Genomic DNA, 144,179 nt, shown 5'->3' with positions numbered 1-144,179 from the left:
AATTAAGGTGTGGAGAAGTTAACAGAAATCCCATCTTTAATTCAAACAGCAATTACAGAAACACCTTTTAATTTTATTCTTCTTGGTACCACATAAGTGAAAGAGACATATAATTGAAAGGTCAGGCTTGTTCCCTCAGTAACTACACAGTCTAGTTGGAATAATAATGCTGAAATAGTAATGTTGAAAATATAACACAAAAATATAGAAAGTTAAATATCTGGATTATAAAGGCATACTACAATGTAATGCAACATATGGGATTTGTAGAAATAATTTGTTAAAATATGACTTGTTTTGTAAACCCCTTTGGGGTATCCTTTGGACTATGTTTTCCAGTAATCCCAATCCTGTGAATTATCATCCAGAATTTGCACTGAGTTTGAAATAGAAGAAAAAATTTTATTCTGCACAACATGCATTTATGTCTTATATTTTAAGATAAAATAATTTAACAGAAGACACTGAAGCTTAAAGTAAGAGAAATGTAAAGAGAAATGTGTAAACTGGAACATGGCATAACTGTAGGTGGTGCATTGATAAGCCTTATATTCTACACTGAATAGTGATCAAATACACTAGTTTAGCAGAAAAAAATATTGTGAAGATTTAAGATGTAAAACAGGAAATATTAGCTATACTAAATGGAGCCAGTAAATAACATGGACTCTCTAACCACTCAAAGTTGGATGATAGAAAAAGCAATCAAAAACAAGGATAATCACTGAGATAATAGCAGAATAAAAATTAGAAGGGGCTTAAGTCTTTAAATGTTAAAAACCTTATTGAATAGATTTTTTGAAATGTCATTTGTGATTATCTTTGTACCCATTATTGGATATTAATGGGTAGAATGGCCATGAACTCTGTTTCTATTAACATTGTCCAGAATATTTTGAGTGCTTAATTTTTGAGCTTTAAATATATTCTGGATATTAGGCCTTTGTGTGATATATAGCTGATAAAAATCTAAGTAGCCCCTTGTCCCAGGTTTCTTAGCATATTCAGGATGTTTTACTTATACTATTTTTCCTGAACTGTCTAATAGAAATCAGTGAGATAAACTGCTTTGTTTAAAATCTCAAGGACATAAGCTAACGTATACTATAATGTATACTATACTGCAGTTTCATATAGCTATGTGATTTATTATAGATGGCACCTAACATTCTAGCATCATGGAAAAGCAATACGGTTATGCTTACGTACAAAAGCTTTTAACTCTAACATGAAGCCCAATGGATGAATAGACTGACCTTGCTTATCATAAGGGAGGATGGCAAATATGAAAGATTCACCTGGATTTCCAAGGAGCAAGCATATCTCACAAGAAGACATGGCAAGAGAAAAAAGCAAAATTTTTCATAGGACTGTGAGAAAAGGGCAGGTCAATTGAGGTAAGAGTGATAAGCAAGAAAGGAAGTTCAATGTAGCTCTGATAGATTATTATTATTATTGGAGTGAAAAGAAAAGCCTGTATATCATTGGAAGGGGTTCAAAAATGTCAAGTACAGAAAGAACCAAACAACACAATGACAAAGAGGAGATAGTTGTATCTTTCAAGCAGAGCTTTAGGAAAGTATTTATTTCAAAAACAAATGGAGAGAAGGCCTCTGAAAATGACATCCAGATTTCAGATCCTGGATGTCTAAGAGTATGGAAAGAAAAGAAAAGTGATGATTTTACACACACACACACACACACACACACACACACACACACACACACTGTTTAAAAAGAATTTGGTTTAGATGTTTATTTCAGTTTATTTCAGTTCAATGCATAACACTAAAAATACCACCAATAATAGTAATAGTTATTACCAAGAATTTATTGTCACCCTTGTTTCAGGTATTGTAGTTTGTACTTTCTCTGTGCTATAAAACATTCATTTACAAGTAGATTTTATAGAAGACATTAGTGATACTGAAATTAAACAGCATGTTTAAAATAGCATATTTTTTATTTTTTGTTTTTATTGTAATTAATAGAAAGGTTACATTGTATTTGACAAATAGAAAGTGCATTATTTCACAAACATTGCTTCCCTTTCTCATGTTTTTGTCCCCATTTCCCTCCCCTACTCCCTCCCTTCATCTTGTTTTACCCCCTTCCCTATCTTATTTCAAATAAACATATCTACAATATACCAGATAATAAAGTAAGATACTGTAATAATATGTGCTCCAAACATACTGATACATGGCACTCAAAGCTCATTCTAACCCTAATACCCAGATATTTTTAATTGTCTCTTGTAGGACTCTAATCTTAGTCTTCTTATTACAAATTTTTTTTTACTGTAGTCAAGAATTTTCTCAGATATTGGACAATCACCCTTTGCCAACAGTATAAGGTACAAAGTTTCACATTCTATTGAGAACTAGAATCAGCCTGCAAAAAAAGAAAAATGACAGAGAAACAATGTTCTTTTAGTTTCCTTTCAATTTTAAAATGTGATCATGTCACAACTAAGCATGTTAAGCCAAGCATTCACTGGTAACTCATGCCTATCAGCTTAGCTATTTAGGATGCTGAAATCTGAGGATTATGGTTGGAAGTTACCTCTAGCATGAAAGCTGTGGGAATATTAACTCCATGTAACTACTCAAAAGCCTGAAATAGAGCTGTGGCTTTATTGGTAAAGCTCTAACCTTGGACAAAAAAAAAAAAAAAAAAAAAACTCAGGAACAGCACCCAAGCTCTGAATTCAAGCCTCAGAGCCAACACCAAATAAATAAATAAATAAATACTCATTTTACAGATGAAGTAAAGTTCCATATAGCAAATCTTCAGTCTATTTTGCATTAGCCAATCATATATGCTCAATTAATCTGGTCATAAAATTATATTATAAAAGTGAAATCACATAGACATAATTTTATATAATTTTTATTATAATTAGTAGGAGGGTTATATTATATTCACCAGATAGAAGTAAGATATGAATATTCCTTGCTCCTCCTCAAAATACTCCAAACACTTTGCACTATTCACATTGATATGATATTTCCATTTTTAATAATTTTACTAATCTGAAATTGTTCCCATAGATTACTTCTATAAACCAAATATATGTCACAAGTGTTATTATCCTAATTTTGTCACCCAAAATTTAAGTATGTTCTCAAATTTCTAAAGACTACCTTGTCTTAGTCAACTTAATTATTATATCTGATCCTCAGTTCACCCATTGTCAAAGATGAACCTGATAATATTACACAACTTTCAAAATCATTGTGAAAACTGAATTGATTATCACATGGCAGAATATTAGCATTCAATGTATGCTAAATAAATTCTAATCACTAGGAACCATGGATATAAACTGTCAGGGAGATGTAAAGAAAGATTATCATAACTTTGTAATGCTTAGCAAAGTCTTGTACATATGCCACAGCAACCCAGCTGGTTCAAAATTATTGATCAATTAATCACTTCTGAGCTGCCTTTAAATTTCTCTTTTTTATTAAAGAATTTATTAACATTGATTTTTACATCATATTTCAAATGACATATTTAACAAAACAAGTATTCAAGAAGGGAATCTCTATATGCAATCACTGGCACTTAGATTTTAGAACATAATTAAAATTAGGCTGAGGGTTTGTATTTTTCTTATATATAGGCTAAGCTTGGAATTCCAATTCCAGTGTATTCTCTAGAGCTGATTTTCCAAAATGATGTCAAGTATGACGTTTTCAGAAAGGAAATACCACAACTCTGAAGAATCCATGTTGGACAAGTTCCCTAAAGATTTCTCAAATGGCTCTTGATTCAAATTAGCAGACATATATCTCATCTACTTTTTCAGTATTACAGTAACAAAAACATTTGGTTCAGCAATGGAAAATCTGAAAACCCATTGCCATGAGTCATCTCTGAGAGGAGTGATTGTGAGGTTTTTTTCAGAGATTAGTCTCTACTAAGTTAACCCTCAATATTTAGTTACTCACGTCTCTTTGAGAATAATAAGCAAATCCCAACATGTTTGGAAATCAAAGAGGATTCATGTACAGGTAATGTTTCCATGTGGGGAAAAATGAAAGCTAAGAAAGACTATAGCTGGCCAACCAGAGTTTCATGCCTATAGTCTTAGCTTCTCAGTAATTGGAGATCAAGGGAACTGTCATAATTTGGCACTTATTTTCTTGAATTTGCTATTGGTACTACTTAATAATATATTTAATTTACTAATTTATATTGAGGGTCTCTATCTTTGCAATCATTTCTTATTTAAATGAGACTAATTATTTGAAAAGGGGAGGTATGCTATTCTGGAGAATATTTTTATCTTTGTCCATAAGACACTATCATTGACTTATTCTAGTTAAAATGAGATATGATTGACTTTTTTATTTATCTTTTTCTTTCCCAAAGAATTCTTAAGGAACTCATGGAAGGTAGAAAAGTATCTTTCATTTTAAAGCAGGTCAAGTTCTTCATCACACATAAAAATATATGATTTTGCTGTCTTATTAAGATGGATTTATTCTACTAATATTCTTACTTTATTTTCTTTCAAAAATCTTGACAGGAATTAATCCCTGATGATAGATCTCTAAGATCCAGCTAATGATTTGTAATGGTACATGTTGCTCAGTAGATTTTAAATTGCACAATGCATTTGAGTCTAGGAGGAACTTAGGTCTCAACTGTCTGAATCATAATTCCAGTTATAGACAGTTCATCAAGCTAGTCTACAGACCAAATCCCATTTGCCACTAAATTTGTTACAACAAGTGAACCAAGCTTGTCTTCCATATACTTAAGTGATTTTAAAAAAATTAAAGGGGAATAGTATTCATGATATATAACAGTCATAAGACTCTCAAATTGGTCAGGAGTTTGGCTTAGAGATAGAGTATTTCCCTAGCAAGCACAAAGACTCAGGTTCTATTCCTCGGTATCACATACATAGAAAAAGCTGGAAGTAGTGCTGCAGCTCAAATGGTAAAACTCTTGAGGAAAGCCCAAGGAGAGTGCTCAGGCCCAGAGTTTAAGCCTCAAGACTGGCAAAGAAAAGAAAGACTTTCAAATATCAGTGTTCATAAGTAACCTTTAGGACAATATGGTATGTCATCTATGTCTGTAATATCTGTAGCTATTTTTGTGCACAAGAAGCAGAGAGGAATAATTGTTAAATAGGTCATATGATCACTATGACTAAGATGTTTTCTCCTTGGGACAAAAAAAAGGTTGCAGACATCAATGTAAGCAGCATCAGCTTTGAAGTCAAGAATTTTTGGGTCTATTCCTCTGTCAGTCACTTACTCAACATGCAGCTTCAAGCTAAAATTTTAATCATGGTGAAATTCAGAATTCTCCTTCATTAATCTTAATTGTTGAGGGACCAGCTGTAGCTGTAGCTTGGTAGAAGACAAAACAATGTAAAATTGGAGAAAACATGTTTAATTACATATATAGTTCTATGTGGTCCAGGCAATAATACAATGATATTTTGGTCAAAGTATTCTATAGGATAGATACTTTAATTTTTGGCAAACTATTTGGTTACAAAGAACAGATACAAAAGTGAAGTCTGACAAATTACAAGTTTCAATCTGTATTTTAGGTAGCAAAATGGCTATACTATAGATCTTGGCAATGGAGCAGCAATCAATTTCCGAAATAAAGTGCATGTAAATGTTTGGCTTCACCTTTTCACTTCAGGTATGAAGATAGCTATAAAAATGAGACTATGAAGTAATGTTATATTTGCATCATTTACCATATGCACAGAAATGTATCTAAATGTGTGTGTGTGTGTGTGTGTGTGTGTGTGTATGTGTGTGTGTGTAAAATCAGAGTACCAATGAGACCTACCTATCATTGGAGCCAGTAAAATTTCTCAAACCTACAATGATCTAGTTAAGAATAAATCACAGGAAGATTCGCTTTTCAGCAGAGGGCTAAGGGAAGGTCTGTGTATCTTTTAAGAGTGTATTGAATGCTGGGTGAATACAATTGAAGGAAGCTGGGGAAGCCTGGATACCAGTGCCTGGGGGGCCACTGGCAAGAGGCAGACAGCTGGCCTAAGCATTCCTGCACAATCAGTGCCTTTCCTGTGACATTCCACTTTCTTGAGTGATGACACTTTTGTCAAGAAGCCAAATTCCCAACTCCAGAGCATCAAACTACTGAGAAGAAAACAAAGTACCTGGGACAGGCCTATTTTGATACCTTGGCTGGCTCCTGGCATGGCTTGTGTCCAGAGAGGATGTGAACAGCAATTCCTTTGCCTTGAGCCTGGGAGGATGATAAAGATGGAAAAAGAGAGATAGGAGAAAAACTGTCTGCTGGGTTGACTATAATCTCAAGATAAAACTACAGGGTTAAGGACACATCCATGGGTCAGAAGTGACCCCTAGTGGGGTCTAAAGTTTTCCTCTGTTCAGTTACATAAATTTGTAGAATAGACCCCCTGGTGAAGACAAAAAAGAAATTCCTGGGTGAAGATTTAAAACAAACAAGCAAACAAAAAAAAACAACCTCTATACATCACCCTGACAATAAAAGTAAAATTAAAAATAAAAAGCAATGAATAAAAATATAGACATCACAGTGAGATAATAAATGATAAGTGTTAAAAAATGAAAAAGAAAGGGGCCAGGAGTTTGGCCTAGTGGTTAAAGTGCTTGTCTAGCATGCATGAAGACCCGGGTTCAATTCCTTGATACCACATACATAGAAAAAAGCCGGAAGTGGTGCTGAGGCTCAAGTGGTAGAGCCCTAGCTTTGAGAAAATCCAAGGACAGTGCTCAGGTCCTGAGCTCAAGCCCAGGACTGGCAAAAAAAACAAACAAACAAAAATGAAATAGAAATAAGAGAGAAACAAAGGAAGGAAAACAATTTAAAAGAAAGGATACATGAGTCTACATTGTCTGAGGGACAATACATTTGCCATGGTCATGCTTTTGACACCCAAGAGTATTCCTTGGATTGTATTATAGGATCATTTACTAGTTTCTACTTTCATATCTGTCTGTCTGGGCATGCCCATCTAGTCATATTGCATAGTAATTCCATGTGAGTTCATTTGAACACAGAAATCACTTTAGCACAAAAATGGTGGGACAAAGGGACAACTAATTCAGTGGTGATACTAGACACTATGTTGGAAATGAGCTACACAATTTAGGAGGAGGAATGGGATCATGAGGAAGAAAGTGGGAGAAAATGAGGGAGTGGTTAACAAATTTTAACTAAAATAATCCCATGATGGTGTCTGTGGACATAGATAAGAATACTCTCCAGTAAAGTGCACCTCTCCCTTTTCTAATATTTCATCTGAAAATAGTACAAAGGCAGAAACCCTCAATTATTTACATTAATGAGTTAAGTACAATAAAATTAAGAAGTCATTCAAGAAAACAAATGACAAGTTATATCTGTTATCAACTGCATGGATGATCAGGAATCATACATCTTCCTCCTGGCATATCACTTGGTCTAGAACCATGATTTTATTGATCCCAGCCAATTGTACATGAATGTCTTCATTCCTGCTATTTGTTAAAAAACAAATTTACTCAGTACCTTACTTATATAACAGTTACCCCTCTGTAAATTGCATCCACAGTATTTTTAAATATGCAATAAAAATGAAGCAAGTTACATTTTGTGTAACTGAAAGTTAGGATTTCACCATGTGATTTTTTTTGGGGGGGACGGAAATTCTACTTGTAACATTAAGATTGCTTTCACCTACTTAAAAATGTTCAACATTAAAAACATGAATGATAACTACTTAGCATGTGGATATTTAATGATTAAAGTTCAAAGCCAGCTCAGACTGAAAATTTTGGAAAGTCATATTTCTCCTTAACCAACAAAGTGCCAAAAGTAAAAGTATGCATCAAATTGTAGCACTGGACCTTGAGTTAAAAAGCGAAGGGAGAGTACCCTGGCTCAGAGATAAGCCTCACTACTGACAAAAAAGAAACTCATGAAGTGGAATTTATTGTGGAAGCTTTCTACTATACAAAAGTGTCTTCATATTATGGAAGACAATTCAGCCCTATGACTTATTTGCTCAAGAAAATAAGCAGTATTTTTTTTCCCAGACTGCTTAGGTACTATACTTCAACTAATGAACAAAAATAATTTCTAAGTTAAAAATTATTAACTACTTTAACCAATAATTCCATTTAACCGATATTTCTAGGACTGATAATAAGGCCAAGAATGAGGTTTCAGTGTGAATCTGGGCATTATAAAAGATTCTGAAAATACTTCAAGAAGTAATGTATACTTGAAAATAAAAGGAATAAATAAAATTGCGACATTCCTTTTGATATTGTTTTGACTTGTGAAGAATTACATTCTCACTCTTTTTTCAAAAGTACCCAGGATGAATTTGTGAGTGGTATTTAGTCTTATCTCACGCCATTCACGTTGGGAATGCATTTGTATTTGAACACCATGTATTATTACATTTGTGTAGCTCTCTCCATCTGAATCTCCCACCTCACACCTTACTAAGGCTGCTGCTGGCTGCGCATTGTTATATGACTATTCTTCATCTGCTTGTGTTTGCTAAAAGCTTTTTCAAAACTTAATGTGCATGTATATCTAAAATCACCTCCTATACTCCCGTTGAAGCAGCTCAATGTAATCCTGCAGGGAGGCTGTTTGTGAAAGTTTAACCTGTATCACAAACATGTTTTATCAGGCTTAGTGCACCGTGTAGTACCCAGAAAGCCTCGAGCCATTTGTCTCTGTTGGAATCCTGGGAGATTTGAATAAGCTATCACTGGGTCACCAAACAACAAAGAATACACCTCACAGGGATTTGTAGATGTGTTTCAAAACCTTTAGGGTGCAAATAAATGTGGTCCACTAAGAGGAGATAACCTGGCAAGGCCTATAGAATATTTTTTTTCCATAGAGAGAAGGTCAGGATTGGCTGTGTATGAAAAATTGCTCACCATGAATTCCTTGAGTCCTGGAGAGGTAAATATGTGAATGAAGAGAAGCACTGGCCTCGGAAAGGTAATTCTAGTGTGAGTCTTTTCTAACTCTGGCATGTGAGGCTAGAAATTTCGTAACCCTGAATACTCCAGAACATTGTTCTTCTCATGTGTGTGTGTGTGTGTAATGGAGAGTCTGAAGCTGATGAAGGTTTCTGAGAGTTCCTGCTATTGTCAAACAAATACATTGTTTCCTTGGCTGTCCAAAATGTATCCAAACTGAAAATATGTTTTCTTATTGAGTGAAAAAATGTCATTGATTTATTTATTGAGTAACAAGCCATTATTATCATTATTATTATTGTTGTTATTCAACATTCAGAGCCATATTTTGCATCAATATTGGTAGAGTTTAAAATCCAAGAAGATTCACTGAGAAATGAAATGAAATGTGGAAGATGAAGATTGGAGTTTTGTTTCTTTTGTTTTAGCCAGCCCTGTGATTAAGCTCAGGATCTGAGCACTGTCCTTGAGCTTTCTCAAAGCTGGAACTCTACCATTTGAGCCACAGCACCACTTCCGGATTTTTCTATGTATGTTGTACCAAGGAATCAAACGTGCTTCTTCATGCATGCTATCTACCACTAGGCCAAACTCCCCATCCCCAGGATTGGACTTTCTGATGAGGCATAAGGATGATTAAATCTATGAATGGTCAGAATGTGAAGAGCTGGGGAATATGACATGAATATGGATATAACTCTGCACATGAAGTGACCTGAGGCTAGAAGGATAATTGGGCTGCTTCTGTGGGACTGAAAAACAAAACAAAACACACTTCTGTCTATGCAAAACCAGCCATGATCCCTGTCATTCTACCTTACAGTTGTTCCTCATGGACTAGCTCTTTAACTCCCATGGACACCTGAATCTGCATATGATTTCGGCCTTTATGGAGGAGAGCCTAGTGTTTGCCCACATAGCTCTTCCCATTGTCTGTCACCATCCTCTCTAGATGACTTGGAATGTGTGATAAGACATAACTGCCACATGGCCCATAGTTACACGTATTGAATAAGGACTATAGAGGGGGTAAAGTCTCTGCTCTGGAAAGGTATTCTGTGCTCTAATAATTTTACTCCATGGTGGTCTGAATCCGTGAATGCAGATTCTGCGCATCAAGTGTGTTTCTGGGAGGGTGTCAATATTGTCCTAATCTTCTCTGCTGAGTTGTGACTGGGCCCTTCGAAGCAAAGCCATACAGGCCCCAGGAACCACTGACTGTTTCAAACACACACTGCCAAGAGCATGGTTCAATTAAAGAAATAAATCCAGGTGTTTCATGAAATAAACATTCCTTCCCTGTAATTCATTCTATGCGCATTCATCATGGAGTAATGTCCCCTGGAAGCTTTATCCACCTTACAGATTCCACCACAGCCTCTCAATGTTTATGTTATAAATCTAGTGAAGGCAAGCGACAAATTGCCTCATTTTCTCCTCCACTGGATATATTTGGAATTAACTAAGTCTCCAGAAAATGAAGAGGCAGCCTAGCTTAGTGAGGAGAGAAGAGAGAATGTTTTCTGTTTCCTCTCTGTTAGTAGGTTGTTTCCACAGATAGTTTTTTTTTTTAAAAAAAACTGTAAACTCTTGTTTTTTTAGGGGGGGGGGAAGTTCTGGAGATCAAAGCCAGGATATTGCAGTCACTACTCAAAGGTGTTTTGCCACTGAGCACCACAAGTATTTGTTTGTAAGCAACATCACTTTAACAGTCTTAGTCTTCCTTCTGAAAAAAAAGAATGAAAGGAGTCAGATCTGATTTCTGAGGACACCTCAGATCTATCAATGTGTGACTCTGTTTTTTGAAATATGGAGGCAAATCGAGGAACATCTCTTAAGTTTTTTTTTTTATTAAGAAAATGCCTGCTTTTGAAAGCATGAGAAGAATTATATCAGAACAATTACCTACTTTGAAAAACAAGTCTGATTTGTGTCATTCTGTTTTGTTGTGTGTGTGTGTCACCGCCACTGATGTACCACCAGTTGCTGCAGTTACAGAGAAAGACCACTGATTGATGGCAGCTCCATGTCATTTTGATGCAAGTGATGATCATTCCGAGATGGGTGAGGTAGGAAAGTGAAAATGCACCCTGGCTTGGTGTGTGGAGAAAGGGTGGCAATTGAAGACACCATTCTCTTTTACCTAAGTCTTGACAGACTTGATAACGGAAGATGTATATGTTCAGAAACAGCTCTTAAGAAGGCAGGATCGGTTGGTACTTGGAAGTGAATGTATTGAATACTCAAATAAAATCTGCCCCAATTTGGATGGATAAGCCTAGCACAGAATAACATAAAAGGTGGAGAGTGATACTCATTTTACAGCCTTTGAGGGCTTTCGGACCCGGGAGTGTGAACTAATATATTGTTTTCAGACAACTCCTACATATGTCAATTAGACAAATGTGATTTTCCCATAGATCCATGTAGATATCCAAGTGGAACAGGTTAGCCAGAAAAAAATGAATTCCAGAGTTTTCTTGATTGAAACTAAAATATGAGGAAGAAATCTCTGATGAATTACATGGAAGCTTCAGGGTGAATCTAAGAGTAATATCATATGCCTATCATCTCAACTATTAGACAGTGGTGCTAGAAGAATTACAATTAATTACAATTAAAAGCCAGAAGGCCAAAATCTTATGATTCTACCTGAAAAAAAATGGGCAAAAGCAAATATTGCGTAGGGTGTGGTCCAAGTGGGTGAATGCCTTATAGCAGATTCTATTCTGTAGCCGGCCGATTAAAACAGAACTGTAAGTTAGCTGGCAAATGCTACAGTTGAATTGTTTTGCAGACTTCATGGAGTGAAGATGATGAGTATGTTTATTCCTCAAATATGTATCTCAATTTAAATTTGTGAGTAAATAGACTGACCATATGCATTTTTTTAGTATTTTATTTTATTGTAATGTGTAGAGGGGTTATTACTTCTCACACATTGATACCCCTTCTGATGTTTTATTTTTAAAGAAATCATAATATGTGCTCTTAAATGAAAGGATTATAAATCTCATGCCTGAAGATTGTCATCCCAGTCAGTAAGTGAGATCCACACCGTTTATAGCCTGTATCTTAATAGTTGCATCATTGACCTGTTAGATTAACTTTGCAGACTGTTCTGTGATCCTGCTCAGCTATACGTAGTCAGCTCGATGCTTTTTCCTTCATACCCTAGCGTGTTCATCCACAGGTAGCATGAAAGTCAAAAATCTATTTAGAAGCAAAGGAGGTACTTTCCAGTCACCATCCTCCAGAATACGAAAATTTTTGTCACAAATATCTTTACTCTCAAAATCAATTCTACTTTCCTTTGATGGTTCATTGTTGGAGACCATTGCTTTCAGCCTCCTGAGGAAGTAAGATTATAAGATGGCACCTGGCAGCTCGCCAATGAGTCAGTACTTGGTGACCAGGAAGTTTCTTTGCATTTGTTCATTTGTTTCTTCCGTGCTTGTGGATAGAGTGGATGGCTAGATTTCTTCCAGGTTTGTTTGCTGCTTTGCAGATGACCTTTACTGTGATTGGCTGCTTAAGGATATAAATAGTGTGGGATTTCTGGGGAAGGGGGAAAAGAGAGAAAAGACAGAGAAGGGAGAAGAAAGGAGGAGAAAGGCAGAAAGAGAAGAAAGGAGAGAGAAATAAAAGACCTCTGCTTGCAGTGATTTGAGTCTGTGATCATTCCCAGTCCGCCTCCGAAGTGCCATGTTGTCGCGGCGGGCAGTGACAAGTGGTGGCCCATATAGGGACGTTTTTTTTCGGCAAGGTGGGAAGTACTGAGGAACCTTGTGGAAAGTGAGGCAATAATCATTCCCAGTCCACCTCCAAAGTTCAGGTCACTCCGGCATGGTGGGGAAATTGAGGAACCTTGCGGAAGTCTCTGGCCAGAGCAGAAAGGGTGAGGCAATAAGGGGTTTGGCAAAGAACTGAGATTAATGGGTTCAGAAAGAACCGCGAATAGTGGGTTCAGAAAGAATCGGGAATAGTGGGTTCAGAAAGAGCCGGAAATAGTGGGTTCAGGAGAGTCCAAGAACCAGATGTTGTAGTCAAAGAAAAAGTTTGTACAGTTGTTAAATGTGAATAATGGGTTCAGAAAGAACTGGATGGTTAAAGTAAAAGATTTACTTAAAGCTAACGGTACTGTCGTAAAAGAATCCACGGTTAAGGCTTACGTGGATATGATAGCGAAAGTAAGTCCCTGGGTTTTGAATAAAGGACTTCTTAATGTACCACCGTGGGATTTACATAAGTTAGATTTGGAAAAAGCATTAAGACAGGGAGATCTTCAGCGAGGAACATTTCCTATGTGGCAACTTATACGGGAGTGCTCGCTTTCGTCCAAACAAAGAGGTAAACGACAGGTGGAAAGAAGCGCAGAGACGCTTGGAGAGATATACAAGAGAGTTGAGTAAACAGGAAGAGGAACAATTAAGTGGTAGCGATTTAGAAAGCCTGTGCTCAGTGCAGAATTGCAAGATAGGGAGCCACCGCCCATAGTTCAGCAGTCTGTGCCTCAGTGGGAGGAGCCAACAGCCAGCCTCCTCCGATCTATCCCCAAGTTAGCTAAAAGAATAGAAGTGTTAGAAATGGAGGATGGGTGGGGTTTTCCAGTGTTTGAGGATCAAAATCTGGTGAGATTTGTCAAAGATTTCAATGGAAAGTCCTATCTCAGGGTATGGCTAACAGCCCCACATCTGTCAGGTGTATGTTGATGCAGCCTTAATTAAGCCCCTTAGAGAAAGTTATCCTGACATAACAGTAATACATTATATGGATGAAGTTTAATTAGTATACCCTAATTTAAATTTACTTTTACAACTTTTTGCCTTGATGTTGGATATGTTAAAGAGTCATGGACTTTGTATAGTTGAGGAAAAGGTACAATCAGATTCCTCCATTTTTTATTTGGCATATCAAATTATGTATACATGTATTAAGCCACAAAATTCTAATTACTAAAGATAAATCGATTAGTTTAAATGATTTTCAACATCTCTTAGGGGATATTAATTGACTATGGCCCTCCTTGGGGCTATCTACATGAAAACTTAAACCCTTATTTGAGATATTATGAGGGGATCCTGATCCCTCATCTCCTAGGGAGCTTACTCCGGAAGGAAGAAAAGCCTTGCTTCTTGTAACATTTTAATCCTTATAGTCATAAACCTTTAGTATTTCCAGTTTCTCTGGAAACTGGAAAGGACCAGACCCTGTTCTCATGTGGGGGCAAAGAAGTGTTTGTGTTTTTCCATAGGATGCTGACAGTCCCTTTTGGGTGCCGGAGAGACTCATACATCAGACGGTGGAGGCTCCTCAGAAGCATGTCAGTCAAGATGAAGGCTCTTCTACTTAGCACAAGTACGGTTCCCAGAATGAATCCACACGCCAATGATACATGACCCTATCAACATCACTGAGGACCACGCTGCTGGGAACCTGAACAATCTTGACCACCCTCCTGGACTGGATGTCAAGGATCCTCAAAGCTAATTTTGTGGCTCAATCATCTTTTATCAAAATCCAACTGGGGACTAGAATTGTTATGCTTAGTCAACGAGTTGATTTACCCAAGAGCACCTCTTGGGTAGCTGCCTATTTTGCTATAGGGGGACCCAGCCTCTCCCAAGTTCCATCCATACAGGGAGGAGCCCAAGTCATCCAAGGTACTTGGATTGGTGGAAGACTGACGGTGCCCAGGAACAAGAGCCTGCTCTCCACGACCACCATCTGGACCCTGCCCAAGGTGTGGATAGCTGGGACACTGGGGAGTTGATTGTCTCTCCTTGTCTATTGGAAATCTTTGTTTGAGACTGTTTTGGGATTTGGTCAAAGGTGGGCAGGATTGATTGGCTTGGGTTTGTTTTTTTATGTGTTGTAATATGTCTATACTGCTTGTATAAAATAATGCAAAGTCAACGTAGTCAGCGAATGCTAATACGACAGGCGTTTGCTGCCATGGAAACAGGTACCTCCCTTTAGGTCTGGCTTGCTTAAATGGTAGTCAGAGACGGGTAAGTCCCAGTTGTTAGCCTATCAACCTAAGATAGGAGCCAAGTAAAGAGTAGTTGGTGATCCCATGACGGGTAAGAAGACTAACAAGCTTGGAGACACCTAAGACAGGCACAGTTGATCTGATGTGATGGTAGCCCCACATATCCTAAGACTTCTCCTTTTTCTCTTTCTTTCTTCTTTTCTTTTCTAAAGTAAAAAAGGGTGAGATGTTAGACCATTGCTTTCAGCCTCCTGAGGAAGTAAGATTATAAAATGGCACCTGGCAGCTCGCCAATGAGTCAGTAATTGGTGACCAGGAAGTTTCTTTGCATTTGTTCATTTGTTTCTTCCGTGCTTGTGGATAGAGTAGATTGCTAGATTTCTTCCAGGTTTGTTTGCTGCTTTGCAGATGACCTTTACTGTGATTGGCTGCTTAAGGATATAAATAGTGTGGGGTTTCCGGGGAAGGGGGAAAACAGAGAGAAAAGACGGAGAAGGGAGAAGAAAGGAGGAGAAAGGCAGAGAGAGAAATAAAAGACTGCTTGTAGCGATTTGAGTCTGTGATCATTCCCAGTTAGCCTCCAAAGTGACGTGTCGTTGTGGCGGGCAGTGACAGTTCATTACCTTGATAAATAAGTATATGTGTGTTTTTGGGTTAACTTCAAGGTCAACACTGATCTCACAGAAATGTAATTGGACTTGGGACACTGAAATAAAATCTCTCTTTTTGGCCAAAAAATATTCAAACTTAAAAATATTTACAAGACTTAAAAAGACAATGAACAAAAAGAATATCCTTGTTTTCTTGAATTAAAATATCAAACCTAACCACATAAAAGTATGATGGAGAAGTTAGGATACAGGGGGCATGTCTGATTCCAAGAAAGATGGGAAGTTAAAGTAAATAGTAAGTAAAAATGTAGCACAAAAAAAAGCTTTCTTGTGAAAATGTGGAATCATCTGTATTCTGGCTCACAATACTCACTTCAATGGATCTTTTAATTAATAAGACATGGAAAGTATTGTTACAGGAACATATACCTAGTTACAAAAAAAAACTTGAAAGGAGGAAAATAAATTGCTTTTTATTTGACCTTCAAACAAAAGAATGCTAATGATGGAAAGGTTGTTAAGCTTACAGAGTTGAACAGCAGCACTTTACAAAGTGTAAAAGCAGGTCTCACATAGAACTGACTTATAAGATCATGAAGCTTGGTGGCTCTATTTAACAATATCACCATTCCTTTCAATAGATAGTCTCCTGCTGTGAGCAACACCCTGGCTATGATTTCACAGTATCTCAAGAAAAGATGTGGAAGAATTTGGAGACTTTGAAGTTACATCACTTGATCATCCGTTTCCTGATATTTGCCCAAAGTTCTAGGCAACCATGGATGATGTGAGTATATTATTGTTGATTTACATACAAAAATAATCAAAAGAGAATACAGAGCAAAAGCAATGATTTCAGCAGGACATTCATTGAAAATGAACAATTATGATTATCAAGAATTAATTGGATGTTTTTATTTATTGTCTTCATCATCATTTTTAGCTTCAGTTTTAGAACAATTATCATCCAAAAGCTGTAAATTGTCATTGGAAAGGAGGGAAGGGGCACTCTGTGGCCTATAATCAAGCATAGAAGAAAATGTGAATGGTAACCATTTGCATTTGCTGATGGCCACAACCCAGCACCCAGTGATGGATGTCAAACTTCAATGATGACAGCATCTGCTTAGATTGCCATCCAGACAAAGGATGAATGCACTTGACCCCAGAAATGTATTGCAAAGTCAGACATGACAGTACTCTGCACATATGAACAGAATCCATGCCCTGGGAACCCATAGATTCAAAGTGGGGTGAGAATAATGTACACATAACAGGGGTGTTTTCACCCAGTGGTTCCCAACCCATACAAAAGTTGTTTCTTCCTAGAATAGGCTACTGTAAAAAAAAGACTAAAAACTATCAAATGCTGCTGTGTTTGATTGTAACAAAGGATGCAATTACAGACACATGTTTTTTCAAGATATGAAAGAGATATATGCATAAGTGTTGGTATAAACCTGGAATATTTTATTTCTTCACATGTGTTTTATACTCCTGACTTACTGTGTTTGAATTGCTACAATGATTTGCTGTAGAATGAATGATGCTGACAAGGAAGATATTTTTTTCTCTCATAACAACAAAGACTGGGAGATTGAAACCAACAAGTTGACTAATTCACTTCTTGGTGAAGGCCACCATTCCTGTTTGTGAGAAAGAGGATCACACTGAGGAACAAATATCCATCCCCTAGTTAAATAGGGGAATATTTCAGTTCTAAACTATAGCATATCTTTACCCTATTTTGTTCATATCTCCCTATTCCAACTGTTGTTCATGATGCTGTTTGTAAGAAGAAATACAGCAGAAATGATAAGCAGTATCAATCTACTTCAGTTACTGCTAGAGTCTTATAAAGCATGGGACACACACACATACACTCACACACACAGAGTACTGTGGAATTTTCTTGTGTGTATCATACATTAGATACCTGGGAAGGACAAAGGAAGTAATTAGAGGAAGACTATAGAAATGATCTCAGAAACAAGATCATTATGGGATACCCAAAACAATTAGAACAAATATATATGCCTTTATAAGTTAAAAGCTGTCAGAAACGTGGCTCTGTAGAAACCAAAAATCATTCGACCAGAAAAAGTCACCTTTTAACTTTGGCTAACCCAGAGTTGACAATAATTACAGGTAAATTGATTTCTCTTCAGTAATTTTGCACACTGAGTTACTCATATCATAAAGAGTGGATAGAATTCAACTAAGGATTTGGCATAAGGTGTGTGTGTGTGTGTTTGTGTGTGCGTGCGCACTTGTATCCATGCTTCTATGTGTAATTGGTCACAGAAAAACCTTCAAATATTCATCAGTTCCCATATGAATTTCTGCAAATTCTTGCTATGAGAATTTCAACTTGAGATGTCTGTACAATGCAAGGCTGTAAATATTTTTATCCTAAGTGATATGTAAAGTATCAGAGATGGACACATTTTTATATGATTTAAACAGTCTTAAATTTTATTACATATAACATCTACCCTTTCTATGATATACTTTTGCAGAATTTTGGAGATGATCATATGGACCAATTTTCTCAATTGTTTAGGCCCTCTGAGTGAGGCAATCTTATTTTATTGAAATAATAGATATTCCACAAATACCTATTCTCCATGTAGTGCTGGCTAATTACTCTTGTTTGACAATTTATCATTATTATTTACCTATGCCCCAAGTACTATTAAGGTTTCATATGGGCCTGGCTCTCATATGGTAGATTCAGTTCATGGGAACAGTCAAGAAAAGAAAAAAGTCTTGATTTTGTATTGGGTATGATGTCGTTGTTTATTCTGATGTATGTTGCCATTTTTATGCATTTCATAATTCCACTATACTACCATGACTTTAAGGATCCCATAATTAGCATATGATACTTAGGAGATTATTGACAATTTCAGTTTAGTAAAATTTCCTATGCGAATTATGAAACTATTCTTTTTATTCATTCTTTAATGTTAGAACTTAATAAAAACATTTCATTGATATCTTAGATAACCTTGGATTGAGTCTACTTTCTTTGGAGTATATGTTCTCCTTGGACATTTATTAGAGACCTTAACATTTTATTCTGCTGTAAATTTTAGTTGCCATCCCATTCTTTATGACTAACTTTTCCAAGTTTAATGTTACTTCCTAATTTGACTTTAAATTTGGCTAGTTTTCAAGTATATGTGACATGCTACAAGCATCAGCTTCTCTCATTAATCTCTTCTGCTTTTGTTGAATTCCTTTGGGAAGCAGCAAAGACAATGAAGAGGCCCAAGGACATACATTGTTATTTCTGGGAAGAAACTATGCTCAGAGGCTTTGAGAGTGACTTTCTGTAGAGTCCTTGGGTGAGGAATAGGGTACTATATATATATATATGTATATATATACATATATATATGTTCAGGATGCAAAGGTCTCATATATATATACATATATGTGTGTGTGTGTGTGTGTGTGTGTGTGTGTGCAGAAGGCAATGGTCTCATAAGTAGAATGTTAATATCATTTTTGTGTATGGCTTGAGATCATTTTAATCTGATATTGTCTTATGCATATAATCAAAGAAAAATATGAGATAATTTTATCCAACTTTTTTCAACTTTTATCATGCTTTTCCAAGGTAAATTTAAGACATCTAAAAGAAGGTCAGTTTCTTGACTCCCTGACTCTTTTAATTGTGTTCCACAATCTCACACTAGGCTAAAATGTCTGGGTTTTCCCTAAGAGATAATTTTATGGTTTAACAAAAACTTGGTTGCAGATCTGATATGTTATAGACAACACTATAAATGATATATGTTTTATTTAAAATAAAATAAAAGTTTCAGATCATTCATCATGTTTATCTTTGGATGACTTATCAAACAAGTTTAATAACCAACAACAAATCTCATTCAAACAAGAATTAGAATTATATTTTAATACAGGAAATTTTTATCTTATTTCCTCCTAATGGCAATTTTCCTTTTCTTGAAGTAACAGATTATTTTATTAGGATAAAAAAATCAGAGAGGGCTTCTTCAGAAAATTGGTAAATATCTTGGGTGGGGGACACTTGACTAAACTTAGAATATTTTAAGCATGTGTGAAACAAAGCAATTTTTTAATAAACTATTGTCTCTTTTTCTGGAGGCCTTCAATTTCGCCTCTCAGATTCCCTTCTGCTCTAAACTTTATATCCAACACCTTAATAATATATTATCCCTTTTTATTACTCAGGATGAGAGAATCTAAGTTAAAGGCCAATCAGGGGTAAAAAAGTAAATGAGCCTTGAATTTCTGAATTGAAAGTTCAGTCTAATTATAAGGCACAGTATATGCAAAAAATTTGAGAATTATTCAAACAAGATAGCTTCATGACTTAATGTCCCTTGAATCATGTGTCACATTTTCTAAGTTAATCCAATATTTATTTTTATCCCAGCTATTTAGGACACATAAATAAGAGGATCATAGTTCAGACTGTTCAGTCATAAAACAAAACCCCATGTTTAAAATAGCAAAGAGAAAGGCAGAAGACCTGGTTCATTCAGTAGGAAACACAAAACCCTATTTCATTTATTTGCATCTATCAATTTTTCCTTACACCACTTAGCTCTTCTCAAGTTTCTGCGGTTATGCACAGGAACTTATTTCCTTTTCTTATACTCAAAGTTTGCTTAATAAAAAAAAAATCTGGGTGAAGGCAACTCACTGCCTACCGTGCACTGTGTAGATGTGTTCATACAACAGAAGAAACTTGAGAGGAAAGAGTTTTCACCTGTGATTTATTAACGTATTTGCCTCTTGGTGAGATGGATAATTCACATGCACCTCAGTGGGGACAATTACTTCTGTTTCCAATGTTACATCAGGGAATTAAAGTTGAGATAGATAATGAAGCCTGTGTAAAGTGATACAGGCAGTCCACAGCAAAACTAAGATTCAATAATGGTTGTGTTAGTCAGTGATAACAACCACAATACCCAGCTCATCAAGAGTATAGGTTTATTTTGGCTCACAGTTTTGTCTATGGAAACCAGGAACAATCCAGCCCATTTTTCTAGATTTGGGAGAGTACATCTTAAATTAAACAACAAATTTTAGCTCCTGGCTGGGACATAAAAGAGAAGAAAGTCTAGAGCCTTGCCTCCAAGTGTACGCACGGTGATTTTTTAGTCTACTTAGTCCCACTGTTTAAATTTCCCCTACCTCCCTAGAGAGTCAAAATGGGGACTAGTACTTTATCACATGAACCTTTGGAAGCCATTCTTTTTCTCTATTCCACAATACTAGTTGGTCCTGAATCTCAGTACATTGAAAACTATTCTTTATTTCACATGTGACATGTAAAATTGTCATACATTCAAGAAATGATGGCATAATAGAGAAAATAATTAGATTTGTTCTCCTGATAGAGACCACCAAACCTATGAAAATGGACGATATTTCAGAGGCAATATATCATGTGCTTATAGTTAGCATATACATGAATTGCATATTATTTATTTTTACTTTCATATTGTTACTTGGATGGGTGTGATATGACAGAAAAATGTTAGAGGCTGAAGAGGGTTTAGAGCATAATAAATATACTATTAATTACCTTTCTGAGAAATTTAACAGCAAATGTGATTCTGATTTTATGTCAATACATTTTATACCAACTTCATACCAGTATACAGGAAGTAAAGAAGATTTTCCTTTACACCCTGCAATGAACTCTCCATATATGAATTGGATAGGAGAAAGTGAGATATATTTGGGGTTTTGACTCACCCTAAAGATATGTGAATAAAGAAGAATACTGTTAAGGACAGGTGAATATATTGCTTATGAGAATAAATTATTAATTAAGGATTAAATCATATTAAGTAAGCAGATGCAGAGGAACATAGACTCAATGGTTTTCTTCATTTGTAATAATTAGTACACACCTTGGACTCTCCTAGAAAGGGATTACAATAGAAAAAAACCTGGATATATAAGGCTATATAGGATGACACTAAATGAAAGGACCTCCAGGATATAGAAATAAAAGCCATATAATGAGTGATTGTCCTTAATGTACTGTTATCTCTCATCTCTTTTGCTGTCCCTTGGTTATCTCATATTGTTACAGTATTTTACCTTGTTATTTGATATATTTTTTACATGTTTATTTGGTTATTTGAAATAGGATAGGGATGAGGGGATATCAAGATGAGGGGTGGGGTGGGAGGAGGGAAATGGGGATCAAAACATGAGAAAGGGTATCAATGCACCTTCTATCTGGTGAATATAATGTAATCCTTCTATTAATTACAATAAAAGTACATGAAAAAAAGGATTTAATCAAATGAAGTTAGTGACAATCAATATTTACAGTATCACCAGTTATATTAGTTAAAATATAGAATCAGTAGAGGTACTCAACAACCAATGATAATAAATAAAATATCATACCCATATATAATGAAATATTATCCAGTCATAAAGAGTAGAATTATAGGAAATTATGAAAATATAGATTATTATGTTAATGTGGATATGTCAAGCACAGAAGGATTAAAACAAATAAAAAACCTGTTTTCAATTATTTATGGAACTTAGGCCAAAAATTATAATAATGTACTAAAAGAGGAACTATTTGGGAGATGAAAAAATCACAAGCAGGAGAAAGTATAAACATTATAGATATATATCATATACATTGTGTATTGCTATATGTACATAAACACATAGCATAATAAAAGCCACTTCAAAGTTATAAAAAGAAGGAAGAGGTGAAATAAATGTTAAGAAGTAATGTAAAAAGACAAAATTTCGGACTGGGAGTTTGGCCTAGTGGTAGAGTGCTTGCCTAGCATGCACAAAGACCAGGGTTCAATTCCTCAGTACCACATACATAGAAAAAAGCCACAAGTGGCTCAAGTGGTAGAGCTCTAGCTTGAGAAAGCCCAAGGACAGTGCTCAGGCCCTGAGCTCAATCCCAGGATTGGCAAAAAAAAAAGACAAAATGTCATCACAATATATTATATGATCATATGTGTGAATATAATAACGAAGCTTCTTTGTAGAATTAATTAATGCTAAAATGTGTAAACAAAGATTGTTTTTGGTTTTCATTGTTTTTGATTATTTCTGTTTCTTATTCTTTAGATGAGTTAGCATGTTAGAGAATGGCTGTTTGGTCCCTTGAGTAACAGCAGAGAAACTCCGAGTAAGATTGGCTATCTAGTATATGAAGTTGACAGCCAATTAAATGCATCCTTACCAAGCAGTAAACTACCCTCACTGAGTATGAAGTCAAACTGTTTCTGACATTTCATCATCATTTAGGAAATTCCACTGCACTGCAAACCACTGCAATGACAAAAGCACTGAAATCATGGCTCCTGCTTTTGGGTGATTTGTTCCACTAATGATCACCACAAACAATTTATAGTAGGTTTCAGAGGACTATATCTGGAAAGAAAAGTACTAGTAAACTCTAGATGGGTCTGTGGATCATGAAATGTTTTGATAAATTTTTAAGTCCAGCCTGTAAGCTACTTAAATTTCTTGTCTATTCCTTATTTGAATCTAAGTAAATAAAAAAACACTGTAATCAAGTCTCAAGTGGGGAAAATCACAGTATTGAAGTACTACTCTGTTATCAATTATGCAAATAGAATTCAGATGGATACACCATGTTTCAATAGATGAGGGTAAATTTGAAATGTGTAAATAATTTGTAGATTCATAAATTATTTTAAGGGACTTTGGTAGCTCAGAGGCCTTATAAGAAATATATTGCACCATTAAAAAAAAGCTGGATTATAAATGATTCAGAAATGGAAGACAAGAGAGTGTGACAAAATCTATGAAGATGTACTGACAAACTTCAGTCATTCTCCATGGCTTGCCAGTTTAATCACTGGAAGTTTAGGAAAGAAGCCGCAGGTATTTCCTTCTTTGGTGGTTGTAAATTTCAGATAGATGAGAAGACTTTGCAGAACAATTCTCCATGTGCTTGAGTGAATGAATGGGGAAAAAAAAAATCAAAGTCAGAAGCAGAGATCTGAGCCTTCATTTTAAGGTAGCTTCATTTTTCTTAGAGTAATCTCTCAGCATAACAGAAAAGATAAGTTATTTTGACATAATTCTCTGAGTCCCAGAAATACTACATGACTTTTGAAAAAATGTGGAACCATCTTTCTCAGTTAAAATCCAAGCAACATTTGCCTTTGCATTACATATATGTGTTTCTATTTGTTTATTTATAAACTAGCTATTTATGTGTCTGCAGGTGCTTAATTGGTTGCCCATAAGCAAAACATTACTGCACTGTAACTGTATTATAATAAACAGGGAAAATGCTATAAGTAGAGAATACTTTTAAGTAAAGTCTAACATCCTATTTTGCAATAAATTCCCCTCTACCTCAAGTAAATTTATTTCATCTGATGGTATTTTTCATATTTTCAGTGAGCCAGGATATTGGAAAGTTCTTCTATTGTTGTGTATGATTTTAAATGCTCAGCTTAAGCATTGTGAAGGGTACAGGAACTGGCTCATCCAAAATATAATTCTTTGGCAAATGGATCATTTTTTTGAGATAAAGGCCACTGAATACCACAATGAACAGTTCTAAAATCAGAATACAGATTTTTTTCTCAAAAAGTACATTTCCTTTGTGGAGAACAAAGTTCTAACAGCTCTTATCATTAGCAAAGGCTTGTTCCCTTGCAACACACACACACACACACACACACACACACACACACACACTGATTAATTTGTATTTCTTATTCTCTCATATGTCTTTGGTAAGTATTGTTTACAAGGACCAAGTTGAAGAGCTTAATATAAACACAGAAAATATATAACATAAAATCTACATTTTAGTGCCTGCCTCATGTATAAAGATCAAATGAAATTACCACAAGGAAAAGAGATCAGTTTGCAAATGATTCATCCATATGGTCAATTAACAAACATCTCTGGCTATAAAAGAAATGCAAATCAAAACCACATTGAGATTCCACCTCACCCCAGTGAGAATGGCCATTATCAAGAAAACAAATACCAGTATATGTTGACTGGGATATGGTCAAAAGGGAACACTACTACACTGTTGGTGGGAGTGTAAACTGGCTCAGCACTCTGGAAAACAGTATGGAGGTTCCTCAAAAGACTAAACATAGAATTACCCTAGGATCCATCAGTCCACTCCTGAGCATTTACCTAAACAAACACAAACAAGGCCACACTAAAGCTCCTAGCACAAATATGTTCATCACAGCTTTATTGACCATAGCTAAGATATGGAATCAATCCAGATACTCCTTAGTTAGTAGATGAATGGATCAAGAATATATGGCATATATACATATATACATGACGGAATTCTACACTTCCATACAAAGGATGACATTGCCCCATTCATACGGAAATGGAAAGGCTTGGAAAAATCATACTAATTGAAGTAAGCCAGAAACAAACAAACATAGACTCCATAGTTTCCCTCATTTGTATATGTCTATGATTTTCCTAAATTGCAATAGCTCAATAACTACATATGACCATATAAGATGATGTGACACAATGCGAACTCCAGGATAAGAAACAAGAGGGTTTTCTTTGTGGTTGTTGTTTTTAAGGTACTATGTAAATTTCTTTCTTTTTTGTTTGTTTGTTTGTTTTCCCCATGTTTTATCCCTTGTTGTCACCGTATGTCATCTGGTGTATTGTATATATGTTTATTTAAATTAGGGAAGGAAAGGGGAACAATAAAATGGTAAGACAGCAGAAAAGGGCAAACCAGTTTAATAGAAATACTCACAAAGCAATATGTTGGAAATAAACTTTACAACTTGGTGTGGGGGTGGGGGACGGGGGTGGGAAAATGAGAGACAAACATGGGAATGGTAACAATGTTATAAAAGAATTGTACTCACTGTCTTACCTATGTAACTGTAACCCCACTCTACATCACCCAAACCATAAAATTAAATAAAAAAAAGAAAGAAATACAAACAGGGACAACCTTCACATGAGTTCCATAATGACTCTGCTTCATAATGACTTCCAAGTAATCAAGCTTTTAATGAAAAATTGTGAAAAATATCAAATAACACAATATCGCTTTATAAGCCTGGAACTTAAAAAGAATCATATGTGGAAATATTCAATGGAGAAACCATAAAACAAAAAGTAGAATTACTAGACAAATAAAACTTACCCATTATTTATAATTATAAAGTTGATTGTGCCCATAACTCTAACTCCTATTTAGAACACACATATGGATTTATTCATACACACACACACACCCCATTGGACATATATATATATGTATATATATGTGGTATACCATTGGGTATAACTATAAGTGGAACATCATTTTAATAACTGTTTTAATAAAGAACTGGATTTCATTTATTTCCTGAGCAATGTTCTCACAATACATGATAAAAACTCAAGAAGCTTAGAATGATTTTTAAGTGTTACATTTAATTTCATAATTATTAGTGAGCCTTAAACTAGTTACATACAAAAGATCTCTACTGTCACTATGATTTTCCAAGGATAACAACAGAATGTGGATGTTGAAAGGGTAAATAGTACCTAAATAATCCTGTGATGTGCTGAGGAATAGATGTGCATACTTCTGTCTGCCCTGGAGGAAATATATCTAGCAAAGAAAAGAAAGGAGTATTCCTGAAAGTCACTCTGAATGAGTCATAGATGATAACCATCATTTTGCTTTCTGTCCCTGATGCATTGCTTGTTGTCACAGGTTGGAAAAGATAAAGTCATTTTCATCACAAAGAAAATACCTACATGAACCCTGGCTCCCAACAGTACCACCTGAAACAATAATTCCATCTCTAAGATTTTCTTTTGTTTTTATATCTTCTCTTAGTATCCTGATGTTTACTTATAACATTTACTTATTTATTTTTTTGTTTACATTTGTTCTGATTATGAGATGCCATTCAGTTACAATGAGAATTTCTCTTCATCTTGTATACATCAGGAATTGGTATTTCAATTAGGACTACACAAAGAGAATGAGAAAATATGACTCAGTTTCCCACACACTAATATGCATTTAATTCAGATGCTTTCAAGGTCAGCAAGTATTATGAAAATTCAGGACATTCAGCACATTGTGTAATGTCTGTCTTACAATATGCGTATTTTTGTCTGTTGTGGGCCTTGATCTCCTGGCCTGGGCATTGTCTTGAGCTCTTCAGCTTAAGGTTATCACCCTACCTCTGGGCCTGGGCGTTGTCCCTGAGCTCTTTAGCTCAAGCCTATGGCACTATCCCTGAAGCCACAGCACCACTTCCAATTTTCTACTGGTTAATTGGAGATAGGAGTCTCAAGGTCTTTAGTGCCTAGGCTTGTTTTGAGCTGAGATCCTTTGATTGTAGTTTCTTGCACTAGGATTACAGGTGTGAGCCACCATGCCTGGCCATATTTACATAATCATATCATTACATAATCAAAAAGTAAACTACAGTAATAAAGTGTAACTGAAAAACACTCTAGGGAACCAAAATATTATAAAAGAATAAATATGTAAACAAATATCCATGCTTGTATAAATACACTCTCATCTCTTGTAACAACACTGAACATGGAATAATAAATTATCTGAACCAAGTTTGGAGTAAATACAAGGTCCCAGAATACAAAATATATTGAAATAATTTAAGGGGAATAGGGGACCAGATCTTAATTAAGCAACCTATAACTCAGGGGAATGACATATGTTCCCAAGAGGAGGTTAATTTGCACAAACTGTCTGGAAAGCAGTTGGAGAATACATATGAAGAATCCTAAAGGTGTTGATTTTCTCAGACTCAAAAAATTTCAATTCTTAAGTTCATCCTCAAGTACTATTCATAGATAGAGGAAACAATTTCTATATGAAGATATTCAGTGTGGCATCTCATTAGGAAAAAAAATAACTATTTGTTTACATTGAAGGATATTTTCAATTAGATATGGAATACTTAAGTTACTAAATATTATGCTGACATTTAATATGAGCTTGTCAAATATACAGACATGAGTAAATGTTTATGTGTGCATATTTATATAGAGAGACATGCACACATATATGTGTATATACACATATATACCTTAATTTAATTTAATATGTATTACTAATCAGTATTATTTTGTATGGAAAAATACTACATTTTACTAATTACATATTGCTAAACAATTTTTTGACTGGATATTTTTTTGTCACAAGAGAAAATCAAGTGAGAAATACATTTAAAAACTAATAAAATCATTACAGATGATAAACTTTTGGATACTCAAGAACTTTTATCTCTTTCAACATTTGTAAATTGCTTACAGAGATTCCACAAAGTCAGTAATGCAAATGGAAATTTAAAAAAGTATTCTCAGATAATGGTGACTCACAGATGTAATTTTAGCTACTCAGGGGGCTGAGATCTGATTATTTTAGTTTGAAGCCAACTGAGAAAGCAAAGTCCGTGAGACTCTTATGTCCAATAAACTACCCTCCTCCCCCCCCAAAAAAAATGGAGTTCTCGCTACAGTTGTATAGCATTAGACTTGAGAAGCTCGGGAACCATGCCCAGGCCCTGAGTTCTAGCCCTAGGATCTGCACAAGAAAAATAATTATGTATACAATAACTGTATTTTCTAATCCCATGACTATTTTTACCAGTGAGTTTTGCTTTCCACAGTTAGCAAAAGAATCTAAAACCACTCTGCAATCCTTGGAACTTATTAAGATACACCTTTTACCTTAGCTTAGTGTCTTCAACATGTGCAGTGAGATCAAATCCTCCTATTGCTTTTGCTGTTTGTGGATACAACACAAGGGCTTCCCAGAGAGCTCCTGGGGACACCTGACTGACAGACTGTTCATCCCCATTCTCAGATCTGGTATCTAAGCCAACCCAGGTATATTTGAATTACCTTGGAACTAGGAACATTTGCACCATTCCCATACCCAGCGAGTTGCTGTATATCTTGGCAGCAGCAAGCTTATTTCTAAAGAACGAGAAATGTTTCCATTCTTTAATAAGTCATTCCAAGTTTCCTGTGATGTTATAAATAATCGGGCAAACAGCCGGCTTTATTCTGTTTAATTTGATACGGCAGATTTGAAACGTCGAAAAGTTCACTCTCAACATAAGCCATGCAACTGGAATCAGACCAATGCTCTCATTCGTGATGGGATCAACTTTATCATCAAGCTTACTCCTGGCCTTCCCAGGCGCTGACTGATAAAGAGGTCTGAGCTTGCCATGCATGCTGTAAGCATGAGATCAGCCCTTCCTAGGTTTTCCCTAGGGGCGGGGGACCAGCAAATGACCTGACAAACTTAGCTAATATACCTGCCATTCATGCTGGGGGGACAAGAAGGCTAGAAAAACAAAGTTGAAATTAACATGTGAGCAATTGGAGGAAGAAGCATTACATGTCATTTCAGAGTAAACATTTCCATAAAAAAGAGATATTTTTATCTCCCCATACCACTCTTTGTCAAATGTCCTCTCATGACCAAGTTCAAGGTCTGATTTAGACTTTGTAAGTCAACAGAGAATTGGATTCTGGGCACAAAGATGAAGGCCACCTGACAGTGATGAAAGATAAAAAGTATCATAAATCCAAAGCTTGGCTGGGGCTTCCAAATTTGGTGAAACAGCAAAAAGGGCATTTTGCCAATTAGCCTGATTTTTTTTAATAGGGCATTCTTGTTGGTTTTAAGTCTGTTGCCTTATATTTACAAACCGAACACGTTCAGATAAAACAGCTCAAGTGTGGTTTGCACTGATTCATAAAAGTTATTTTAAAAGGGAGAAAAGAAATAATGGTAGCGCTTGTTTTAATGAGTTTGAATATTTAGCCATTTTCTTTAATAATACATTTGTTTAAACTGTTCATGGCTCATCTGGTCTTATTCTTTTAAATTTGTATTTTATCCAAAGCTGACTTCCCTTTTCTTTGCCATTTATTTTTTATTATTCTTAAGGCTGTTTGTGTTCCAGTTAAGATCATTTGAGAAAATGCATTTTTGGAAACAAATGCGTTGAGCTCATTAGGCATAGCTGAAAATAAATGTAATAAGGAATTCAGACAATGTTTAAATGAGTGGGGTTTCAGAGTTGCTAGTTAATACTGTCCCACTTTAGTTACTCCTCTAGCATTTAGTTACTCCTCTTTTCTTCCGTTGTTTTAGATAAAATCGTCCATGTGTTTGACTAGGACTCTCTGACATTGTATTTCACGCATACACACTTGTCATATATAGCTGGGATTATAGATCTAACACTAGTTCTAGCTTACTACTTGAGAAGTGACCTAGCAATATTTTTCATGGGTTGCCCACAGATCCTGATATATGTTGCTATTGCTAGAATTACAGATGTAGACTACATATGCCAGTCTCTGCATCTTTTATAAATGGTGGACAAAGGAAAGGGGATTGGTAGGGAAAAGGAGAAACAGAAGAAAGGAAGGGAGGGAAAGAAGGAGAAAGCGCAGAAAAGAAGAAGGACAATTCATTGTGGAAATATAAAAGAACATATGTATGGTAGTCCTCACTTGAATATATATATATATATACATATAAATGTATTGACTTTTAATTGCTCCAAGGGATTTTAATTAAACATGTAAGATTATAAGTATAATGCAATGCATTGTAATCAGTGTCCTCCCTGCTACCATTCTGTTCCCCATCTATATCAACACACATATCCCATCGTGTAACCTGGTTTCGTTTTCACATGTGATGCTAGTCTGATTGTATTTTCCCACCTTTTTTTTTGCCATTTGTCTCTGCCCCTCCTCTTGATCTATTGTATGAATTGCTCAATGAGTAACAGACACACAAGGGAAAAAGTACAACAAGATCTTTCACATAGCCATGGACAACCCATAGGTTTAAGGGCTGCCCAACTTTTTGTCCCAGGTTTACTCTTTTCACATACAAGCTGATTCCTACATTTTCTAATATCTCAACCTAGTGGAGACCCACAACTACCATGGCTGTATCTGGAATGGACATTCTTTAAGCAGTTGTTCAATGTCATCCTTTTGGTCTCTCCTTGCCTGTTTAGATCTCAGTCACACCATTGCCCTCTGGCTTCTTCAGCTGGTGAGGTGTGCTTAAGTTTCCAAGGCTAAAATGACAGAGTGCCACGAAGTGGGTGGCTTAAATCAACAGACATTCATTATCTCAAACTACAGTGTTCACAGTGCTCCATCTGAAACCCAAGGGGGACATATTTCTTGCCTTGTTGTAGCTTCAGTTGACTTTCTCGGAGCCTTGGGCCATTTTTGGCTTGTAGGTGCCTAAGTATTGTAACTTATTCTGTCACTGCATGATATTCTCCCTGTAGTTCTGCGTGTTCACATAATGAACTTCTCAAAAGGGTACAAATAAAAAATAAATTAGGGTACCTCCCTTACTCCACTCTGACCTCATCTTAACTAATTCTGTCTGTAAGGATCTCATTTCCAAATAAGGTCATATTCTGAAGTAGAATTCAGACATGAGTGTTTATATTTGAGAAAAGATAAAACTATATCCATAAAAAGTGGTGTATGTTATTTCTCATCTCTTTTTTGTCCCTTGGTTATTCTCATATGGTTACAATATCTTTCCTTGTTGTCTGGTATATTGTATGTATGATTATTTGTTTATTTGAAATGGAAAAAGGAAGGGGGGAAACAAGATGAGGGTAGGGGGTGGGAGAGGGAAATGGGGACAATAACATGAGAAAGGGTATCAATGTGTGTGAAGTAATGCACCTTCTATCTGGTGAATATAACTGTAACTCTTCTATTAATTGCAATAAAAATGCAATTAAAAGGGAAAAAACAAAAGTTGTGAACAGGCAGTATTACCATTCTATTTATAAGGTTCCTTTACAAAGAAAGGGTCAATAGCTATGCAACGACTTCATTTAAGAGAAATATGATTGGTCACAGCTTCAAAAGAAAGGAAAACTGATCACAACATAAAAATTGAAGCTTGAAATTTATTTCCCTTCATGAAATCTCTAAAATTTTCTCAAATCATAGAGACAGAAATAAATATCACCTCAGAAGTGCTTTCAAACTGGGGATCATTTGAGATGCACTTGTTAATTGAACATATTTAACAAAACTATTAAACAGAGACATTATTGGCCTGAAGAGATCCCATGCAGGACAAAGGTACATGTAATAAAGATGTCAGAAGCATCTCTGGAAACATGAGCTCACTAGACAATTATGTTACTTAGGAAGAAAAAGGTCAGAGTGTATTTTGTACTATTAAATTTTCACTTTTGAGTTATCTGAACTCAGTTTTTCTTTATTCTCATTTATATATTATGGTGTGACATAGTATGAGGGTAAATTGCACTAAAATGTCATATTTTCTTTTCAGTACAATCATTGGATAATTTACTGAAAATGTTCAAGTCCTCAGACTATTCTATGGTACTTTAAGCATATTTTAAGGGTGAAAAGTAGGAATGATATATTTGTTTATAACGCTTAGAGACAGTGACATACTTATGAATCCTAACAATTCAAAACACTGAAATCTGAAGGTTTCAGTTTTAAGATAGGGAAGAAATGTTTGTTAGATTCCATCTCTACAATAATTAGCAGAAAGCAGGACCAGTGGTATGACTCAAATGGTAGAGCACTATGCTAGCAAGCACACTTGTGCTTGTTATTTATGTATGCATACACAATATATCCATGTATGCGTGCATGCATATGTATGTTATACATGTGCATAAACACATAGCACATGCACCATATACATATATGTATATATGTATATATATGTGCACACATATATACACATATATGTTGATAGATAGATAGAGAGATAGATAGATAGATAGACAGACAGACAGACAGACAGACAGATAGATAGATAGATGGAAAAATCCAAAAATGGTCCAACAGAATTTAAGCCAACCAGTTCACTAAATTTAATCATATTACTTTTTATTTTAAGACATTGTACAATGCTGCAGTAGTAAAGAGGAATAAATGAAACTTCCTTAATATCTATAAACTAGAGTGCCACAAAAGACTATTGGATCAGCTTTTCAAAAAACTCCTGTAATAATTATTGTGTGCAAAATACAAATGCAGGACAATGACTTCTGATATACTAGATGGAGAGAGAACTAGAATGTATCCTGATCAGATTGGTTAAATTAGGCCACTAAGACATATCGAATAATCTCAGCAACAATGCTATCTCCCTCCCTCCCTGTATGTATGTACGTATGTATGTATGTATGTATGTATGTATGTATGTATGCCTATCTATCTATCTATCTATCTATCTATCTATCTATCTATCTACCTATCTATCTATCTATCATCTCAGACACATACACAGACATTTATTCCCTGTTGTCAACTTAGTTTAAAGATGAGACTTGGTCCAATGCTACCATTTTATTGGTTTGTTTGTTTTTTCGTTTTGGTGTGTGTGTGTGTGTGTGTGTGTGTGTGTGTGTGTGTGTGTGTGTGTGTGTTTCCATGGATGCTGTTTTGGGGAGGAAGGTCTTGTATTTGTGAAACCTTACATTCCACTGCTTCTAGGATTGACTAATTCTCTTGGGTCAGCCTCACTCACATGTCACAGGTGCCCAAGTCAGTTTGACATTAATAAGCACTTACTTACAAATGGTGAAAGGGAGGGAGGGATCAGAGTGTCATAGTTTCTCTGTGTACAGATGTGTGACATTCCTGTCCAAGACCCAGGCCTCCTCCTGCTACATTGAAGTGTATGCTTAGTACCCAGTTCCGTGAAAAATTAAGAAAATTTCATTTCTCTGTTGTAGAGGATCTAAGTATTGCCAGCAAGTATAATTGACTGAAACATGGGATTTTCCCCAGGCGTACTGTGAGAAAAAGGCATCAGTTTCTCACTTGTTTTTCCTGAATATTGCTGAAATATTTCACACTCACCCTTCCTCAATTTCTTCTCTTATTTTATTTTTGCCATTTTTAAGCTTTGAGTCACCTGTAAAACGCATTTTCATAAAATCCAGAGAAAGAAGAGTGGTCCTATAACCCACATAGCTCAGCAGGGTCCCTATTATTAGAAATCTAGAAAAGTGTTATAAGCAGTCATCATTTGGCATCTCCTGTCTCTATTGTATATTTAACTATTTCTTTTTTTCTATATAAGCACTCTCATAATATTTATAAGTTTAACAGGGTCAAAGCAGAAAAATGAAATATTTCATAAACACTTGACAGTTTTCTTTACATTTCTGAAATCTTAAAACATGGAATGGCCACAAGAGATTCACCCTGGTAATTCAGTGTATATTGTGTCTAAAATGGTTGCAGAAAATATAAACAATAGACAATATCAGATAAAAGTGCACATGTTCACAGGAATTTGTGTCTCTTATAACTGCATAGGCCACATTGATTGTCTGTCTTACGTTTTTCTTGACAATTCATACAAAAGGAGATACCCAGAGAATGACTCGGTGAAAAAACAGACAACCAGCATGAAATCTTTTCCTAATTTTATTGGAAATATCTTAATGTCATGTGACCTTGCCATCAATCTCTACAGGTAAAAATGACAACCTGAGGTTTTATAAAACTTAACAGATGAAGAGACAAAGGACAAAGGAGGAACCAGTATAACTGCAACAATATGTTGAAAACAAACTTTATAATTTGGGAGGGGTAAGAGGAAGTAAAGTGAGAGAAAAACATGGGAAAGGGTAACAATGTTCAAGAAGTAATGCACTCACTACTTTATGAATGTAACTGTAACCCCTCTATAATCACCTTGATAATATTTTTTTAAAGAATGAGATTGTATCAAATATATTTACAAAATGAAAGTAACCAAAGTTTAGCATGATTTCATGTTTTAATTGTAAAATGTGTGGTGGATTATTCATGAGTTTATTACAAAAATCCCAGGAAAGTTCTGAGAGTCAAGATCATGATTATTTTTTTCCTGGAAAGTCAATTTTTCAAGATATTTTCAGCTCTTTGAAAAATGGAATTCACAGTAAACCATTATAGTTTGCATTTTATTTCATGTTTATTTGCCTCACTTAGCCATTTATAGATGCTTCATTTCACACATTCATTCATGAATACAGTGCCTTTTGATTATTGCCAAGATGCACTCTTTGATTCATCCTGCTCTTCCCTCATGTCCATTCCCATCATTTTATTTATTCAGTTTACACACATTTTCATATATCATTATGACCAAAATTGCCATTTTGTCCCATCTCCTTTGTTCTACTCTTCCACTAGGGCCAAATTTATAGTCCAGACATGTTTCAATGTCCTAATTTTCTTTTTGATAAATGTTCTGGTAATTGTTTCAAAGGGATTTAACCAGAGAATTTCTGTTTGTAGGTAGTAGTTTGTTGAAGACTAGCAACTTTGCGTCAGGTTGATGTCTTTGAATTCTGCCATCAGAAGGAAACAGTAGTATTTATTCACCAGAAATAACCTGCCTACCTATAGAGATGCCAGTATCTCACTCTCCAACTACTAAATTGAAATAATAGGATTCTGTGAATCATTTTCTCAATTTCCATGACCCTTTTACAGTAAAATAGCCATGGAAGCATGTAGTTTATCATTGCAGCTCTGCACCTTATCATAGAATCCATTGACAGTTCACCTACTAGAGTTACATAGAGCTGGCAGAAGGACAGAATATAGTGAGTCATTCCTAGCTCCAAGAAGAGTCATTCCTAGCTCCAAGAATGTACCCTGATTATTGGATGTTTTGTCCTCAAAAAGTCTGCTTTTGCTCCCTTGACAGAGGAGAAATACATTTTGGATTCCTAGTTCCTTTTGAGAAAATAGTTCTAAAGGGGTAGCTCTCAAGAGTTCCACTGAAACTGGGGAAATCACAACATGGCCATTTTGAGAACAATTTGTTTTTTAATCATAGGGTCCTACAGTAGCCACTATACATATTTGGCTGCAAAGAGTACTCTGGAATTCATATGGTCTATGTTTATATCAATGAATATCTAAAGATACTCTATCACTTGAGTCAAGCCTTTACTTCTGGCTTTTTGCTAGTCTCTGCAGTTAAGAGTCTTGAATTTATCTGCCTAAGCTGGCTCTGAACTATTCTCAGATTTCAGCTTTCCAACTAACTAGGATTATAGGTTGAAGCCACTATTCTGTGCTTCTTAAATTATTATAATATTTTTGATGGCCTACCAGGGTGGCTCATGTATGCAATCCTAACTACTCAGGAGGCCGAGATCTGAGGATCATGGTTCAAGGCCAGCCCAGACACTAAAGCCTGTGAAACTCAAATTGTCAATAAAAATGGAAAGTGGGGCAGTGGCTCAAGGAGTAGGGCAGTAGACCAGCTGAAGAGCTCAGAGACAGCACCCAGGTCCAGAGTTCAAGCCCCATGATCCCCCCCAAAAAGTTTAATAACTATAGTCAGTCATCAGTCAACTCAGGGGTCTATGACAGGCTGGAATTAATGTTGCACATAAATAAATTTATGAGATGCAAGGCTGGACACTGCCCTGTGCATATGACTTTAGAATACTATTTACCTACACAAGTACTGTTAAAACAATCAGTGAAGACTGAGTTATTCTTACATTGTAATTTTCCTACTTGTAGCAATTTTATTTACTATCTATAATATTTACTTTTTATTAGATAAAATAATATAATTAACTGAGAAATGGCATAAAATAGAATAAAACTATCTACCATTCTTTACTAATAAGCTCGGACTATCTTCTGCTAATTCTGTTTGTACAAATGAATGGTCTTTTAATGAGAAGGTATTAAAATAAAATTTATGCATCAGATTGAATTTGAAAAGCCATTTCTAGTTTTTGTTGTTACCAGTTGCCTTATGATAAAAGCTGCATTTCACGTCACATGTTACACCCTCCTCCTCCTCCTCCTCCTCATCATCATCATCATTATCATTATCATCATCAACAACAACAGCAAGAAACATCCTGTCAGTTCTTATGTATCCTGTTTCTTAAGTTCCCATATGTAAACTGACTTGTTCTATGTACCTTAGGAACTTGTAATATGCTAGTCACACCTTCAAAACTTTTTATAATTTATTTGGAGAAAGAAGCTGAATTGGTACAACAAAAACAAATCTTGTGACTAGTGAATTATAACCTTCTGGATGATAACTATATGCCAGAAAACTAAAATGGTAAAACTGACTAGATATATTGAATCAGATTACTAGCAATAGAAAACAATATAGTCTGCACAGGAGATAGATGGAATCTATCGAAGGTGAAATGAGAGGGAAAAAAAGATTACAGAAACAGAAAATTAGAATGATCAGCAAAGTTTATATACGGAAAATTCATTTGTTGACCTGTTGCTATGTTCTAAATTCTTGTGTCTGCCATCCTATCTCAATGATCGAACTGAAATCCCCAATGTTACCGTATTTAAACAATGGGCTTTAAGGTAAGTGTGAAAGACAAGAAGATGGAGCCCTCATCGAGGTCAGTGGAAGCTGGTTGGTCTCCTTCTGACATAGGAAGAGGCATCAAGGAGACACTATCAAAGAGCAAAAGAATGAGCCTTTGCCACACCATGAATCTCCTAAGGACTTCTCAGACTTTGAGCATCTCAGCATTCAGAACAGAGACGTAAGTTTCTATTGTGTAAAATCCATTTTAAAAATCTTAAATGGCTGGGTAGGGGGTGTGGCCTCGTGGAACAGTGCTTACCAAGCATGCACGAAACACTGCGTTCGATTCCTTGGTACCAAATATACAGAAAAAGTCAAAATGTGGTGTTGTGGTAGAGTTCTAGAATTGCCAAAACTCAGTGACAGTGCCTAGACCCTGAATTCAGGCCCCAGAACTGGCAACAAAAAGAAAGAAAGAAAGAAAGAAAGAAAAATGGTTCAATCACTGGTAGTTCATGCCTATCATCTTAACTACCCAGGAGTCTGAGAGGGTCATAGTTCAAAGAGAGCCTGAACAGAAAAATCCCTAAGACTGTTACCTCCAATTAACCACCAGAAAAGAGGAACTGGTGCTGTAGATTAAGTGTCTGAGCCTTAAGCACAAAAACTCAGGGCAGCACCCTAGCCGCAAGGTAAAGACCCATAACTGAGAAAGGAGGGAAGGAAGGAAGGAAGGAAGGAAGGAAGGAAGGAAGGAAGGAAGGAAGGAAGGAAGAAAGAAAGAAAGAAAGAAAGAAAGAAAGAAAGAAAGAAAGAAAGAAAGAAAGAAAGAAAAAGAAAGAAGGAAGGAAGGAAGGAAGGAAGGAAGGAAGGAAGGAAGGAAGGAAGGAAGGAAGGGAGGGAGGAAGGAAGAGAGGGAGAGGAAGGACGGGGAAGGAAGAAGAAAAATCCCAAATGGTTATCTGTGATAGCACATGATGAACTGACTGTAGGAAATAATATGTCTGGGTAAAGAGTATGGTGAATTGTTGGAAAATCATAGACCTAAACATGGAAAATGGTGTCTGAAACATTTTGAGCACTGCAATTTTATGAGAAAAAAATTCAGTGTTTGTAAAAATAATCTGATAAATTAAAAGAGAATAAAACACATTTAAGTCATGCAGTCTACAAAAAGTTCATAGAGTTAAGCCACCTCTCAACTCCAGTTTGCATAAATGAAACAATATAAATTGGAAATACTTTTTTCACATCATAAAACTTGAGACACTTGAGAAACAGCTAATAATCTCTTATTGACATTTTGCTGATTCTCTGGTTAACATGTGTATACCTGATACTTTGCTATATTATTTTGCTATTTTCATTCCTTTCCTTTTTTCCCAGAAATATGCATTTGTTATGGGAATGTTATTTACATGCCTCTACAAAGTTTTCAGATCTTTTGTAGTATATTTTGCCCTCTACAGTTTAGAAATGTAAGATAAAACACGTTTATTCATTTTTCCCTTCATAGAACAAAAGGGGCTATGCAAGAGTAAAAGATTCCCTTTCCCTCCAGCCACAAGTTCAAAACTTGTTGAAGCAATGGTAGTTAATAATGCAGAAGATTTCTGGGGCAATCTTGACAACATTGTGCATTGCAAACAAGTTTTCTTTTTTTAATTCTGCAAAGCATTTATCTTCACATGAATGCTGTTCCTTTAAGACCAGTTCTGGGCCCTGTGAGCTATTTATAATGAGGGCCAATTGCAAATTGACACATAGAATCAAAAGGAGGCTACCTTCTTCTTGTTTCTTTGGACTTTTAAGAACAAGCATTCAGTCACAAAGGCTTCTCTCAATTTCCTTTTTTATTTTGACTTTAGTGTTTCATAGTAGGGACTCAGTAGAAGATGTTGAGAGGATTAAATAAATTGGTCTATTCCTTTCAACAACAAACTCAGCAATAAGCAGATGATTGTGGGGTTTTGCTCATGCTCTATAGTGAGTCTCAAGGAATGCAGCCAGTGTCAGTTTCTCTCAAGGACACTTTGATGTCTGGGTAGTGGAATAGTATCAAATTGCAAGAACTATACAGCCATAAAAGCCTGCAGTCAGCTGTTGAAGACTTTGTACATTCATTAAAATGCAAAGAATACATTCTTATTTTCCATACCATTAAATAGCACATAAAATGCTCCAGGCAAAACAAGCAACAATTCAAATAAACCTAGGCAAAGAATAAACTAAAACTAAAATATTTTACCTTCTGGCTTTAAAGTTGATATAAACACTCAACCTGAAGTTCTCGGAAAGGAGAGAACTTGTCTACTATTATTAATGATAGTGAATTTAGTTTATTAAGAGAGACATAGTCAAAAAATATATATGCATATATAAACAGAATCATACATTACAAAGTTATGCTGCCATAATTAAACACAATACAGGTAACTATTTTATTATATAGGTAAGTGTTCAATACCAAATGAGTCAAAAGATACCTCAATAGTATGTAAGTGCTTTGATACTTTTTGTGTTTAGATATTGCTTGCTAAGGAATATATAGACATTTCCCAATCCCTGATTATGTTGGCTATTATTGGGTGCTCAAACCTCATTTTTAGCTTTAATACTTTTTTGGAATTTAAAAATGTTTTACTGTGAAGAAGTATTACCATACTGAAATACTTTACAGGAATAGCTAAACTAAAATGATTATTCTATCTACTTGCTAACATACTATTATCTGTTTTGCTTCATGCCCAATCAGTCTCCTTTCCATGACATTCCAGCATCTCCACAGTATGCAGAACACAATACAAACTAAAAAAAAACAACTTATTTTTTAAAGTTATTTTCAAATTATATTGAAAAATTTGATTGGTGACTTTAAGAATCATCAATGTCTTAATAAATAAATGATTTTAGTAAGATATTGATTATGAAACAAGCAAAGAATTATTTACATGAAATAATCACAGAAGATAAGAAAGTAGAATAAATAGGATATTCAAAAGCTTTTCTGAGGAAAAGGCATTACCTTTGTAAAGGTTTGTGATGATAGATGTTCAGATGATGACACATGACAAATCATCTACCCATCATGAAACAGTAAGATGACATTCACCAGTAAGTCTTCCAAGATTATGTCTGAAAAGTCTGATGTCAGAACCATAACTATTTTGGTGTTAGTTGACAGAAAGACCTAAGTTACATCCAATGAGACAATCTATAAGTCAATAAAGATGCTAAAAGCAGAACAGAATAATAGCTTGATATGGTAATAGGGCAGTCTGATATTAACTTGCTGTGGTGACTAAGAGCTTGTGTTTTCTATTTTTTAAAGGAGTAACTTTTTTTTACCAGTTTATTACTCTGCTAATAAAAAATGACAGGGACACCATAAATATCCTTTGTGATTGGTATTTTCTAACAGTGTCTGAATCTCATTGCCTAGAAGTGGGAACCAGATGGTGGCGGCATAATTTTTGCTACTTCTGGAACTCCTCTGTTTGACCCAGTTAAAGTTCTAATGAAAGATAATGCTTATAATATGTACCTTCTGCAAATTATAGAGATTGTAAGTCAATCATTTGATTGTAATATCCTTACAACAATAAAGATCAAATACAAAAAAAAAGTTCTAAAACCTTACACTATCAAAAATAGTGTTGAATAAAGAAGCACTGTAAAATGTTGCTTTTTTTTTTTAAGGAGGTGGTCATGATTGATACAGTCTATGTTGCTGCCAACACTTCAAATGAAATTAGCACAGACAGGTTTTGCTCATGACTGGCACCAAATCTAATCTTTAACTGTGTTAGAGATGATGTTGAGCAGGTGTTTATTTTGAAAGATTCTGTATATCCAAGAGGGAGAGAAAAGAGGTTTCTTCTTATAATATGTTATATGTATATAAATACATATATCTATATATGTATTGATCTGTGTGTGTGTGTGTGTGTGTGTAGAGAGAGAGACAGAGAGAAATAGAGTTACCGTCTCTCTTTCTATTTACTACTAAAATCTTACTCAAAGAGACTTAATGCCTTTGGCTACTGCCAAAATAATACAAACAAAATAGAAATAAGTTTTCTTTTTCCTGAATGCATTTATAAAACATGGTAGAACCACTCTTTATAATCCAAGTTGTTGTTTTAAATTAAGGGCAAAGATGAGCATCATTTCTCTTGTTTTACACATTATTCTCATGGAGCATGGATGAAATCTAAGATTAATTATCCTGGTTACTATATTCCACTGTGGCTTCCCATTGATTTCATTATTGGATAGAGGCCTTAGGTCTGATACTCAATGGCTTTAAATAAATAATATCTTTTTTTATCCCATATCCATGAAGGTTTTTTTAAAATAACCTTCAGCATTATGTATTTATCACTATTAACCTTCACTCTCTTAGATATTAATCAATATATAGTACATTGGCATTGGCTAAGTTAATAAATTGGTGATAAAATGTTTCATCAGAGCCTTTTTAAATGTATAACCATTTATTCATGAAGGCATCTAGCTAGAAACTATTTCAGTCAAAGGGTCTGCTATGTAATTCTGAATGAGTTAAAAAGATGAACTTTCTCTTTCTGTATCTTACAATGCATTTAATTTTCTCTCCCACTTTCTCCCACCTCCTTAATTTTTATCTCTTCTTTTTTTTTCTTTCCCTGTCCTTCTTTGCTCTCCTTCCCCCTTCCTTCTTCCCTTCCTCAACCCTTTTTGGTGAAATTACTTCAAAAATCATAATTTTTCTCATTATAATGACAGCAGTAAAATATTTCATGGTGATGAGGGTAAAGTAGGTTCAGACCATAGTATCTGAAAGATTTTAGAGTAAACCAGAGGAAAGGTGTTTTAAACTCCATTCCAAAAAGCCAAGAAAAGTCAATGGAGGGTAGACCTAGAAATTGCAGTGAAAAGTTAAGTGACCTAGCAAGTGAAAATAAAAAAGAAAAATCCCTTTAGCAATACTAAGGTCTTCTGTAGGAAAAAGCTATTGTAAAAAAAGATTATTTATAAATCCTACATAACATCACCTACAGAAGATGAATGAATGATAAAATATCATTTATTATACTGCCAATCATGTATTAGGGAGTCAATAATTATGCATTTCCTTGGATAAGAAAGAGTGATCAAATTAAGTATAGATAAAAGACTTTAACCACTATTTTCTCAAATATTCCTTGAGTCTATTGAATGTTAGTGGTTAAATTTATTTATAAATTTTGTTACTATAAGATAACTTTGAGGATCACTAACTGATGCTTTACAATTTTGTTTTCCCAAATGTATATCTAGTTGAGATTTTATAAGGTTATCCATTTTTATTCTATTTTTTGTGTGGCACTCTGTGATTTCACAAATTACTCCATTGTTCAAAATGACAATTTATAGATTGTATAATGTACATTTGTACCTTAGGGCATTTTAGAGAAACAAAAAAATACAAAATTATTTACTTAAAATGCAACTTCCAATAGAGTTTTGCTTTTTTAATTGAAATAACCTGAGGGTTTTAACCTGAACATTTAGTCTTCCTATGAATCATAACCAATACATCAGCTCAACTTTTTAATTCCTTTTACATCTATCTGAAAACATATCCAGACCGGCAAAGATAAAATTAAAGTCAGTTAGATAAATATTGCATTTTAAACAATGTTTAAAATATATGTAAAACTACAGTGCTTCGAAACAACAAACTGAATTTTTAAAAGTATTTTTATGAACTGATAAGATTTTTCCTATATAGTAATCATTAAAATCCAATATTATTATATAATAAGTAACTATAGTTTACTTGGACCATAATTATTATTTGTCCATGCTTTATACATTTTTAGAAGGTTAGAAGGAATGTATTCTCTGATAGAAAAGGCAGGAACTCAATTAAGAGAATTAATTTAGTTTGAATTTAGATCAATGAATACAGATATCTCATCTTTTAAGAAACAGATCTTGAGCTCATAAGTTACTTCAATTGTCTTAGCCTTGAAGCAGAATGGTGTTCAAAAGAAAGATTAATAGAATAGAATAATAATTCTTTGAAAGCAGGGTTATAATCTAATGGTTAGATAATAGAAATATATATTCATCATGTCTCTGGGATACTAATATTATTATGACTACATTAGGGCATGTCAGATTAGATTCCAAGAAGTATTTTTATTGGTATGCCCAAGACATTAGAAATATTCCATTGAAAACCTGAGAAAGAACAAAGACTTTAACTCCAGACTGCCAAGCATAAAATAAATATTTTATCCAATGATGGTAGAGTAGAACTGTTGGCTCTTAAAATATTCCAATTATCCTGGACTCTTATCTGTGGCTTTATTTCCAAGCAGCAGCTCACACAAATGCTATTCTGTGGTTTACTTAAAGAGTAATACTAGAGGTAGTGTTAATGTCTAATGCCTGATGAGTTCATAGAAAGGGGAAATTACTATTATTACACCAAAGTACAAATATACTTATTTTTGTTTGTTTTTAATTTTCTGTTGCTCTTATAAAAGGTGATGCCTAGAAGGGTTGCAGTTACATAAGTCAGGTGATAAGTACATTTCTTTTTGGACAGTATCTTGGAAAAAGGGAAATCTACCTTTCTTATATTAAAGAATTTATTAAAAGTGATTTTTACATCATATTTCAACTCTTTATTTTATTTATTTATTTAGTTAGTTAGTTTTTGCCAGTCCTGGGCTTGAGCTCAGGGCCTGAACACTGTCCTTGGACTTTCTCAAGGCTAGAGCTCTACCACTTGAGCCTCAGCACCACTTCCGGCTTTTTTTTTTATGTATGTGGTACCGAGGAATCGAACCTGGGTCTTCATGCATGCTAGGCAAACACTTTAACCACTAGGCCAAACTCCTGGCCCTACATCATATTTCAAATGACGTGTTTAACAAACAAGTATTCAAAAAGGGAATTTCTACATATAATCACTGGCACTTAGATTTTAAAACATAATTAAAATTAGACTGAGGGTTTGTATGTCATAGATACATATTAATCTATGTAATAAAACATGTCTATAGAGTTATACACAAATATTAAGTCTTCGCTCTTGTACTGTTTGGATCTAATAGCTACATATTAAGGTTACCATGCACTTGCACCTTTTGTTCCTTTGTTCTTGACTTGTCTCACTCAACATGATTCGCTCTAGATTTATCCACTTCCCTGTGAATGCCATTATTTTATCTTGTCTGTTGGCTATGTATAATTCCATTGTGCATATACATATATATATATATATGCCCCATTTTGTGTATTAATTCATCTGCAGTAGGGTATCTGGATTGTTTCCATCACTTGGGTATTGTGACTAGTGCAGAGATGAACATAGCTGAGCAGGTGTCCTTATCATATCCTGAGTTATGATTCTCAGGATAGATGCCCAGGAGTGGTATGGCGGATCATAGGAAGTTCAGTTTTCAGTTCTTTAAGAAACCTCCGCACTGCTGAACTTGCTTGCAATTCCACCAGCAGTGTCTGAGTTCAAAATCTCGGCCATTCTAATTGGGGCAAGGTGGTATCCTAGGGTTGTTTTTATTTGCATTTCTGCTAAAGTAGAAAGACAGCCAACCAACTGGGAAAATTTATTTACCAATAATATATCAGAAAAATGCTTGATATCAGTATCTATAGGGAACTCAAGAAACTAATCCCTGGACCGGGAGTTTGGCCTAGTGGTTAAAGTGCTTGCCTAGCATGCACGGAGACCCGGGTTCGATTCCTTGGTACCACATATGTATAAAAAAAAAATGCTGGAAGTGGTGCTGAGGCTCAAGTGGTAGAGTTCTAGCCTTGAGAAAGTCCAAGGACAGTGCTCAGGCCCTGAGCTCAAGCCCAGGACTGGCAAAAAAAAATAAGTAAATAAATAAAATAAAGTTAAAAAAAACTGAAAAAAAAGAAACCAATCCCCTGCCCAAAAAACAAATCACTAAATGGGCAAGGGAACTAAAGGGAGACTAAAGAAGGGATTAAAATGGCAGAAAAGCATATGAGAAAATGCTCATTATCCTTTTTCCCCCCAAATTCTCTTTAGTTTCTACACATTCGATTTCTTTGCATGTATTATGTAGACTATACATTGCATCTAAACTATATGAAAAATAAGCTGAAAACATGAATCTAATCTCTGTTGTTCTGAGTTGATAGATTTGAAACTCCAAACCCTCTAACTAGAGCTATTTTGCAGTCTTTTTTCACTTTAATTATTTTTCAGATAGAATCTCATTTTTGCCTGGTACTGGCCTGGTACTATGATCTATACATGTGGCTAGATCACTACCCACTACTTTCAGCTAGTTGGTGGAGGTGGGATCTGAATAACTTTTATTCCTGGTTTGATTTCAAATTTTGAACCTCTGATTTCAACCTACAGAGTAGTCTAGACTAAAAACATGAGCCTCCTTGCCTGCCCAGAAATTGGCCCACTTGAAAAGAAGCTGATCAAGAATTTGTGTTTATGACACAAATATACTGTCCATTCCATATGCTCATTTATGTTGATTCTAGTCAATCAGGGCACATGGATGCTACCCACAGACTAATTATGTGGCACAGTCCATAAATGATAAATAAATCCATGAATCAAATTCTAAATGAATAACAAATTTGTTCTAAGCCTTTTATTTTTTCTATTGTTCCTTACATGGGTCTCTGTGCCATACTGCAGTTTTCATGACTGTAACTTTGTAATATATTTTGATATCAGGTGGTATGATACCTCTACCTTTCTTCCTGGTGAAGACTTCTTTTGCATTTAAGGTATGGTTTAGTTTATAATCATTTAGGATTGTATGTGTTAATTTGAATTTCACTGAGTCTGTACTTTCTACTATAGATATTCTAAAGAATTCAAATCATGCAAACAAAATTGCTTTCCATTTATATGAGTCTTTATTCTTTTAAATCAATATTTCATAGTTACCATTATACAGAGTTTACTTGCTTGGCTAAGTGTGCTACTAAATACTTATTATCTATGACAGTATTTAATATATTTAAAGTCTACACTTTAATGAATGTAATTTCTTAATTTTCTTTTGAATATTTGCTCTTACTGTGTAGAAGGTTTTGTGTATGTGTATTTGTGTGTGCTCTTGTGTAATTGAATGTTTTCTGCATCTAAGTAAGGGCTTTGCTAATTAACATTCCAGACCTTGGTGTTTTGAGCCAAAATTGAACTGGCTGTATATTAAAAATCAGCCTTCAAATTTAAGTCCACCTGCTTATGTTTCTTGAGTACTGTGAATACAGGTATACTGATACCTTAGACCACTATTGATTTTTATGTTGCTTTTTATCACAGACCTTTACTGAGTTGGCATATTTTTATCATATTTTGTTTAAAAAATTCAGAAAATTTGTACATAAAAATGTGATTTCTTTCTTCTCTGTTTTGAACACCTCTAGCTGTTTTATTTTTTTTCTTCCCTAATCTCCTTGGTGAGAGCTCCTAGTATTATGAAGAACACAAGTTATAAGAGTATATATTACTAATTTTAGAGGAAAAGTATATTTTCTACAAGAATTGTAAGCTTTCGTTCCTCAGGAATATTTTTGTCAGTACTCGATTTTCATCAGGCTAATTTCTTTCTCTTGATACTAGGCATAAACTTGATAATCATCTCAGCTTTATGTTCCAGGGATGGTCTTTCTCAATGAGCAGAAAGCCTTTCAGCATTAAAGGAGATGCATTCCTATAACCCAATCTAACCCTTCTCATGAAGAAAGTCAAAAGCTTACTTTCCTATGGGGACAGCCACTTCTCAAATGCAGGTAACCACCAGTATTCCCTGCAATGTATTCCTCTGTTTTGTGTTTGGAATGTTGTATTACAAAGATGATGTACAAGGGGTTTATGGTTACAAATGTCGGGTAGAGTAGATTTCTTTACGAACAATGTCACCCCTCAAATCATACTCAATTTCTCCCTCCAAACCCCACCTGCAAGTTGTAAAGTTTATTTTCAACATAATGTCCAGAGAGTGAATGCATTCTATAAAACTCATGTGATCTCTGTTTGAGCAGAGATTAGTACATTTTGGTTTACCTTTTGAGTAACTTTTATGACCGAATATGTTTGCTGATATAATTCTGGTTTGAACAAATTCAAATTTGTCAAATTTGACCAAATTTGATAGCGGGTTTGATTTCATTGGAGAAAAGTGCATGTGAGTGACAAAACAGAGTAATGGCAGTCACAAGTGGGTTAAAACAATCTGTAGATATGAGAAGAGAAATTGAAAAGGATAAGCGGTGCAGATCTTGTAAACAGATATTCCTAAGGATCCAAAAATCTGAGACAGGTGCCTATGTTGCCCTCATGAATCTAGTAGAAAAATGACAGGACAGGATACAAAGGGAAGATATTCTTTCCAGACTCAAAATCACTTCATTTTGGAGTAGATAAATTACAGGAAGTAATCAGTGTTCAAATATCAAAAAAATATTGAGCCAAATTAATTCCTAGGAATTATGAGCTTTTTCAATGGAAGAGTAGAAAATTAATTATCTACATTGATGTGTCAGATATCAGTTATATTTATTCTATGAGGAGAAAAACTGTAGTAATGTTAAAATACCTACAGGATAGCTATAGCCGAAAGACATTCTGTTAAGATTTATCTGAGTGTTTCTGCATTGCGCAGTAAATATACAGTACACTTAAATATATATTATGTTTAAAATAGACAAGGCATATGATATATAAGAATTTTAAAATGTTCAATAGAAAATATTCATGGGGAGCTAGAATTGGTTCAAACCCAAAGATAGAGCAATGACATTGAAAAAACTTGTAGAACAAATAGACTTGTATTCTTTCCAATCCAAAATTAGTGAGCTATAAATGGCCATGTTAACAAAACACACAGCTTAGTCATCATTGCGATTGCAAAAGGCATATTTATCAAGTGCTATTAATTTACATGATTAAGTGTCAAGTGGGTGATTCATAAACTTAGCCTCATTAAAAAAGCAGACACATCTCCCAGTAGGGGTCAAGGAACTAAGTAGAAAAGACTGAATTAAATTGCATCTAATCTTTCTAAGAAATTTTAGGTTGATGTCAACAATTTAGTCCATAATTATGTTCAATGCCATACGGACCTTGCAGCTATCTCCTGAAATTCAAACAAAATACAAAAATGAACTCTATTCTTAGAGAAATGAGGCATCTTTAGGCATTTCATTGGCAGGCCATTTTTAAAATCATCACATCATTGAAATAAAGTTAATTTTCCTTGAAGATGGAATTAGGATATGTGAATGACTGAAAGGGGAAAGGAGACAAGTTGAGGGATGGAAACAATAAGAAGCACTTTCTGAATATAATGGAAGTTATTTTTTTAAATCTCATTACACTTTATGTTCTTGCATAGGGCACATGTTCTTACTCTTCTGTAACATAATAGACACTCATTTAATGATGCTAACGATGCATTTTATCACATTCTTCTTTTGAATGACAGACAAGTTTGATTATTTATTGCACATTTCTCAAAGGCATTCTCAAGATTTTGGTTGGTGGAATGCAGTGCATCTGAGATAAGCAGCTCACACTCATCAGGGGAGAGAAATAAAGGACACTGCAGAGCATTTTGTCATCCAATGAAAGAATTCAGGGTTATGATATGCTAGTCAAACTGTTAGGGCAAACCTTGAAACATTCTTGAATTAAAAATATTTCACATTTTATTTTTATTTTTATTATGCAATGCTTTTTAAGATGAGCTATGGTACTTTAGAAATTAAAACATTTCTTTTTTCCATATATTTTTATTGTAATTAATAGAGGGGTTACATTATATTTACCAGATAGAAGGTGCATTACTTCACATTGGTACCCTTTTTCATGTCATGGTCCCCATTTCCCTCCCCCCTCCCACGCTCAACTTGATTTCCCCCCTTCCCTATCCAATTTCAAATATCCAATTAAGTATATATAAAATATATCAGATAACAAGGTGAAATATTATAATAACATGAGATAACCCTTCTTTTTTTAAGTGAACATTTAAATATAGATTGTAGATGCCTGTGTATCCCATTGAATTCTTCATCATCATTTGGTTTCATTCACAGCTATTTGTTAATTTTTAAAGGAATTCCATTATTTTATTGTTTTCTATCCTTTTCCTTCTTACTCCTATCCAATTATTTTCTTTTTCTTTTTTCTTTTTTGGTCATGGGACTTGAACTGAGGGCCTGTGGGTTGTCCCTGATCTCTTCAGCTCAAGACTTCTTCCTTACCCTTGAGCCACAGTGAAACTTCCCATTTTCTGGTGGTTAATTGGAGATAAGAGTCTCATGGACTTTGGACTTAGTGCCTGGACTGACTTTGAACCTTGATCTTCAGATTTCAGCCTCCTGAGTAGCTAGAATTACAGGCATGAGCAGATAAGTGAAAAGTTGGAAAAAATATAAAAGACTATGAAGTTTATTATTTAAGTTCTATAGATTGGATAAAAAAAGTCCAAGAAATTCAACTCATCTTTGTGAAAGCCATCTCAAGTATACACATACACATTTCTTACTCTATCAAAATTATTCGTGTGCAGGCCAAATGCAGACATGTTCTGTTTATAAAATTTGGAGATAAATCATTTTTAAAGAAAAAAGGAATGGAGATGTTTCTGATGATGCAAACCATCAAAGTAAAATAAAAGCAGTTTGATTCCAAAGGCAAGGTCGTCTGGTTGAACAAATAAACTTCTTGGAAGAGAATTCTTTCTGTCATTGTTAGGCTGTATGCGGTAATAAATGAATGGTTCGTGTGGTATGCTAGATTCCTGGGGCTTTCTTGATTGATTGGCTATAAACAAGAGACATTTATTCCCAATCCAAAGGTGTGAAAACCAGAATCTCTGAAACACATAATAGAATATTTTCCTCAACTCCTCATAATTTCTTTTTTTTTTAATTTTTTTATTGTAATTAGTAAAAGGGTTACATGATATTTGCCAGATAGAAGGTGCATTAATTCACATACATTGATACCCTTTCACATGTCTTGGTACCCATTTCCCTCCTCCCCCACACTCCCCACCCGTCTTGGTTTTCCCCCCTTCCCTATCAAATTTCAAATATCCAAATACAAATAAATTCAATATATCAGATAACAAAGTGAGATACTATACCAATATGAGATAACCAAGGGACAGTAAAGGAGATGAGAGACAACATAGTACATTAAGGACAACAATCATTCATTATATGGCTTTTATTTCAATATCCTGGAGGTCCTTTCAATTAGCTTCACATTATATGTCCTTATGTATCAAGATTTTGCTCTATTGCAAATCTCTGCTAGTAGAGCCCAAGGTTTCTACTGATTATGACGAATGAGGGAAACCATTGAGCCTATGTTCCTTTGAGTCCGGCTTACTTCACTTAATATGAGCTTTTCTAAGTCTTTCCATTTCCTAACAAATGGGGCGATGTCATTCTTTCTGACAGCAGCATAGAATTCCATTGTGTACAAATACCACAACTTGTTGATCCACTCCTCAACTGAGGGACATCTAGGTTGGTTCCATATCTTTGCTATGGTGAATAGTGCTGCAATGAACATTGTTGTGCTAGTGGGTTTAGTATGTCCTTGTTTCTGGGTGGTTGGGTAAATGCCAAGTAGTGGAATTGCTGGGTCATAGGGGAGTTCTATGTTTAGCCTTTTGAGGCACTGCCACACTGCTTTCCATAGTGGTTGAACGAGTTTGCACTCCCACCAACAGTGTAGTAGTGATCCCTCCTGGCCACATCCCCTCCAGCATCTGTTGTCATTCGTTTTCCTGATCCTGCCCATTCTAGCTGGAGTGAGGTGGAATCTTAGAGTTGTTTTGATTTGCATTTCTTTTATGACCAGAGATGTTGAGCATTTCTTCATGTGTCTATAGGCCATTTTTGTTTCTTCTTCAGAGAAGACTCTCTTTAAGTCTTTGGCCCATTTTTTAATGGGATGGTGTTACTTTGGAGGTTAGTTTTGGAGTGATTCAATTTTTTGAGTTGTTGATATATTTTAGATATGAGGCCTTTGTCCGTTGTTTGGTTGGTGAAGATCTTCTCCTACTCTGTAGGCTTCCTGATTAGTTTACTAGCTATGTCCTTTGCCATACAAAAGCTGTGCAGTTTAATGCAGTCCCACTTATCCAGCCTTTCTCTGATTTGTTGTGATTCTTGGTCCTTATTAAGAAAGTTTCGACCTGTGCCAAGGAGGCCTAGTGTATCTCCTATTCCTTCCTGTAGAGTTTTCAGTGTGTCAGCTTTTACCTCCAGGTCTTTGATCCATTTGCAGTTAATTCTAGTGCAAGGTGACAAAGAAGGATCCAGCTTTAGTTTTCTGCAGGTGCTTAACCAGTTCTGCCAGCACAACTTGTTGAAGAGGCTGTCTTTCTTCCATTCTATTTTTTTGGCTCCCTTGTCAAAGATTAGGTGGCCATAGGTCTGTGGTTTAATATCTGGGTCCTCAGTTCTATTCCATTGGTCTTCAGGCCTGTTCCTGTGCCAGTACCAAGCTGTTTTGAGAATTATAGCTCTGTAATAGAGTCTAAAGTTTAGAATTGAAATTCCTCCAGCGCTGTTCTTTCTGCTAAGAAGTGTTTTTGCTATACGGGGTCTTTTATTATTCCATATGAAATTTTGGATTGCCTCTTCTATTTCTTTAAAGAATGACATTGGTATGTTGATGGGTATTGCATTGAATTTGTAGATAGCTCTTGGCAAGATTGTCATTTTCACAATGTTGATTCTTCCAATCCAGGAGCATGGCAGGTTTTTCCATTTCCTTAGTTCTGCTTTAATTTCCTTTTTTAGGGTTTTAAAGTTTTCGTCAAAAAGGTCCTTTACATTCTTAGTTAAGCTAATTCCTAGGTACTTTATTTTCTTTGAGGCTATTGTGAAAGGAGTTTCTTTCCTGATCATTGCCTCGTTCCTCTCACTGTTGGCATAAAGGAAGGCAGTTGATTTTTGAGGGTTGATTTTATAGCCTGCTACTCTTCCAAAGCTTTGAATCAGCTCAAGGAGCTTGGGAGTAGAGTCTATAGGATTCTTTAAATACAGAATCATGTCATCTTTCCCTACTTGGATCCCCTTTATGCTTGCTTCTTGCCTTATTGCACTGGCTAGGAATTCTAGTACTATGTTAAAGAGGAGTGGAGAGAGTGGGCATCCTTGTCTCGTTCCTGATTTTAGAGGGAATGGCTTTAGCTTTTCTCCATTAAGTATAATACTAGCAGTGGGTTTCTCATACAGAGCCTTTATTACATTGAGGAATGTTCCATGGATTCCTAGTTTCTCCAGAGCTTTTAACATAAAGGGGTTTTGGATCTTGTCAAATGCCTTTTCCGCGTCTATTGAGACAATCATGTGATTTTTGTCCTTGCTCCTGTTGATGTGTTGAATTATATTAATTGATTTGCGTATGTTGAACCAGCTTTGCCTCCCTGTGATGAATCCAGTTTGATCATAGTGTATAATTTTTTTGATGAGTTGTTGTGGACGGTTAGCCAGTATTTTGTTGAGAAGTTTTGCATCGGTGTTCATCAAAGATGTAGGTCTATAGTTCTCTTTCTTTGATGAATCTCTGTCTGGTTTGGGGATGAGGGTTATACTGGCTTCATAGAATGAGTTTGGTAAGGAACCTTCATTTTCAATTTCGTTGAAGAGCTTGAGGATCAACTCCTCATAATTTCTAATCTTTCTGCCAATCTTTTGCCATCCCCACCTGCCTAGTGTTCTTCCTCTGTCTTTTCTACCTCTACATATCCTTCCTTTTACATAGACAGCCATGACTTATCCTAAACCAGTATCATGTCCTCTTAACTGATCATACATGCAAACCTTTTACTTTCAGATAAAGAGACAATCATGTTTTTACCAGATTCTAGAACTTCTATACTTTTTTTGAATGGGTTAACAATATTTAGAAATAAGCATCTAACAAGTACCTCTCAGAATTGTATAAACTCAATTTCATTGTTGTCCTTATTGATGTTTTTCTTAGATTCTTTAAACTTTCATTTTATCTTTTATTTGCATTTAAATTAGAAGCAGCTCCCTAGTCCTTCAATGAGTCACCTTGCTTTAAAGTACACTTAATATTACTTATTGGGAATCATACCATTTTTCTAGTGTTTCCTTAATGAAAGTTCTCACATTTTAATAAAGCATGTATTTCTCTTTTTTCCTTAGTCTTCCCTTATTAGTGAATTCCTACCTTCTAGCCATTTTCCAAGAGTTTGTTTTTTATAGGATTTCAGGTTAATATTTCTGCCAACCATTTAAATTGAGAACCTTCTGCAAATTAACCAATAAACTACTAGGCATCAGTAAAATATAAACATGTATATAAAGATACATATGTTTCATACTACATAATTCCAAAATCTTTGGTCTGAGTAATTTGAATCAACTGTTTTAGTATCCTGATACTTTATCCTAAAAATATTCTGAATCTCAGATTGTGTCTTTGTACACAAAAGGAGTAATTAATTCAAATTACAAGTCAAATGGAAACTTAGATTTTTTGGCAGTGGCAACTCAGAATTTCACATTCTGAGTTGTATACTTTTATATTTCACCATAGCAATTTGTATTTTCTTCCAACTTGCTCTCTACTTGGCAAATACTCTGACTTAGCACATTCTCCATTATTCTCAGTGTCTTCAGTGTTACCTCAAGCACAAACTTGAAATTATGAGGCAGAACATCATTTCCTGCTAAGAGCCTGATGTTTTTTTTGTTTGTTTTTGTTTTTGTTTTTGTTTTTTTTACTGAATCTACACCTTGCCATCTCATCTCTTCTCATATCATATCCAGAGCACAGATTGAATCCCCAGGCTTATTTTTACTTCCATATAGAAAAAAAAATCAATTAACTTGTAAAATAGTCACTGGTAGCTTACCCCAATAATTCTCATTACGCAGGAAGCTGAGATCTGGAGATCAAAGTTTGAAGTCAGCCCAGACAGAACAATCTGAGAGACTCTTATTTCCATTTAAATATCAAATAGACAGAAATGGATTTTTTTATCAGAGTGGTAGAGTATTATCCCTGAGCACAAAAGCTCATAGTCACTGCATAGCCCCGAGTCCATGAATTGGTACCTGTCAATTATCCTGAGTTTGATTGTAAAGACCCTTGTATTTATGAATTATCCTTTCTAACCTATCATCTAATACATAGTCTGACACCTTTTATTTCCTTATCTTAGTTCCCACAGTAGATTCTTAGGTGTCATAAGGTGTATTTTGTGCAATATTACACTAAATGGATGGCAGAGTACTATCTCAGTAAACAGATATTAAATATAGAACACTGATCTGGGAATATATCTATCTTAGCATAGATAAACTTATGATTGAAATAACTAAAATCCCAATGTTGAAGATACTCCTACTTCCTTATTAGTATTTTTCTCACTTAGCTCTTGTCATCTTGCATCTTACCTAGCTGTTGAATATTCTGTACAGACACTATCTGGCACCCTAAGTGATGCATGGGTTTTCCCAGGGTCCTGAGAAGCACTTTGATCTTTTGGACACAACATTAATTCCTGCTATTGGTCTGAGAACCCAGTAGAGCAAGGTGATTTATTTCTGCTTTCTTCTCTCTGGCAGGCCAGGGCAGCACCTGGAAGTTATGGCTGCTGCAGCAGCAAACCAAATGGGAAGCAAATGACTTGAGTACTGTCGTCCCCAAAGAGAAACCCGTTACCACTACAGCTAAGCCTGACAGTTTAGTAGTCCCATTTGACTCCAAAGAACATGAAATGTTCTGCTACCTTTTGAAATCATTTGCTTATATGTGGCTGCAGCTCAACACATCCCAGTGTGTCCTTTTTCTTCATACCCCAAAGGGAAGAGAAATATGAACCTGTTCCATTCAGAGATCACAGAATGATGCTTGCTGCTATCAGATTTCATTGGCTTCAACACTGTCATTTGTCGAAAAATATGTGGTTGAAATCTCAAAGCCAACAACATTCCCCTAGGGCACCCATTAGGTAGAAAGGGAACACAGTTGCAAACAATCTGTATTGTAAAACAGAAGTCTCTAGGAGGAGAGATATCAGCATTGTGCTTCTTGAATATTTCATGGTTTAGAATTCACAATTTATAGACAAACAGGGAATGGTAGAGGATAGTGGCTCAGAAACACAATTGCCAGTCTCCATTCAGTGGTTTTGTAAAGGAGGCAGGAAACAGAGAGGAAGGTTAATGATGTGAATGAAAAGTGGGGGAAGGGTGCTCCACATTCCTTGGAATGATGCTAATTTTCACTGATTATGGACAAGGGTTTCATTTGAGGCATAATGTTTTAGCCATAGAGGATCAAGCGTAAAGATGAATATGTATGATATGTCAGTGATATCACGGGTTATCCAATGTTGAGACCATACACAATAATACATTTGTGGTGATGCTTTATGTATAAACAAACCACTGTTCAGGAAGTCATGTAAATGTATAGAATATGCAAATGCATCACACTATGCACAGTATTTAGTGATTGATAAAGTGAATTAACTGTTTCTGATATACATATCTGCTGTACTGGACTTTTTCTTTTTTTCTTTCTTTTTTTTTTTTTTTGGTGGTCATGGCCTGGGCACTGTCCCTAAGCTCTTCAGATCAAGGCTACCACCCTACCCTTGAGCCAAGCCCCACTTCCTGTTTTCTAGAAGTTAATTGGAGATAAGAGTCTCAGGTTCTTTTGTGCCTGGGCTGACTTTGAAACTTGATCCTAATATCTCAGCCTCCTGAGTAGCTAGGATTACAGGCTTGAGCCACCACGCCCAGCTCTGGACTTTTTCTAACAATATTTCTATACTTATTTTACTAGAAAGTTTATTGCAAAATCAGATCCCAGTGTTCTATCAGCATCTGTCTCTGTGCTGAACCAGCATTTTCTCCTGTCGCTGATTCAATTTTTTCCTTTGTTTAGGAGGGATAGACTGTCTTATTTACAAAGCATGTCAACAGGGTGTATAGTGTCCTATATTATATAACGGGTAATTATACTGTATGATACTCAACACTGACAAAACTGACCAAAGATGAGTTTCTTAGAAAGTGTTTATAACAACAACAGGGCACTGTGGCTCCCACCTGTAATCCTAGCCAATTAGGAGGCTGAGATCTGAGGATAAAGGTTCCAAGCCAGCCTGGGAAACAAAAAGCCAGAGACCCTTATCTCCAACTAATTACTAGAAAGTAGGGAGTGTGGCTGAGGCACAAGGGGTAGGGAGGTAGCCTTGAGCTGAAAAGCTCAAGGATAACACCAAGGCCCAGAGTTCAAGATCCATGATCCAGAAAAAAAGAAAAGAAAAAAAGTATCCATAACATTGCTAATATATGCTTTGTTATAGGTGTCAGATAAGAACAATAACACAGGTAGATAAACATTACAAAAATACATTTTCTTTTTCCCCAGTTGTGGGACTTGAAGTCATGTCGTGGGCTCTATCCCTGAGCTCTTTTGGTCAAGGCTATTCTGGTATTTAACTGGAGATGAGTTTTGTAGATTTTCCTGACTGCTGATTTTTTTACTGGGATCCTCAGATCTCAGTTTCCTGAGTAGTTAGGCATACAGGCATGAGCCATGAGCACCAAGTTTGTTACATTTCTTGTCAAGGTTGTATTAAGTCCTGGACTTGAACAAATTAAAAATGCACTCTTTTGTCCATGACTCCTCCATGTTTCAGAAAATTGGAAAAAATATCTTAAAAATTAAGCAGTCATTCACATTTACATGAATATATTTTATACAACAAAATGTGCATATTTTATCATCTTTAATTGAACAACAGCATATTTGCACATATATTAATTTATATAGAAGAAATATAGCATTTTATGATAGTCTCAAACTCTTTATTGCTATCTTTCCCAGATTTGTAAACAATTATGTGAAAAAAGTGAAGGTACAGAAAGACAGAAACAGAGAGAGAAAGGAAACCTACCTCTAATCTGTGTCAAAGAAACTCATAATTATGGTTGCTTTTGCCACTTTTTGAGTCAAGTTATTCTTTTTCATGTTTTAAAATATATCAATTTTTAGTAGCATTACATTTTTCTCTTGATGATTGACTTGTTTCTACTGAAAATGACATTTTAAATCCAGTACAATCCAACAATGAAGTTCATATATACACTCCTAAGGGAAATTGCATAATTTCTATTCATACTGGAGAATGAAATGTATTATTTTGTTTGAGGAATATACAAATTAATTTACTTGATGCTCAAGTTCTATGACATTTTCACAATGTTGTCTTCGGGTAACATTAAGTTTCTGAGCTTTATACATTTGACACAAAGAGATGAAGTTACATGAGTCTTTTCGTTTGGAAGCATTGAAAACCATGTCTTTTTGAATATATGATATGTTTGTTTTCCAATGTCGAAGTCATGTACCTCTGGGGATTCAGAAGAATATTTTTCTTTTAAATGGGTTATGTATATATTTTTTAAACAAGTGTTCATAGTTAAATTAAACTATAGACTAAATTTCTTTGTTAACTTCTCTCAGTTATCTTGGCACCCTGAAGCTTTAACACAAGGCTTATTTCCTGATTACAGTTTACACTGAGATTTTCAGAGAGATCTTAATGAATGCTTAGATAAACAAATACTCTATGTGCTTTTATCAATCATATCTTTTGATCCTAATTTATTAATAGTCATTTGTTTACATTGCATAAATCTGACAGTTTCCAACAAATTTTAAAAGACATAAATATAACTAGTCAGCATCTATAAAACTCAGTAGGAAAATATTAAGAGAGAATCTTAGACATAAAACCTATTATATTCATGTAAGTGCTATATTCAAAGTGTTCAAAAATGACAGAATTTTTTATTTATGGAACCAAATATTCTGAAGTTGTATTAACCATAGAGTAATTGGTTTTGATATATCTGGACATTTATAACATATACTCCTGTGCCCATTCTAAAGGCTACACTATTAACAGATTAATGTAGTCTCATAGATGGTTGTTTTCAAATCTGTAGCAATTAAAGTTGATTGTCATATCTTTAAATTAATTAAGTTCCATAATGTAAATGGAATTAATTTTTTGTGTGTGGGTCATGGAGCTTGGCCTTGGAGTTGTCCCTGAACTCTTCACCTCAAAGTTACCACCCTATCCCTTGAGCCACAGCCTCACTTCCTGTTTTCTAGTGATTAATTGAAGATAATAGTCTCATTGTCTTTAGTGCCCAGGATGGCTTTGAACCTTGATCCTCAGATCTCAGTTTCCTGAATATCTAGAATTACAGGAGTGAGCCACCGCACTTGGCTTGAAATATGCTATCTAAATGTACCTGATTCACATTCAAATACACCAGACACTAACCCAATTGAATTGTTTGTAATTTCAGCACATAGTCTCTCCCCTTCTGTGAGCATTAGACTCTTGATTTTTCTATCTGCCTGGAATTTCCTTGTCTGAACCATATTCTCTGGTCTACTCTCTCCTTTGATGCAAGGTTTTTCAAGAATACCAAGTCCTCCATGATTATTTATATCCTTCTTCCCTTTTCTTGTTCAGGATAATCAATATACTCTTTTATTCATGTGGCACCTCATCCTTATTAACCCCTGTGCTAGATTTATGCATATAGAAGAAATTTTGTTTTTTATAAGATTTTACATATTGAAAAATGCTGCTTTTTATGAATAAATAATAATGCAGGTTGATTAAAACCAGTATCTCAGATCAGCACAACTTGAAAGAAAATAGAAACCGGTGGGACTAACTCCATATGGATGTACCTTAGGAGTGTTTTCAATAAGTCAGCATCATAGTAGCTGTTAATCAGGAGAAGTACACTAGTCAAGAGGAAAGTAATGATCATATCCACATGCTTTGCTGCTTTTGTGCTCAAGGCCTAAATGAGTGAGCTTTGAATAAAACCTGATCCACATGCAGCTGAAATAAAGGTGAGGTGCAGGCATGTATACTCTCAAAAAAATTGACTCATGAAGTATGGAAGACTGATGGCATATCTGGGGATCCTCAGTAGAAATGAGGGAAGTTAAAGGTAAGCAAAGACGATAGGGAAAAGTGTAATGGGAATATGGGGTTTGTTTTTCCCTGCCTGTGCTCCTGGGGTAGTCATTGCAATTCTGTATGAGCAGTTTGTCCACACTCTATTTGCTAGGACTCCAATCAGTTCTAGACGGATAACTGATGCATCTTCTAGTCTTTTGGAATGTGTGTCTTTTGGCATGGGGTGTATATGTTATCCCTAAGGCTTGAATTCAGGGCCTGAGCACCGTTGCTGAGCTTCTTTTGGCCAAGATTAGTATTCTACCTCTCGAGCCACTTGCAGCCTTTTCTGTTTATGTGGTTCAGAGGAATCAAACCTGGAAATGCATGCATCTTAGAAAAGAACTCTGCCAGTAGGCCACATTTCCAGCCTCCATTTATGAAGTTTTGAGTGCAGTTATGGTGGAAAATATTGATAAGAATTTCCCCATCTGCTGTGACATATAGTATCAATTCCCAAACCTTGACTTTCATCAGGTAACTACTTACACATTCTTTCCCTGACCACAGAAAGATTATTTTGGCAGACTGTCATCTTTATGGCCTCCAAAGTCAGTATGGACAGGACTTTGCATATTTCATGTATTTTAATACTCATAACTGACCTTGTGAGTTAAGAGTCATTGAGGAGGCTAGTTTACATATGATGAAAATGTAGCACAAAGAAAAGTGTGCAAAATGTCCATTATTGCCAAGCCAGAGGCCAGGTATGTTGGATAGTCCTAACATATGGATATTATAACTATGATGTATTATATTCCTTGAATGATAGAATTCTTAATGAGGATATCACTTATAAGCTTTTTGATGAAAACATACTACTTAGCAGTAAATATTTATGTTTTGTTTTGTTTAGTTTTAAGTCTGCCAAGAGAAACACAGAAACTTACACCATCCAGTGTATTTTCTCACAGGGGAAAGGAAAGCCAGTCATCAATATTTCATCAGGATTGGCTCCTCTGATAGCAGAGAAAGCAAGGTCTGCCCAGTTACCTCCTTGACTCTTGAATAGATGTGTTATTTCAATGTTTCAGTGCCACTTCATAACATCTTTAGTGATATGTGTGTGTGTGCGTGTGTGTGTGTGCGCACGTGCGCGTTCACACATGTGTATTTAGATGTGTGTGCGAACATGTGTGGGAATGTCTGTCTAATTTATCATTTTGATATCAAATTACTCTGATAACCTCACTTTAACTTCTTATGTCTACATGAGTCTTGCTTCTAAACATAGTCACATTATGAGAAACTCTGGATTAGTATTTCAATATATGAACTTTGGGAGACTTAACATGAATAAAAATAAACCACAAAGTAATGAACTTAATTTAAAATCTAAGTTTCCCTCCCCAAGGGAATGTTTGTTTTATATAATAGAAACAGTGAACTGTTCATTGCAAGTTTCAGGTGAATTATGAATAAAACTACTAGATTTTAAGGTAATTTGAAAATTTAATAGGCCCTCAAAAATAATATTTCTTTTATAAAATCTATGAGAATTGGTTTCAGATGAAGAAATCTAATACACTGATGTGGGAATGTAAATTTGTTCAACTACTCTGGAAAGCACTATTGAGGTTCTTCCAAATATTAAGTATAGAACTACTACTCTGTGATTCAGTCATCTATCCCAAAGATTAAACATCAGGATATAGTAAAGCCACCAACACAACTGTGTATATTGCAGTACTATTCACCATAGCTCAAGTAAAGAATCCAGTTGCCACTCAATGGATGAATGAATCAAGAAAATGAAGCAATACAAAATTAAATTTTATTCATGCATTAGAAAGAATAATATTTTACCATTTGCAAAGAAATGGGAAGAGCTGAAAGAATTATACTAAGTGAAGTATGTCAGGCCCAGCAAAACATGATTCATGTTTTCTCACAAATGTGAAAGAAGGATTAAGCTTATAAATTTGTAAGTAAATATGTTGGGTTATATGCAAGGGTACACAATGTTATAACTGAAGTACAGTAGATTCAAGGAAGAATTCAAAAGCTGCAATGCCCTAAAAAGGCTAAGTCAAAGTTCAATGAAATAAAACCTGAAGATGGAGTAATAAAAAACCAGTGGTTAAGGCACAATGCAGAAAGAGTGGAGAAATGAAGAGGAGAAGAGGAAGAAATACAGTCAATAATTCAATGTACTGTAAAATTAAGAAAAGTGGTGGGAGGGGTGGATGGGGAAGGGATAGGTGAGAATTTTTAAAGGGGTGACACAGATCAAGGTGGTATTGTATTCATAAAGCAGTTTGTTAAATGAAAACTCCTTTGTACAGTGACTTAAAAGTAATAAAAAATTTAAAAAGATTCATTGAACTCAAGTTGAAAAGAAAAAAGGATGTGGACTGTTTGTATGTTAATATTATATAACCTCTGCATAGATTCACAAATTGAACTCAATTTGACTTTTATTCAAAGAGTGCTTTCTGGTTAATTTCAGACAAAAAACTAATGTAATACTAATTTCTTTTGAACATATTTTTAGCCTGTTTGGGGGGTATGAAAAAATAGCACTGTTGTTCTCTTCTTGAAAGTCACTTATCATTAAAATAATACAAATAATCAGTATACAGAAAAAGAAAATGAGAGAAAAACAATCAACAGAGCAAAATAATATTCCACTTATGCAAATCACTCATTTCTATTTCTATGCCAAAAATCACGAAAGACTGTTCCATAAACAATAGAGAATGCAGCTGTTCTTGAGGAAGCCATTGTAAGATTCACTTTTTATTAATCGCAAAACTAATTCCAGTAAAAAAAAATAAAAACAAAGCTCTCGTCTCTTTTGCTGTCCCTTGGTTGTCTCATATTGTTACAGTATTTCACCTTGTTATCTGATATATTGTATATATGTGCTTTTGGTTATTGAAATTGGATAGGGAAGCGGGGGAAAACAAGATGAGGGGTAGGGGTGGGGGGAGGGAAATGGGGATCAAGACATGAGAAAGGGTATCAATGTTTGTGAAGTAATGCATTTTCTATCTGGTGAATGTAATGCAACCCTTCTATCAATTACAATTACAATAAAAATATGGAAAAAATCTCCCCTGATTACCTGTGAATATACTCCTGCATTGTCAATGAACCACCTTAATCATAGTATAATCATGGATTTTATCCATAATTGTCCAGAACCTTAAAGATCCTTTGTCATTTCTGTCTGTTGCATTCATGAGTGTGTTTCTTTTGAGTTTTGCTTTGTTTGAAAAGTATTTTACTGCTTAAAGCCACTGGTACGATTTCTCAAGTGCACAAAATTGAGGGCAAAAAAAAAAAGGCTATGTGCTTGGCTAACTTTGCATTCAGTATTCTGGAAGCTATTACTGTTCATGGGAACAGCTGCATTTTCCTTGAACAAATGAAACTACCATTATACCTCAAAATAATTAATACAACATTTAGCAGTCATATCTCACTCTGAAACTAGAATTGCGGTAAATTCAGAAGCTGTCATCTGTTTTACCAACACACAATATTTAATACTGTGAAATGATTTGGGCTGGGACAGACAAGAGATTACACAGTATTATGAAACTCAACGATATATTTCATACTTTGAACATGTGGGTATCCACCAAGTGGGGACTGAAATGAAAAAAAAAAAACAATTTGCACTGATTTGAATCAAGAACATCATCACTATGTGTGTTCATGAGGAGAGGTACTTTTAATAGAGAGTCCTGTTAGTTGATTTCTAATCTTTTACACATTCAAGGGCAATTCTATAATTAAATCATAAGCATACGTAAATGCATAATGTCACTTCTAAAGTGACATTACTGGATTAGTAGGTAGATATTTTTTAACGTGTATATTATTTTCAGGTAGTTTAAATAGCTTATTTATCCTCACATATTAGTGCTAAAGCTCTAGTTAACATTTGGAAGAAAACAGGTGATTTAAGATACAGGATATCTTGCCATAATTTAAATTTTCATGCTAAATATTGTGTCCCAGAAGAAAATCAACTACAAATAAAATTTAAAACCTTCAGAAAGCAGATTTCTGACTCATTAAATGATGAAATGTCAATTCAATATTAGAATTTTTTCATCTCCTCTTAAACTATCTCTCTCTCTCTTTCTCTCTATCTATATATCTATACATATATATATATATATATACATATACTATATAGATGTTTCTTGAATACACCAAACAGCATACTAGAATTTATAAAGCAGTCCACCAATGATGCCAGGTAAACTTTTTATATTCCATCAGTGTTGTGACTCCCTCTGGGTAGGGACTTTTTTGAGGAATTACTGATTTGGGGTCAACTGCTGATCAGATTTTGTCCTTACACTTTGACCATCTTTCCCCTCCACTGGTTTTAGGTTCTGCCCATTTGAGTCTATCATTCTTTAGACTTGAACATCTGGTTTGGGAACCTGTCAAAAGGATAAAAACTCTTTCTGGAGGAATGAGGTTAATTAAAAATGCATTTTCCATTTACTGAAAAGTATTGCAATATAGTATAATCTTGTGTGATTTTTAAAGAAATAGAAGTCAAACTTAACATTACCTGTTCAACATATAGCAATTCTTAAAACTGAAAAGCATATGTATGAGACTTTTTGATAGACTCTACTTTCTCTTCAATAGTTGACATGCCACAATGAAAACTAAACATAGCTTATCTCCAACGCATTTGTGACCTTCTTGTGCAGTGACTGTGAAAGGTTTTGGTTTTGTTTTGTTTTCAATAATTCATGCTTCTCAAATTATTTCTAACATATTTTAGAATAAATTATTTTTGATATATAGTTCTGTATAAAGCAGTGACTAATTCAGAAAGAGCATCACTTTATGAGACTTGCTACATAGACAAAATGTTGTATCTGAAATAAGGTATGACTAATGGAATTGATATAATGGAAGATGAGAAGAGTATGAACTGTAAATGATGTTAACAGGATATCTAACGTATAAGCCAGTGAGAAACCTGAAACCATTTATTCTGAAATGGCAGTGAAAAGTACCATCTGGCTAAAGAAAAAAATAATCTGACAAAGAGAACTAGAAAAGTGTTTCTTGGTAAGAAGATTGTTGAGATCTAATGGAAGAACAAAAAGCCTGCAGCTTCTGAAAGTTCACCATAATACAAGAAATGTAAGGTTGTTCTGTAATTTGACATTCTGGAGAGACACTGGTGTATGGTAGGTACATCAATAAATTGAATATTGCTTATAGTAATAAAATTTAACAGTTCATTATCTGAATAGTAATGGTGTGAATAACCCAAAAATATGGATAAGTTCAAGGAAATAGTGTCATTTCATTATGTAATTTTAACTCCTAAGGGTCTCAAAGTATTATTCAATATCTTATGCTCAGCAGATGAATCACAGCCTAAAATTTTCCAATTTGTTAATGCTGTTAATCTCTTCAAGATGTTTAATTGATGGAATTATTGCATACACAGTGTGTGTGTGTGTGTGTGTGTGTGTGTGTGTGTGTGTAACTGGATGGTTATCATAATCCAACTTAACACTATTTGGAGACTGAGTGTTGAAGCCAACCATAGCAGCAAAGTCTATGAGACTATCCCTATTTTTTAACCCTCAAAATATTCAACTGGAGCATGGATCAATGGGAAAATCACTAACTGTGGCCAAGAAAGCTGATAGAGCAAATGAGGTACTGTGTTCAAGAAAATGTTTTCATCTAATCTTGGTGACGAGATAAAGCACATATAATTAGAATGATCTTAGAAGTGAAATAATGAAAGGGATTATCATATTATTGCTTTCCAACATGTAAACAAAATAATTTTACATCACATAGCCATTTTTAGCATGAAAAGTGTCCTTTACTAGGCAACCTTTCATTGTTATGTATTAGTTATTGAACTTCAACTATGTACCACTATGTAAATCATTATCTTCATAGTTGCTAACATAATAGCATATTCCAAGTCAAAAAGAAAATAAGTAAAATATGCCAAATATGTTGTTTAAATTCATAAGACCAAGAGCTTTTTAATTTAAAATATGTCTTTCCAGCTAGGAATTTAACATCATGAACGCCATAAAAGTCAAAATAAAATGGAAATAACCTTCTAGAAGCATCCTTAAATGTAGATTGCTATTATCTGAGAATTAAATGTACATTTAGATCACCATATGAACATACTGGAAGAATAAGAGACAAGAAAATGTTAAGATGAATGAAGGTGAAACCAGGATTACTTTTCATTATCTATTAACTTTTTATGCGAACATTCTCTACTCCTCAGAAAGTTAAAATCGTGACTCTCAATACGTGTCTATCTTTAACATCAGTCTTTCTTTTTGCTAATCTGTATAGTTCTTAAGAGGAAAGTGATTAAAGGCAAAAACATTCTGTGTTTTCAATGAAATGTCACTTTGCTTTCAGCTTGCTCAGTTTTTAATGTTTCCATGTTACAGTTCACAATCATGAGATCATATGAAAATTTCCATTCATATTACTGTTATTAATGATGTTACATCATCAAACTTTCAAATGTGCAATGATACATACATAGATACAGCTAGATGGACAGGTAAATAATTGATGATCTACACATATTAACATTTACATATAATTACTTTTTATAATGCTATTGATTTCTTCAATATCTAGTTTTATTTGATGCTATCATATTATCTTTTAATTTGTGTTCTGCTTAAATTGTTCGCTCTGTTGATTAGCAAACCCTGTGTAAAATTACTTAAAGAAAATAAATTCACCATAAAGAGAAAATACAAATTCAAACATATACAATCATAAAAACTAAATTAGCTGTATTACTCAAAAAGCATTTAAGATTCAGAATTAGTAAATTCTGCTGGAAATTATAAAAATTAAATTTCAAAACCAACTTACAAACAATTCCTTTGGAATGAATTGAACACATTTAAAAACTTGTAAACAGCCTAATGCCATTTTGAGTTTCACGTTCTTAAGCAAACAATACCAAGAACTAAGTAAATGAATTTATGTTTTTATGCTCTTCCCCTTCTTGTTACAAAAGCTGTCTTTCCATTTCTTAATGAGTCTTATATTGCCTTTCAAATACAAGAAATAAAACCATCTGGTTAACTTGTGGTTTTACAATCCTATGGACACCTGACTTAAGACATTTTAGTTAAGTAAATCTAAACAGTAAATTATATCATATCGAGACCCCAAAACATCTCAGTAGTTCACTGACCTTTATCCAATTTCGTCTCTACCTGAACATAAGATAGGATTCATCATTAAATGTAGAGACTAGGTTCAGCTCACCTGGACTCAATTTATATTGCAATTATTTTCTTTTTAGGAGTTGGCACCCTTTCCGTACGTTTTAGTGGATACTCCAGAGAGTTGCTTTAAATACCAGATATGGTAGAGTACCTAACCCAGTTAGAGCAGAACTTGGAAGAACTATGTTTTAAAGGATCCCACAACTGAGCTTTCCTACATTTAATCTGAACTAGTGTTAATCTGTAATAATTGACTATGAGTAAAATGTCCTCATCATCAAAACAACCAGAAAGGAGCTCCTGATGAAAACAAAAAGTCATGAGGGGCCAGGAGTTTAACCTAGTGGTAGAGTGCTTGCCTGGCATGCACAAAGTCCTGGGTTTGATTCCTTGATACCACATATGTAGAAAAAAAGCTGGAAGTGTCGATGTGGCTCAAATGGTAGAGTGCTAGCCTTGAGAAAGTCCAAGGACAGTGTTATGTTCATGCTCTGAGTTCAAGCTCCAGGAACGACAAAAAAAAAACAAACAATAAAAACCGGACAAAGGAGTGCCGTGAGTGATGAAATTGAACTGCTCGTTGTAGCAGGGACTTTGACTGCATACGTATCATAAAAAGTCAAGAATGCTTCATTTTGTTCCTACACATTATTCCCTGGGCTATGCATCTAGATAGATCCATGAGAATAGATTATAAAGATGAAAACATAGTGTCCAGCTGACTAATGATGCAATGAGGGGAATGATGCAAAATTTAACTTATTACCTGAGTCATACATAAACTATGAATCATTGCCTCTTTGGCAAGATCATTCCCAAATTCCCAATACTGGTGAATGTGTGCCTCCGTATTTTACTAACTAGCTATTTGCTATTTTCTAGGACTTTAAATATTTATAGGCAGAATCTATGTATTACTAACCTGGACATGAAATAAACTTAATTTCTTCAGTGAATTTTTAAAATAAATACAGATACATCATTGCAAAAGAGCTAAGCATTTTGCATATTAGATACAACTATCTCCACTTCATTTATAGAAGAGAAAATGTAGGCTTCAGAGATAGGAAGTACCAACATCAGGATGTAAACTTCAGTGGTATATCTCCAGAACCATCAATTATAAAACAAATATTTATAGCTATTTCCTATAGCTGGCCATGTAAAACTTTGCTTATGAAGCACCTACTCTGTAAGAATTAAAGTGTGAAATTTCCCAGGACATACCAACTCATGTAGTATAACCACAAGTCATATGTGTACCAGTTAACTACCACTTAGAAGTAGAAAAAAATTCTAGATTATACCTCAATATTAAACTTAAATTAGATTGTCAATGAAGGAAAGAATTTTATTATGAAGGTAACCTTGTCAAGTTTTCCTTGCTTAGGTAGTCCTGCCATGATACTTTTCTGTAATATTAATCAACATTAAAGAGTAACCACAACTTTATAGACTGTCTTCCTCGTCTGTACAAGCTGTAGTCCTCGAGTGGCCTATACTGCAGAACATTTCTAGTCAGATAGTCAATATTGCATTTACAAGAATAAATTTAGAATTTAATTCCCTATATTAGTTCATCCTATAAGTGGGATTCAGAAGAGATCCACATAGTAATTCATTCAAGAATAATTTAAATGATGTCTGTCTGATGTCTCAGAATTAATGATTCTCTTACTCTAACAATCTAAAAACATAAAACAAAAATAATCAAAGAAAAGAAGTTGATCAGTTTTCTTGGTCATTTCAGGGAGAGAGAATTCTCTTCATCAAGCCTCAGCAACTATTGGTAAATTAAACTACATGATACACAGGGGAACAATGTAGAATCTCCTTTAATACAATGAAGCTCTTTATCTACCCAATCCATCCAATCATTGTATTTGAAATATATGTTCTGCTCACAATAGGCTCAGGAACAACCTTTTTGTGGATTTCTATTTATTTTAAGAGTTCTCAGCTTCATTCTGATTTTAGAGTGTACTTTGAATCTATGGTTAAATGAAGTGAGATTTTATTAGGCTAATTCAATACATAGAATAAAGCATATATAAATTATCTTGTTATCTCCTCAAATTGTATGGAAGTAACTATTAATATCTTAGAATAGAATAGTCACTCCATTATTATCTTGCACACTACATTGGGAATTAGTTGTCTCCTAATTTTCTAGGTTTCATATTCTCATGAAATTTACTAAGCACATCTGCTTAGTAAGAATCTATACTTTGATTTTTTTCATTCTAACTCGAAATATGTCCATTCTAGATTACATAACATCTTTCCCTGTTCAAAGTTTATTGCTGGAGAATTGATGGATGGAATAGACTGGCAAGCTTACCCTAAAATATATTCTGTGTTATGGAAATTTTTAGATAGAGTTGGTAACTAAAATAAATAAATACGAGTGAGGATTGTTTACATTAACTGCTTTTTCCTGTAGACATCCAAAGCTGGGAGCACAATGCACAATCTCTGATGTACTTCTGGGTACATTTTATTTTAAGTTACCTTTTTTTAATTGGGACTGACTAGTTACACAAGACTATTGATTTTGATGGATCCATAAATACATAGAACACAGAATAGGCCAGATTCATCCCTCAGTCCTTCTCCCTTTTTCTGCTTCCCCAACCAGCCTCAACACACTTCTTTGTTCCCTTTCACACATGTACAGATTCACTCATTCTCCCCATTACTTCTGTTCTTCCTCTCCTCTCCCTTCAGTACCCATATCTCAGATAGGATCTGTCTTCCACCCCTGCCAATAATTAGTAGGATCATCATGTAAAGCAGAGTAAGCTAAGTTCATTGAGACAAAGGTCATGATTTGGCCCATATGTAGATGCTAGGCCTAAAAGATAATCATATATCTAAACATGCATATATACATGTATGTACATTTCTTATATACACATATAGGTCTAGAATATGAATTGTGGAAGTTACGGGAATTGGGGACTGAGGTAGAGAATGTTTGAGGATGAACAATTGTGGAGTAGATTACATGTGTAAATGAAGATAGCAAAATAAAGCTCACTGTATAGTTTTAGGTGATAGAACTTAGTGTGCATGGGCAATGTGAGAGAAGACAGGGATCAATCTGAGCACAATTCTAGAACATTGTTCATGTCATGCTCATGGCTGACATGTGAGTATACCATAAAACCCATTTTCTTTAGAAGCAAAATCTGTGTAGTGGCACTCTGTATGACATTCAGGGATAGAGTCTCAGTGACTCTGGCACACTGTAGTTTGAGCTGCATGATTAAGCCAGGGGCCCAGAACACTAATGCCTCTTTGCCAATGAGTAGTATTTCCCAGATCACGTTTTCTGCTCAATTTTCCTGTAAATGTAAATCTGAATTAGGCAGGAGGGATAAGATAATTTTCAAAGTTTACACTAATTTGTAGTACAAGATGCATTTTTAAAGAGAGAAGGGCCAACCTCAAATGATCTGAGGTTTACATTACTGGGCCAAGCAGCACTATTAATTGACAACTTCTGCCAAGTCAGAATCTTTCAGAGGCAAAGCCACTCTGGAAATCTCAAGAGCACAGACTTCCCTGCCTCCTGTTTAGGGGTTTCTATTTCAGATGATGTCTGGAAATGGCTCAGAAACAGATTGTGGTAACTGCTTCTATGCATCTATTTCTCTCTTTCCTATCTGTAAACCATGATCCATGGAAACAAATTAATAAAGGAAACCCAACCTTATAACATTATTCAATGTAAAGAAAAATCTGTCATGTGATATTATTTCCACTGTTTTATCTTTTGAAGAGTTTATACTTGAGGTCTGTGGTAGAGTTCTGTGTATGTGTAATCTCAGCTGAGATGGTTTACTTCTTCAGTCATTTTGTTACACAAGAAATTTATAAGTAAACACATTGGGTGGTATGCAAGTGTTTGCAAATGTATTAACTGAAATATGGTAGATGCAAGGGAGAAATCAAATAGTGTAATTTCTTAGAAAGGCAAAGTCAGCTATCAGCAAAATGAAAATTTATGAAGTAGGTACTTGAAAGAGATAGGGGGTAGGACCAAGGGAAATGGGTGGACAAATGAAGAGAAAGGAAGAAAATGCAGTTAAGATTCCAATGTATATCCTAGAAAATGAAGAAGAGTGTGGACACAGATGGGTCCAGGAGGGATGGGTAAGAATTCTGAAAGGAGTATGATTCATTGTATTCATATACTCCTTTTTTAAAAAATGATAACTTTGTAAAACTACGTAAAGTATTTTTTTCAAATTTCTATCTTCCATAATCAAAATTATGGTACTATATAATAGACCTCTCTCCAGCCTTCCTACAGTGAGCCACCATTACCTTTAAACCTGCCTAACACAGACTTAAAAAGCCCAGATAATCACTTACTGCTTGGGGTTTTCCTAGACCAGGATACAAAAGGAAGGGATTAGAATTCTTTCCAACACCTGTTTGCCTATGGCTTTGCTGTGGAAATTAAATTAGGAGTTTATTCTATAAGACTGGAGACTAAAGTTTAAATTTACTCTATTTTCAAAATGTTCAGAGACTATAAAGTGTTTTTACCTCCCAATTTCCCTTTCACTTAAAGATTTTATTACTTTTGATGAATGATTGGGGTTCCCTCAGGAAAAATATTACTATAAACATCTTTGAGAAGTCTGTCAGGCACAACACTGGAAAAAGTACTGAGAGATTTCCCAACATGCAGTAAGGTATGTCCATTGCTATTAAAAGAATGAAAGGAGCAGGGGGATGAGCCTGAGTAGCAGGTAGGGATAGAAACATGTGACAAAAGATCTAGACTCTTTGCTGGTCTAAATTGTAATTTCATGGCAGTTCTCTGCAATAAATATTTTTTAAATTAAATGAGAATTTGTTCTGTGCAGATGCAAGTATGTGTGTGTGCTATGTGCACGCACATGTGTGCAAACAAATCTGAGACAGGTGTTCACAAGATGAAGTTTACTTGTGATATACTAAAGGGATGTAGCCTTGGGACATAAAACAGTAAGACCAGGATGGAAACCAGTTCAATTGAACTATTCCAATGCCAGTGGAAATTAGTATTTTTACCCCGCTAAGACATTGCATGATCTAAGTAAAATATATGCCTCAGATTTAGTGTGAAAGAGAAAAGAATGGAATACTAATTCTGCAGTTCTATTTTGGTCTGAAATCTCTTCATGGTCATAAAACTTTTATTTCTATGTTTGCTTAGGCATTTGAATAGTTGGATGAATTCCCTGAAGGCATTTTATGCAAGAAAATCAGAACCTAGAGCCTGAAAGAGAGAAACAACTTGGTATGGGCCACGTTGAGTGAAAATGAGGACTTACCAGCATTTGCTATTGCTCAAGTAAGGCCTGAAGGAAAGGGCAATTGAAAGATGGAGAATGAGCACTAGAGCATATTCAGAGGCTTCTTAATTAACAGATGGTCACATGGGATACATGCTTTGAAGGTCTTCCATTCACACATAGTCAGTGTTGAAGTACAGAAACAATAAAGAGAACATGAAATCACAGGGAATCCTCTAAAACCAAACCAGTAAAACTGAAGAACAGTGAAAACAGACTCTAATATTTGGACTCAGATGAGATATGATTTGTCAAGATTACTGCGAGAGGCTGGTACCACTGACTTCATATTCAGAGTGACTTCAATGCATTCTGCTGTTTACTCAATATGGACATATGTTACTCAAATTTGCAGTTTCAGTTCCTCCTCTGTTGCATGGAAAAAATTGCAACCACCTCACAGCATCTCATGGAAATTTTAATTAACTTGTAATGTATGTAAAATATCTACTATTGCTGAAAGATGGTTAATATTGCTTTACTTTATCTCTTGGCAGTTATTACCATCATCACTATCACTTAGTATTTAAATATTGTTTTCCTATCTGATACACAAATACAAAGACTGAATGCGATGATTTCTTTGAGAGTATTTATAAAGTTTTCAGCACCATAAAAAAATAAAGAGAAAAAAATATATAAAAAGTACTTTTAGGAGAAAAATTAAAGAGAACTTAGATAAACAGAATAGATATAAAAGTGTACTCATTACCTTTGTTATGCAATTATAACCCCTCAATACATCAGCTTTACAATAAAATTAAAAAAAATCTTTTTAAAAGAATATGTTGTGCCTTGGTTGTCTCATACTGTTACAGTATTTTACCTTGTTATCTGATATAGTGTATATATGTTTATTTAGTTATTTCAAATAGGATAGGGAAGGGGGGAAAATAAGATGAGGGTGGGGATGAGGGGAGGGAAATGGGGATCAAGCCATGAGAAAGGGTATCAATGTTTATGAAATAATGCACCTTCTGTCTGGTGAATATAACGTAACCCTTCTAATAATTACAATAAAAAATATATGGAAAAAAAGAATAGGTTCCGGTTGCTCCGAAGAATACTGGCCTTCTCACAATAGTCATACAAAAGCAGACAGAATCTACAGAAAAGTCCTGGGCAAAAGTAAGTCTCCTGTGCTCTTCAGTGTCTTCTAAGAGTCTAATTTAATGTGAACCAAAATTTCAGGAAGAATAATTGAAACGTTACCCCATTTAAGTGGCCAAAAGATAGAAGTAAACCAAAGCCAGCTTTCACAATTATTCAATGAAAATGTTTAACTATTAAGTATCATTCATGAGTAATCCTGATCATTGGAACTAAGCTTTGTTTAGGCCTTTGTCTGAGATGAATATTTTTTAAATCAAATTTATACTACTACAAGAAAAAAAGCACAAAAATTGACTTCATAAACATTTCTCATTATACACAATATTTCATACATAGTTTTGTAATCTATGTGCCAAATAGAAGTAGCTTTTCCTTTTTCTTTTTTAATTGTATTTTATTGTCAGTATAATATATAGAGGAGTTACAGTTACATTCTTCATATAGTAGGTACATTACTTCTTGAACATTGATACCCTTTCTTATTCTTTCCCAGTTACCCTGCACCCACCACCTGTGAATCATATTGATTTTTCTGTTCCCTTCCCTATTGTAAATAAACAAATAAACATTATATAATATACCAGGTACAGAAATCAGATATAGTAACAACATGATATAAACCATAAAGAGAGAAAAATAAAGACAGATAAGAAAAAAGAAAAGAAATCACACAGGTTAAAAACAACAAATACAAAGATAAAACACTTGTTTCTGTATTCTGTCATTTATTTCACTTATCCTCAATCAGAAGAATGAGTGGGAGATCATCTCTAGCCATACAATAGACAAGGTTCTCATATCTAAAATATATCTACAGCTTACAGCTCCAAAAATTGAACCGCTCAAAAAAACAAAAACGCTCAAAGAAACAGCCATCCCATTAAAAGGTGGGATAAAGACTTAGAGACTTCTCTGAAAAGAGAATAAGGATGTTCAACAGAAACATGAAGAACTGCTCAATATCTTTGATCATAAAAGAAATTCAAATTAAAACTATTTTTTATTATAGAAGGAACTAAAAAATCTTATCAGATACAGTTTCTACATTGTACATCTCAGGTAAAGAAAAATGAATGTAATTTAAAGTTATAACTTTTGATCTATGTATATTTTGCAAACTTACCATTCACTATAGAAAGACAACATGATGATTTAAACTATAATAATAATCACTTAGTCTGGCAAAAATATCTAAAATATACTTTTAGTATATCATTTTACAAATTTTGATGGTTGCTCATTTAGTTTATAATATTTGCCTATTAATCAATTATGTTAGGATATAATGAGGATATGGAAAAGGAGAGAAAATTACTTTCCCTCAATGATTTTAATTTTTTTTAAAAAAGATATAGTGAATGAGGAAATAAACTTGAAATATAGTAGGTAGCTATGCCTATCTGAGGAATAAAATTTTTGCATAATGCAGGAATGCACTTAGACATATGTGTCTGTGAGTTCCTCAACTAACTAAATAACAATAACAAAACAATCTTAAAAGCAATTATAGTCCAGTATAGAACAGAATATCCCTTCAGGGTAGAATCCAATGTTAATTGTATTTGTTTAATACAATCTCCTTTTTATTCACAACATTTTCTTAAATTCCAGATAGTACAATTGGTACTCCATTACATATTTTAGGCCTGTAAAAGATAAGGTCTTACACCCTGCGTGTATCATTTTTTAATGTAACATGTACAGAACAAGCATGTGTGTGTGTGTGTGTATGTGTGTGCGCACACACGTGTGCATGTGTGTGTGTGTGTGAGTTTGTGTGTAGCTGTGTGTTGTATGTGTGACATAATTCGACATTAAAATTGACCATGTAAGTACCGGAGTGTTCACTGATTTTGACAGCAACTGCACACAAAAAAGGCACAAATAAAACATAAAAAAAAATCAACTTAATGGAATCCAAATAGCACTTAAATTTGTGAAATACAACCTAAATTATATATAACATATGTCCATATGTATGCTTATATGTATATACATACACACATGTGAAAATACAAAAGCAAACAGCCACCTCAAAACTGTGACAGCTGTATCTCAATTTTTGAACCAAGAGGAATAAAGCTGTACTTTATGTTTCCTTTTATTTCTGTCCCAGTCTGATCCTTCTAGAAGCCATTTCCACAGCTTGAAAGGAATCATTTACCCTGTTTTCTAAGAAATCATTTAAAACAGTTCCTGGAATAGTGAGGCAGATAGTATTCCAAAGATGGTAACTATCTAACCAAAACAAGAACATTTCTGTTTTTGTAATCCAAATCTAACACTTATCATTCAAGAAAGAACTGTAACTGAATATTTCAGAGCCTATAAACAGCATTCTTGATTTATAGAATGCAGGGTGTATCTGTTTCAACTGTTTGGAATACTGAAGTGTTTTATTGTATTCTCTTACAAAACAAAAATGCACTGTGTTTAAAATATGAACACTTCAGTGAGGTTAAAATATTTCTTGTTTCTCTGCTCAATTATCAATCACCTCTGGCCAAGAACACTAGTTTTTTCATCATGCGTTTTTTCCATACTTGAATGTAATGCTTTCAGACTTCACACACTAAAAATATTATTTGTTCATACCAACTACATAGATTACTTATATTGTTGCTGCAAAGAAGACTGCTAAAAATGAGTGTTTTATTGCTGAGTGCATAGCCCACTAACAGAGAGCTTGACTGGCCTGCATGATTTTCTGCTTTCATTTGCAAGTAACATGAAAAACAAAAATATTTCAACATATGTAAAAGTAAAATAATTGTTCTTGCATTCTCGTAGTCATTATTTAGCTAAAAGACTTCACCTGACATTGAGTTTATTTTACATTTTGGGAATCATATTCCAGATTACACAGATAGAGAATATTTAATCCCAAATTTCTGAAAACACTCAGGTTTCCCTCTAAGATACTCATATCATAAGCCTCCAAAAATAATGAAAGTAATGAGGCAACATTCACAGTGGATGAACAAAGCAACTACTAAATAAAATTCAATTTGCTTACAAACAGACAGCATATCATAGTTTTAGATGTTTGAAAGACCACATGACTGGCTGGGCAATGTGACTCACACCTGTAATCCTAACAACTCAGGAGGCTGAGATTTGAGGATCAAGGTTCAAAGCCAGCCCAGGCAACAAAAGAACCTGAGACTCATCCCCAATTAACCTCACGTGTTTAAAATATCCTCCCCACACAATAAAAAAATATTTAAAAAACCCACGGGAAAATGTCTTGTTGAAGTTCAATACCCAAACATTTGGAAAGATCTTCTTACTTCTCTAATACTTTGGCACCTACTTACAACCTCAATAGCAATGCAAACCCAGCAGCTGCTAAGTGTGGAATTGGCAGACAGCTGTTGAGGATAGATTTCCACCACAAAGAAGTGGAAGTTGAAAAGTTCACCAAGTAAGTTTTCCCCATTCCTAAAATGGAGACTGTTATCCTTAAAGAGAGAAACAAAAAGGCCTTTAAGACTTTTTGGTGTTAGATTATGTTGTTCTATTGTAACCTCTTTGAATTCTTACATGGAATGGAAATGAATCCTTGTTGATAAAAGGATCTGCATTCGTTTTGTTACCTTGTGAATGTTGTTTCTTAACTTGGTGTATTGTTTCTCTTATTGGTTAGAGCCTCCTGAGTAGCTAGGATTACAGACAAGAACCACCATGCTTGGTGGTTAGAAACATTTTTTAAATACAGTTTCTTTTGTAAATCTTTTACGTTGTGTATGTGTACTTCTGAGATGATCTCCAAAATATTTTGGCTATGCTCTACGTTTTGAAAATTTCCTCTATTTTTTTGAGAGATAATTTCACAGTTTCAGACCTTACTCTTAGATCTTTGAGCTATTTTAATTTTTCAATCTTATTGTCATCAGATAAAATTTTGCTGTTGACATCCCTTTGTTGATGTAACACAGTTTTTCTTGGCTTACTCAGTTCTATGAGGGAAAAAAGTCATATGTAAGGCCATGTGATTTCTAAAAGGGTGGATTAAAGAGCTTTTGAAATCAAGAGAAATTAATAAAAAGACAAGAATAGAGGCACACACATTTAGCACCAGTTAAATGTGAGTTTGAAGTCAGTTTTGACTATATACTGAGACAAGTTCTCACTTTTAAAAAAAAGTGAAAAAACACCTCTCAGAAAGCAAATTATATGAACAAAGACTTCAAAATAATGAAAACTATTCTTTGCAATAGGAAAAAAAATCTTTGTCAAAAAGAAAAGTTACCTGTTTTAAGAATTAGTTGGTGAATTGTAAAGAAGCTACTGGGACTTTCATTTATGGTTACTAAGAATAGAAACAAGTGGATTTCTTAAGTCTAAAAATTGTTATGCAGGAAAAATGGAAAACAATTTCATACTTTTTAACAATCTTATGTATAGATCTGGTTAAATTCCTTGTAGCTATAAATATACTGTTACAAAATTATGATTAAAGAACTTAAACAATATTCTTAATATATTAAGATGATGAAGTTATAAAATAGTATTCAAAATTATTTTTGGCACACACATACATATATATATATCTATATCTATATATACATGTTTGTATCTAAGTACATGTCTGGGAGTGTGCATATGTATGTAATTTTTTTCCACCAGGGTGTAAATCATAGAAATTTCATTTTGGGAAAACTTAAGAATACTAGTTTTCTTTTTACTTGCTTAGGATTTCCTTAAAATTTCCTCTAAATACCTTAAAAAGACAATACCTGTACATATTGCAAATACAGGGCACAAACTGATGTGAGATAGAAGGATACTTTAATGTAGGGAATGCTACTTTGGGCAAACAAGTCTAATGGAATTCAGACCCTCTAAAAACCTGTAGGTACCTTGGTAGATTGTGTCTTTGAGTGGGGAGGATGCTGCTTTACCTACCTGGCAATGTACATCTCTCTTTGGTTCAGATTCTCTTACATTGCTAACTTATACTTCCAAGTCTTTTTGACACAGAATATTCACAGGTAACAGGCAGGGAAAATGCATGGAATACTAACGGAATTCTCTGCATGACATGGCAGAATGCCTGAATGTATAAGTAAATTTGCTATTAGCAGGGAATGCTTATTCCTGCATCAGACAACAGGTGGGAGGATCAGAAGTGGAATTTGGACTTCAGTTCTTCATCTACTAATTCCATGGCTTTCACAGTAACTCATTATCATTGGCTCTTTATTGAAATACCAAAGTGGCGCTAATATCTTACTCTAAGCTGACCCCGAAAGCAATCACACTTTGGGAAGATGAAAGCAAATATACTTTATGCATTCGGTTCATTGCATCAATCAAGACTGAAAAACATAGGCTCCCGCTTCAGAGTAGATCTGAGGGTTAGAGGCAGGCATGAAGCATCAGAACACCTGTTTAGAAAGCACAAAGTATGAAGTATAAACGCTTGTACTGCACCCCACAAAATATTAAATATGAAACATCTATGAAACTGAATCAGGTTTAATAGAATATCATACAGCTTCTTAGAACTCATTAATTTTATGTTCTCTGAAAATCAAAAGGAGATTTATTACTTCAGACTCCAAACATTCATCTTAGCAGAATCCCCAAACTAAAGACTTCTAGACTTATGTGAGGCAAATAATAAAATTATGAATGAAATCCCATTGCTATATTGTTTTTGGTGACCCTAGCTGAATCCATTTCATGAATGTGATTTATGTAATCCTAGTATATCTTCTCAGTAGAAGTATTTATGATTTCCCAGTAAGGAACTGGTGGCTCATGTCTAATAACAAATATTATGTCGGGCGGCTGAGATCTGAGAATCGTAGTTGGAGGCCAGTCAGTGTAGAAAAGTCAATGAAACTCTTCTCTCCAATTAACCAACCCAAATAAAGGAAACAAGTGTGGCTCCCATCTTTGTGTTCCACATGGGGAGAATGTGAATCTTCATTCCAGCTCTTGTCCCTCCAAGATGCTGCGAATTGGTAACTTTTCCTCCTGCACCCATAAGCTCCTCTTTTGCAAGTGCAGCTACACTCACTGCAGTGTTTCACAGCTTCATCATTGAGGGATGGCTGGCTGCATGCCAATGCTTCTTTAAACTGTGGAAACTCTGAGAAGTGCTTGGTAGGTTTTTATTTAGCTCGGTTTGATAGCAATCACTCTTGAGTGTGGATGTCAAGGCAACAAACCTGCAGCTTACAAAGAAAGAAAAAAATCACAATAAAACAACCCCCCTAAGATTAGCAGTGAATAATCTGTGAATGGGTCAGAAGGACATTCCTAGAGGATCTTGTTAATTAAAGTTCAGGACCAAGATGTGAATCTGTCATCAAGTCACCATTGTTCCTGCTTAACAAATTCCACACATAAACCGTCCCTGCATCTCTTCCTCTCTCACATCCTTCCTACAGAAACTTTAAAGTCATGCACTGTTATATTCTCCTGCCATTCTATACTGGAAGAGGGAAGTTTAGCTTTAATTGTAATTTCAAAGATTTATGGAAGCAAGAATCAGGCAAGGCATATGGGAATGGGCACTGTGAACATGTTTGGAAATTAATTGCTTTGAACTGGGATTAAAGAAGTAGAGAGATACCTAAGTTTCTTGATTGGGAGGGGTGGAGGAGGGAAACAGAGAAAAACATGAGAAGGGGTATCAATGTGTAAGATGTAATATACCCACTACCTGACGATAATAACTGTAACCCCTCTATACATTATACCGACAATAAAAGAAAATAAAAATAAAAACAAGACAACAAAAAAGTAGGAATTGTGACAACCATGTTCAGATTTATGGAATAAATAGAAATCAATCCTATTAGGTGCATTTCTTTCTCTAAAAGATGAAAAGACAGGGCAAAACTCAGAATTGGGTCACTTCTCCTCTAAAAATCTCTAAAATAGGCTTAGTATTGAGTTGGTGTACATTTTCTCTCCCTCAACTGAAACAAAAGAAGAGCATAGATGAGCTTTAAATAAATGGAGCTCTGCCTGAGAATTCAGTAGAGTCATTTGTCTTTGGTACTTAACCAGAGAAAAGAAAGAAGTTCTTGGAGTCAAGTTTACATGCTGCAGAACAATGTCAATTCAAAATAATTGGGATTTATTACCATATACTAAATAGAGTAGGCAAGTGCTTTCTTACCCCCTGCTGAACTTTACTTTAGTGTTAGCTAATCCTATCAAAATATACCAGGAAATCTATGGGTTGTTCAATTGATAAGCATGTTGGGATAATTTTGAAAACTACATTTCAGGATATTTTATTTTAAAATAAAAAAATAACCTCTCATGATGAGTATTCACTTAAGCATCATTTTCACATAAAAAAAGTATCTTCCTTATCCCTATCCACAGCTCATAATCCGTCTCCTTGTTTCTCTGGCATCATAGCAGGGCAGTGAAAGCACTAGGCATTCAGTCAATTGAAGGCAGGGTTTTCTGATGTGATGGTTGTTTTGTTTCCCTTTTCCCAGAATCTAACTCTTTCCATGACCTTCTGTTTTACTTCATAATGTCTCTTATTTGAAAAGGGCCTATTTGCAGAAGTAATCAAATTAAAGTCGTTATAGTGAGTCATAATCCAATTTGACTGGAAACTTCACAAATGTGGCCATATGGACATAGGCATGCATACATATAGAAGAGCTCTAAAACAGAAAGACTGAGATACAGAATACCATGACAGTCTAGAGCAATCTCTGCCCTAATTGTCCTTGAAGGGACAATCCTAACACATTTGCTGTAGACACAGGTCCTCCCAGATCCAGGAGCAATGAGTTGATGTATTCTAAGCTATCTAGTTTATGGTCTTTATAAATAGCAGCTATGGGAAATGAATGCACATAATTATTTATTTTGCACTTAAGCCTGAAGTATGCCTTTTTTATTTTACCTGTAGAATTTTGCTTAGTTAAATATAATGCAGCAATTATTATGCCAGCCTCAACTACTTTAAAGACAGAAACTCAGGGAAGACTGTGGTCTATAAAAACAGGTATAGTTTGTTGTATTGTATATACTATTTAGGCCAGTGACAGAACTAGATGTTAGGGTAGTTGGGTAATGTACTACCAAAGTATCTGGGATTTCTAGTTATTTAATTTTGTGGTCTAGAGACCTCATTAAACTACAAATAATTTTCAGAATGGCACTAGCACTTGTAAATATGCTGGAGGCATGGTCCAGGATGGTAGAACAGGAACTGCACAGAATAACAGATTAGGATATTTCAGAACAGTACTGGGGGAAAATTAACCTCTAAAGGACAGAAGAAAGCTAATTATCATGAATTGAACAGCCTTATGTTTGTTTTAAGAGCCAAGATTGTTCATTCTAATCTGTGCCTGAATCAGATTCACATATATTTGCATGCAGATTCCAAAGTCCTATATTGCAAGTACAAAATTAATCATGGAAATTATTCTGTTTACTTTATATTCACTGAAATGTACAATGACATTTTCAAGTTCCAAGAGTGAGACGAAGTTTGTATACCCAGGCAGCAGAGGTTTCAGGGTGGGGAGAGGAGGGGAAGAGGAGCATAGAAAGAGAAAGGAAAGGAAAAGGAAGTAAAAATTACTTCTAGGTAATCTGAAAATGTTCTTGCCAGGCTGTTTCAAAAGAAGGGATGTTAGATTCTTTCTTATGCTATAAACACTGTTTTGTCTTCCCAAAAATCAGTCATGGAGTTTTCTCAAGAAAAAGGTTAACCAGAATATATTCAGGATATTCTTAGCAGAGGATCACATAGGTCAACAGCTATGTGCATATGAGCATATAAAATGATGATTATCAAAATGAATTCCAAATGGAAACAAGAGGCATTTCTTTTAGTTCGTTGTTTTCAGTTATTTCCTTTTCTTTTTTTTTCTCTCCTCCAGTTTTTTCCTTGTTACCACTGTTTTTTTTATTTCTGTAATCTCTGTCTAGTACATAGGTTTATCTGATTTGTGGAAAGGAAAGGGAATCACAGAAAAAGTAAGACAAAGGATGAATCAATGCAAGAGTAATATTTACAAGAGGAGACACTATGTAGGAAATGGACTTTACAGTCTGATGGGGAGGGGAGTAGGTGGGGTGGGGTGAAACAGTGGGAGAAAATGAGAGAGTGAGTAACACTGTTTACAGATAAATGTGCTCACTGCCTTACACTGCCTTAGTTATGTAACTAAACCCTCTGTACATAACCTTTACAATATATATATATGTATATATATATATTAAGTATTGAGAGTTGGAAACATGGCTCAGGTGGCTGAATATCAACCAATAAGTGAAAGCATCAGATATTAAGTTCAAGTCAAGATTTCAAACAAAACAAAGCAATGAAACAAACAAAGAGGAATTTTTCAAAGACCCAAACTAACATTCCCTAAAATTCTGGGTCACATGTATGTCTCTAATGTTTGATGCACTGTATATTTTTTCAAAACAAAATTCTATTTTGTTGCTTTAAAAGTTTTTTTCATATATTTTTATTGTAATTAATAGAAGGGTTACATGATATTTGCCAGATAGAAGGTATATTAATTCACATACATTGATACCCTTTCACATGTCTTGGTCCCCATTTCCCTCCCCCCATACAAAGACATCAATATCGTATTTACAAGAATGTTTTTATGAATTAATGCACAAACTATTGGAATTACATGGACTTTGAGCAACACAGTTGTTTTACAGATCAGGGGAGAATTGTAAGGCAAGTTCTGTTTGTATCATATTCTTGGGGAAACAGCAAGCTGATTTTATTACCAACCCTGGAGGGCAGACTACATTGCTGGAGGGTACCTGTAGAGCAGAGGATGTCAGGAAAGGAAGCAGCACTGAGGGGAAGCTAAACAAATTTATGAAAGTGACCCCAACAGTTTCCTCTGAAACTGGTGAAGGTAGGATCAGAGATGAGGAAATTGCTATAGAGGAGGATATTTCTGTGCAATAGGTGGACTCATAACTGATTTAATCCATTGTCTACACTGATAAATGCTGACTTTGGTTCACAACCCACTTGCCAAACTGCAACAGCTTGGACACTCTCAACTGTCATGTTAAGTCAGCCAATCTGTCATTTACAGAAACCTTTGCAAATTCACTTTGCATTGAGCTGCTACCATCTGACTAATTTCTACTAATACCACAGAGCAGCTATAACCACTTTTGCAGAGCACATTAGCCTTGTTTAACTGGCATCATAAATAATAAATTCAAACTGCTGGGAATTGGCTTATATTCCATATTGCTTTTGGACATGTTTTGGGGAAAGGTACATTATTTCGTATCAGTTATTTTACTAAACCCAGAGGTTGTTGTACTGTTTTTCTTATACCTCTGTCAAATACTTTTAAAAATCTATGTCTCAGATGCTCTTTTCTCATATTTGTATTCTTCTAATCTTATCTGCAGAAAATAAAAATGTGGGATTAGTCAACTGTTCTTTGATAGGTCATGTGAATTTAGGTGCAGGCTGATTTGTCAAATCTTCTTCAATTCATCCCTGCCTGGTCTCTGTACTCTTCCTCACCTAGTATGGAAGGGTTAACATCTAGGTCCAGGGAATTCTCAAGTTTTTTTTCAAAGACAAAGGATAAAAGCAACACTTAAGAGAGACCAGAGAGATAAATCATCTCTAAGAGTTTGAAAGTAATCTCTGAGTGTATCTGCTTGCTAAAACTTGGAGGGAGTGCTTTCTGATTTTTTTAAAAATTATTTTGCTTATAATGGTGGTGATCTGGGAATAAAGTTGCACAGATGCTGTTAGAAGGATGTGAAAGAAATAAAGGAATGCCTTTGGAAAAGCATACATCCTAAGAAAACGTAATTAATGTTGTACCGTGGGCTATACTCATATGAAGAAATAAAATATCAGCATTATACAGGCATTAAATGACAGAGAATGGATGTATACCCTAATAAAAATAAAAACAAATTATCATGCTTGCGGTGGTTAATAGGAAGTAGGACTTTTTCATTAATTTATAGTGTGTACCAATTTTCCCTAAAGTATGACTGCAAAAAAAGGGCTGACATTTTTTTTTTTACTTTCTTCACCTGATGTTTTGACAGATAGGACATGCTGATTCAGGAGAAATTGCTTCCTCCAGTATCTCCAGATTCCTAGAGATAAAAAATAACTTCCTTTGATATGCAAAACAAGCAAACTTCAGACAACATTCTGTCAGGCATCTACCTGATCTATCTGTATTGCTTTTCACTTGAGACTCTAACTCCTGCTTCTAAAAGCCTGAGAGCCAGCTATCAAACAACTAGGCATCACTCTTATGTGTGGAGCCCTATTACAATAAATAGACTTGCTCATCAATGCCTGATCGCTCTCTTCTCGTGCCTCATTCGTTCCTTCACTGAGAAAGTCCATGATGTCTTTATCATTTTCTCACATGCTTTCTCTGGTAAGACCAGCTATGGTCATCTTTTCTGGGGCCCTATCTTGTGTGTTTTGTTTAAAACCTATCAGCAATAAAGTATCTATATTTTTGCCAGTCCTGGGCCTTGAACTCAGGACCTGAGCACTGTCCTTGGGCTTTCTCAAGACCAGAGCTCTACCACTTGAGACACAGCACCATTTCTGGCTTTTCTATCCATGTGGTACTGAGGAATTGAACCAGAGTCTTCCAGAATGCTAGGCAAGCACTCTACCACTCGGTCAAACTCCCAGCCCCAAAGGAATTTTTTTTAATAGCCATCTGTTCTGCATCTGTTGATATCACCATACATGATTTAAATCAAAATGCCAAGTGCACTTAAAATCAGTAACTAATTTGATGTTTAATCGCATTAGAATATTAGTTACTAGGTTAGTGCAAACTCATTCAACCACTATGGAAAGCAGTATGCCTGTTCCTCAAAAGACTAAACATAGAGCTCCCCTATGACCCAGCAATTCCACTACTTGGCATTTACCCAATGATCCAGAAACAAGGACATACTAAATCCACTAGCACAACAATGTTCATTGCAGCACTATTTACCATAGCAAAGTTATGGAACCAACCTAGATGTCCCTCAATTGATGAATGGATCAACAAAATGTGGTATTTGTATACAATGGAATTCTATGCTGCTCTCAGAAAGAATGGCATTGCCCCATTTGTAAACAAATGGAAAGACTTAGAAAAAATCATATTAAGTGAAGTAAGCCAGACTCAAAGGAACTTAGGCTCAATGGTTTCCCTCATTTGTCATAATCAGTAGAAACCTTGGGCTCTACTAGCAGAGATTTGCAATAGAGCAAAACCTTGATACATAAGGATATATAGTATGATGCTAAATGAAAGGACCTCTAGGATATAGAAACAAAAGCCATATAATGAATGATTGTTGTCCTTAATGTACTATGTTATCTCTCATCTCTTTTGCTGTCCCTTGGTTATCTCATATTGTTACAGTATCCCACTTTGTTACCTGATATATCGGATATATTTGTATTTGGATATTTGAAATTTGATAGGGAAGGGGGAAAAACAAGATGAGGGGTGGGGATGAGGGGGAGGGAAATAGAGATCAAGACATGTGAAAGGGTATCGATGTATGTGAATTAATGCACCTCCTATCTGGCAAATATCATGTAACCCTTCTATTAATTACAATAAAAATATATGAAAAAAAGAAATTAGAAGCATTAAAAAGAAAAAAAATCATTGTTAAATAAAAAGGACAAAAGGGAAGGTAAGAATAGTATTCATCTCTCACAGCAAACAATGTGATCCCTCATTCTCCAGGATCAAAGGAGATAAGAAAGAAATTGCTTTCTGAATCTGGATTTCACAGTCTGCATTTGTTAGCTTGGTTACCTTGCATCTTTGTCTTTGTTGTTTGGATTTGTCCCACAAGAGGGAGCTCTAGGGGCTGAACTTCTCACAGAGCTTCAAGTCAGCACCACCTTTTGTTCATAGATGGACCAGCTTTTCTGAAGGATCCCTTTTTTCCTATTCTTAGCACTTGATCTTTAGACAAGATCTCTAATATTCTTAAGTCAGTCACAAAATAATGATGAGTGACTCTAGACACATAACTGTACTTGAGAAGAATTGATTTAGCAATATCAATAAAAATAGCTTGTGCATTTTAAAAATTAATTTCATATCAGAATTATTAAATCTAGAATTTATTGCATAGGAAAGTTTTGGAATGATTATGTTTACGTCTACTACTATTTATTCTTCATATCTCACTTCAGCCATGAAATCAGACTTTGGAACTTTATTTGAGATATTTAGCAATCAATCAGTGTACAACATTTCTACTTAAGACCTTCAGGTTCATGCCTGCCTTCCCACTGCTTTTAACTCCTGATTAGCTCTTTACTAAAACAAGAAGACAGTCAAAGGCAGAAGCAAAATGCAAGATTTTGATGCATAAGGATGATAGGGAGAATGGAAAATATAACATTATGATGAAACTAAAAATCCTTGCTATTTTAACCCAAATAAAATACTCCTTTATAATTATTTCCATTCTAGACAAAAATTATTTACTTTAATTTTACCAAAATAATAAGATAATAATTGTATATCAATGTAAATATGGTTCAACATATAACTAAATAACAAGCAAGTAAAATTTATCACTGATAATATTAATATCATAAAGAAAATTTTCTCTCTGTTCATAACCCTGATGAGGACATTGACATTGAATAATTTGTCAGGTTCATCACATTTCCCCGCCTTTTTTTATTAAGAAGTAACATTTCAGATTGTATTTATCTTTAATGTATCTTGTGCACATGGAGTACCTTGCCAGATATCTATCCACTGCCTTCTTTAATATTATTGCGTTTGTACACATTAAGATAAGTATCCTTTGAAGTTTTCTCAGTTTTATTCACAATAAAGCCTTTTGGAATCAGCCAAACCTACATGTCTTCCTTAGATCTTTTGCATATTTCAGGAATTTCTCTGTAGTATATGGGCCCATATATGTAGATATCTACTCCAATATTCATACATTTAAACCTGAGACTAAATGTCACAGTAATAGAAAGTGATGCCGTTGAGAGGACCTCATGTTATGAGAAGCAGAATTTTCACAAATAGGATTAATGTCATTCTACCAATCACTGCAAAGGGCTACCCAATCCTTTCACCTTTCAATCTCTTCTGGACTCAGGAGGACATCCCTGAGGCAGAGCTTCAGCTTCTGTTTCAAATTAACTATGAGTCACAATTTACCTCTATTTCCAAAACATCCCACTCTGAGCGATCCTTATCTTTAATAGCAAGACATGTGTCTGAGTATCTATGACACGTGCATCTCACTTGTACTGAGTCCACAATAATACCTAGATATGAAAGCCGCAGATCACAGCCTAGCCACTGAATCAGAGCTCAAGAAATATGACTTTGGATGAGGTCCCACTTTCTTTGTACGTACTATGACGATTCTGTAGAGCGTTGTTCTTGGAATCATAATTGTGACAATTACCCTAACTTTTTTAGTGATAATGTGATTAAAGAGATAAAACAATCCCCTTGTTTTAGTGCACTCTGAAAAATAGACAAATCTGAGTCTTAAAATGGAGGACATATTTAAAAGAGAAGCTGGATCAATAGGAAAAGAAGTCAAAAGGAGGAGGAGAGATTTTTCTTTGTAGCTAAGGAAGGTGTGTGGACTGAGAAAAATATTAAGAATATATACTGTAATCTTTTCTCCTCCCTAACATGAAAGCTTTGTTCAGAGAATTTAAGTTATGTGATCTCCTGAAGGGTGCATATTACAACACAAACTTCAGTCAGCTCCAATGATAAGATTGACTCCGTTCCTTACATTAATTTCCTGAGAAGAGTCTAGCCACCTGCACACATGGTTCTATGGATTCTATGGACCTCAACCTCTCCCCCTACAAGATATCTAGATTAAATCCTCTAGTGTACTGAATATGCACAAGAGATAGAGAAAGTTGGATCAAGCCAAAGAAAACTTCCTTCTATAACACACACACACACACACACACACACACACACACACACACACGCATGCACGCACACGCACACATGCACACACACCCCATGAACAAATGGATCACCACTCTACCCCCAAACATTTATGTTCAAGATTCTCCACGAGATGAGAAGGGTCACTTAGAAACAGACTGCCTCTTCACTCAGGCTAGATCACAATAGTAGAAGAAAGTGTTGTTTATTAGGTTTGACATTACTGATAAGAATATCAGCCTAAATCAAAAGGAACTGGAAGAACGTAAAAGTTTTTGACTCGGGGAAGTGCAATGACTCAAAAGCTAATGAAGGATCAGGATATTGAAGACACCTCCAATTGTGGACTAAAGCATATGTATCCGAACTGCTGTAGATGGTAAAAGAAAGACAACTTAATGGTAAAGTAACCCAACTGCAAAATGCATGATTCTAAAAGATCAAAGTGAGGGAATGCCGATGTCTGATTTACAATCTATATGTTGTCTACATGGAATGTGCTTTATCTATAAAACTGCATCTATGATAAAATAAAAGGATGAGAATGAATATTCCTTACATTCTTACATTGGCATTATATTAATATCAGAAACAGAGACAGAGATTGCAGAACCAAGGGAGAGGATGTAAGGAAAATGAAGTCAATTTTCCCAGAACATGTAACCAATCTAAATATAAATGCACCTCAAATTAAAGCCTTAAATCACAAAAAATACAGTAACTGTTAGAATGAAAAGCAAAAGACAGGCAAATTTCCAGTTACAATCGGAGAGTATAACAATTTTTTTCTGAGTAATTGATGAAAAAAGCCAGGCAGAAACATTGGTAAATTAAAACTAAGACAAAACTCTTTCAAAAAATTTGAGCTTGTTGACTTACCCTAAAAAAAACACACACATTCAAAATAAATCAAGCATATTTGAAACAGCTATCAGAAATGCACTGTGAAAGAAAAATCCACACATTGAGTAGAATTGAAATGATGTATTTTTTCTTCCTATAAACACATTAAACTAAAAAAAATAGTTTAAGAAGAAACTGGAGGAAAAACCTGGAGAATTTCCCAATGTGTATTAAATATAATAGGAAAATAAAGTGAGTCACAAGCTAAACTAGTAAATATTTTGAGTTGAATAAAAATGAAATCATAACTCATGAAGCACAGACAATCATAATGCCTAAGGGAAAATGTACCCCATTAGAAATGTCTGTGAGAAGGAAAGAAATAGATTGCACATCATGACCTAACTTTTCATCAGAAGGAATTAAGAAAGAAAGAGTAATTAAGTGATTCAAGCAATCAGACAAGGAAAGGAAATAAGCATAATGGCAGAATAAATCAAAAAAGGTGAAAAAGGAAAAAAAAGTAGACAACAAATGATTTCTGATCTTTCTCTTATTACAGCTTTTCAAGAAGCCAACTGATGCATTAAAATACAAACGTTGAAGGAAGACCATGCTGAAGTGTGGAGAGGAAAGGGCAAGAAGCAAAGATGCAATGTCAGATAAAACTCCAAAATCATCATGACTTGGGGGTAAGATACAATCAAGTATGCACAGTCTACAGGCAAGTAAGGAATAGATTTCTCAAGACTTGCTAAGTGAGCAAGATAACGTAATGAGGGGAAAACCAATGGAATGACTCAAAAGAGCCAAGGATAGTGTCTGCTACATGTAGTATGTTATCCTACTTTTCTCAAGATGAAAAAAAAATTGATATTTAAGGTGGCGGTTTCAAGACACTGGTGAACATACATTTTTTATTTTATTTTATTTTTATTTTTTTTACCACTCCTGGAGCATGAACTTGGGGCCTGGGCACTTTCCCTGGGCTTCTGCTAAAGGCTAGCACTCTAGCCACTTGATTTGCAGTGCTACTTCTTGATTTTTCTGTTTATGTGTTACTGAGGAATAGAATCCAGGGGCTTCACGTGTGCTAGGCAAGCACTCTATCATGAAACCACATTTCTTAGCCCCCAGACATATATTTTATTGTTCCTTATTTCAAACAAAACTACAGATTTTAGAGTTGGTTTATCATTTACTCTTTTATCATTTGCTTTCTTTCTTCTGCATGGATATTATATTCTTTGTGATTCCTTGAATGTGCCATACCTCCTAGTTAAGACAACAATATTCTGTCCGTGTCTGAAATGAATGGCGTATTCCCAGGAGTGGCCTGAGTTTCCGTAGTAGTGTATGCTTTCTTCATTCCTTTTCCTTCACATCCAATGGAATACTACACCTCTAGAGCTAACTTGTTTTATTTAATATTTTATTTAACACTCTACCACTTGAAATTATCTTCCAACCCTATACACACACATACACACACACACACTTTTATGATAATGAAAATGACCTATACTCTGTACTCTAATATGGTTGTGGCTATTGAGTTTATGTGCCTTATTACCATTTAAAATGCGTTGCTCAGGGTTTATTAATTTAATTAGTAATTGTACTTGATTTTGCTAATTAAATCAAATATTTAAAAATCAGTATGTACTCATAACCACTACTGAAAAGATAAAACGCTAGAGTTTAGCTTGAAGATAATAGTGAATGGTAATATGCATTATTTCTTGCCTCTCTTGAGTTTTTATAGCAAATGTAATTCCTTACAACAGGAAGACAAAATTAGTCCTCATCCTGAGATCTTGGCTGGAATTATAATTAATCGTAACATCCTGTGGATTACAATTTACAAGTGTTTTCATCATGTCATTAAAATCAGGTCTCACAATCCTTTGAAGAACTCAAATATCTTTTCCCCGTATTGTACTAACTAGACCACATGACTTTTCCACATTTGGAGCTCATATGTGACAGAGTCTGAAAGAGAATAATATCCTGGGATTTGGAACCTATCTATGTCTCCATGTGATTCACTTTCTTGATAGATGAGACTATCTATATTGGTAATTTTTCTTTCATAAAATTATCTCCACTACAATCTTGTGTAATAGATGGTTGGTCATAGTAAGCTCCCATAGCTCTATTTTGATGTTTTACTAGCCTATTCTCATTTATATGTTCATCTGACATTTTTCTTACTTATGATATCTACATATTACCTTCAACTGAATATGCAAAATTTAAAAAAAACTCAGAAATCAGATTTGTAAATTTCTGAGATATACATCTTAGCTAGGATAGAAATTTTAATAAGAGAACAGCAAAAATCCTGGGTCAAATTTTGTTTATAATTATAATTTCAAATATTATTTATTATTTGAAAAACAATCGTGGATTTTAATAGAAACATTTTTTGCATTAATTATAATCATGAAAACACGTAAACAAGAAATGTTCAGAAAAATAATTTAATGTGTCAGCATCAAGGAAATATGGGACTCTTCAGACAGCAGTTCCAACTACTTTGTTATCTCCTAAGAGATGTGCTTTGAATTGTAAGCAAGAAGTTATTGGGATGAGGTTACAAATCCTAAATATCAGAAAACTTTACAGAAAAATAGAGATTGAGTTGTTAGGATATAAGCACAGAACCAGTCTATAACAGTTTCATTTCAAATTTTTAGCATCTTTTTATTTTGAGGCAGGATATTCTTTTTTCATTTATTTTTATTGTAATTAATAGAAGGGTTACATTATATTCATCAGAAGGTGCATTACTTCACAAACCTTGATACCCTTTTTCATGTTTTGTTCCCCATTTCCCTCGCCCCATACCCACCCCTCATCTCAGGATATTCTTTTATACCTGTAAACAGTTACCAGACCTTAAAATATTAATGAAATTGAACCATTATTGGACTCTAATCCAATCTCAAATTATTTTTCTTTTAATAAAAAAGTATTTTCTTCTGAAACATCACAATTTTCTTTATCTTCTGCTTATTATAGGTTACAACCGACATACTTATTATGTAAAACTATGCTAGTATTGAGATTTAGAATGGTGTCTTAAAACACATTTTCATACACCCATTCTCTTTATGCATTTTAAAGTCAGGTAAATCATCATCTAATAAGGTGACTTAACTTTTCGTCATTTGTTAACTTGTATAATTGACATATACTATTTCTTTCCTTCTTATTAATTGGTTGTAAAAAGAGGTTACAATCACATATATCAGGTTATGAGTTCATTGCTTCTTGGGTAATGTCAGCCTTTCATCATTCTTCCACATTCTCTCTCCTATCCTACCCAATTTCTTACATAAATACATTGTTTTCAACACTAGAGTGACTGGAAATGTGGTCCATTAGATTTCTGTCATGACCTAGCACCAGTATCATCCACACCATATAAAAAGTATCATTTAGAATGAATGAATTATCATAAATAGATTAATTTTGATGCTAATATTACTAACAATGAATGACATATGAGGAATTGACAAATATTACTCATGGTCAGAATGATACATTATTTGGTGCGCTGTAATTACAAAGATTATCTAAACACTTTGGGGGCTGGGAGTTTGGCCTAGTGGTAGAGTGCCTGCCTAGCATGCACGAAGACCCGGGTTCGATTCCTCGGTACCACATACATAGAAAAAAGCCAGAAGTGGTGCTGAGGCTCAAGTGGTAGAGCTCTAGCCTTGAGGAAAGCCCAAGGACAGTGCTCAGGCCCTGAGCTCAAGCCCAGGACTGGCAAAAAAAAAAAAAAAAAGAATAGGAGACTCTCATCTTCAGTTAATCACTAGAAATTGGGAAGTGGTGCATGGCTCAAAAGGCAGGCCAATAGCCTTGAGCTGAAGATCTCAGGGACAGTGCCCACGCCCAGATTTCCAATCCCACAACCAACACACACACACACACACACACACACACACACAAGAAAAGAAAAGAAAAGAAAGATAAATGAGAGGAGAATACTGTCCTCTTTTTTCCTTGTGTTTGAATTTTGTTTTTTCTGGAATTCAAGACATTGAAATCTTGCTTTAGAAATTCTCCATCAGTTTTATTTTACTTTCTTAAGCACTGAATGCATCAAAACAGGCTTTCGTACTGTGTCATAGAATTTGTAATGGCTTGTTTTGCGTTAAGTCATGGTAAATCCTTTCTCTGAAGCGAAGACATGAGACTCTGCTAATAGTCCATAGAGCACAGTTAAATGTCTCAGTGTGCAAAAGGTTTCCAGTGAAAAACCCTTCCTTCCCTCTTTCACCCAATGTGATCTGACATGTTTCTTGTCATGAAAGCCAGACTTCTGCTCTCCTCCAGGTGTCTAGGATTCAGAAAGCAGCATGTAGGTGTTTTTAATTGAGTGGATGGAAAGGGTGGACCCAGTAACGGTGGTAATTGTTCAGCATTTCCCACAGAAAAGAATTTGCTCAATAAATAGTGGGCTTTGTTTCCTTTCGGATTTAATGGGCACCCATAACGTATACACAGAAAGTCATGTACCAACTGACACTGGGCATAAAATAAGGCATTTTGAGACTTTTGTGTCAATGAATGTTCATCAGCTGACATCTGTGAAAGCTAACTCCTGGGATGGTGTAGAGAGAGTTCTCATTTACCAGCAACAAACATTTCAGTGAGTTTCATTTTCTAATGATGGTCTGCCTTGCAATATAAACTTTTCAAATCTTCCCTTTTTCCAACAACCCCCCTCCCCAATCTCCGAAGTACAACTTTTGCCTCACGAATCCTGGTTACAGCTAAAGGAACAAACTTTTCTGCTATGGATAGCGATTCTGTAGAGGAGCAAAGAGGCATTTGGAGACTTGTATGATACACTCTGCTTTAGTAATGTGGACTCTGAAGGCTTCAAAGCCTAAAGAACATGATTTCCATCACACACATAAGCTCACAGGGGATCCTAGCTGCTTGCCCTTCACCAGAGCAACTTGTGTGTTTACACTTCTGTCGGCTGGGCCGATTTTCATTTCCATTTCTGTAAGTATTAATATATGGAAAATTAACCTCCTTTTTTAACTGCATTATATATATATACATGTATATATATATATATGTATATCGAATTCACATTTTAGAATAGCCAGAAGAAAGGAATTCTGGTAAGCTTCATTTAGATTTTACAATATGGTTGCTCCTAACGCGAGACAAATGAAACATCCATTTCATGGGTCACTGATGGTAACTCTCAATGTCCAGTAAAACAGAAGGGTCTACCTCTCTTTCCTTCTCCCCAGTCCAACATTATTTTCTAACTTCCAGCCATGTAATTAGAGGTAAGTGATGGGTCACAGCAATGCCCATTTCAAGTCCATAATGTTTCAGTATTGACAGTGCTTTTTAACTTTATATTTCAAAAGATGAATACATCTCATCGCTTCATTTAAAAAAACTAGTTTTGATTTACGACTAGGCAAAAGTGTTATTTTAGAATTCCTGTTTTAATTCCTCAAATTACTGCATTTTCTGTAACCATGCAATTTTAGATTTGACAAGGATTATCCTATCCAATCTCTTCATTTTTTATGGAGCAATGAAGGCCTGTGTGGTTCAGTGACTGTCTCAGTCAAGGTAATGCATTGGAACATACATAGTTACTCAATATTTTATTGAGAACTAGAGTGCTAGTCTAGTGAGATGCCAGTGTCATTATTAATGGTGAGAATCAGATGTTAAGGATCAAACACAATACTTTTATATTTCTCCATGCTTTGCCATATTGTAGTATAAATTCAGCTTCAGTAAGTTCAGAATAATACAATACTCTGTCATGCACTACTTTTTCAAAATACCTGGCTTTTCTGCTTTTTGATTATTGACAAGTTTTCTTTTTCAGTAAAAGTCGTCTATGAGAAGGATTGTTTAGCATTTAAATAATAATATTCTTTTGGTTTCCCTTGAGATTCTGTTTATTGAAAACCATGAAATTTTGAAGCCAATAGTCATCATTTGTTTAGAATTTCCCTTTTCCAAATGTTATGTTAGAGCTTTTGCACACATTAAGCAATTATTAAAAAGCTTCTTTTTTGTGTTAAATATAGATGCAAGATATCCTCACACTACAAATAGATGAAATGTGAAAAGCCATTTAGGAGTGACTGCATACTTTCCTTAAGTCCTAGAGTCTCTCTCTCTCTCTCTCTCTCTCTCTCTCTCTCTCTCTCTCTCTCTCTCTCTCTCTCTCTCTCTCTCTCCCTCTCTCTTTCTCTCTCTTTCTCTCTCTCTCTCACACACATAGAATGAGAGAAAGAGAAGAAGCAAATATTAAAAGGCAAGGTTATTACACAGTATGAATTGTGTACTATGAAACATGAGCCTCAAATAAGAAAAGCATTAGTTAATTTAGAAATATAATGAATGTAATAAACTACCCAACAGAAATAACATTCATTGGGTCATTGACTTTGCCATGATTAATACCTGATTGAGGAAACTAAAATCTAACACACAAAACAAGTGTGAGAAACACAACTCTGGCCTTTCAAGGAGTATTCCATTTGCAGTATGCCAGGAATCATCCATATAACCTACTTTCAGTTCCCTTACTTTGCACTGAAATTTGATATGAAAATTGCTATACATCTGATTTAATAAGAGATAAAAGAACAGATTGTAGCCAGGAAGTATGGAAGAGAACTAGTAACAAGAGGTACTCTTTCAGACCTGCAGTAAATGAAGTAAACTTGACAAAACAAGTCAAAACTGTAAAGCAGGATGGGCAGAGAGGCTTGTGGTTTTAATTGTAGCTACTCAACTGTCAGAAGGATTGCAGTTCATGCCTAAGCGAGATATAAATTTTGTTAGCTTTCCTTCAATGACCAATATTTGACACCTCGGTTTTACAATTGCAAATGGATGCATCATTATCTAGGCCTGCCATAACAAATGTGCAACGTTTTATGTTAAAAATAGCTAAAGCAAAACTACATGGGCCATGACTCAACTTGAAGAGTGCCTACTTGAGTTTCAAATGCCATTACTGCCAAAGGGAAAAAAATAGTAAAAAAGAAATAAATAAAAAAATATATTTGATTAAGCTTAACTTCACCGATGCATCAAAATCACAAGATGTGATTACAACTGTCAAGAGCTAATGATCAGGCACTTTAATATGTATTATGTCATTCATTTCCAAGCCCACAACCCCTTCTGCTTCTATGATAGGACTTATTATACAAATAGAAGTCAGATGTTAAATGGGCCTCTCATAAACCTAATTCAGAAACCACTAATCGCATGTCTTGCATAAGAGCAAGGTCTCTCTTCAAAATTACAAAAAGTTCCAATAATGTACTCTCCTAGGCTAGTATATGAATCAAGAATATGTAGAGTTCAATAGCTATGACTTTCACCTTTTGACTGTATATCTAGTTTAGGTTTTCCCAGAAGTAGAAACTCAGATAGGAATTTACATGCCAGTGATTCATGTGGGGGTTAATCTAGAAGAACACTGGTTAGATGAGTGAAAAATGAGTCAAGGAACGAAAAAGCCAATAGACACTTGCTATCCTGCCTGGTATTACCATGGACCACTGGAATTCAATTCTACTGCAGGGACCCAAGAATCCATTGCTCAAAGTCATTATGCCAGCCAAATGGCACAGAGGCTGAGAGTTATTCAAGACCCTGAGTTACTTTCAGATGTTAACTATCTTGTACTTCCAGTCTGAAACTCATTCTACTTACCACTATCCCGGAAGTGGTTTTTCACACCTAGGGCAGAAGTAAAAGGTTGTTGTACTTTGTACTTTTGACATCATTGATCTTCTCTTAGTTTTTATTTTTCTTTCTAATAATTTGCTTTTTCCATTCTTCAAGAAATAAATTTCTCTTGCTTATTCTCTCACACACACTTAGGGTTTTGTTATTATTGTTGTTTATGGCAGTCATAGGTTTGAACTCAGGAAATGGGCCCTGTACCTGAGCTTCTTTTACTCAAGGCTTGCACTTTACCACTTTAAGCCACAGTTCCACTTCTGGTGGTCTTCTGACGATTAATTGTAGATAAGATGTCTCACAGATTTTCATGTCTAGGTTAGATTTAAACCACAATCCTCATATCTTGCCCTCCTAAACAGCTGGGATTATTGGCATGAGCCACTGGAAAAACTAACCAGTACCAGAAATTGGGAACGTTGTTCTTTCCATTTGCTTTCACTTCTTTTCTCGGCCACAGCCACGCTCATGATTGCCATGGTTCAGAGAGTAAAATTGACTATATCTGAAACGTTGCATAGAAACAATGGTTAGGAGTGGTGCTATGGCTCAAGTGGTAAGAGTGTTAGCCTTTAGCTGAAGAGCTCAGGGACAGTGCCCAAGCCCAGACTTCACTCCCTCTGACTGACAAAAAGAAAAGAACAAAAAGATAAAAGAACCAATGCTTAGGGAGTCTCATATTTAAGAACTTCTCAAGAATAAAGTGCATTTTATTCAGTTTAAATGTCTGAAGATGTTGGGGCCAGGAGTTTGGCATAGAAGTAGTAGAAGGCTTGCCTAGCAAGCACAATGTCCCGGGTTTGATTCCTCCATACCATATAGCATAAAAAAAAATGCCAGGAGTGGCGCTCTGGCTCAAGTGGTATAGCTTTAGCCTTAAGAAAGCCCAAGAACAGTGCTCAGGCCCAGAGCTCAAGCCCCGGATTGGCAATTAATTAATTAAATAATTAATTTAAAAAGTCTGAAGATCTAGATTATATAAATTAGGTCAATGAAGAAGTCCAGCTTTCGATTCCTGACGTAGAAAGGTGAATACTTACTAAAGTTTATGATAACACCATTACTGAATCTGAACTAAAGACTGAGATGGTTAGACTCAAAATACCTTTTGACTTTAAGATGCTTGTGTCAGAAAAGTAGGAACTAATCTCACTTCAATAGTTTGTGAAATAGTAGGGCATATTTGTGAATACTGAAGCATCTGTTGTTTCAAGTGAATGATACTGAATTGTGGAAAAAATAACACTACATTTTCAAATTATTCTGATAAGCTATTTGCTGACTTACAGAAATAGTTCCTATAAAGGACACATGGGTATTAAATAGTTTGGTACTAAAAATAAGTGAATTATTAAGCATTGAGTCAAAGCATATGGAAGGTCAATATTTCTTCAGGAAGGCATGTTATGAGTTCCTGAAATATTCTGGGATTTTTTTTTAGAAATTCCCTCCAACGTATGAAAGGTGTAATTATTGGAATATCTGTCATCATTTCTGATCTCTGTCCTTTAAAGTAAAATTTCTTTTTCTCCTACCAATAGGCTTTATAGGTATTTGGAGCGTCTAGCATAGGTCAGCAACTTGCTGCAAGCTATCGATGGGAAAATATCCACTTCTATTAACTGAACTAATCATAAAGATCATTGTTTTTGATCCTACCTTTTTAGGAAGGATGACTGTAGAGTTGTGATATACGAGGGTAATATCCCCTTCATGGATGGGTCATTTGACCCAAACCTTCCAATAAATGGTGTGACAGACTTCACAGCTTCCCTGTATGTGATTTGCATCTGACAATCGAATTTAGGAAGTGGTCAAAAAAGTCATTTTAGGTAATAAATAATGTAAAATAAGGTGAGAAATGTGTTTACAAAATATTAATCAACATATAAGAAAGATTTAGGCAAAATGTACCAAGATTAATAACTGTTTTTTGAGTAAATTAAGTCAACTGAAGTGTTCAATGTGGAATTTTAATATAGCTTAAAAACATATATATTTTACATTAGCAAATAATTTCTGTAAACCATTCTTACAGGGAAGTACTTGTAATGAATATATTCTAGAAGAGTAAAAATTTTAAAATTGATTAAAGCAATAACTTCTTAAATGAGGGAGATGTAATCATTAGTGACTTTTATTATTCTGTTGCCACACTTTCTTAATTCTTTAAGTAAGTCATGGGCATAATGATTAGACAATGAGGTTTGGAAAAGGGAAGTGGCTTGGAAGATTCAAATGAATGACAGTCCTTTTCTATATTAAAGAAAGACCTACAATATAACAGATCTTGATTTTTTTCAATTTCCAGTAAAGCATTAAGATAATTTCTGCATGTACCCTCACCTATGTTCTAATAATTCACTCTTGTAAACTTCTTTGTGCATAACTATTTCTTGAGAAGCCACATGATTCACCTTCTCATTTGTTATCTGCATGCTTTTGTCAATCTTCCCCATTATTTTTAAATAAGACACCTGCTATGTGTCAAAAATTAGGGCATATTTCTTTAATATACACATGTCTTTTATCTTAGAGAGGAGTTTCCCTTCAGAGGTAATTCCAAGAATAATGTGAAATGCTTTGAAGGCTGAAGTGGGGGGGGCAAGAAACATCCAAATCATGTCACCCTCCTTCCAGTTTCACATTGTCATCTATTTTTTTTTGACAGAAACAGTCTGATTCCCAGATGACATATTCAGTGGTCTCCCTGTCCAGACTCATTTACAGTGACTCCATTTAAGTCACACTTTTAAAATTTCTCCCAAGAGTCCTGGCTCAAATAGAGCGGAGCTGTTTGTATTATCCACCACACACAGCCAGGCAGAGTGACAGGCATGCTTAATCTGCTCATTCTGGTTGCTTTGTCCCTTAATGATGCCACTGCCTATAAAAAAAAATCAAGTCAGTACCTCCTTAGAATAGCTCCATCCGTGGGGGGGGGGTCAACATTTAAGGCAAGATAAAAAGCACCATAGGATGGCGCCCAGTAGTAAAATCACCTGATGTGGAAGATAATCATTTTGTCTGAGGTGATGGCCCCAAACCTGGAATTTAAATGCATGGAAATATGTTAAAATTTATGCTGTGCTGCTTCCAACAATAACTCTCCCATCTGTGCGAATTTCTCCTTATTCCTTCCTCTTCTATACCCTTTTCTTATTCCATCTTTGTTCTTCATTTTATTATTATCAAGGTAATGTATAGAGGGTTACAGTTACATTCACCAGATAGTAGGTGCATTACTTCTCACACATTGATATTCCTTCTCATGTTTTTGCCCCCATTTCCCTCCCCCACCTTCTCACCATCATCTTGTTCCCCCTTCCCTTCCCTATTTCAAATGAACATATAAACATATACAATATGCCAAGTAAAAAAGTCAGATACAGTAACGATATGAGATTAACCAAAGGGCAACAAAGGAGAAGAGAAAGAGTATGTTACATTAAGAACAACAATTACGCAAGATAAAGCTTTTGTTTCCATATCCTAGAGATCCTTTCTTTTGGTCTCATCCTATATGACCTTGTGTATCTAGGTTTTGAGCTATGATAATCCTCAGCTAGGAGAGTCTCTCATTTGTAATAATTATTGCCGCCTTTTTTTTTTTTTTACAGTTTTTCTTTCCTAACTCCAGCTGCACTTCATGCTGTTATGGCCTATCTTCCTCTAGTGAGTGCAAGTTTTGTTAGATAACCCCTGTGGGTGTTTATAACGTGATGATGTCATAGTCATCCTTGGTTTTCTTTCCTGCTGTCAACACCGGCCAAAACAAGATATTAAGCTGATAGTGATAATAGCGACCAAATAGAAAGCTTATAAATTGACACTATCACCTCAGTTGTTTCTCCATAGCTCCAGGGACTTTTACATTTTTGTGTATTAAGTTCTGTAAGTCTCTCTTGTATTGAAAGGACATTTTTTTTTCATACACGTGGTAGATCCTCACAATAAAACTAAATTTCCTTAAAGATCAGAAAATACACCATCTGGTTTTCACATCCTATATGATTCTTAATATTCATGGAAATGGGGTAAAGTTTAGCATAGATTCATGAAATATTTATTTACTTTGTCTCCAAATATACCTTTATATCTGTATCTCATGCCACCTGAGCATATACACAGACTCAGACTTATGAGTATATTTTAACTGAAAATAAAAAACAAACATGATAAAACTAGGAAACAGCATCAATATCTTGATATATTTTATGTATTTGTTTAGAATATTTTCTATCAGTAGGATTTGTGTCCAATGGGAAATACATGTACATATTAAAATCTACTCTCAAATTCAAATAATCTGTCAGTAGTGGTTATGAGAGTAACATGGACAAAAGGTTCTTAGATGTGTACTCTGGTACTCAATAATTTCTCTAGGAGAAAGAACAGAGTGACTATAAACTATGTACCAGTGCTTATGTCTACAAATGTGACTGAGGCTAAATCACAAGAAAAAAATCAGAAAGCAATAGTAGTAAATCTCTTTATAGAAATCACAGGATCTGTGTGCCAGAGGTTAATGCTTGTGATGGAAGTGGCTCAGGAGGTTGAGATATGAGCACTTTCAAGCCAGCCACAGCCAAAGAGCCCATGGGATTCTTATAACCAATTAGCTATAAAAAAAAGCCAGAAGTGGAGCTGAGGCTCAAAGGGTAGAACACTGGCCTAGAGGAAAACAATTCTCAAGAACAGTGCCAGTCCCCGAATTTGGCACAAAAAAAGCAGAAAAGCACATTTCCATACTTTGAAAATCATCTCATTTGTTTTCCTACTAAGAATAAGTAAAAAAAAGCTCAAAAGATTGGGAAACCCCTGACTGGTGTCAGAGAATAAAGAAATAGGAAATAAGTATGACTGAGGCCAAGATGGCAAATGTGTTACCCAGGACGTTATAGGGGGGAAAAAAGCAACTAGCAAATAGGCAGTCATCAAAATGTTTTTATTTTTTTTCTTTTCTGAAAAACCCTAACACATTTTGGCTTCACATCATCAAATATCTTGTAGGGGAGTACTCCAAGACCAGGCACACATTTTATCCTTATGTCATGTTTCCAAATGTTTTCATTATGTGACCAAATGATTCTATGGTTTGGGTGTGGGCAAGATTTGAAATTACTTAAACCAATCTACTGGGTTCCCCTACATTTCAAAGGTCTTGCTCTGTTTGTTTCTCCTTCACAGGTCTTGTTGTTTCTGTGATGTAATGTGTCAGCACCTCTGTGCAAAAGTCCTTGTGGTTACAATGAATACAGGAAACCAAAAATGGGTCTTCTGAAGAGTAGATGCTCATGCTGACGATGGTGATGATGGTGATGATGATGATGATACTGATGATGATGATGACAATGATGAGTGTAGTAAACACAATAACTAAAACCCTATAATCTGCTTTATGTGGATTTGGCCAATATTTATGTAAACAATATGCTAAGCATAGCAAATATATTTCAGGAGGTTTTCATTGTCATTTCCATAATAAGCTTGTGAAATAGATGTAATCCTATGAACTGACAATGCAGACAGTATTGGTCAGGTTGAGCCTTTGTCCAAGGTCACTAGCATATTTGAGGTTCTGTGAGCTATGCTATCAAATATTATCCTTACATTCATACTTTTGTATTTGTTTGCTAATCAAAGTAAGAATCTGACATTAAATTGTTGTCATATCACTTCATGCAAATGCAATGTGATGCTTACTCCATATTATTCTTCCATGTTCTATAATATTTAGTATTTTTAAAACTAGAAACCAGATGAGAAGGTAATGGATTAGAACATCTTCCTCTGAGTTTCTGGGTTCGCCTAAGGATATACTTTATTAGTAGTATGCCTGAAAATATTTTCCCGTAGTTTCATATTTTTGTTTTGCTTGATGGAAGAGGCAATGACTTTAAGTCAACCCAGAGTTTTGAATGTCAAAACAAAGATAGTAACTATAAAGTTGGTTGTAATTGAGAATATTTCTCTCCAAACCACTTTCTCTGTTTTCTATATACCATGGAAGTGAGAAACACAAGGGAAGGACTTGGTCATAGGTGGGTAAAGATGTTGAAGTTTAAGTGATGACATAGATCAAGATGCACCGTATACATACAGTACTTATGAAATGACTAAAAAATCTGTACTCGACCTAAAATTTAGATATGTGAGGGAATGGGTTGGTTGGGTGGATAAGAATGTTGAGAACAGTGACATTTATCAAAATGCCCTGTATTCTTAAACTGTTATAGTGAATAGCAGCTCCTTTGCACAACTACTCAGAGATAATAAAAATACTTCAAAATATTTAAAGCAGAATGTAATCAAAGCAGAATTGTACATAGCGAAGTAAAACGTATCATTTCCATTATTTTGCTTAATACCCTAAGAAATATGAGTTCCAAAACTATTATAATGTTGGGTCCCTTTAAAGCAATCAGTTAGACATGCCCATTTAAACATAAATCGTATTCCTCCCTTAATATTTATTTGCACCCATATACGTGTACATTGATTCTTGCCAGAGACTCCAAACAGTATTTATAAATTGGACCATAAGGAAAGTCTCGAGCATATGTCAGAATTGTTAAAGTGAATAGTGTATTCTATTTTCTGGAATTTTGAAATTTGGAAAACTCGGACTGATTTCTGTCAGGGCATTTTAGTAAAAGGTTGCAATGCTTGGCAAACAGAAAATATAAATATTTTCAATTAAACAACTGTGCTCGCTAGCACAGACAAATTCCAAGCTAAACCACTAAGATTAAGGCCTCCACTAAATTCTTCAGATGCAATCTTGATATACACATGACCTCAATGCAACATACTTTGCATATGGTATCTAAGGAACAGAAGTTTATTCTAGTCTAATATTGTTAAAGAGCATATTTGAATCCAAGTTCTTTTTCTCTTCTGTAATTCAGTTACAATGTCTTTGTTAGGTATTGCTATCAGAGCTATACTAAGGAAAAAGTTAAAATGTGTTTTCTGTTTCTTAAGATAAAATTTTATATACGCTTTAAATGTTTTGTGAAATTCACAAGCAAAAAATGCTAGATCTAAAAATATTTTGCAACAAAGTTACTGATTAGAATGTATCTATATACATATATATGAGTGTACATATAGCATTAGGGGCTGTTCTAATTATTTAATTTAGGTTGAATTCGTTTTGTTAATGGATAGTCCATTAAGTAAATGTACATTTCATCAAGATTGTCAGAATAAATTGTAATACAATTACTCAAATTTTTAATTCTATGTAGATATTATACTGTCCCTGATATTAGTAGTATATTCTTCCCTTCCTTTTCTTTCTCCTTCCCAAATACTCTCCCCCTTCTTCCTTCTTTCCCTTCTCTTCCCTCCCCTTCCCTTCCCTCCCCTCCCCTCCCCTGCCTTCCCCTCTCCTCCCATTCCCTCCCCCCCTTCCCCTGCCCTTCCCTCCCCTGCCCTCCCCTCCCCTCCCCTCCCTTCCCTTCATCTTTCTTTACACATTCTGATGTTTTATTTTTTCAGCTGGTTACATTTTATATAACCTTTCTGAAAAAGTAAACTAGGGATATGAGATTCTCGTTTATCATAATTTTATAGAATTCTGCTTTTATGTGATGATTTATTTCTATACATTTGACTTTCTTTGTTTTAATCAGCTTTTACTTTGTAAGGCAAAAGTTTAAATAGCTGCATTATTAAATGCATTATCATACCTTTCTAATACATGCATTTTAAAATTACATGTGTCCACCAGGCACTGTTTTACTACTATTCATCTTTCTGTTCAACATTTCCTTAGTGATGTCTTTGACTCATCAGTTAGTTTGCAGTGTGCAAAATATTTATGTTTCTTATGAATATCGTGTAATTATTGCTATCAAAATTTCCTGAGCCATATTGTATGATCCATCATACAATGATGGGATCATGGAATGATCTACCTGCTTCTGGAAACATTTCATATTCTTCTCCTATTTGATATCCTTAAATGATAGATAGAATAAGATTATTGAGATTTCTACATGCATCTTGCATTCATTTATTTGTCCATGTGTTGTACTTGGTTTATAAATCACTGAGAAAATCCACCAAGATGAGTGTCAGGAGTTCATGCTTGTATCCCTTCATATTCAGTTAGCCAAGTCACAGAGAGTTGTAGTTTGGGGTCAATGGCATGAGTGAAGTACTTGAGACTACATCTCCACCTACACAAAAACAACCAGGATTGGAAATGTGGCTCAGCTAATTAAAAATTCTAATTCAGTGAAACCAATTAGATACTATGTTGGGAATGAACTATACAACTTGAGGAGGAGTAAAATTGGGAGGGGAAAAACAGAGAGAAAATGAGGGAGAGGGTGACAGTGTGTTCATTACTTGACTTACATAATTGTAACCCCTCTGTACATCACTTTTACACCAAAATTTTTAAAAAATGACTTAATAAATGGCAGCTATACAAAAGAATAGACAGAGGCTTAGACAATTGTAAAGGGATTTCTATAGGAAGAAATTTCTGGAAAGGTACTTGTAACAAATTCTGCCTTCTGGGCTTCTTCTTGGCATTTCTTCGTCATTATTTTCAAATGTGTTAAGTTTCATTTCTAATAAAGTGATAATATCACATACAATAAAAAAGAGTTCCAGTTGAATAAGAAAACAAATGAATGAGGCACTGAGTTTAAACCCTTGTATTGGCAAACTAATTAAATAAAAATCTTCAGTGCATTTGAGGTTTGTCTTTTAGTTAGACAATGTTTTGAATGTAAATCACAGAAGACAGGAACATATGTTTCACATATGAACTTTAAAACAGTTGGTACATACTTCATTATTTTTAACACTATTAATTCATACATAAATTCTTCCAAAAGTCATTTTACATGGCAAATATGTGCAAGGAAATCTGAAAACGCAAATTCTATCTAAAATAAAGTATCTGTAACCTACATTTATGCTTTAGCTATTTTAATTATCAGGGAAGGTTACATTGATTATTGTTATATTGATTATTGTTACACTTCACTATACTAGTGAAATAAAGGAACACATTTGCTCCTATAAGGTGCAATATACATAATATGAATAATAATAAATTATAAAGCAATACTGAATCAGTAAAATGGACTTTCTATCCTCTTTGAGTAGATGGCTAAAAAATTCCTTTTTCTTTTACTTTTAGATTTCAGGAAGTGCAGAGAATCTTCTGAGAAAATAAGAGAAAATGGTTTATGAGCTCTTTCTGCATTAGTATCTATTATTTCCATGATTCACTCAAATGTTTCAAAAAAACCCATTAGTCAAAGTGAACACTCAGGTGTAAATCAAAATCATCTCCTTTAGGCTATCTAATATCCAATTGCAATACTAATGTGGTTCATAAAAACATTTTATACTGCAAATGAATGAATACTTTTGGAAATGTTATATGCACAGAGTTGTTTTTCCTTCTTTGCCAGTCATCCAGTCTTATAAAAATCAGAGTCCTTGTGTGACATATTTGAATAACTACATAGCTTTAAGGAGTTTTATTTTCATATATTTCCAGAAACTTTCTCGACTCCCTATAGATTATATAAACCACTGACTATTTATAATGGGGAGTTAAGAAGTGTGTAATTGAAATCTGTAGACAATGAAAAAAAATATTAGAAGAAAAATTCATTACTTCTAATTTTGTCTCTGCCCATTTTTCACTGATAGCTAAGGATTGACAGCAAGAAAATGGTATCCTATCTGAAAAAAAAAACAAAAAACAGAAAGTGTGGGGGCGGGGGGGGGGAGGAAAGAAATAAGAATTGAAGAATTGAATCACTAGTTGTTAAACAAATTATTGCTTTCGCCATATTAGAAATTATTGCTTTCGCCATATTAGAATGGCACTTCATATTCTCCATATTTGTGTATTAAGAATAGCCATTTAACTAATTAGTCTTCAAAATAGTAGTACTTGGGCTGGGAATTTGGCCTAGTGGTAGAATGCTTGCCTAGCATGTATGAAGACCCAGGTTTGATTCCTCAGTACCACATACATAGAAAAAAGCTGGAAGTGGTGCTGTGGCTCAAGTGGTAGAGTGCTAGCTTTAAGGAAAAAGGGTAAGGACAGAGCTCCGGACCTGAGTTCAAGGCCTAGTACTGGCAAAATAAAAATAAAAAGTAGTGCTTCACAGCAACATATCTTTCCGTCAACCTTTGATGTTATTGCCTGAATGCTTGAGTGTCTATGAAGTTCCCATGTTGTAATCCTAATCCTCAACATAAAGGTGGGACCAGTAGGAAGGGATAGGGTCCCCAGTGTTCCGCACAGGAAAAAATGTAATGAACGGCCTTATTAAAAGAGAATCCAGCGGGGCACCAGTGTCTCACACCTGGTATCCTAGCTACTTAGGAAGTCGAGATCTAAGGATCTTGGTTCTGAAGCCTGTGTAGGAAGAAAAGTCCCTTTCAGTCAATTTTCCTCCATTAACCACTCAAAACTCCAGAATAGATCTGTGGTTCAAAATGAAAAATGGTAGAGTGCTAGCTTTGGGCAAAACAGCTCAAGGACTATACTTGATCTTAGCCAAAAGGCGAGATAAGCGGGAGGGGGGCGGAGGGTGGGAGGGAAATGGGGACCATGTCATGAGAAAGAGTATCAGTATTTGTGAAGTTATGCACCTTCTATCTGGTGAATATAATGTAACCCTTCTATTAATCACAAAAATTATTTAAAAATAAAAAGAGCTCAAGGACAGCACCCTGGCCCTGAGCTCAAGTCCCATAACCTGGTGGGTTCTGTTTGGTTCACTTTGTGGGAACACAGGAAAAACAGGGACAAGTAAGAATGAGAAATTTTATCATCGCCAGTGATACTTTCTACCCTCCATCTTGGCCTTCCCAGCCTTGAGAAACATTAAAAAAATTAAAAAACAAAAAATATTTTTTATATGTGCTAATGGAAGAAAACTTCCTAACAGAGTTCGTAAGTAAAGACATCATACCAATTAATTTAGAGCCACGAACTTCCTGTAAGAGATCATATATATATATATATATATATTTATATATACACATATATATATGAAAAACAAGCCTAAAACTTATCTCCTTATACCACATCAATAATGAATTGTAAGACGTAATAAGAGGTTCAAAGACCTTTAATTAAAGCTTTGGCAAAGAAGGGATATGTTACAATACTAACATAGCTTTGGGAACTTTGTTCGGTCTTTAACATTTGACACTGAACTTTATTATTCAAAGTTACTGTGGTATAATATAGTCAAGAAGAAAGGCCAAGTAGAGTCCACTCAATAGACTTCATATGTGCATCCGGTAATTTATTTGATCAATATTCCAAAACCCAGGATTATTATGGATGATAAAAAAGAGACATCTAAAACTCGAAGAATTTTTATATTAACCAAGATAAATACAAAAGAGGTGAGCAGTGAACAATTTCATTTCCTCCCCATTTTTACTTTTTGAGATTTTTCTCTTAGTAATTGACACTTGTCCTAATTCTGGATAAAAAATTTTAGGCGCTCATATTCTATTTATTCTTCACTACCCTTAAGTAAGCATTAAGTTGTAACAAACTTAACAAAACGGCTTAGTGCCTGACCATTAGGTCAGCCCAATTCAATCAAATACTTATACCCATGCAATAATGTCTTAAGAGTTAAATGACATTTTTCTTCAAATTCATGTTGAAAGTTTACTTCAAGATTGCTAATTTGTTCAACTTCCCTTCTTTTTGAAAGGAGCCACACAAAATGGTTTTCGTTAAAGAATTACTGTTCACATTATTTTTTTTTCTATTTTCAAGGTTGTTTATGAGTGTATGCTGCAGTTGAGAACCATTAACCAATTTGGGATCATTTTGTATTATTTGCTTAGCATATTTGCATTTTAACATATTTTTATATAAGCACACATCTATTGCATACTAAAATCTCAATCAACTCTAAAATCTCATCAGTCAATCCCTAATACAGATTATGTGAAATTAAGAAATTATCATCAAAGTAGGGGATTTCTGGGAAATGAGTATTAGAAATAAAATAGAAAACATTCTAGAACTTAGAAAAAATAGAGGTGTGCTAATGGCTCACAGAGTAACTAATTATTATTCTCCAGAAGAAAGAACTCTGAGAATCTGAGATGGATTTCAGATGGAGATCAATTCTCATTACAAAGCCAGCAGATGCTACAAGTAGTCCTACATATGTGAGGCACATGGAAAAACACATTAAACATTGCATGTCACAGCGAACATCAGAGTCTCTATGTAGGCAGAGTTCCATGGAAATAAGGAATGTGGGAAGTTCTTCACTAAGAACTTATGTCTTGCAACATCAGAGAATTTGAATTGGAGATGAATGCATGGGACAAATAGTAAGCACTTCATCAGAAAATCAGCTGTTCTGAAATGATAACCTATTTTTTTTTCTGAGAGACAAACCTCACAAATGCAACAGCTCAACAGATGGAAAAAAAGTATTTACTGTTAACTTTTTCTTTCACATTAAGTATCCAAGGGTCCACCTAAGATTATTTTTGTTTTCAAAGCATTAGTTGAACTTCTTGAAAACATTACACTAGTACATTTTTACTATGAATGTTAAGATCATGAGGATTAATATTTTTTTTGCCAGTCTTGGGCTTGGGCTCAGGCCTGAGCACTGTCCTTGGACTCTCTCAAGGCTAGAGCTCTACCACTTGAGCCTCAGCACCACTTCTGGCTTTTTTTTTTTCTATGTATGTGGTACCGAGGAATTGAACCTGGATCTTCATGCATGGTAGGCCAGCACTCTACCACTAGGCCAAACTCCCAGCCCCATGATTAATGATTTTTTAAGACATTTCTAGAATGAAACCGCATTTTGTAAAAATATTTCAAAGGATGTGTGAAAATATATCCTAACTTTAGTGGCACTAATGTTAATATGAAAAATCATATTTAATGTCATGAACTTTAACCTTGCAGTCAAAACTATACCAGACATGTATGAATAAGCAAGTTTTTGCCGTTGCATTTTAAAGCCATTAAATAAATCTAGTCAATATAGTAGTTTTGGTCCTTTTACTAACAGAGATCTCAAATCATTTTTAATTATGTGAATTGGTTGTCCAACTGAGTTCAGTGAATCAGCTTAAAGGTAGAAACAAAAATAGATAACATTCTAAGTTCCAATAATGGATTTAGAAAATGAAAATCTCTGGGATTATACTTCAGACATCTGCTTTCTACTAAGCAATCTTTGTAAGAGATGTCGAAGTGGTTGAAGAACCTCCTAGAGGTTTTCGTGATGTAATTTGAATTTCCGTAAACTGATTTAGGATATTGGTGGTAGTGGGATCTCCGGGAAACTACTGAAGACCTCTATGGAATATTGCATGTGTAACTTGTAGTTTTCTAAAGAGGACAGACTGATTAGGAAAGAGCAAAAGGTGTTTTATCAATAAGGTAAAAAAGGAGGTGAAAAATTATCACATGAGCTCTGGACTTTTCAATTCAGAACTCTAGAGTTAACCTACAAGCTTTTCATTGTATTTTATGTCTTAGACGACTTTTAAAATTACATCATAATATAATATTTCTAAGAATAAACGCTATGGATGCTGCTACTTATATTTATGTTCGAAAATGACATTATACACGACTTCGTCAATATCCAGCCATAGAATACAGAACGTACCATCTTCTAGCTTGATTCTTAATTTCAGTCTTCTTTGAGCTACTTAGGTGTAAGATTTAGTCTTCTCTCCCTGCCTTTGTGTATAAAGCCTTTCTTTGTCTAAATCCTAGCATCTTCATAATCAAGCCGTCAAGAAGATTTAGTTCTCACCTTTGAACAGTGGGGGCCAATTTTTCTCATTCTTCTTCATTTTATGCTATATGACTCATGCAGAATTTTTTTCTTTTTTTAACAATGATTTTAGTTTCTGTAGCACTGAATGAAATCTATCTTCAGACAGGTTTCTTCCCCCCCCCCAGTTTTCTCATACTTCTAGTACTCTTAATGCATCAGTTTAATCAAATCAAGTAACTATTTCTGTTTTTACATGCATTCATAAGTTCACTTTCCCTGACACTGTAATACTGGACCTTGTTTCAGCTCCTGAATCAAAAAAAGTAAGAATATATTAAAAATATTCCATTAATTAACTTAAACATGAATAATGTTAAATAAGCAACCAACCTGCTTCAATACAGCAGGTACTCAATCTCAGGAAATCAAGATGCAAAAGATTATCAGTAGTCTTTGACAATATATATGATTACTTTACTTTCGTATCCACAGATTTAAAAAAGGAAGGTTCACTCTTGCAAGTCAAGCATAAGTCAGGCTCAGAAAAAAAAAATTTCTTATTAGGTTTCAAATTAGTTACTGGTATTATTTCTAATCTAGTTAGAGGTTCTTTTGAGATATTTAGAAAATGCAGTCATTCAGGTTTGATTTGATGTGTTATTTAACAGCAGAATTGATCTATTGATACAGACGGGAATGTTCAGGTTGATGAACAGCAAACAACTGTATATTGGCTTTAGAAGTTCTTAATATTTATTTTATCTACTCTATAAACAAGCTCTTGTTTATCCTCCTCTGGTAGTAATTATGGAGAATCAGATGTTTATGCACTGACTTTATTTCAAAGCCACATATCAAAGTCCCAGGAAGGTGAAGCCCTAGAAACATAATTTCCTTCTTACAAAATGAAGGAAAGGAATGGAACAGCATCTGATAGAAGACATGCACGTCTTGCTTACCAAGAAATCAAAAATCTGTTTGTACAGACCTAGCACTTAAGATCTCACCCAAAGATTGGAGTCTCTAATCAAAGGAAACAAGAGAGCTCCAGTGATGGTTTCCTGAAATGCAATACAAATAATTTGTCCCAGTGGGCAGACATCGAAACAGGACTCTGAGACAAGGCAGTGCCACTGAAGTTAACCATAGAGGAAATTCAATAAAAATGCATTCTGACAAGAAATTACTTTTTTATGGTATTTAAGTTAGGAATAACACTGGAAGGAATGCAGAACTAATTAAATATCACATTTTGGATTCCTCACCCCCACCAGAGTAGGAGAAGTATATCTGAATGGTAAGATTAAATAAGTAGAGAAAGTGTTTAGAAGTAGTGCAGGAGAAAAGCCCTTAAAATAACTTCTGAAATAAAAAAGGAGACAGTGGAATTTAAACCCCTTACAAGAAGAGGAAGAAGAAGAAGAAGAAGAAGAAGAAGAAGAAGAAGAAGAAGGAGGAGGAGGAGGAGGAGGAGGAGGAGGAGGAGGAGGAGGAGGAGGGGGAGGAGGGGGAGGGGGAGGGGGAGGGGGAGGGGGAGGAAGAAGAGGAGGAGGGGGAGGAAGAGGAGGAGGAGGGGGAGGAAGAGGAGGAGGAGGGAGGGAGGAGAAAGAAAGAGAAAGATGACAATTGAATGCAGAATTGGAAACTAATAGTATAACTATGCTTTCTATAAACTGGAAAATCAGGTGGCATGCTGGAATGCATGCAATAATTCAATTTGACAATCTCTAAGATGGTCAGCCCATGAAGACAGCTGGACTTCCAAACTGACAGCTCCCTATTAATCCTTACTCTATCTCTGGCACATAACAAATAACTGAGCTAAGGCTAAGTCAAACTGGTTCCCCCTTCCCCTTATGCAACCATGATTAAAAATCCTCTAAATATATTGTTAGCTCTTATTTTAAGGCTGAGGAAGGATGATACAGTTTGGCGATAAGTCAAGTAGTCGTGGAATCTTTTAAATGTTAAGTGATAAATCAACTTAATAGGAGCCTACTATTTGGCAAATCTAAATCTCTCATTAAGCTTTGTAAATATCATCTTTGATCAGCCAATAATTTATAAATCTGGGTTTTAATTAAAAGAAATAAAATAAAGTCCTTGAATGCAGTTTAGACATGGCATTTAAAACAGCTGTGGACTTGGAGACATAAAATCAAATGATCCATCCAAGAACGGGGACTACTTTAATGAAGATAAAGACAAGATTTCTAGAACTTCTTTTTTAATTTAAGAACAAAGACAAAACCCAAAACAACTGAGTTTCAGGATTCTTGAACATTTTCTTTATTCTATGTACTTGCCCAGTGCTGCAAAATGAAGGCTGATTGCAAATCTTCAACTCTAGTTCTGAATGTGAGGGTGCACAGATCCCTCAGGGAGGTTGCCACAGAGAGAGCAAGGCCATAATAAATGGAGTGAACTTGAAATGAGCTCTCAAGTTCAGAGGATCTCGCTATCATTACCTGACCTTCACACTGAGGGAGCCTGTTAAACTCTGACAAACAAAATGGGTTACAGAGACCCAACAATTGAGGTCTAAGAAATACCATTTCTGAATCTTGAAACACTTGCAAAATATGGGAAAGGAACCCCTGTGGTGCCAGTTAGAGAGGCAGATTTTTCTCAGGGAATGGCGAGTCAATCTCCCTTTCTTCTTTGACAGCCTTTCTGTTAGGATGATATTCAGGCTTGACCATAGCTAGACTCTGTGATGCTATGCATTGCTGAACATCTAAAGATGTCTTCCTTCTTTTATTAGAAAGTATCTCTTAAGAATTCTTAGCAATGGAGTAATCCCCTGTACCTCATCTGGAGTCATTCAGCCTACCTGTGTTTGACACCCTCCACATAAAGGCTGAATTGATGGAAGTTTTGAGAAGTTTGATTTGTCAGAGAATTTTACTGCCATGCCAATTACACCCCAAATCTACAGTATGAACCTCAGTTGTTTTGTTTGTTTGTTAAGAGAGAGTCAGACAATGAGGAAACACATCACATTTCCAACATACATTGAAGAATATCTCTCAGAAAGGCTAAAGAACAGGCAATGATCAACGGAGTCATTAAATGTAGAATATTGGTAGGGTCATAGGGCAATATCTTCCATTACACTCTGAGGATAGTCATTTGAAAAAATCTAAAGAACATTTAGCTAGTAATGCCCAGGAGGTGATAGACACAGCTGCCGTTCTTAAAAAATCCACAAGAACAAAAATAGACTCAGATGTTTAGGCATTACTGGTATTTCCAAGGAATAATTACAAGAAGGCATGATGGGTATAAACAAAAGGAAACCAAAAAATGTACATGTGCATCAGATTTTTTAATGAATAAATAAAGTCACAATCGTTGAGGGCACAGAATTCAAGTTAAAAAATAAAGATCAATGTATTTGGTAATCAGACATCCTGTTTCTTAAAGAGCTGTTAATAAAATGGAAAGGCTAGACTCTGGAGATTTGGGGATGAAATGAGAGTACATTTTTAAACAGCCTAGGAATGTGAGCATTAAACTATGTGATAAATTAATGACTGATACAAAAAAAAAAAACAGGGAAGTTTGAAGTTTTTTTCTCCAGGAAGTTAAAATCCAGATGAAGGCACAGAGTCTTGATAACTAGAAATGAATTAAGGTTTTTCTAATTTTTAAGGGTAGAAAGTCCATTTTTCCTTTATAGTCCCCTAGAGGGAAGACTTAAAGAGCCTTTAGAGTTACTAAACAAAAACATAGTTCATTGTCATGTGCTTTTATTTAGGAAAAAATGCAGTAGACAATAAACAAAGGGGACAGGTACAGATACTTTAATCAGGTGCTTTAGTTTTAGTGTATTCAAGTTTATAGTTAGAGCATAAATCCTTCTCATCATCTCAGTATTCCTTCAACTAGATTCTGCTTTGTATTACCACACAGACCTTTTATGCCCAACGAATTTACATGTTACAGATGTTTGAATTTATGGAAGCTTTTTCTTTTGGCAGGTCACTATAAGATGTGATATATCGGCTATTGATTTTATACGAACATATGTTTATCTGCTTAATTTTCTCTAAAAGATAGTGCATATTCACAGCAGGAGGTCAAGGTCACCAAAGTGTTCAGCATCTTTGAAGATCAAGTCATTTGTATTGATATTTAAAAAAGGATAGAAGGCAGTCAAAATTGATATTTCCATGAAGAGTCATGATGGAGCTCCCATGTCTGTAAAACATACAAGAACTCAACTTGGAGAAGAGAAAAATCAGAACCCAATTTGCAAGACAGAACTAAGTCTAGTAGCTCTCATGAACTTACTCTTTGAGTTCCAAGCTGTAGTATTGATGTAATTGAATAGTAACTTCACATGCAGCATGCCAACAACATGCACTTTTCAGGCATAAAGTATGATTTTTCCTATCTGCAGAGCCAGTGAACAAAAATGCTGACTCTGGACCCATAAGGAATGTTTTAGATCACATTTTGCTTCCACTTTTCACCCATTATTTATAGGAAAATATTTAATGTATAGGAAATACTTGATGGTGATTTGAAAAATTATATGAGATAACAGAACATACTAGCTTTTAGAGGCTATGCAATAACTTTACTTTTATTGGACATCTCAGATAAATACTTAAGTAAGAGAATGGAGCATTCCTTAAAAATCACACGATAACTGAACAATGTAGTCGACTACACACAGAAAATGAAACCTCTTTCTTCTAAAAATGGAAGATTATGATCCATGAGAATGACAGATGTAACATACATGGTCACGTATTACTGTTTCAATAGGGCAAATTTAGATATGTGGAGATGGTTGGTGACAGCCATGCTGTTTCATCATGGGATGTTTAAAGGAGATGAGAAAATGATTGCTAGTGACCTGGGAATGAAATTCCTAGAGTGGTGAAGTGTAGGTGAGTATTAGAGAGGGCAACTCAGACTCAAAACCAAACAAAAAAGTTTTTACAAGAGATTATGAATCATGAACTGTCATAATTAGCTTCAATGTGTAATCCACAAGCTTAGATATGGACAGATAACCAGGAACTGTGCTTTCCACACTAAGGAGTGTGGACTTTGGTGAGCACTCAGGAGCTGTTGTGGCACTTAAACAGCTAGAGAAGCTAGAGAAACAGAGCAAATGAAGCATATGAGGCAGGGAAAGACTGATTCTATGAAAGTCTGTTCTGGAAGCTCTGTTTCTGCCATATAAGCTAGATTTTAGGAAGTAGAACTGGCAACAAGTCCATTTGGGTTGCTATAGTAGGACAGGTTGTTAAGAGTGCTTTATAAGTAGCAGGAATTTACTGTACATGCTCCTAGAAGGTAGAAGGTCAAGGTCTATTTGTCTGTATCCTCAATGACTGCCATTTCTTGGCTCATGATGGCAAGAGGACAAGACTCATTCTAGGATGTCTTTTATAAGGACATCAAACATATTTATGATCTCTCTGCTCCTATATATATATATAATTGTATATATGTATACATTTAATTTGGCAGATGAACAATAAATTCTGAGGGTAAAAAGAAATAGAATGCACAGAAGAGACCTTCTTATTTTTCAGAATGTTGAACCCAGTATTCTGCCAATCTGAACAGAGGCTGTACCAGGCAATATTTAGTAGAATTGCCACCATGATAATTATAGTTATCATTTATTCATCAATTCACTGTGAGTTCATATAGCTGCACAACAGAGTAATATCATGGGTAAAAAGAAATTGTTCATGCAAATAAGTTCTTTGAAATTACAATAGATAAACATGCATTTTACCACCAAATTACTTTCTCAGTTTAGTTGGAATGCTCAGGGCTACAGTGCTAATTAACTGCAGGGTTTCCTTGGTGTGCAAGCAGCTTAGTTTAATCAAATAAGTAGTGCTGTATATTAATTATGGTACTGGCTTAAATCATTTAGGGTGAAGTTTCCTTTATTTTATCGGAGCCTTATTTATTTATTTCTTGACCGAAGGTGACAAGATTATTTTGTTACAAATGTAAGAAATGTTAGTAATCTTTCTCTCCTCCTTTCCTTCCTGCTTATACTTAACAGGTTGTGTGGTTGTTAGAGCTGAGGAACCTAGTTTAGCAACAAGACTGGATTTAGTTTCATTATAGAGAAATGCCCAACCGAAGAACAAACACATGCTTTTGCTAAAATTAGTTCTCCTTTTGGATTTATAGATATATTGGGGTTTGAGATTTACTTATTATTTTTTTTTTAGACTAAGTAGCTGAGGTTAATCTTGAACTCAGGATCCTCCTGTTTTAGCTGGGCATAGTGGCTCAGCCTGTAATCCCAGCTACTCAGGAGGCTGAGATCTGAGGATTGCAGGTCAAAGCCAACCAGGGCACTACAAAGACCTTGAGGCACTTATCTCCAATTAATCACCAGAAAATGGGAAGTGGCGCTTTGGCTCTAGGAGTAGGATGGTAGCCTTGAGCTGAAGAGCTCAGGGATAGTGCACAGGCCCAGAGTTCATGTCCTACAACTGACAAAATTTAAAAATCTTGTTTTGACTAAAGTTGGATCCTTCTTTGTCACCCTGCACTAGAATTAACTGCAAATGGATCAAAGACCTTGAAGTAAAAGCTGACATACTGAAAACTTTACAAGAAGGAATAGGAGACACACTAGGCCTCCTTGGCACAGGTCGAAACTTTCTTAATAAGGACCAAGAATCACAACAAATCAGAGAAAGGCTGGATAAGTGGGACTGCATTAAACTGCACAGCTTTTGTATGGCAAAGGGCATAGCTAGTAAATTAATTAGGAAGCTTACAAAATGGGAGAAGATCTTCACCAACCATACAACGGACAAAAGTCTCATATCTAAAATATATCAACAACTCAAAAAATTGAATCACTCCAAAACTAATCTCCAAAGTAACAACAATCCCATTAAAAGATGGGTCAAAGACTTAAAGAGAGTCTTCTCTGAAGAAGAAACAAAAATGGCCTATAGACACATGAAGAAATGCTCAAAATCTCTGGTCATAAATGCAAATCAAAACAACTCTAAGATTCCACCTCAATCCAGTTAGAATGGCCAGGATCAAGAAAACTAATAACAACAAATGCTGGAGGGGATGTGGCCAGGAGGGATCACTACTACACTGTTGATGGGAGTGCAAACTCATTCAACCACTATGGAAAGCAGTATGGCAGTTCCTCAAAAGACTAAACATAGAGTTCCCTTATGACCCAGAAATTCCACTACTAGACATTTACCCAATTGTCCAGAAACAAGGACATACTAAATCCACTAGCACAATAATTTTCGTTGCAGCACTATTTAATATAGCAAAGATATGGAACCAACCTAGATGTCCCTCAGTTGATGAGTGGATCAACAAGATGTGGTATTTGTACACAATGGAATTCTTTGCTGATGTCAAAAAGAATGACATCGCCCATTTGTTAGGAAAGGGAAAGACTTACAAAAAAACATATTAAATGAAGTAAGCCAGACTCAAAGGAATGTAGGCTCAATGGTTTCCCTCATTTGTCATAATCAGTAGAAACCTTGGGCTCTCATAGCAGAGATTTGCAATATAGCAAAACCTTGATACATAAGGCCATATAGTATGATGCTAAATGAAAGGACCTCTAGGATATAGAAACAAAAGCCATATAATGAGTGATTGTTATCCTTAATGTACTATGTTATCTCTCATCTCTTTTGCTATCCCTTGGTTATCTCATATTGTAACAGTATCTCACTTTGTTATCTGATATATTGGATATATTTGTATTTGTTTATTTGAAATTGGATAGGGAAGGGGGGAAAACAAGATGAGGGGTGGGCGTGGGGGGGAGGGAAATGGGGACCAAGACATGAGAAAGGGTATCAATATATGTGAATTAATGCACCTTCTGTCTGGCAAATATAATGTAACCCTTCTATTAATTACAATAAAATATATATGAAAAAAAATCTTGTTTTGACATCTCTCTTTAAAACTCGGTCTGGCAAATACATTGTCTATATTTGTTTAATATTTAGGTTATCCATTATTACTGTTTGTGATAAGACTTTGCATATAAATACAGTGAATAACCTGTGAACAACTGATAAAGGATAGATTTGACAGAACTGGACAAGCATGGCTACTAATTTCTGTGCAATATTACCTGAACGCGGTCTAACTTGGGATTTACTTTTTCCAAAATTGAGAACAAATCTGAGCTTTTATCAGTCTGAATTTTACAAATGCATTTGGCTCTGGTGATGTTGCATATTGTATTTCTCCATACTCACCACAACTCATGTGTTTTAGATAATGTACTGGGAGTGTTTGCATTACCTACGATGGGCTTTGGATCACTGGGTGTTCAAAGGCATAAATGTTGTTTTCAGAAATCCCGACATCTCTTTTGATAGTAATTCCAAAATAGTCACTCCCTTTCACGTTGCCTCCAATATGGAACACATTTTACTTTCTCTAGCAGACTTGCCATTGCCCATTTTTGCTGTACCTTTTACTGTCAGCTGGCAAAACTGTGAGCTAAATAACTTCTTTAGTCTGTGTGGTTTTCCAGTACAAGGTAGTTTGTTGTAGAAAGGAAAATTTGACTGACACAAGCTCCATTTGTAATAACGGTAGTGGACTTTCTCTAGTATTCATCTGAAATTAGTTTGCCCATCTGGTCAGAAAGTGGTTACCACATAAAATGTGAAACCAACCAGGATTATCAGAAAGTTGAAGATCAAGCAATCCACAGCTAAGATTTAAACTGAAGAGTCTGTCATTTTCACAGAAACTCATTCTAACACAATCCACATTCACTCTGCCTTAAAATGAATAAATGGTAGTAGTATCTTTCAAAGGAAGGAGAAGACATCTGGTATAGAATTCTTCCTCAGGCTCTCTAATCCAGTAAATTGTTGGCTATCAATTAAATACATACTGAACTGTAAACTCTGATAAGTGCAAAGATATTTCAAATCATTAGTTGTCTCAATGGTAAAAAAGTCAGATATAATTTTTAAAATATCTGTAAGGAAACAAAAGTTGATGAAAATACTAGAGTAATTCAAATTAAGAGGGATATACTTGTCCTATCTAACATGGATAATGTAGTGGGAAACTTTCTGACACTGTCTCATAAAGATTTGGGGGGTGCTTATGACCTTAATAACCATTATTGGGATAATGAGTTAACCTTGGGATAGGTAATATTGGACTGATTAGTTAAGGTGTGGCAAGAAATTTCAAACGGCCTTCAAATGGAAGTAAACTATTCATGGGATATTTTTCTGTAAATTAACTGAGTACATTGTACTCTCAAATGTACTATTTTCAAATGAGTACATTAGGATATTTGGGTAGTGATTGAGTTTTTTAAATTCAGTTCTCTCAAAGCCATAACGAGCACACTATAAAAAGGGGGTGGTGAGAAGTGATTTTGGTATGGGCAGGTCTCTGGATAGAATCCGTAATTCAATGGACAGTTTTTTTTAATATTTTTTATTGCATTTAATAAAAGGGTTACATGATATTTGCCAGATAGAAGGTGCATTAATTCACATACATTGATACCCTTCCACATGTCTTGGTCCCCACCCCCCCCTCTTGGTTTTGCCCCCTTCACATACATTTGTATTTGGTTACTTGAAATTGGACATGGACAATTTTTTTTATTACCATTCTACTTAATTAGCACTGTTCCTCAAAGTGGGAGAGGGATGTTTTGATATTTATTCTTTGTCTTCTTTTTCAATCAAATCTTGCTGGATGGCTGCTGTACTATCACCTTCTAATAATAGAACTGAATATCAGGCATCATAATATAGGAAGTATGTTTCCTATATTATTTCAAATGAAGTGTATTCTTTTTTGGAGCATCCGAGGCTGTAGTTGCCTTTCTTGCGGATCATTAATTCAGCAAATAAATAGGGAGGCTTTACCAACAGACCATCCTGTTTATAACACTGCCTGTAATTGCTCAGCAGATAGAAGGTAGTTCTTTTCTATACATTTTCAAACCACAATAGTATAAAAAGAGAGCATTATAATAATACCCCACATAATAGTTACCTTAAGACAGATACTGACATTTAAAAATATTTAGTAACTGCATTATGATTATGTTAGCATGCTAAGGCATTATATTGCTAGAAGCAATTACAGCTTGCAATACATATCCATGGAGACTTCAAATGAACAGCAGAACTGTATGACTCTCTGTGTCAATGTGAGGAGGAGATACTTTGTTTGCTTGTATAGGGAGAGGGAAAAGAGTTTAAAATAATATATTAAAGAAAGGTGACATCTTTCTGGGAGTAGCACTTTGATTTTTAACAATGAAAAATCATTCTAAAAAAGTAGTTTTCAGGGATTGCAAAATGAATTTCTTTTAGAAAAACTTTTCTGTGTTTTTAGTATAATGTTTGATGTAGGGATATCAAATATAGAGTTCTCACAAAACTGAGGCAGGATACTTTACCTTGCAATAAGAGAGATTAGAGTTTGAAGTAGGGATTTCTATCAATACTTTATCCTTATAGGCTGGAAAATGAAATCAAGCAGAAATTGAGAATAGCATCAGTGCAAGAACTCGTCTTTTTATTAAAAAAAATAACTGACATCCTAATACATGAAGACAATTTGCTAGGGAAGCTAGCTAGCAAATCAAAATACATTGAAAGTGCATGGAAATGTTTAAATAGTGTCATTGTTTCATTTACTCGTAAAGACCAACTATAACGAATCCTTGTAGAATTTATTTGGTTCACTATGCAGTCTGCCCAGGCTGAGTTTTCAGCCAATCACTACCCATGTGAGTCTGCTTAGAATGTAATGAGTTCAGCCTTTGCAAATTCTGAGCCATTCCCTGTTGGGTCCGATTTATGCCCAATGTAGTCAATCGCCCTGTTTTGCAAATAACTACATTATGAGAAAATTGCACTTGGTTGTACAAAGAAGATTCAAGTTTGTAGATATTTTAAACTCAAACTTAAACAGATATAAATTATCTGCAAAAAATTGCAGGCAGAATAAAATGAACTAAAATGAGGGAAAAATGACTTTTATAAAGCTGAGCATATCAGGCAGAGTTGCATTGCCTTAAACTTTTAGAAAGGGTGAAGTACTGGAGAAATTGTTAATACCAAAAATTCTACAGTATTTAGAGCCAAAATATAAATTGTCTTGAGGTCCATACAAATACTTCATACCATCATATTAAACTGCCCCTGAACATTATATGTACTTTAATGTCTTCACATTTCTGCACATTTGTATTTGCTATAATTTTTATGTTTTCTTGTTATTATCATAGGAGAAACATTTATTAAATGATTTTTTTCTTTCCCCCAAACACTCTAGAAGAATGATATATAATAATATATATAGCATTTCATGTACTAGTGTATGTATAGAATATATAAGGATATATGTATATAGCATATAAATTAGTAAAGACATATAGAGTTTCAGTTCAAATTTAGATTATTTTATGAAGTAGTGCAAGAGCCTGTACCCATATGAATTAAATTCTTGGCATTTTTATAGTGACTGTCAAATAATCTAAAGTAACAGAAACTTTTGAGTTTTAGGACTACAACCTGGAAGTGAATTCATACAGTAGTGACCTGGATTGATGTAACCTAACACTTACAAAAATCCTTATGCATATAACATAAAACATATAGTTCATTGAGACAGATATTCTAATGCATGCTATGCAATTTAAACATATGTATATATAGTTATCAGTCTTGGCTCTTGATTAAATTAGGAGTAGAGTAGTTTATTGTAAGGTTTCAGGAGGTAGTCTCTAAAACCTTGAGCTTCTTGCTCAGATAATAGAAATGAATATGTTGCTATGGAAAACTTAAAAGTAAACAAACAAATGAAATCAAAGGATTTCCCATAACAGAAGTGTATTTCAAAAATATTTTGTTTCCTGTCAGGATCTCAACAGGTATATATACATTATGCTTAAATAAACCACCTAAAATGATCATTGAAAATGTTAACTTCCTTGGAACTTCAGTGGTCTAGATGGTTACAGGAAAGGATAAAAAATTAGCTGTAAAGGAAATCTTTAAAAATATTATATATTTTAAATATATATGGAGAGTTTGAAAATAGATTGAATGATTGATACTTATTCATCCTTCATTCTTTTTTTTTCTTTCTTTCTTTTTCTTTTTTTCTCAATCCCACTTTTCGTAAAGTAAAATAACTTTTACATTCTGCAGAGGGACATAGGGACATGCCATATAAGCTAAAGAATTTCTGTCCAGAGGCAAATGAAGTAGACAGACACAACTCACTTCAAGCTCGTGATTTCAGAAATGGAGAAGTTAAAAGGCATGGTGGTTTGACTCCCAGGAATGTTTGAATTCACTTAAAGTTCAGGTCAAAAGGTACTCATGTCGGATGTCTGTATAATCCCTAAGTACCAGGATTAGGAAAGAACAGACAAGGCATTCATAACGACCAGTGCTTGAAGAAAAGTAAATAAACCCAATCAATAGTCATATAAGGAGCAAACTAACACTGATGTAATTACCCTGAAAGTGAAAGAGCTTGTGGTTATGACTAAATTGTACAAATGGGTAGTAAGCTAAGAAAAATATCCGAAGCACCATTTTCTATTAAAACACCCAATTAGTATAACAGAATTTTAAAAGTATGGTTTAATGTTTTAGTGTTTCGACATTTTAGCTTGAAGGAACAGAACATATATTCTTGTTAGAAAGGCACAGGAAAGGAATTTTTTTCTTCACTTTCATTCACAATGACTATACTATGAATTTCTTGTGCTGTTTTTCACAGGCATTTCAATAACTAGATCAAGAGATGTTATTGTTTTTTCTCTCATACTGTCTATATTATATCAGAATATACTGTCAGAAAACTGGAAACCATAAGGTTTCAGAATGTCTTCTCACTACTGAAGCAGTGCTTTTGACACTGTTTGGCACCTTTTTTAAGCTTGATTTTCAGTGACCGATGTTAAAACATTTTGGTAACATATAGTGTGTGGATGATGTCCCCCCCCAAAATACATGCACATTTTCAAAACCATTCTTTCTTAATGTTTTAAATAACTCATTTCAAAAGTTGAAATACTGGTGCTTAGTAATGGGAAAATAATCATTTCTTATTAGCAGAAATATAGACACTTAACATTGTTATTCATTTAAAACTAATAAGATGATGTGGGGGAGGGAAGGGAAATAAAATCATGAAAATGGTATCAAGGTTTGAGAAGTAATATACCCATTACCTGATGAATGTAACTGTAAAACCTCTATGTATTATCCTAACAATAAAATACAATAGAAAGTAGATTATATACATACAAATATTCTGTCCCATGCATTGTGTCAAATGGATTTTATTTCATTTTTTGTTTATACAATATTTTGAAATAGGTCTTTTCTTCCTGCTTCTAAAACTTAAAGTTTAAGTAATATGCCCTCAATGTTCGATATGCATTGCTTGGGTCTGGTTGATTTCAGAGCCATGCTTTTTGAGTAGCATGTTGTAGTATCCTTGTTTTGTGGGATAACAATCATAAGGCCCAGTATTCCATATACACTATTTCTCTTTTTTATATTGCTCTGCTCATGGAAGCAGAAGCCAAACTCCAGCAAGTATAAAAATTACATACAAGACTGTATCAAAATAGTGGATGGTTGGACCTTGGATTGATATTTATTTGAAAAATAACAAAGAGGAACTTACCAAAATAGTCACAGTCTCAATGATGTTGTGTCCTAAAAGTGACAATAATGAACCTAAAAGTTAAACATGTGATACAATAATGAAGGGCCCTCATTTCTGGCTCATGGAGAGTGCATCAGAACAGCAGAGGTTTAAAAATATTCTAGATCCTGTGGATGTGAAGACTTTGATGTACCAAATGAAGAAACCAAGCCCTGGTATAGAAACGGAAGATGTATGTGTCTTTGTGCTGTTCCCAGACATCACCCTCCAAGGTCAGTGACCTTGGAATTGGAGTGAGCGACAGAGTGGGTTCTTTTTGTGGGATAGACTCTTCTCGTATCTTATGAATAATAAGATCAAGAGAAATATTCTTTACTCAGCTCCAAGTATACCATGGAGATTTCATTGATGACATGTACAAGCACAGATGTAATCCCCAGGGGTGACAATGGCAGTTCTTTGGCAATCGAACTGATTTAATGTGTGTGAATTTTGGTTTTAAGAATGGAATCATAAAATAATTAGGTTTATCTGATTGTGTTCTTTGTCTTTTCAGTTTATACATGGTATACAAGAGCAATGGTATATGCAAGTATATTCATTTGCCAATATATGCATGAAATAGAGAGGAAATTATCAGTCATATATCACATTAAAGTATCAACATATCAATATGCATATTATAAAAAGCAATAATGGTAATTTATGTGACACATATATTACAGGAAGTAGAAACTTACAGAGAAACTGGCTCTTGAAAGAAAAACAATCAGAACTCTCCATATATAGAATACTGAATTCTATTTTTTGACATTTAAAATACTCTGAAATGTATTACCTGATTGCACATATAGCCACTTTCCTTACTGTGCAAAACTCCTGTACTTTTTATCCTAAAGATCACATGTAGTTCCGTGATCTTGCCTAACACTTTCTTTATTAATGTCATTATTACTATCAGAAATGTTCTTTGAAAATGTCATCTTTCCTCTCCTCTGCTCCACCCTCATAATTTTTTTATAAGCCCATGTATTGAATTTGCTATTTAAAGCCGAGGACAAATTCAACTTTACTTCTGAACTCTTAACTTACCTACCAATGAGAAATATATTTCCTGTTCCTGAATTCTGTCCTGGATTTATTCTTAGTTCTGAAAACAGATGTGTTTTAGGGTGCTTGCAAAGGGGTACAAAACTACTAGGTGCAGAGTATTAGAGGGAGGGAATTTTCTTACAAAGTTTTTCCAATGTCAGTATCATCACAAGGTCATTTGATTGATTCTTAATGTATAATATCAATATATGTATTCATATATTATGCCCATTAAAGACTGTTTGCAGACCTTATTATACATTCTAGCAGACTACTTCAATGTCAATTACACTTACAGACTTGTGTATTGCAATCACAGTGTATAGCATGAAAGATTGACTCCATTTTTAAATTTAATTTTGTCAAGGTGAAGTCCAGAGGAGTTACATAAGTAAGATAGTAAGTAAGTTATATATGTAATATAATGAGTACATTTCTGGTTGAAAATTGTTATTCCTTCATTTGTTTTTCTCCCATTTTCCTCCTCCCAACTCCCCTGTCTCAAGTTATAATGTTCATTTCCCACATAGTGTCTTCTGAGTATCACTATTGCATTGGTTTGGAATTTGCCCTCTGTCTTATCATTTTGTTATTTCCCATCCTCTCCCCAAATCAGATAAATGTATATACAAATCACAGGGTAACAAAATGAAAAAACAGTGACAATTGGGTAAACCAAAGGGGTGAAAATTCTTGTTTCCATATTTTGGAGTTTATATTCATTATTGATCTATTGTGATTCTCAGCTAGAAAAATCCTAGATATTTACTAATTATTACAAATGAGGGAAACTATGGAGACTGTTTCTTTGGGTCTGGTTTACTTCACTTAATATGATTCTTTTCCAAGTTGAGAAATTTCAATGGTGTAAATGAAAAACATTTTCTCTTAATGTTTATTCACTTATGTATGCTGCTGTGAAACAGGATCAAGAAGTGTAAATAATTTTTTGATTTGGGGTAAACTAAGGAAATTATGCTAAAAGTGAAGAAAATATGGGAGCAATTTGGATAAATGAAAATCAGGAACTATAATCACATGCTCACTTTATTAGGGAAGAATAAAAAGAGAGAGAGAGCTGATAAATTAATACATTCTTCAGTTATATTGTTTGTAGGTACTTGCTGTTAGTGAATAGCTGCATTCTCTCTATTTCTGGAGTCAAGAGTTTGATATTGTTTTGATAGAAATCTCCAGCATTCATTTTATAATATACAAAATCCAGGGATATGGAAATGGCCTTATGGTTCAAGGAGTAAAGCAGTTGCCTTGAACTGAAGCTCAGGGACAGAGCCCAGGCCCAGAGTCCAAGCCCCACTACTGACAAAAAGTAAATAAGTGCATGAATGAATGAATGAATGAATGAATAAATAAATAAATACAGTGATATACAGCAATAAGACAAACATATGATAAGAACAAGTGCTTATGAAGAGTTCTGAAATAATTGCAGGGGTCGAGAGTTTGGCCTAGATTTAGACTGCTTGCCTAGCAAACATGAAGACCCAGGCTCGAGTCTTTGGTACCACATACATAGGAAAAGCTGGAAGTGATACTGTGGCTCAAGCAGTATAAAAGCTCTAGTTTTGAGGAATATAAGCCCAAGGATAGTGCTCAGGCCTTGAGTTCAATACCAAGGACTGGCAAAAAAAAAAAGAATTACAGTAAGGATTTATCTGAATCAACAACAAGACTAAATCATTTTGGTCACTTTGTTAATATAAAATATGCCACTTTTAAAAGCAGAATTTTGAAAATACATTTCAAGATAACTTTATCTATGAAGTACATAAGTTATATAACTTTGTTATTAAAACATCATTTTATATGGCAATGATTCATTAGTTCAATAAATGCATACCAGTATATTGCTGCGTGTGTGTGTGTGTGTGTATGTAAATTCATGTTACGCATATATACATATGTATAATCCGAAATCTTCTTTTAGGAACACAAGGTCATTTGATTGATCATAAATGTATGAATATATACATGTATTAAAGACTGTTTTTAGACATTTTTCATTAGGCTGCTGGATATTGAAAAGCAGAGAAATCATTTGTTCTGATACATTGTTTGATTACCTTTATAATTATCAATATCTCACTGGAAGAATGCTGGTGATTTTCCTTTCAAATATAAAATGAAATAGCAGTGTAGCTCTCAGTGATAAATGACAAAATGTGCTTCACAGATGAAGAGACTGCCATTTCAAATGATGACAAAGTTGATGAAGTCCCTTCTGAGCCTGGTTTACACTTCATATGACTAGAGCTTCACTTTAAAGAGCATTACCATATCTTACCCAACGGAACTCATTAAATGTGTGTTAATTAATGCCATACTTTTTGTCTTAGAGGACTACCCACCAAATGTAGAACTGCTTTTGTGGAAATTTATTTTACATCTTGACTTGATTTGATTAGACAAAGGATGTGCTTTGGCAAAATACACTACTTATACTGATAATAAGTCATAGCGGAAAGGGAGTAGAGGTAAAAAGTGTTAACAAGGAGAAGACATCTTGTTTGGTGGTGACTAATGAGCAGAAGGTAAAAGGCCAATTGGAGTAAAAAAAAAAAAGTTATTCCAGATGACAGTAATTGCCAAAAACATGCTCAGGATGAAGCTCAGTTTCAATGACTGAAAATGAATAAGGATATGGAAGCAGTTATCTTCTTTTCAAGAATTAAATAAGAATATGTCTCATCTTTGCCTTTCTACTTTGACTGTCAACATTGGAGATGTAAAAATATTCATGCATTCTAAAGAGGGAACTAAAGAGGAAGAAAAATATGCTAGACCCAATATGATATTACATATGTTTCCTTAGTATTTATGTGAGAATTTGTATTGGTTCTGATTTTTTTCTTTCAAATACCTGGGAAATTAAGTACAGACCATGCCATTTACCATTAGATATCAATGGGAAATACAATTAGATCTCTAAGGTATAATAACCCTGTTAGGAGTAGAAACCACTTATCTTTTTTGGCATGGTTTTAAATCTTATTCACTTTAGCTTATCTAGTATGATTAGAACTCAAATGTAATTCTCAAATTTTTGTATGAAATTATAGTGCTATTACTGAAAACTTATTTAAAACCTTCTGTTCGTTTGTTTTGAGTATTACCACAGTAGAAGAAAAGTTGGTAAAGAATTTATCAACCTATAGATCTGGGCAAGTTTGAACAGAGGATCTTGAGCTCTTGTTTAACTTGTTTACTAGAGGCTAATGCTCTGTCTCTTAAGTCACATTTCTACTTCTACCTATTTTCCATTTAATTGAGGATAAATGCCTCAGATTTTTTTTTGTTCAGCTGGTTTCAAACTGAGATATTAGATCTCATCTCTTGACTACCTGGAATTATATATGTAAGTTAGTGGAACACTCCTCCTCTTCCTATTTTTGTGTCCTACTCAGCTCATATAAACAGGAGGGAGAATCTACATAAAATTCTGGTGTAATCTTTTTCTAAAAAAATGTATTAACTTTAAATATAATGAATGAAAGCAAACTTTTCTTTGGCACTTTACTTTGGCACTTGTTATCTTCCTCATTATTCCAGTTTTGAATGAGCAACATTTGTTGCTTATTCTGTTAACTTTCCTTTCTTCTGATTTTTCCTGTGTATATTTGTAGCTACATTGAAAAGTAAATATGATGGCATTATACTTCTTTAAGAATTATATTTGCATTTGCATCTTTTTATTAGATAAATTTGAAATAAAACTAAGAGGATATAAATAAGACAGCCACACATTCAGTCATTCACTTATTGAACATTCTCAAATGCTAATCCTCTAGTAGTTTATGTCTGAAGTGCTGAGTTCACTACTGAGGTGAACTCCCAGTAGATCTAAGATTTCCAGTAGAGTTACAGAGGGAAGGGGAGGAAGAAGAAAATATTTATGTTTTATTACAGATTGAAGCACAGAATAGATAAACACACTGGAACAAACACTTCCTTTTCCACAATAGGGTAGAAATTTTTCCAAAATCGCTTGCTGAAACATTCAAAAGTAAAAGTAATGCTCAGTAGTTAGATAAGCCAGCAAGAATAGTCTAAAGAGTTATATCCTATAATTTCCTCCCTGTAATCCTCAAGCCTGTACAGGAGTAGCATTCCTGATATCTCTTGCCACATAAGTATAGCATTTTACGGTAGAGTGTGGGGAGTATGTTTCCATCCTAGGGATTTTGAACTTGATTGCCTGACTTCCAATTAACATAATGATCATTTTTGCATTTCTAGTCTGAGATCTTCTCCTGCAAAATTTATTACACTCCCCCTCCCTTTCCATCCTACTTTCAGGTAAAAGACTATGCCTAATAAACTTTACTTTCTGACTCAGGAGAAAGTAAACTCATCAATTCAATACACAACTTATATCTATACTTAGTTTGGTAAAATCTCACCAGTGAGTATGTGCTTTGCAAAGCCCAGAGTTTAGGTATAGTTTACCATAGAAAATTATTTGAAGAATGCTGATTGTTAGAGTCATAGGTAGCATGAAGCACAAAAGTAGGACAATGTGAAAAATTTGGTTGTGCCATGTCTGAGGGCTTCAAGTTATATAAAACAAGAAGAAATGTAACATCTTAAATGAATGAAATGTCATTAGTACCAGTTAAGAATTGTGAGCTTTGGAAGTGGCACCATGGCTCAAGGGGTAGGGCGGTAGCCTGGAGCTGAAGAGCTCAGGCACAATGCCCAGGACCAGAGTTCAAGTCCTACAATCAAAAAAAAAATTGTTGAATTGTGAGCTGAATAACTGTAAACTTATCTGATAGGATATGTTATTAAAAATACTAAGGATAAGCTAGAGAAAATAATGGGCAAAACTCTAAAAGACCAGCAAGGAGACAGAGGGAGGTACCCTAGTGAGGAATAATAAAAGTCTTACCTAATCCTAAATAGAAGTGCTTGCAACTTATTAATACAGTGAAGAGGGATTAACTATTTATAAACAAGATCTTCTAAATAACTTGGAAACACTGAGGATTAGGAAAATTAAAGAACTTAGTGAAGCTTTTTATTCAAGATATGGGATATACAAAAAAAGTAAGAATTGGGATAGCTTTAAAAAATTTTAAATTGAGCTAATTTAAGAATTTGTAAGTAGAGATTTTTTTCCTTTAAAAGTTAGATTTAAGAGTTTGAGGATAAGAAATAATCACCACAGTAGAAAAGTAGGTAAAGGACTTATCAAACCATAGATCTGACTTTTAAGCCTTTCATAGAAGAAAATACAGATAGATGATGATGATGATGATGATGATGATGATGATGATGAAGATAGATAGATAGATAGATAGATACATGGATAGTATAGGTAGCACTTTAGTTATATTTGTTTCAAAATGGGAAAAACATCACAAAGAAAACTAGGCACAATTAGCCTTACATCACCCTAGAAACAGAAAGAAAATATTTCAAAATTAAGTAGCAGGAAACAGTTATTTGAAAGTGATAGGATGTTTAGGGGAGGGGATTAAAAATATAAAGTGAAGAAGAGAAAATGAAGTAAAAAAATGTTACATAGTCTATAAAATTTAACAAAAGTGAGGGAAGGGTTGTATGGGTAGGGATGGATTAAAATGTAGAAAAATGGTGATGCAAAGTATTTTTAAAAAAGTATTTTTTAAAAAGTTGGGAAGCAATGCCATTAAGCGAATACATAACTAACAAGTAAACACTGAAAGCTTACCTTTGGATTTATCTACCAGAATATAGTTATAATTTGGAACTAGCAGAATTTTAGCATGGTAATGCCTTTCAAAGTAAGTTACTCAGAATGCTGAGACCTGGAGTCTATACTTCAAAGCCAAATCAAGCAGAAAATAATAATAAATAATAATAATAAAATATTAAGTCAGACTAAAATAGATACCTTCTCATTATCTCTTCACATAGTCTTCCCACTTTATAGCCTCTTTTCCAGTAGAAACACCAGATATTATGGGTTAGGGGGTCTACTACTAAGTCCATTTTACTTTAATCATCTTTTAAAAGCCCCATACTCAAACACATTCAAAGGCACTGGTTTTTATGAATTCAATATACTATTCAATATATTATTGAGGAACACAATTCAGTTCCTAATACTCATTAAGAGAAATTAAACTTGCAAATTAATGAGTTATATTCTGTAAAGCCACCATCAAAACTGAAACTCAATTTAATGATTTGCAATTCCATGTACAATATAATTAAATTAAAAAAATAGTCTGAACAAACTTGTCAGAAAAAATACATGTGCTTTTAAGAACATGGAAAATTGTTCTACCATTACTAGCCACTAAAGGAATTAAAATTTAAACCACAATGAATTACTTTTTTAATAGAGTAAGTATGCCACATTTGAGATGATATGAAGAAATAACAGAACCTGCTATACATTGTTGGTGATAATTAAAATATAACACCACTTGAGAAAAGTACCTGTAATTTTCTGTTCCTGTCTTTTTCATGGTTTTAACATATTTTTTAAAGAAGTCAATGTATGTTCTAAGGAATATGAATTCCTAGACACTTAATGCAACAAGAACGTACCTAACACTCCATATAAAAGAATTCTCATTGGATATACCATTTCTCATTAAACTACATTTTCTTTCTAGAACAAAAAGCTTTATTCCCACTGCAAACATTGGAAGTATACAAATATCCATCAATAGAAAAGTAATTTACAATACAGAATTATTAATTTAAAATGTGGCACTGATGGACATCATTTACTCATGCCTGTGATCCTAGCTTCTCAAAGGGTTGACCTCTGAGGATCAGGGTTCAAAGAGTTGAACAAGAAAGTCTCACAGACTTTAATTCTATTAATCATGAAACACCCAGAAACAGAGATGCATGGCTCAAATGGTAGAGTAATAGCCTAGAGCACAAAAACTGAGGAACAATGCCCAGGCTTGGAGATCACGCACAATACTGGCACACATACACACAAAATCTGGGGCTGATTGATGTGTCACTATTAGTTCACCTCAAATGGCAATCTGCTGAACAAATCAATCCAGAAAACTTGCACATAACCATGTACCACAGGATTCCATTTGTGAAAAATACAGTCAGACAAAATAAGCCATGTGAATGAAATAAAAAGTTTGCTTTTGGGATTACCTGGGGAATACAGAACAAGTTATAGGGGAATGCCTTGTAACTTGATTGAGTTTGGTGGAAAATATAAGAATCTGCGAACATTCCATGCACTGTAGAAATGTGTGCAGTTTATTTCTGCCAATGATGATTCATTAAGCATTACTAATAACTCCATGATTCCAGGCCTTCCTTCTGAATATTTGTAATTTTTCTCTTTTTCTTGGTTATGAATTGTGACAGCATGAAACATTAAGAGTGATAAAGATTATAAAATTTCTCTCCCAAGAAAGTGGTTAAAAGTCAAGACCATAACGGGATACGAATTTTCAATATGTCAAGGTTATTTGGATAGGCCTCAGTGACATTTGAAAACGTATAAAATATATATCCACATCCATTCAAGTGTTTCATCAGCAATTAGTTCATTACACTGATAAAAATAAATGACTGACAAAATATTTTAATGTTTGCAAATTCTTTCATGTATAATAGCATCTGATTATAAAAAAAGTACAAGGAAAACTATAATATCAAGTATGCAAATAAAACAATGCCCAAAGAAAATGGTCCAAGCTAAATTAATTCACATATGGTAGGATCAATACTAAATTTAGATACCTTAACATTTATTTTTATATTTCAAGGGTTCTATTTTATTCTTATTTTCTTCCTGTCCTGAGGCTTGAATTCTGGGCCTGAGCATTTGTCCCTCAGCTCCTTGTTTCTCAAGGTAAAGCTCTATTGCTTGAACCCCTATGCCACTTCTGACTTTTTCTGTGATTTAGTTGGAGGTAAAAGTCTCACAGACTTTCCAGTTGGCTTGGAACAGTGATCCTTAGATCCTATACTTGTCAGTATCTAGGATTACAGGTGTGTGCCACTGGTGCCTGGCTCAAGAGTTTTATTTTTTTTTGAAAGATTTTCTTAGATCAATTACCATAACAACATTATCTTTGCAGAAAGAAAATATTTTGAGTACCAAGAATCAGCTGCATTGGTGTAGAAATTACAAGAAAAAAAATTCCTAAACTACTTAAGTAAAGTTTATTACTTTTGGCAATCATAAAACTGCCCTTTTAGAGGTTAAATGGAGTATCAAGTTTGGAGAGTGAAGTGGAATTTGTACCCATTGGAGGAAATACCTTAGTTTTAAATATTAGAGATCCCAGAAATTTTCAAATATACTTACTTTCTCTTTTCCTTATTGATGGAAACCATAATAAAAATTGGCCCTAACCATTGTTGTACTGAATAGATATCAAATCTTTTATTTCGGCATATCAAATTTATATCTAGCAGTAATCTAGAAAATTGTTTCGTATTCTTTGAATTATAGAAAAACAAAAACTTGTAAAGGTTCAGTGAGTTTATTAATCTCATCTAGTTGGGAAGTCATTGGACTGGCACACAATTACAGGTAGAGTAGAGTTGTGAGAAGCTGTCAATGCTTTTTTTGTATTTACATTCATAGATATGCTATATTCTACAATCCCAATCTATAGCTTTGTACATCAGGCACTGAACTTTAATTAACTTTCTCCGATTCACTATAAAATTACATAACCTCCTCCATTTACATTGTTAAACAAAACTACCTAGTTATTATTCCTTAATCCCTAGCCTACTAATTGCCATCATAAGACAGAATCTTTGATGCTACCTTTTACCATCGGCCTTACCTCAGAAAGTTACCAGTGAAATTCTCATCCATCTTTTCCAGTCCTTAGGGCTTTATCATCCAAACTACACCCTGAGAAATTGTCTCAAAGGGAATTCAGTGTCTGTTGTATGATTACTCTCCTTCCAACATCAAATAGAGCCTGGACCAAGGAAGGCTTAGACCACGAGTAAGATACACGTCTGCAGACAATGCAGTAATCAATGATTCCTTTCTTGAATTATCTTGAATTATTCTTATTTTAAATTATATGTAACAGTTGTGCAAGCAATGTAAAATAAATGAGTGGCTGAGTTAGGAAATAATGGTCTGATAAGAAATTTTTAGTAAATGAAATAGTTGTACAAAGTAAAGATGATATCAATTTCCATCAGTGTTTACTTACCAACATTTGCAATCTGATTCAACCATTGCTGAAGGTTAAAATAGATTTAAAAATGGTTAGAATAAACCATTTAATGAATCTTCTGAAAACTTTCCCTTAATCTCTCATCTGACTACCTAGGACTACATAAATGTTGGGTTGAATATAAATCTTCATCAGGATATTTTGCCTCAATGTAGACACAGCTGTGAAACCCACAGATGGAGAATTCCCACTGTGAACAACTAGTTAGTGACACCTTTATTTTCAAATAAAAGAGTTGGCTTTTATCAGTATCTCCTAATATTTCCAGTTGACATTTTAATTATTGAGACTTTTCACAGTTATGTTCATCTTCTCATGCTTCGTTTTTATTGAGAAGTAATTAAAGGGAAGAGAAAATTGACTCTAATAATGAAAATAATCTTGATTTATGTATCTTCACATGATTTTGTGAGTAGAACTGGAAATCTTTCCTTACAAATTCAAGGTCATACTTGCATATTGATGAATCAACTTCTTCAGTTTTTTTTTAGGGCAATATGTGGGCATTTGTGGAAATGTGACTTTCCTTGACCACTGTTAGTCTATTTAGCCTGTTAAATATCATAGCAGAATTATTCTATTTGAAAATTTTGCTTATATCTAATCAAGACTCATGATGGGTTCAAGAACCTATAAAATCAGGCAAATATCAATTTTTCCAGGGCTGCTGTAACAGGGTAACATAAACTAGGTGCTTTGAAATATCAAAAATTTGTTTCTTCTCAGTTTGGAAATCTATAATCCCAAGTTCAAGGGAGGGACATAATTTCACTTACATCTCCAGTAAAAGACCCTTCCCTACTTCTCTTATACTTTGGTGTTTGCTTGGAAAGTTATAGTTCATGAAAGTGAATCAGTTCATTAGAAGTAGATCAGGACCCTTACAGAAACTCAAGAGACAAGAGTTGGTTCATTGGACTGTATGAGGATTCACTGAGAAGTTGCAATCATTGTGGAACCAGACACTTAGCCACCAACTTTGACAGAAACTTGATATGGGACTTTTTTAGACTCCAGAACTGTAAGGAACAAAAGATGTGTAGTCATCAGCCATGTAGCATGAGGTATTTTGTCAGAGCAATTCCATAGCAGACTAAGATATACCTTAATTATCATATGGCCTTTTTCTCTTTGTTTCTGTAGGTCTAACTTTTTCCCTTCCTAATAAAGACACCAATTCTTGAATTGGAACCATATTAATTCAATTTCTTCTTCCTGTTTTGCTGCTGTGGCTTCTGTATCTGTTTCCTGTGTAAGTGTATACGTGTGTGTGTGTGTGTGTGTGTGTGTGTGTGTGTGTGTGTGTGTGTGTTCATGCACTGGAACTTGGGTTTAAATCTAAGGTCTCTCAATCACAATTGGGTTTTCTCCAGACTGGTGCTCTACCACTTAAGCAATTCTTGTTAATTTTTCTGGCTGGCCTGAATTTCTGTCCTCAGCTCTCAGCCTCCTGAGTAGCTAGTACCACAGGCATGTGTCAACACCACCTGGTTTGATATCTTCTTTATAGTATCATCTTGAGTTGATTATATCTTCAAACACTCAAATTCCAAAAAAGTCTTATCTGTAAAATTATTTTCAGACTACAATCTTGACAATGGTTAACTGGATCCTTGCAAAATTTAAACATGAGTAAGATACCTCTGCCTTCAAGGAAAATTTTAGTTAATCACAGAGAAATTTTACTAATTCTTATCAATAGATTAAGTCCATGGGACATCTTTAGTCACTTCAGGAACTTTCTACTTCACCCAACAGGGAAAGTAATTTCAGTTTTCTACATTCATTAAGATAGCTGCAGAAGAATAGACTATTTGGAATTGAGGAGAATTATGTCTTGATTTGTTATGCAAAGCAGTTCTTTGCTGAGCTAAAAGGTCAGTCTAACTTCAAACATTTATAATGTCCCTTTTTATAACCATCATATTTTATTGCTTATTTCAAAAGGAAGGAAAACAGGCTAAGATTTTATAAATATACAGAATTCACAGTTTGATCATTTACTTATCTGTCTAATCTAACAACATATTTAGAAGAAAAACTTAAATATCTACTAATTAATAGTAGATACTTAAAAAACAGAAGGACATTGTTTCTAAGGGCTTGGGTATAGTTTTCATATCTTAATCCCTTTTTTTTTATGTAGCATGACTCATTCCAGGTAATAGTTTCAATTCTGAATTTTCCACTGTCTTTCCATGAACTCTTACTTGCTTTTTTGTTCTTTCTTACAGTAGACCAATTTTAATAACAAATAATATTTTGGCATATAATGAATTTTTCACATAGGCATTTCGCTTTGTCATTATACTTATGAGTCCCAAGTCAATTAATAATATGAATTAAGCCACAATTAAAAGTAAATGATTAACAGGGCTAGAAAATAATTCAAACTTTGAAGAAGTATAACCATAAGTGATACATAAGCCTCCTAATACTTCAGCAAACATTTTATATTTGATATCTTGGAAAGACATTTCTACAAGCACGCTGCTGTGATTATTTTCTTTATGTTAAAGGAAAATATTTATTTTAATCATTTATCATTTCAGTAGCTAATTATAATCTTATTAATTGTATAAATATAAATTGTATGTTTTAATCTTCTGTTTTCCAGTATTTATGACAATAGAAAGCTTTCTTAGGGTTCTCAAACTTAGAATTAATGTTATAATAAAGTAGGAAGTATGTGTTCTTTTAGTAAGAGCGAAGAGAAACTTTTGCGAAACAGACATAGGAAAAAAAGAAGACTCTACTTGGCTACTTGTTTATTTTTGAGATGCAATGGATGAAAAAGGTGTGTATGGAAAATTAACTTCATTTTTACTAGAATCTCTAAAATTACGTTTCAGAGCATATTTATACTCTACTTATACACTAAAAACATCTATCGAGATAACATACAACAGTCAAGTCAAAATTTGAAGTGAAGTCTATTCGTTTATCTAACTTGTTCTACCTTAAAGAGTTTCATGCAAATATCAACACAAACTTTTATGGGTTATAAATCATATATTTTTTTTAACTTTCCATTTACTCTTGTAGTTTGGATGAGGAATCAAGCAGAAATATAAACATTCTATCATGGAAATGGAGAAGTAAGTGATTCAGAGAACGAGAGAAAAGAGAATGGGCTATCTTTTCTAGATTCAAACGCACTGTCTTTATCTCCCAGCATCTCTTAAAATCCCTTAACATCCTGTCTAGATATTTCTTACATGATCTTCTACAAAATATATCTTCAAAATCAGCAGCTGCAAAAGTGGTGGTCACATCATCTGAAGAATACAGACATTTCATATGGCACAATTAAATGTATATGCACATGTTCTTTTTTCTTCCTCCAGCTGCTATCAGTGATGAGTCTATAGTGCAACAAGCATAGTCCTCTGCCACCATGAATGCTCTCCTCTCCTTCTTATCAAGTATAAAGGGAAGTAGACAGACATTAATGACTCATGCATGTTAGTCTAGCTACTTACTTAAGTGGCAGAGAAACAGGATCACAGTTTAAAGACAATTTGGGCATAAAGAATCTGTGAGAAAACATCTTTGAAATTATTGTCCAAGTAGAAAAGCACTAGCCAGCTGAGCAGGCTCCTCTTATCAAAGATATTCTTTTTTTCTAGATCAATGGTATTTAAAAATGAAAGGATATAAAGGGCTATCATTCTAAATTGGTGAATAGATCAATGATTATCACATCCTCACAGGCTGTGTTAGTGTTTGCTGAGATTTCCAGTGATATCTTATTAAGATTTAATTATCCTTCCACTCATTACTGCTTAATGATGAACAATTACATACATTAAACTAACAGGACAGAATTAGACTTTTCTTTTCTTTTTTTTTTCTACGTTGTGACTACTCACTAGAGATAGTTAAATTTCTGTGCAATAATATATGACTATTCCCCTAATTGTTTGATTTTACCGAAATGTGTCTACAATAAAATTACAAATATTTTTTCTGCATTTTTTTTTGTATGTGAAAGTGAGAGAGAAGGTAATGATGTCGGCAATAAATACACTCATGATCTTACCTGTATAACTGTAACCCCTCTGTACATCACCTTCACAATAAAATTAAATTACTTAAAAGAATGTTTTGTGTGTAGTTGATGCTATTTTCTCGTTGGTTGATTTTAATCAGGGATATTGTCATTAGTTGCCCTGATTGCTCCAATGTAATTAGAAGAGGAGAGGCAGAAGTCTTAGAGAGATGCCACCCATGGGGAAAATAAGAGAATTTCAACTGTCCTTACCTCTTGTTTGTGGAAGAAAAGAAGGTGGGAGGGAATGAGTGAAGGAGTGAGAGAGAAAAAAGGAGAAAGACAGAGGGGGGGGGAGAGAGAGGTGACATCTAAAAACGTCTGTAAGAAAAGTCCAGCATTGAGTTATAAGCGAACAAGAAAGCCAGATCTCCATTTTTTGTTATCTGGATCTTCTAATAACCCATGTAATCCCGAGAGATAATCTTCTTTAGCCTTCAGCAAGTAGCACAGGCCATGTGACATCTGGATTTCAGACTCTAATAAGATGAGTCATTTGAATCCCCCAGCTTTTTGACCTGAAAAAGAGGTTGTCATTGTTGAAAACAATTAAATATGGTTCTACTTTTTGGCATAGAAACCTATCATTAAACGTATAATTAAAGAAATGTCACCAGGCTTGGTGGCTCATGCCTGTAATCCTAGCTACTCAGGAGGCTGAGAACTAAGGATCACAATTCAAAGCCAGCCTGAGCACTAATGACCTTGAGACTCTTATCTCCAGTTTACCACTAGAAAACCGGAAGTGGCACTGTGGCTCAAGGGGTAGGACAGTAGCCTTGTGCTGAAGATTTCAGGTACAGCGCCCAGGCCCAGAGTCCAAGCCCCACAAATGATTATACAACAATAAAAATGTCTGGTCACCATATCATCTTGACTTGGTTCTTTTCATAGGCCCACATCAGTCTTTTTTCTGCTGATTTCACAGCCACATATTTTTGTAGTAGTTGTTTGTGTGACTGCCCTATTTTCTTGACATGTTTAGAATTTATTGCTCTGCCTACTCCTCAAATTACAGTTCTGAATTTGAACCTCAGAAAAGAGATCCCCATTCATCCTTATTCCCAAGATATTGACAAATTACCAAGCAGCATTAACCAGATGATTAGTTTACATGTTTATCCCAACAGCCACACAGCAGACCTAAAGAAAAGAAGATCATCTGTTTTTGAACACCTCTTGACACCTTCAGATTCCTGTACATGTTAAAAAATGGTAGAATAATTAATTAATGATGCCCCAAAACTTAAGTTCCTACAAGAATCATATCTGCCCAAAGCAAATTTAAGTTGAATTCCTACCATGGATACTCATCAACTCAGAGAGATCATGAAAAGTGTATGGTCTAGGGTATGAGAAACTTCACATCATCCATCTTCCATAATTTAAAATTTATATGTGGACAAATTTATAACAAATTACATCAGATATTTTTATTTTTCTTAGTAAAGATAGTATCTCAGGGGTAACACGTAGTTTTATCACCTCATTTTATTGATGTATTAATTAACTTCATTGGTGCCAGAGGTAAGATTTGTATCTCACAAATATTATCTAAGAAAGAAAATAACAAAAGATCTCTTTCCTACAAAGGCAGTGTGCCCAGGAGCATGGTCTAGTGGTACAGTACTTGCTAGCATTCATGAAGCCCTCAGTTTGATAGCTTGGTACCATATTTACAGAAAAATCCAATCATGGTGCTGTGGCTCAAGGACAGTGCACAGGGTTCAAGCACTAGGACTGGCAAAAAAAAAAAAAAGCAATGGACTTGTAATTTCAGGGAAGGCTAATGGTGCTGATATGCAGTACAAAACTGGCTAACACTGAAGAAGAGACAAAACTGCTCTGGGCTTTTGTAGAGTTGGATCCATGGCAGTGTTCCTGCCAGATGTGAGGCAATGAATTGTTATCTGTACATCTAAAAATATCCGATGAAAAGGCAAAAATCTAAGTTTTCCCCAATTTTCCAGCCCAGGGGTAGGGTGGTAGCCTTGAGCTGAATAGCTCAGGGACAGGGCCCAGGCCGAGTTCAAGCCCATGACCTACACAAAATAAGAAAGAAAGAAAGAAATATACTGGACTCTCCTTTCTGAAGCAAAACATACAAGAGATGTATCCTGCAGAATGCAATTCAAGCTTCTCACAGATCCTAGCCTGTTTTGTGATATTCACACACACATACACCACACACACTATCCATTGGCTTATAGTTGTTGAAGAGCAACAGAGATGGTTATTAACTAGAAAATTAATATGTTTGCCGTATATCCTTGGGAAGGATTAATCATAATCTACCAACTCTTAATGATATTACCTAGCTATTATTAGAATTAGGCTTGAGGAAAAACAACCTGTTCCACCAGAGTACATTTTGAAATCCCAAGAAAAGAAACAGGCATGAATAACCCCCAGGAACACTGGTCATTATTACCTAGATTAGATATGATTAGCGTTATCTCCAGTGGATTGACTAAATATAAAGGTTCATTTTAATTTTGATAGATACAGTATCTAGAAGAGTTAATCTGTAGGGAAAGTTCATTGCCATGACAAGTGGAGTCATTTTAAACTTGAAAATTGAGTGGGAAGTAATGTCTGTTCCTCAGACAAAATTTATACAATTCTGAAACAGACTGCTGTCTCTAAGTATTCTTTTGTATTGTAGAGCAGCTCTCACACACACATGTACACACAAACGCACAGACTGTTTAAAGTATTTTTATTCTTAAATGGTATTCTATCTTCCTTTTCTTTTCTATTTTTTAAGGTAGTACTGAGGTTTGAAGTCAGGGTTCATGCTTGCCGGGCAGGCACTCCACCACATGAGAAATAACTTTATCTTTTATTTAAAGAACCCTATAGACTCCATTCCCAAGTTACTTGAGCTGATTCAAAACTTTGGCAAAGTAGCAGGGTATAAAATTAACCCTAAAAAATTATCTTTCTTGTATGCCAACAATGAGAAGAGAGAAGCAGAATTCAGGAAAAAAGCCTCCTTTTGCAATAGCCTCAAAGAAAATTAAATACCTAGGAATTAACTTACTTAAGGGTGTAAAGGGCTTTTTTGATGAAAACTTTAAAAACCTGAAAAAAGCAATAAAAACAGAACTAAGAAAGTGGAAAACCTCCCAAACTTCTAGATTGGAAAAATTAACATCATGAAAATGGCAATCCTGCCAAGGGCTATCTACAAATTCAATGAAATACCCATCAATATCTCATTCTTTAATGAAACAAAGGAAGCAATTCAAAAATTCACATGGAATAATGAAAGGCCCTGTATAACAAAAACAATCTTAGCAAAAAGAACAGCACTGGAGGAATATTAATACCAAACTTCAGACTCTATTACAAAGCAATAGTAATCCCAACAGCTTGGTACTGGCACAAGAATAGGCCTGCTGAGGACCAATGGAATAGAACTGAAGACCCAGCAATCAAGTCATAGACATATGGCCTGCTAATCTTCAATAAAGGAGCCAAAAATAATATAGAAGAAAGATATCCTCTTCAACAAATATTGCTGGAAGAATTGGTAAAACACATGTAGAAAACTTAAGTTGGAACCTTATATGTCACCCTACACTAGAATTAATTCCAACTGGATCAAAGACCTTGAGGTAAAAGCAAATTCCCTGAAATCTTTACAGGAAGAAATAGGAAATACACTAGGAGTCATTGGCAAAGGTCAAAACTTTCTTAATAAAGGCCTAGCAATACAAAAAATTTTAAAATTTGGGCAAATGGGACTCAAACTACAGAGCTTCTGTATGGCAAAGGACATAGCTAGCAAGTTAAAAAGAAAGCCCATAGAATGGGAGATCTTCCCTAACCATTCAACAAACAAGAGCTTCATATCTAAAATATACCTACAGCTCAAAAAATTGAATCTCTCAAAAACAGATCTTCAAAGAAACAGCCATCCCATTAAAAGGTGGGCTAAAGACTTAAAGAGAGACTTCTCTGAAGAGGAAATAAGAATGGCCTGTAGAGACATGAAGAAATGCTCCACATCTCTGAACAAACAAGAAATACAAATCAAAACAACTTTGAGATTCCACCTCACTCCACTTAGAATGGCCATAATCAAGAAATATAAAAACAGATGCTGGCAGAGATGTAACCAGAAGGAAACACTACTACACTGTTGGTGGGAAGGTAAACTTGTTCAACCACTATGGAAAGCAGTATGGCGGTTCCTCAAAAGATTAAACATAGAGCTCCCTTTTGACCCATTTGTAAGGAAATGGAAAGACTTGGAAAAAATACATTTACTCTTTAAACCATTTCTGTCTGGGTTCTGCTCAACAGGAGCTAGCTAGTTATCCCACAGGGACTAACTAATCTGATTGGCTTAGCCAAATAGGTTGGATATTTAACTACATACATTAATATATTGCTCCATGTGTTCAAAAGACAATCTGAGATACTTCTTGATACTATTTAGCCAATAATTAAATATAGTAGCTTGACATTCGGTGAATTTCTTTACAATCCTTCCTAAAGGTCAGAAATTTTATGACACTTTTAGAGTTAAAAAAGAAATTCAGGAGAATGATTCACTTCAGTCCTTCAACTTTTTTTTCAACCCTTTTTATACATTTCTCTCTTTTCCCTGGATTACAAATAAATCAGCTTCTCGGCTGTAGGATAATAAAACTCCATAGTCTTGCTTGTCACAATATGTCTAGGTTTATCCTGAAACTTATGAAGTTATGAAAGCAGCCAATAAACAACACCTTGTAGCTGCTTAACATAGCACTATAAATATTACCAGGTTTACTAAGTTCTATTCCACACTTTTGGAGTCTGTTCCTACCATTTAACATTTGAATAAAAAATCAGTCATTTCATTTGCAATCTTGTCTCTATGGACTGTTTCCCAAACTAAAATAAACTATTGTCCATAGTCAAAATGTTGTTCATTAGTGCATTTTCTTTTTTTTCATATATTTTTTATTGTAATTAATAGAAGGGCTACATGATATTTGCCAGATAGAAGGTGCATAAATTCACATACATTGATACCCTTTCACATGTCTTGGTCCCCATTTCCCTCCCCCCACCCCCACCCCTCATCTTGTTTTGCCCCCTTCCCTATCCAATTTCAAATAACCAAATTTAGGTTCTGAGCTACACCAATTTATATGTACACTACACAGAATTTAGTGTGACTTTTGTAGACTAACCTCTGATTCTATTTAGTTTAGAATTAATGCTATATAATTACTTGGGGAAATATTAATGAAAGGAGAAATTCCTCATTTGACTTGAAGGAAAGAGGTTCACTTGAGAGTCAGAATTCCAGAATTACCTTCACTGGCCCATTCTTCCAATTGCCTTTCCATTAGCTATATCTTTTCTTTATTGTGAGTAATTTATGGATTTCAACAATGACGATCTCTCTTGTTAATTAACCCCTTGGTTTGGCCTACTTTTGCTTTAAAATTTCCAGTGTAGGCTCTGTAGAAAGACAAACTAATGCAGTATTTAATAAAGATCTCTTCAACTTAGATAAAAGCCAAAAGTTGAGAAATGGCCTTGGTTCTTATGCTGAAGGAAACAATTAATTTGTCCGTGCCATGGTTCTTAATAAGCAGACTCTTCTTTCACAAAGCATTAAAGCACAAAGAACTGAGTTTGAAATTGAAAAGGGTAGCCACATAATGAGACCCAAAGTTACCTACATTGAAATAAAATTAAATTAGCATGTTATCTCAGTTGTGATGGGAACAGAGTTGTCATGTGAAATTGCTTTAATGCTGCCATCCATTCATTAGTAAGAAGGATACTACTGTCAAACACATAAGAACCTCAGTAGCCCAAGAACTTAAGTTCATTTTATTAAGAATGTTGACTGGTGAATAAATGACATCTGAGTAACATCCCCCCTCCCCATATACACACCTCCTTACATCTCTCCTCAAAAACTAACCAAATTGAACAGATATTCTCATCCAAATTTCTTCGAGATTAGCTAAGAAAAATTAAGTCTCTATGCTACAGAATTGCTTACAACAGCATCACAGGAAGGGGTTGGTAGGTAGGTGATGGCATATGTCAAAATGATAGAAACCAGTGAGCAATGAACCAACTTGAATTC

The sequence above is a fragment of the Megascapheus bottae genome, chromosome 14 (assembly GCF_031878675.1).
Source record: "Megascapheus bottae isolate mThoBot1 chromosome 14, mThoBot2.hap1, whole genome shotgun sequence".
Classification (NCBI taxonomy): Eukaryota; Metazoa; Chordata; class Mammalia; order Rodentia; family Geomyidae; genus Megascapheus; species Megascapheus bottae.
The sequence above is the reverse complement of the archived record's forward strand: the minus strand, read 5'-3'. Positions refer to the sequence as shown.